Below are 144,179 nucleotides of genomic sequence, written 5' to 3' on the forward strand. Positions count from 1 at the left end.
CTCTGCCGAAGAAGCTCAAGAGGATCCCAACGTTGTTCTCGGTACGCTTCTTGTTAATTGCCACCCGGCATCTGTTCTTTTCGATACAGGAGCCTCTCATTCATTTATATCCGAGAACTATGCTCGTTTGCATAACGTTGCATTCTGTGACATGCCATCCACTATGGAAATTTCTACTCCCGGGTCTAGATGGCAGACCTCTAGGGTAAGTTTTGGAAATGAAATCCAAGTCGACAGACTTGTTTTCCTCGCGTCTTTGATAGCCCTTAAATCTTCAGATATTAATATCATTTTGGGTATGGACTGGATGTCAGCTCATCAAGCCAAAATTGATTGTTTCTCTAGGACTGTTCAACTCACCCATCCTTCGGGGAAGATAGTCAATGTCTTGACCCGAATAGCCAAGCGACAATTATATTCGCTTAACGCCAGCCCTTTGCCAGACCTTGAGGACATTCCGGTAGTCCGTGACTTCCCGGATGTCTTTCCAGAGGAATTGCCAGGTGTTCCACCTGACAGGGATGTTGAGTTCGTAATAGATCTCATTCCAGGAACCGTTCCGATTGCTAGAAGACCCTATAAGATGGCACCCCTAGAACTAGCCGAGCTTAAGAAACAACTCGATGAGTCCTTGAAAAAGGGTTTCATCCGACCTAGCTCATCTCCGTGGGCTTGCCCCGTCCTATTCGTTAAGAAGAAGGATGGTACGGACCGGATGGTTGTAGATTACCGACCTGTCAATTTGGTCACAATCAAGAACAAATATCCACTTCCCAGGATCAACGATCTGTATGATCAGCTCGCTAGATCCTCAGTCTTCTCCAAGATGGATTTGAGGTTGGGCTACCATCAAATCAAAATCAGAAACGGGGACATTCCTAAAACGGCTTTTGTTACTCGTTATGGCCAATACGAGTACACCGTCATGTCCTTCGGTTTAACCAACGCTCCAGCCACCTTTTCTTGGTTAATGAACTCAATCTTCATGGAGTATTTGGATAAATTCGTCGTAGTTTATCTCGATGATATACTCATCTACTCCAAGAACGAGGAAGAACATGCCGAACATTTAAGGCTAGTGTTGAAGAAACTTCGAGAGCATCGCCTTTATGGCCAAATTTTCGAAATGTGAATTCTGGTTGTCAGAAGTGACCTATCTGGGTCATGTAATATCTGGTAAAGGTATTGCTGTTAACCTTGAGCGAGTTCAAGCCGTCCTTAATTGGACTCCACCTGAATCGGTCAAGCAAGTTCGGAGTTTTCTAGGCTTAGCGAGCTATTGTCGTCGCTTTGTCGAGAACTTCTCCAAAGTTGCTAAACCTCTAACCGAACTCCTCAAGAAAGATAAGAAGTTCGAATGGACTCCACAATGTGAGCACAGCTTTCAGGAACTGAAAAGACGCCTGACCTCTGCTCCCGTGCTGGTACCGCCAGACTTCTCCAAGGACTTTGTTATCTACTGCGACGCCTCGCGACAAGGACTAGGTTGCATTCTTATGCAAGATCGACACGTAATTGCTTACGCTTCACGGCAATTGCACCCACATGAGGAGAATTATCCTACTCATGATCTAGAGCTTGCAGCCGTAGTCTATGCACTTAAGACCTGGCGACATTACCTCCTCGGTAATCGTTGCGAAATATTCACTGATCACCAAAGTCTGAAGTACATTTTCACCCAACCGGATTTGAATCTCAGGCAGAGACGTTGGGTTGAATTGATCACAGACTTCGACTTAGGAATAACCTACACCCCAGGGAAAGCCAACGTCATGGCTGATGCGCTAAGTCGTAAATCTTATTGTAACAACCTGATGTTACAACAAAGTCAACCGCTTCTCCATGAGGAATTTCGGAAGCTTAACCTTCACATTGTACCTCAAGGTTTTCTTTCCACCTTGGTGGCAAAACCTACTCTTACGGATCAAATCATTGCTGCCCAAAGGCGAGATAAGGGAATATCTAAAATCAAAGAGAACATTGCTAGCGGAGGTGCTAGTTGTTTCTCCACAAATGATCATGGTGTTGTGTACTTTGAGAACCGTCTAGTGGTTCCCAAGAACCAGCATCTACAGCAGTTGATCCTTAAAGAAGCTCATGAATCTCCTCTCACTATTCATCCCGGTAGTACTAAGATGTATCAGGACCTACGCCAGAGGTTCTGGTGGACTAGGATGAAGAGATAAATTGCTCAGTATATTGCAAATTGCGACGTCTGTCGTCGTGTAAAAGCAGAGCATCAACGGCCTGCTGGCACCCTTCAACCCTTAGCTATTCCTGAATGGAAATGGCATAAAATTGGTATGGATTTCATTACCAGTTTTCCCAGGACCAAGAGAGGGAATAATGCTATTTTCGTTGTGGTCGATCGTCTTTCCAAAGTAGCCCATTTCTTACCTGTTCGTGAGAGTATAACCGCTAGTCAGCTGGCAGATTTGTACATCTCCCGAATAGTGTCTCTCCATGGTGTTCCTTTGGAAATTAACTCGGATCGAGGAAGTCTTTTCACCTCTCGATTTTGGGAAAGCTTCCAAAATGCTATGGGAACCCGTCTCTCTTTTAGCACCGCTTTCCACCCTCAGTCGAGTGGTCAAGTGGAACGCGTCAACCAAATTCTAGAAGACATGCTTCGAGCCTCTGTTATCTCATTCGGAATGGACTGGGAGAAGTGCCTTCCATTTGCCGAATTCGCTTACAACAACAGCTATCAATCTAGCTTGGGTAAAGCCCCTTTTGAAGTTCTCTATGGACGACGATGTCGAACACCCCTTAACTGGTCAGAGACCGGGGAAAGACAATTCTTTGGCCCGGATATGATTCAGGAAGCACAAGAACAAGTTCGTATCGTTCGTGAAAAGTTGAAAACAGCCCAATCTCGTCAAAAGAGTCAATATGACCGAAAACATAAGGCTATGACTTTCGAGGTTGACGAGAAGGCTTATCTTCGGGTCACCCCTCTGAAGGGAACCCATCGTTTCGGTATCAAAGGCAAATTGGCTCCTCGTTACATTGGACCTTTTTGCATTCTTGCCAAACGAGGAGAAGTTGCCTACCAGTTGGAACTACCTCCGCACCTCTCCAGAGTTCACGATGTCTTCCACGTTTCTCAACTCAGGCGTTGCTTCTCGGATCCTATCCGTGGAGTGGACCACGAAACGCTTGATCTCCAAGATAATCTTACATATCGAGAGTACCCCATTCGTATCCTCGATCAAGCCGAACGTACCACGCGACGTCATAATATCAAGTTTCTCAAAGTTCAATGGTCGCACCATTCTGAGGATGAAGCAACTTGGGAAAGGGAGGATCGTCTTCGACTCGAGTATCCCGCCTTCTTCCCGGAGGAACCCAAATCTCGGGACGAGATTCTTTTGAGTGGGGGTGAGTTGTCACATCCTAGTTAGCCATGCATTAGAGTGTTGCATCATGTTTACTCTTTCATCAGAAACTTGAAATGGGGATCTGTGAAACCCTCAGAATCTTTTTGAAAATGATCCAAATAAAAATTTCTCCAAAAAGGTCCAAGAAAATGCTCATGTTGCTCTCTGAAAATATTGGACAGAGATTCAAACCAATATTTTTAAGAGCTCACAGGTATTTATTTTGGGCATTTGGAATTAATGCATAATTATTTGCATTGGAAATATATTATTTATATATATTAATATATGTCCAAATATTATGCCATTTATAAAGGAGCTCTGGAATAATATATATAGCTCCTGCAAAAATTGGCATAAGTTAAATAAATGATTTAATATATTTTTTAAATCAAAACAAATGTCAGAAATTAGAAAACAGAAAATAATTAACAGGAGGAGCTTACCTGGGCTCCTCCACTGTGCGGCCCAGCTAGCAGCCGGCCCAGCCCATCTCCCTCCTCTGTCGTCTTCGTCCCGACAGAGGGAGGGGAGTGTGGCCGGCGCGCGCGCGCGCCACCGCGCCACGCCACCTCTCTCCCTGCCTGCCTGCCCTCCCCACCTCGCCTCGATGCCCTGGACGACGCCACGCCTCCCCCCTGCTCTCTCTCACTCTCCCCCGGCCCTTCCTTCCTCTCCCTCGCTCTCTCTCTCACACGGCCGAACACCACCGTCGCCGCCGTTCGCCATAGCAGCCATCTCCGGCCACCCCTCGCTCCCCCGACTAGCTCAGAAGCTCCGCCACGACCCCCTCTTCCTCCCCACCGCTCCACAGCTCCCCGGAAGCCCTGCATCGCCGCCACGTCGCCGTTCCCCTCTTCGGGCTCCGACCATCGTCGCCGTCGAATTCGTCGTCTCCAGCGCGTCCCCGAGCCCGCTAACCATCCCTGCAGCTCCGCGGTGAGCCCCCGGATCGTTTCCCCCTTCTCCCCTGGTCTCTCCCGACCTCTAGGCCCTAGCCCCACCTTGGCCGAGAGCTCCACGCCGCCGGCGATGTCGCCGTTGTGGCCACGGTCACCGTAGCACCCAACCAAGCACACTATCGTGCTCCACACCTCACTAGGAGTACGCAGCACGCACTAACGCCTCCCCAAACCCCCTGCAACACCGATCCCGACCGCACCCGAACTCCGGCGGCCGCAGCCGAGCTCGCCGCCGTCGACTCCGGCCACCCCAGGCCTAGCCACGGCCACCGTTCGACGCGCGGGAGCAAGAGCTTTCCAACGAGCCCAAGCACGGCCTCTCCCATGCCCTATAGCGCGATTCCGCATCGCGCCGCCGTCTCGGGCCTCGCCGGCGTTACGTCGCCGGTGGGTTTGACCCACTTTGACCACGGCAGGACACCCCCTGAGTCCCTGACAGGTGGGCCCAGCCCTGTAGCTAATCAGGATTAGCGCTAACCACTGTTAGTTAACCCCCTGACACTGACTAGTGGGCCCCAGCGCCACTAATTAGTAATTAGGATTAAATTAACCCTGTTTAACCCCCCTGTCACTGACGTGTGGGCCCCACACGTCAGGTTTGACTTCAGCCAGCCGCAGTTGACCACTGACCTCACACTGACGTCAGGCTGACGCAGTAATTGATTTTCTGGATTTAAATTTAAATCAGGAAATTCCAGAATATTATTTAAACTTCAAAAATTCATAACTTTTATTCTGTAACTCCAAATTGGACAAATTATATATGAAAAATGATCAGAAAAATCCAATCTATCCATCTGTACTATTTTCATGCATGATCAAACAAGTTAAATTGATGTTTTAAGCAGAACAAGGAAAAGCACTTTAAAAGGCCATATTTGAATTTGAAATTTGAATCCTTGATTCAAATTTGTTCAAACCCTTATGGTTTTAGTTGCATTAGCCCAACACACTCATATTGCTATGTTTCATGCATGCATCATATTGTTGCACATTGTTTGGTGATGCTTGTGTATCGATGTCCTTTGCGACAGGTTCTGCCTCCGAGGAGTACCGTGATTACCCTAACGAAGAACCGTATCAGTGCATCGAACCATCAGGCAAGCAACCAACCATTTGATCATATCGATACAATCCCATGTTCTCGCTCCTGCTCTCCTTTACTGCATTAAGACAACACGTTTCAAACTGCTGTGTGCTACGGTAGTTGAACCCATTTCCTCTGCATGACCTGTCATTGCCATAGTAACTAGATGAAACCCACTAGCATGTGTAGGAGTTGATTGAGCCATATGTATGTGTTGTTCCTACCTTGCTATGCCTGCTATGCTTAGAGTCGTGTCAGGTCTGGTTCATGTGGGTGATGGGCTAGAGTGAAATGATTATGTCGGTAATGGGAGTGGTGTGGTGAACACGATTTGGTAAAGGTATCGATGAGAGGCCATGTAGGAGTACATGGTGGGTTGTTTCATTGAAGCCGACCTTAAGCACTGAGATCTGTATGTGTGATTTAAGAATCAGCTACTACCATGCATTGGGCCCGAAACCAATGGACCCTCTCGGCTTCTTATTCACCCTAGTTTTCCGTCCAGGAGTTGCAACTAGTTTCTGGTGTTTGTAGCCTACTGGAGGCCGTGGACAGCACTGACCGTAGGGGTGGGCTGTGATGCGGTAGGTACGTGGCCGGGTGTACCGAATACCCGTTAGGTATCTCGGGAACCCTGTTCACATCGTTCGGGGCCGTATGGGAAACCTCGGCCGGACTCCCTGCGGATGGAACCTGAATAGGCGATAAACCTGGACTGGAGGCTTAGGTGAATAGGTAGGTCGTGGCCGACACCCACGTTGGGCTTCCGCTTGAAGGTTGCCGAGTACATGTCGTGTAAGCGACGGTAAGTGGTGAGAGCGTGTATGAAGAAGTACACCCCTGCAGGGTTAACATGATCTATTCGAATAGCCGCGTCCGCGGTAAAGGACTACTTGGTTGCCTATACAGTTCATAGACAAGTAAATGGAAACTGTTAAAAGCCTCAAGATAAGTGTGAGTGCCGAGGATGGCTCTTCCGTAGGAAGACGGAGGTGGATCCTCGGTAGTGTATTGAAGTGGTGAGTAGTGGACTCGTGTGCGCAAAACCATTTCAAATTGGAGTATCGTAGGATAGTCTAGCCAAGAGTCAAAGCTGGCTTGCTGCAATAACTCCACCAACCCTTCTTGATACTATGCATGTATGTAGGATCTGATGTAAGTCTTGGTGAGTACCTTTGTACTCATGTTGCTATAATCTACATTTTTACAGAAGACGCTGCAACCCCTTCTGATGGGTTCTATGTAGACGTTGACATCAACGAGTAGGCTAAAGACCCAGGTGGTGACCCTGAGCTTGTGAAGGACCACGTAGTATAGCTAGGCTTTCCAAGCCTCTTTTATTTTACTAGTTGTCTGTACTCAGACAAGTTACTTCCGCTGCTGGTTTGTATGACTGTATGACTTGTATGTCGGGTCGTGAGACCCGTACCTTTGTGTATGTTATGTATGGCTCCCTGAGCCTTAAATAAAGTACTTGTGTCATAGAGTCATGTTGTGATGCTTCGTTGTATTTGCACATATCGAGCATATTGTGTGTATGATTGAAATGCTTGGTATGTGTGGGATCTGACTATCTAGTTGTTTATCTTTAGTAGCCTCTCTTACCGGGAAATGTCTCCTAGTGTTACCGCTGAGCCATGGTAGCTTGCTACTGCTCTGGAACGCTTAGGCTGGCCGGCATGTGTCCTTCTTCGTTCATGTGTCTGTCCCTTCGGGGAAATGTCACGCTTTGAGTACCGGAGTCCTGTTAGCCCGCTACAGCCCGGTTTACCGGAGTCCTGTTAGCCCAGTGCTACAGCCCGGACCCACTTGCTGATGACCGACACGTTCGAAGCTGGGTCATGGATGCCTGTCCCTGTAAGTCTGTGCCACTTTGGGTTTACGACTAGTCATGTCAGCCCGGGCTCCTTATCATATGGATGCTAGCGACACTATCATATACGTGAGCCAAAAGGCGCAAACGGTCCCGGGAAAAGGTAAGACGACACCTGGGGGGATACCGTGCGTGAGGCCGCAAAGTGATATGAGGTGTTACCGGCTAGATCGATGTGACATCGAGTCGGGGTCCTGACATGCGGTCCCCCTGATATTCTACGGTTTCCTGGGATCCGGGAGGGGCTCACGGCTTTTCCCCGTGCTGCTGGGTGCAGGATCTACAATAGGCATTACTGTCGGTGTCAAAACCGGTGGATCACGGGTAGGGGGTCCCGATCTGTGCGTCAAGGCTGATGGTAACAAGAAGTAAGGGACACAAGTGTTTACCCAGGTTCGGGTCCTCTCGATGGAGGTAAAACCCTACTTCCTGCTTGATTAATATTGATGATATGGGTAGTACAAGAGTAGATCTACCACGAGACCGTAGAGGCTAAACCCTAGGAGCTAGCCTATGATGGTATGAATGTAATTGTGATCAGCCTTCTAAGGACCAACCTCTCTGGTTTATATAGACACCGGAGAGAGCTAGGGTTTACATGGAGTCGGTAACAAGGAAGGAAACATAATATCCGGATCGCCAAGCTTGCCTTCCACGCCAAGGAAAGTCCCATCCAGACACAGGCCAAAGTCTTGAGTCTTCTATCTTCACGCTTCAATAGTCCGGACGTTGTACACAGTCCGGCTGTCCGGATACCCCTAATCCAGGACTCCCTCAGTAGCCCCTGAACCAGGCTTCAATGACGATGAGTCCGGCGTGCAGTATTGTCTTCGGCATTGCAAGGAGGGTTCCTCCGTAGAGAGAATGATATTTCACAAATGCAATCTGCTGACAACTTTTCCCGATGACATGACACGTTATTATGATCGGATCCATTATTTGAACCATTTCCACACAACTAGCTACAACGCATATCAGGAGGCGGTTCCTGTGACACGTCTTTCAAAGCAGAGATCGTGTCCCCTTATTACGGGATTCTCATCAATACGGGCATGGGTAACCCAACCGTGCCGCTAATCGTGGCGAGTAGGAGGTGGACGGGTTCCACCAGGCAAGTGGGGAAAAAAGCCTTTATCGCCTTTATAAGGAGGTCAGGTTCCTTTCTCTTTTACTCACGCCTCCTTCTCCTGCTAGCTCATTCCCCTTTGTGCAAGCCCTAACGCCCAAGCACTCTTCTCCCCCAACGAAGGGAAGTTTTCTGAAGATGTCCGGAGTAGGAGGCAAATGGATGGCCTCAACTGTCCAGGAGAAGGACATCAAGAAGCTCCGGAGAGCCGGGTATCTGGCCCAAAAGATCGGCCACCGTCTTCCCCGGGCGGGACATGTAGTCCCTACTCCGGAATCTCATGAGAGAGTCGTGTTCCTTCCCCATTTCGTCCGTGGGCTCAGGTTTCCCCTTCACCCGTTCGTTCGGGGAGTCATGTATTACTACGGGATTGATTCTCATGATCTTTCCCCCAACTCCTTCCTCAATATCTCGACGTTCATCATCGTGTGCGAGGCCTTTCTCCGGATCCCACCTCACTTCGGCCTATGGCTGAAGATTTTCAATGTGAAGCCCAAGGTGGTGAGTGGCAAACACGCCGAGTGCGGCGGCGCCATGGTAAGAAAAAGGCCCAAGGCTATTTGGCCAAAGGGCGCTTTCAACGACTCCGTAAAGGAGTGGCAGCAGCAGTGGTTCTATATCACCGAACCACGCGGCAAGAAGTGGGCGGCAGCTCCAGAGTTCAGATCCGGAGCTCCAGCGCGGCTCACATCCTGGCCCGAAAAGGGCTCGAACTGGTGCTCGTCTGACGAGCTATTACTGCTCCAGACACGCCTCCAGGGCATGATCGATAGGGACGTCAAACTCGTCGACGTAGTCCAGGTGATGCTAGTTCGCCTGGTTCTCCCTTGTCAGCGCCGAGCCTGTGCCCTGTGGGAGTTCGATCCGGCCGAGCACCAAACCCTTCAGGAGCTTTATGACTCCACCCACAAGGATATCTGGAAGGTGCTCTTTAAGTCCGGCAAATCATGGCCGGGCCCCACTGAGGACCGTGGGTATCACTCATCCCATTCTCCCAGCTCGGTAAGTCATAGCCACACTCTGTCTATTCATGCTTTAATTGGCATATTATGTGGGAGACACCCTAATCGTATTTCATTGCCACCTCAGGGATGGGTAAAGAAGGTGGAGTGGCTGCATTGTCTAGCCCCCCTGCCGGAGGAACCGGCCAGACCTCTTCTGACAAAGATGTTGGTCCCTGCGCCTTACAAGGTGCCAAAGAAGGAGGCTTCCAAGAAGGTCAAGAAGACCAGGGGTGGCCTTCGCCGTTGTGAGGCTTCGGACGCCAGATCCGAAGACTCCAGCGATGATCCTTCGTCCGAGGACGAAGAGGAGGAAGCAGAGGAGGACGAGCCTCACTCTGATGGTGGGAAGAAGAGGATGGCCTCCGCATCTCTGGAGGCCGGATTGTCCAAGAGGGGGAAACATTCCCTCCCAGGGGCCTCCCCCACGGCTGCCGATGGCAGCCCGGAGTGGGATCCCAGGGCCCAGTCCCTGGAGAAGTCGTAAGTATCCGAACACGCATGATACGGAGCATCCCATGTTCATCTCCATGTACACCTTCATAGCACATCAAGCCCCAAGTAGACCTACCGGAACTAAGGTGAACCCGCTCTTCTTCGAGAACATCATGAATATCCATTGGACTTGCTTGCTACCTCACCAAAGTGCTCTATGTGTCCTTAGGTACGAAGACCGACGCCCACAAGCTGGTGAGGGACACCCCAAAGGAGTTGGAGAAGAACCACAAGGCCACGAGGAAGATGGAGCACAAGAGGAGCTGGACAGGAGGTCCCAGGCGACCCCGTGCACACGGGCCCCCGAGACCCCGTGCGCACGGACCACTCAAGGAGCTGGCGCTGGAGCACCCCGTGCGCACGGGCCTGTACCATGCCCACGGGACCCCCATGCGCATGGGCCCAACTTACCCCGTGCGCACGGGCTCACCAGGATGGACGGCCATGATCTCCACTCCGAGCCCCTCTTCCTCCACTTCGTGCCCAAGACTATATATTCCGTACCTAGACCATTTGTTAGGGGAAGCAAAGTAGTTGATACACATTTGTGAGCTTTGTTCCATGGATCCACTCCACTAGGAGATCAAGACCTCCTCTTGGAGTGACCAAACATCAAGACCTCCTTCTTCGGGAAGGATCCCAATCATAGGATCATCAAGCCCTCATCTCCTTCATAGGATTTTGGATGAACTCTACCATGTATCTTATTTCGTTTTGTTGTTCATGTACCTTGTGGATCTTATGTGTTTGATTGTCTACAGGATGTCTGATTTGACTTGTTCTTGAGTGCTACTCTTGTTTTCCCTGCTTTGTTCATCTTGTTCTTGGGGATTCCACCTCCAATTTGTGAAAGATCTTCTCTATAGGGTTCCACCCTACATCATATGGTATCATGAGCCATGGTTTCTCACGAAATTGGAGCCCCCTCATTGTTTTCTAGCTTGATTTTGTTGTTTTTGTCCTAAATCCGAAAATACCCACCAAAAATAGCCCCAATTTTTTTTGTGATTTGTTGGTTTGATGAGATTTTGTTGGATTTGGTCCATGGATTTGGTGTTTAGCAAGTAGATCCACCCCTCTACCATCTTCCCCTACCTTCCATCCCTCGAATTTGACCTCACCTTGGATTTTCCCCACGGATACGAAGCTGTTCATCCGCTCCTCGAGGACCCCGTGCACATGGGCCATCGGGACCCCGTGCACACGGGCCGCCGTACACATGGGCCTGTCAGACCCCGTGCGCACGACCCTTCCAGTGTGTTCCATCGACCTCCCTTCGTCCTCCATACCACCCCCTACCCCCACCTCAACCCCAGCCACGAGATCCATCCATTTGGAGCCCAAATCGCCAAGAAATCCGCCAAACCCGCGTGTCCCAGGTGACCCCGTGCCCTCGGTGTGTGTACCGTGCGCATGGGACCCCGTGCCCACGGCCCCTAGACCCCGTGCGCACGGCCCTCCTAGAAACAGCCGCGTGCACTTCACCATTTGGCCCATAACTTCCACATCCGGAGTCCGATTTTCCCGTTCTTTAGCTCGTTGAGTAGCTATTGAAATCCCCCATCCACCTAGATAGGTTACCACACCATTTGACTCCATCAAAATTTCGGCATATTGGCAAGTTTGCCTAGGCCCTCCGCCATATCATCCGCATAACCACCATAGCCTTCCGCAACCTAACCCATTTTACTCCATTTAGCATTTGTGGTTGTTTGAGTGGCGACGTGAGTCTCCTAAGGTGTTTTGGATACTTAGGGACATTTGCTTCTTCACAAACCACCACTACTTCCACATTGCCATTTCCGCTACCACCATTTGAGATTTTGAGTTTGCGGTTTTTTACCGTTTCCTAAGGTGTTTCGGCTACTTAGGGATGGGTCTACATCATCTTGGTATCTACATCAAGAACACCGCTACTCATCATCGCAAAGGACGGTAACCCCGACGACACCATTGTATATTCCCTTGCAATTGCATTGTTAACCCCTAGCCCATTTTGCGTTACTTGCCTATCGAGACTAGCCATTTGAGTATTGCCGGCAACGTTACTTGTGCACATTAGTGATCCACCATTCCATTGCATACATACCATATCATATTGGTATCATATCATCCATTGTGTCACAATATCGTTCCCGCATATACACAATTGCTATCTTGGTTTGTGCATTGTGCAAAATTGGCCATTGAAAAAAAAGAGAAAAAGCTTTTAAGCAAAAAGAGAGCAAAGAGCTCGTGAGCAAGTGCCATAGCATCATACCCTCATTGCACATAACATTGTCATATCCGATCATCTTGGATAATCTTGAGAGAAACACCGGGAACCATACATACGTAGCATACTTGGGATAGAAGTTTATCCATTCTCCATCTTATAGGTTGTGCACAAGTGTCGTATCCGCTGATTGAGCAATCGTGCTAGCGTCTCTCTTGAGTTGTGCAACACGAGCGTTTTCCATGGACTCCACATTTTGTGCTCATTCCTTGGTTGCACGACCCCATTTATCCATCCGTGTGTGTGTGTTTCCGTGTACCATTTGCTATTGGTCTACTTGTTTCACTTGCGAATTTGTGAATCTTTTCCAACATTATTGCCTATTGCTAACATTTTGCATCAAATTTTTGTGCCACTATCCTCACCGAGCCCTACCATAAGCTTTTACTTGTAGGTGTGAGTGAACAAGTCTGGTACCAATTCCACTATTCTTTCATTTCACATTGAGTGATACAAGATACATCCTCAACTTTGGTAAAAGGTAACTTGGTATTGTTTATCTCATTTCCTACTCACCTTTGCTCGAGTCTTGTGATGGATAGGCAAGGCATTTCCTCTCCGGTCTATGACAACAACGACGGCGTGAACAACTACATCACAAAAGCGTCCATCTTTGATCTACAACGACAAATGCAAGGCGCACAATCAAGATTGCGAGAGCGCATCGAGAACCTCTCCATCGACATTCATCTCTCCGAAGCAAGGAAAAGGGACTACATCGACAACAAGTTTGCCGCACAAAAGGAGGAGCAAGATGCGAGGATGGAAGAGATTAGAGCCTTGATCAAGTCTTCTTCCCCTTCGTCATCTGCAAATCGTCCTCGTCCACATCTACATGGCGACCACCATCACGTTCGTGATCAACATCGTCATGAAGGGCAAGTCACCTCCAAGCAACATGTGCACGACGACGACGAACGACATCTACTACGAGCTCAAGCACGACAACGACATCATCATCATCATGAAGATGCTCCACAAGCCCTACTTCACGCCAAGTCAAAGCTTCATAAGCATAAGAGAAGACCGCGAGACGAGCACCACCAAGACGGCGCTACGGCTACACCAACCACTTTGGCATCTTCGCCAAGTGCTATCGAGGAATCTTCGCCTTTGGACGTACGTCATCTTCGCCTACTTCCCACGAGTACGCCTACAACAACTTCATCAAGTCCAAGGCGACCACCTACGAGGGAGGGCGACACTTCCATCTTCGGAAGCCCCTCAAGGAAGATGGCCGAGCATGGGACATTCCCTTCGGTCATGGAGACGAGCTACGAGGTGCCACATCATATGGACCTCCAACACCAAGACGGCGACAAGACGGTCGAGCAAGGGCCATCCCCTTCGACTACGGCGACAAGCGCGAACCTATTCAACAACATGAAGATGGTGCCCATATTGGACTCATCCTCCGAGTCAAGCTACGAGACCGCGCATGGAGACATTTGCACCTACATCTCTCCGACACCCACATATGTCGAGATGCCACATTTGCCATGTGAGGATAGCCACCACCACATGAGTGACATGAGTGACTCCACCATACGTGACATTGAGAGCATTTCCTATGAGAGGATGAGTGTGACCACCACTAGCCCCACACATGAGAGCATGCCACACATCCTATGTGAGGTTGAACGCCATTTGAGTGACTCCACCAACAATATGAGTGAGTGCATCCTTGAGGGAGTGAGTGAGCCACAACACTTAGTGAGTGAGGTATTTGACACGGCATGTGAGGCCACCATGATTTCTAATGACTTAACCTCTACTCCTAGTGTGTTTTCTTCTTTGGTGCTAGGTCCCATATATGATGACGCGCCGATTCGCGATGACTACGTCCTCCTTTTCGACACGACGATGGCCATGGTGGAACATGATGCACCCCCCACATGGTTCCATCAAGATGAAGATGACCACCATTTGGTCTTTCCCACCTCACCTACACCACTTGAGTGGAATGACAAAGGTACCAAAGGTGACGGTGATGCTCTTGTCCCACTAGTGGACTCTCTTGACAACGATTGCTCCCATGACGTTGACCCACCTATTACCATGCTTCATGCTAGTGAAACTTCTTCATGCCTTGACTTACCTATTTATGATGAATATGATGATGAGCATGTTGAGTTGCCTAGTTGTGATGCTATGCTTCATAGGATATCTTGTGAAAATTCTAATGGTCACATCATGTTTGACAATCCATTGAACTTGTCATATGCTATGAGTGAGATCTCCCATATTGCATCATTTCAATCTCAACATAGTAACTATGCATGCCCCATTAAAATAAATCCCATTTGCACTTATGGCATAGATGACGAAATGATGGTCATTGGCTTTTGCTTCTCTTGTGATGATATTGCCATGCTTCCTTTACATGCTTTGCACCATTTATCTAATATGCCATGCCATGACCACCTAGCTTCAGATATGCATTGTTTACCATGTTGTCCATTTTCTCCATATTATGCTTTCGATATTGCTCATGAGGTGTCAGGACCCCGACTCAATGCCACATCGATCTAGCATGTAACACCTCATATCACTTTGCGGCCTCACGCACGGTATTCCCACGGGTGTCGCCTTACCTTTGCCCGGGACCGTTTGCGCCTTTTGGCACACGTATATGACAGTGTCGCTAGCATCCATATGATAAGGAGCCTGGGGCTGATATGGCTAGTCGTAAACCCAAAGTGGCACAAACTTACAGGGACAGGCATCCATGACCCAGCATCAAACGTGTCGGTCATCAGCGAGTGAATCCAGGCTGTAGCACTAGGCTAGCAGGACTCCGGTGAACCGGGCTGTAGCGGGCTAACAGGACTCCGGTATTCATCGCGTGACATTTCCCCGAAGGGACGGACACAGGAACGAAGAAGGACACATGCCGGCCAGCCTAAGTGTTCCGGAGCAGTAGCAAGCTACCATGGCTCGGTGGAAACACTAGGAGACATTTCCCGATAAGAGAGGCTACTAAAGATAAACAACTAGATAGTCAGATCCCACACATACCAAGCATTTCAATAACATACACACAATATGCTCGATATGTGCAAACACAACATGGCATCACAACATGACTCTACGACTCAAGTAATTTATTCAATAGGCTCCGAGGAGCGAGATATTACAAACATGGGTCTCATGACCCAACATTCAGAGCATACAAATCAAAGCACAAGCGAAAGCTATCATGTCTAAGTACAGACATCTATAAATGAAAAAGGCTGAGAAGCCTGACTATCTATCAGATCCTGCCGAGGGCACAAGATCGTAGCTGAGGTATCAAGCTAAACGTCGAAGTCCACGCGGAACTACTAGTGAGACTGAAGTCTCTCTGCAAAACATAAAATAGGCAAACGTGAGTACAAATGTACCCAGCAAGACTTACATCAGATCTATCTACATATGCATCATTATCAACAAGGGGGTGGAGGGGTTTGACTGCAGCAAGCCAGCTTTGACTCGGTGGCTATCCTGAACTACGACTGCAAGTAACTCTTTTGAGGTGGCGCACACGAGTCCACATATTCACCATATCAATACACCACTATGGATCCGCTCCCGTCTCCCTACGAGAACGCCATCCATAGCACTCACGCTTATCTTGCGTATTTTAGAGTATCCACTTTCACTTGTCTATGAACTGATATAAGCAACCCAGAAGTCCTTTTCCGCGGACACGGTTATTCGAATAGATCATATTAACCCTGCAGGGGTGTACTTCTTCACACACGCTCTCACCACTTACCGCCGTTTACACGACATGTACTCGGCAACCTTCAAGCGGAAGCCCAACGTGGGTGTCGGCCACGACCTACCTAATCACCTAAGTCTCTACTCCAGGTTTATCGCCTATTCGGGTTCCATCCATGAGGAGATCTGGCCGGAGTTTCGCTCACAGCCCCAAATGATGTGAACAGGGTTCCTGACACCAAACGGGCGCCCGGTTTACCCGGCCACGTGCCTACCGCATCACAGTTCACCCCTGCGGTCAGCGCTGCGCACGGCCTCCAGCATAGTACAAACACCAGAAACTACTTGCAACTCCTGAATAGAGGACAAGGGTGATTAAGAAGCCGAGAGGGTCCATTGGTTTCGGGCCCAATGCGTGGTAGTAGCTGAATCATGGATCACAAACACAGAACTCAGTTACTGAGGACGGCTGCAATGAGACAACCCACCATGTACTCCTACATGGCCTCTCACCGCTACCTTTACCAAATCGTGTTCACACACTTAGCTCACACACAGTAGGACATGTTCACACGCCTCTGATTCATCCCCGATGAATCAGACCTGACTCAACTCTAAGCAGTAGCAGACATGACAAACAAGCATGAATGAGTAGGCATAACAGGGCTCAAACAACTCCTACTCATGCTAGTGGGTTTCATCTATTTACTGTGGCAATGACAGGTCATGCAAAGGATAAAGGGTTCAGCTACCGCAGCAAGTAACAGATGAATCGGTGTTGTCCTAATGCAGTAAAAGAGAGCAGGAGCGAGAGAGTGGGATTGTATCGGAATGAACAAGGGGGTTTTGCTTGCCTGGCACTTCTGAAGATAACATTGAGTCTTCATCAGTGTCAACGATCACATCATCGGTATCACGTCTATCGAGAGGGAACAAATACCGGCAACACAGAAGGGAACACAATCAATGCAATGCACAATATGATGCATGATCATGACATGGCGAAATGAATGTGTTATGAGCTAATGCAACTAGCAATAGATTAAATGAAGTTGGTTTGCATACAAGATTCAAATTCAAACTCCATATGTGATTATTTAAATGCCCTTTAATTGATTTGTGCTAAACAGCAGCTATAAGTTGTTCTAACATGCATGAAAATGGTACAGATGGATTCCTTGAATTTTTCTGATCATTTTTCATATATAATTTGTTTGATTTGGAGCTACGGTTGATTTTATATGATTTTTAGAAGTTTTGGCTATTTTCTGGAATTTCTTATATAAAAATAAATCCAGAAAATAAGTTACTGCGTCAGCATGACGTCGGGGTGACGTCATCAGGTCAAAGGCGCCAGCCCAGGTCAAACCTGACACTGGGGTCCACGGGTCAGTGTAACAGGGCTGGTTTGGGTGGATGACATGTGGGACCAGTCAACGGCCGCGTCAGCAAAGTCAATGCTGACGTGTGGGTCCCAGTGGATTATTAACTAATCTAAATAGAAAAATAAATTAAACTAAACAGGTACAGGGCCCACATGGCAGTGGCACTAGGGGTGGTTTAGCTGGGTCATTAGTGGTTAACTAGACCGGGGTTAGGCCGACGGCTCGTCGCCGGCGAGGTCAGTGGCGGCGGAGCGCGTCGGGTTTCGCCCACAGGCGACCATTTGGACGGCGGATTGGTCCTACGCGTAGCTGGGGGTCGCGCGCGTCTGGTAGTGCAAGTGGGAGGAGCTGGGGTGGAGCGGGCTCGCCGGAGTCGAGCTCGTGGCGGCGGCCGGAGCTCGGGCACCGACGGTTAGGCGCTACGGCGCGTTTCACGAAGAACTGGTGGGATCTGCGGCTTCTTGAGGAAACGCTGAGCACGCCTACGTGCTCTGGTGCGACGTGCGGGGGTTGCAACCGCGGCGGCGACATGGCCGGCGGCGGCGAGCGCTCGGCTCTGGTGGTTGATGCGGCTAGGGGGCGAATTAGGCAACGAGGCATGGGGGAAATGATGCAGCGGCTCACCGCGGTTCTTCTGGTGCTGCTGGCGAGGCAGGGGAGGCACGGGGTCCGGCGAATCGACGGCGGGGATCACCGGCACCCGAGGTCGGAAACGGCGGCGTTGGAGATGCAGCAGAGCTTCTGGCACCGCGTGACTCGATGGAGAGGGCGACGACGTCGTGGCGGAGCTCGGGATCACGTCGGAGAGGTGGGGCAGTGGCTGTGGGTGCGGGGTTACGGCAGCGCGTCTATGGAGGCTTCGGCCATGGCGGGGAACGGGCAAGGAGAGGCGTAGGGGGGCGAATGGGGTGTCGGCGAGGTCGGGGCGACGACCAGGAGACGATCCACGCGGCGCAACGGCGACCAGGGCGATGCAGAGAGGCTGGGTGGTGCGTGGCGAGCTCGGGCGCGCCATGCTCACCTCCCTGCCTGCTCTGGCAAGGGGAAGCAGCTGGCTGGCACGGGCCAGCACAGTGCTGGGCCGGCCAGTGGGTTGCCAGGTAAGTGGCCAGGTAAAACTCTCTCTCTCTCTCTTTCTGTTTTAATTCTGTTTTCTATTTTGCAGGTTTGTTTTGAATTTGGTTTTGAAACCAATTCAATTTATTTTGCTTCTGACAATATTTTTAGGAGCTAAAAGAATTAAAACAATGCTCCACAAAAATATTTCAGAATTATTGGACCTATATTTATTTAACAGTAGATATAAGTCCAATTCAAATAGCTATTGATTTAATTCAAATACCCAAAATAAATGTTTCTGAGATACCGAAAATATTGGTTTGGATTTTACCTCTTGCCAATATTTCTAGAGGATAACAAGAACATTTTCTTGGACTTATTTGAAGCAATTTTTATCTTGATCATTTTTTTTAAAGGATTCTGAGGCTTTGAAAATTCCTCAATTCAAATTTCATTTGAATTTAAACATGATGCAGCAACCAAGCTAGTCCAAGGCCAGGGTAAAGCTAGGGATGTGACAACTCACCCCTACTAAATAAGAATCTCGTCTCGAGATTCAAGCGTAGGTTAAGGTGAAGGGTAACGCAGACTAGTATAATCTTCACGATCCAGGGTGCACTTCAGTTGAACGTTGATTCATTCACCATCTTTGTCTTGTCGTCTTGCTCTGAGAACTTCAGCTAATCATGACAAGAAGAGGAAAGGAAAACTCTAGAAGGATCGGTCTCCTCGAAGATCGAACAACTTAGGATCAACTCATGGTTTGAGACATGGAAATATCTCTCAAGCTGAGAGACGAAGCACACCTTTAGAGGAATGGAGTGGAACAGATGACGAAGGTTCACTAGGTAGACAACGATTCCACGCCTAAAAAGGTGGTAAACGATTATCAATGTAGCGAGGAGTTGAGTTGCCATAATACCACAACGAAACATCCTGGAGGAGGGTGATTCGTAGATTATTACCTTAAGTGGCAAAAAGAATTACTTTTGATTCAGAGATCATTGAAACTCTTTAAACCAGCCTAAGACAATTCTCGAGCGATCGTTTGGAGGGGGTCGGTAGAATGGCATACTCGGACTTGGATGATGTGGATTACCTTGTTGAAGACAACGTAATGGATGAATTTGCTTATCACCGGTAATGGAAGAGACCCATGGTAGAATGACACATTGGCGGTGCAAGCTGGGAACAAAATGCAAATGCTGGGAATGATTCTAGTAACTGGGGAGAGGCTCAACAATAGAGAGTTATTCCACTATTGGAATGGTTATAGCATTGCCGAGGAAACTGAGAGCGCTATACAGTTAATGCCGATGATTAAACCTAGCACTTGCGCGTGCTCTCAAGAACTTGAGCATTTCCACAATCATCAAGGTTTTATCAACAACCGCGTCAAGGGTGCTGACAACACAACATACTACCATGATGAATAGCGATGGACGATGCAGCTGCGAAGGAAGATAACATCAACTCAGATTTCACCCTAGCGAGGCCAAGGAAACAAAATCTGGATGATCGACCGAGAGACATTTAGCACTCCACTTCTAATGTTCTCCTTGATGTGCTAGTGTAACCCATTCATAGATATGGTTTGATATCTAGAACATCAAGTAAAAAGGTCGGACTTCGGGAGCACAAGAATCCATAAGGAATAACTACGGAGGTAAATCCTGCGAAATCCTTATGGGGAGGTGGCCAACTTCTTTGATCAAGATACTATAATAATAGGTCTTTCGGCTGGGTGGTGTTGGCCACGACATCCACTTTACCAGCTATCGAGGGACCAATATTATAGTTCTTGGGAAACGTTCCAACCATCACATCTGCCCGCGATTCAGATCTGGTTGGTGTCAGGATATTCCAGACTCATCGAGTCTAGGAAGAAAAATAAAAGTTTGCAACACAAATCGACGAAATGACGTTGCGAGATTCTCGGGAAATGAACTATGATAGCAAGCTCCAAAACATGAGCTGGGTCTGCTACAACATGTGAACACGCTGTCCTAGACAAACATTATCACATGGTAGTCTTACAATAAAACACTACCGAGTTCAGGTGGGAACCATCACCGTGGATAACGAAGTCCTTGCATAAGTCATATGATTAGCTCTTATGAAGGAACTTCTTCTCCTTGAACAAATCAATTAGTGGCTTGGTGTGCTCGGGACACATATGGAATGAAGGTTGCAACTCTCCAGACCACAGAATACTTCGCGCGTGTGCATGACTGATTTGGGATGATTCCAAGGAAACAAAACAATCTTCCTCAAATTCATGGCGGCAACTTGCATCATATGCACATGAATTAGGGAAAGTCACTACTTTCATTCAAACATATGCTTTATGAACGAAACACGAAGAAATGCTTACACAAGTTTCCAACACTAGGTTGATGTTCAACATGATTCATGGGGGGAAACAAAATGCTACTGATGGGCTCAACAGCAACTCATCGGAATTTCCATATCACTGGACTTCCACCATCATGTGAACACGGTGATAGCATTGGTCAGACCAAAGATGTAATGGTGTATGCTCGAGGGATCAACCACGAGTAGGACAACATTACGAGCATCGTTGGTACTGATTTGATTTGACGATAGCCCACACTCAAATCAAGGGATTGATAAGACAATAGGTCCAGCAACTGATCACAGGGACCAATCGATGAAGATATCATCTTCTTTCAACACACACTACACAAGAATATCCCTTTGGAACGAACTAAGTCAGGCAAGCTTTTATCTTCCAACTCTCCAAGTTGTCGTTTAGCTTAACCAACTAGCTCAGGAGTATCCAACACGGATTCTTGGAGAAAGGGTGGTTTACAATAAACCAACTTGATCACGAGCTCAACATAGCGGTCAGGTGACAACCTGGTAGTACTTCCGAGAAGATCTTCGGAAAATCACGAACCACCGATATGTTACTAAGCTCGAGAACAATCTTGCTTTTCAGGGCAAGATGATATGATCAAATGAGCGAGGACTTGACAAATCCTAACTCATCAATCAAGAGTGCACCAGGAAATAAGGACTAGGTAGCACGATCAATCTTAGAATGGTGATTCAATAACCAACATACTAAGAATAAAATTATTATCCTTTAACTACCAAGCAACGAGGTTGCTAGGAGTATTGATTTCACACATCACAATTCATTTGTCGGTATTCCGGTTGCATCAACACGGAACCGAGGAATGAAAAAGGATGGCGAGAAGTATCACTATGTCAAGAATTCACAAAAGGTGGTGCAATTCTCATGAAATTCCTGTCCTAAAGAAGGTAATACTTCAGGGTAGAGCAGACCAGAAGCTGGATTGTAACTTGATCTGCGGAACACAACTACTTTGACCCAATCCTAAATATGGATGAGGTACTGGAGTTTGTTTCTCCTAGTCATTCAGGACGGAATGGCTTGACGGGCCACAAGAGTAATAGGCATCGACAAACGAACGCACGCATACTCTTGACTATCAATTGATAGACGAAGGTCAGTAGACAACTAAAGAGGGACAACTCAAAGGAACATATAATTTTCTGAGTTGTGGATGCATAGATTAGTATGTCGAGCGAGATCAACATTTCTTCCGGATAACCCATGCATAAAAGTAGAACTGGCAGAGCCATAACATATAATGGAGAACTCATCAAGAGCACTCTGGTTGTGATCGTTCAGTTCAACGAGGAACTTCTGCCATAAGTAGTTCATGGTATTTGGAAGAAGGATATACCACGAACCTCGAGGACTATCGCAAAGGTTACTAATATACTAAAGGAACTAGCAAACCCTATCAACATGAAGTAAGTAGAGTGAATCTCGGGTTCAAAACCCAGGAGTAGAATACCTACTACTAAGTAGCATCACAGGATGCTTTCGAGAATGATGGCCAGAATCATCACACTGGGATCACAAAACATTGCTAGATTACTAGGTGACTCCCTTAAACACCTAGGGCCATAATAGTAACTCCAACATAATGTCAAGGCAGTAGAGTACCTCAACTCAACAATTAGTGTGATTGAGCTGGCATAAAGGAACATCGAAACCAGAGGGAAAGGATTTGCAAATGCATCAGACTATTTAGAAACCTGGAATGACTCGGACAGCATAACGGCTGTAAATGCTCAGAAAAGATTTGAGACATTCACAAAAATGGTGGCATAACCACTCAGAAGCACAATATCAAGGTTTCGAGATCAACAATTAACATACGGAAGTAGTAGGAACTGAACTGAGACTTAATCCAACAATCTTATAAGTCTACGGATTAGTAACACGTGATCCTGATAGAAAGAAGAGATAGCCTAGTTCTTAATCCCCGTAGGAAAGATAAGATGACTCAGATCAGAAGGCATGAGGTATAAGGAGTAAAAAGAGCCTTACGTTCCATCCCACAATCAATTCCCTTATATAACTAAAGAATTTCTAGACTCAACTTCGACCAGTTTGGCTTGGTAATCCTACAGGCAGTCAAGCTCTGATACCAACGCTGTCAGGACCCCGACTCAATGCCACATCGATCTAGCATGTAACACCTCATATCACTTTGCGGCCTCACGCACGGTATTCCCACGGGTGTCGCCTTACCTTTGCCCGGGACCGTTTGCGCCTTTTGGCACACGTATATGACAGTGTCGCTAGCATCCATATGATAAGGAGCCCGGGCTGACATGGCTAGTCGTAAACCCAAAGTGGCACAGACTTACAGGGACAGGCATCCATGACCCAGCATCGAACGTGTCGGTCATCAGCGAGTGAATCCAGGCTGTAGCACTGGGCTAGCAGGACTCCGGTGAACCGGGCTGTAGCAGGCTAACAGGACTCCGGTATTCATCGCGTGACATTTCCCCGAAGGGACAGACACAGGAACGAAGAAGGACACATGCCGGCCAGCCTAAGTGTTCCGGAGCAGTAGCAAGCTACCATGGCTCGGTGGAAACACTAGGAGACATTTCCCGGTAAGAGAGGCTACTAAAGATAAACAACTAGATGGTCAGATCCCACACATACCAAGCATTTCAATAACATACACACAATATGCTCGATATGTGCAAATACAACATGGCATCACAACATGACTCTACGACTCAAGTAATTTATTCAATAGGCTCCGAGGAGCGAGATATTACAAACATGGGTCTCATGACCCAACAATCAGAGCATACAAGTCAAAGCACAAGCGGAAGCTATCATGTCTGAGTACAGACATCTATAAATGAAAAAGGCTGAGAAGCCTGACTATCTATCAGATCCTGCCGAGGGCACAAGATCGTAGCTGAGGTATCAAGCTAAACGTCGAAGTCCACGCGGAACTACTAGTGAGACTGAAGTCTCTCTGCAAAAACATAAAATAGGCAAACGTGAGTACAAATGTACCCAGCAAGACTTACATCAGAACTATCTACATATGCATCATTATCAACAAAGGGGATGGTGGGGTTTGACTGCAGCAAGCCAGCTTTGACTCGGTGGCTATCCTGAACTACGACTGCAAGTAACTCTTTTGAGGTGGCGCACACGAGTCCACATATTCACCATATCAATACACCACTATGGATCCGCTCCCGTCTCCCTACGAGAACGCCATCCATAGCACTCACGCTTATCTTGCGTATTTTAGAGTATCCACTTTCACTTGTCTATGAACTGATATAAGCAACCCAGAAGTCCTTTTCCGCGGACACGGCTATTCGAATAGATCATATTAACCCTGCAGGGGTGTACTTCTTCACACACACTCTCACCACTTACCGCCGTTTACACGACATGTACTCGGCAACCTTCAAGCGGAAGCCCAACGTGGGTGTCGGCCACGACCTACCTAATCACCTAAGTCTCTAGTCCAGGTTTATCGCCTATTCGGGTTCCATCCATGAGGAGATCCGGCCGGAGTTTCGCTCACAGCCCCAAACGATGTGAACAGGGTTCCGTGACACCAAACGGGCGCCCGGTTACCCGGCCACGTGCCTACCGCATCACAGCCCACCCCTACGGTCAGCGCTGTCCACGGCCTCCAGCATACTACAAACACCAGAAACTACTTGCAACTCCTGGACAGAGGACAAGGGTGAATAAGAAGCCGAGAGGGTCCATTGGTTTCAGGGCCCAATGCGTGGTAGTAGCTGAATCATGGATCACAAACACAGAACTCAGTTCCTGAGGACGGCTGCAATGAGACAACCCACCATGTACTCCTACATGGCCTCTCACCGCTACCTTTACCAAATCGTGTTCACACACTTAGCTCACACACAGTAGGACATGTTCACACGCCTCTGATTCATCCCCGATGAATCAGACCTGACTCAACTCTAAGCAGTAGCAGGCATGACAAACAAGCATGAATGAGTAGGCATAACAGGGCTCAAACAACTCCTACTCATGCTAGTGGGTTTCATCTATTTACTGTGGCAATGACAGGTCATGCAAAGGATAAAGGGGTTCAGCTACCGCAGCAAGTAACAGATGAATCGTGTTGTCCTAATGCAGTAAAAGAGAGCAGGAGCGAGAGAGTGGGATTGTATCGGAATGAACAAGGGGGTTTTGCTTGCCTGGCACTTCTGAAGATAACATTGAGTCTACATCAGTGTCAACGATCACATCATCGGTATCACGTCTATCGAGAGGGAACAAATACCGGCAACACAGAAGGGAACACAATCAATGCAATGCACAATATGATGCATGATCATGACATGGCAAAATGAATGTGTTATGAGCTAATGCAACTAGCAATAGATTAAATGAAGTTGGTTTGAATACAAGATTCAAATTCAAACTCCATATGTGATTATTTAAATGCCCTTTAATTGATTTGTGCTAAACAGCAGCTATAAGTTGTTCTAACATGTAGGAAAATGGTACAGATGGATTCCTTGAATTTTTCTGATCATTTTTCATATATAATTTGTTTGATTTGGAGCTACGGTTGATTTTATATGATTTTTAGAAGTTTTGGCTATTTTCTGGAATTTCTTATATAAAAATAAATCCAGAAAATAAGTTACTGCGTCAGCATGACGTCGGGGTGACGTCATCAGGTCAAAGGCGCCAGCCCAGGTCAAACCTGACGCTGGGGTCCACGGGTCAGTGTAACAGGGCTGGTTTGGGTGGATGACATGTGGGACCAGTCAACGGCCGCGTCAGCAAAGTCAATGCTGACGTGTGGGTCCCAGTGGATTATTAACTAATCTAAATAGAAAAATAAATTAAACTAAACAGGTACAGGGCCCACATGGCAGTGGCACTAGGGGTGGTTTAGCTGGGTCATTAGTGGTTAACTAGACCGGGGTTAGGCCGACGGCTCATCGCCGGCGAGGTCAGTGGCGGCGGAGCGCGTCGGGTTTCGCCCACAGGCGACCATTTGGACGGCGGATTGGTCCTACGCGTAGCTGGGGGCTGCGCGCGTCTGGTAGTGCAAGTGGGAGGAGCTGGGGTGGAGCGGGCTCGCCGGAGTCGAGCTCGTGGCGGCGGCCAGAGCTCGGGCACCGACGGTTAGGCGCTACGGCGCGTTTCACGAAGAACTGGTGGGATCTGCGGCTTCCTGAGGAAACGCTGAGCACACCTACGTGCTCTGGTGCGACGTGCGGGGGTTGCAACCGCGGCGGCGACATGGCCGGCGGCGGGGAGCGCTCGGCTCCGGTGGTTGATGCGGCTAGGGGGCGAATTAGGCAACGAGGCATGGGGGAAACGATGCAGCGGCTCACCGCGGTTCTTCTGGTGCTTCTGGCGAGGCAGGGGAGGCACGGGGTCCGGCGAATCGACGGCGGGGATCACCGGCACCCGAGGTCGGAAACGGCGGCGTTGGAGATGCAGCAGAGCTTCTGGCGCCGCGTGACTCGATGGAGAGGACGACGACGTCGTGGCGGAGCTCGGGATCACGTCGGAGAGGTGGGGCAGTGGCTGTGGGTGCGGGGTTACGGCAGCGCATCCATGGAGGCTTCGGCCATGGCGGGGAACGGGCGAGGAGAGGCGTAGGGGGGGCGAATGGGGTGTCGGCGAGGTCGGGGCGACGACCAGGAGACGATCCACGCGGCGCAACGGCGACCAGGGCGATGCAGAGAGGCTGGGTGGTGCGTGGCGAGCTCGGGCGCGCCATGCTCACCTCCCTGCCTGCTCTGGCAAGGGGAAGCAGCTGGCTGGCACGGGCCAGCACAGTGCTGGGCCGGCCAGTGGGTTGCCAGGTAAGTGGCCAGGTAAAACTCTCTCTCTCTCTTTCTGTTTTAATTCTGTTTTCTATTTTGCAGGTTTGTTTTGAATTTGGTTTTGAAACCAATTCAATTTATTTTGCTTCTGACAATATTTTTAGGAGCTAAAAGAATTAAAACAATGCTCCACAAAAATATTTCAGAATTATTGGACCTATATTTATTTAACAGTAGATATAAGTCCAATTCAAATAGCTATTGATTTAATTCAAATACCCAAAATAAATGTTTCTGAGATACCGAAAATATTGGTTTGGATTTTACCTCTTGCCAATATTTCCAGAGGATAACAAGAACATTTTCTTGGACTTATTTGAAGCAATTTTTATCTTGATCATTTTTTAAAGGATTCTGAGGCTTTGAAAATTCCTCAATTCAAATTTCATTTGAATTTAAACATGATGCAGCAACCAAGCTAGTCCAAGGCCAGGGTAAAGCTAGGGATGTGACATGAGGAGACCCCCATAGTTTCCTCATACCCATTAGGAGATTTTGATCCATCCTATGATTTGCATGATTTCCATGATTGCTTGCACCATATGCATTCCATGAATAACAATGCTCTAAATATTGCTCGTGATGCATTACACAACTTGAGTCTCCATTATGCTGTACATAAGAACAAAAGTATCATGATGGATGACATGTTTCTATATCACGCATCTCATTTATTTGAGCATTGTATATTTGGTGCTAACCAACACAAGCACGTATGCATCATGATGGATGATGTGTACATCTACCACGCACACACAATTTTTCCTTTGTCTTTGTTTTGTGTAGGTACTCATGTATACTCGTCAACCTCTCAATCCCAAGAGTTGACAAAATGAGCTCTTGAGAGCAACGATGCTTTGGGATCCCATGGACTATCCTCACCATCGTCCCCTTCGCGCAAGGACTACGCGCAACTCCTCTACTTGGCTCTCACACGGCTATGGGCCATTTACCACTTGTCACATTTGCTCATTTAACCGTGTTCACTTTGCATGCTATGCTTGCTTCTATGCCTTTGCCATGCAATTGTGACCCTTGCTTGCATCTACCCATGTTTCATCATTATGCTACTTCTATGTGTATTTGCATGCTTGTTGGAGATCCTTGTTGCTATTGCCATGTTTATCATGTGCCCCATGCTATTCATACTATTTTCTTCATATCTTGCCTTTATGCTTGTGATATGTCATGTGCATTATTCATGCCCACTATTTGCACACATGACATGCTTGCCATGATTCCTTTTAGTATGTTGCATCTTCGCACTACTAGCTTGCTTGACTTGATTGCTATGATTGCTTGCTTGATTGCATCACCCATGTTCCACTATTACTTGCTTTCTTGGGTTGATGACATATATGCTCATGCCTCTCACATGATAGATCTTGTTCATTGTCTCTTGTGTCCATTAGTTGCCTCTTTCATATCCACTTGTATTGAGTGCAACCATACTATGCTTATTGATCATGGAGACTTTGACACCTTACTTGTGATGCATACTTCTTTCCTTGAGCCTTTTGTATTTGGTTGTTCTCGCATCATATGCCTACATACTATGAAATGCTCCCTTGTCCTTTCTTATGATGAGCATGATACATACACTTGTTGGGTATCTCGCCCCTCGAATGATAGGTCTTGCTTTTGCACTAACCTCATTTGTTTTTCCAAGTGTTTCTCATGTTCTTTCATTTTGAAGGATTCACAAGGCGGTACCATAAAGACACATTTTGGTTATGTGAAGGCGTACGTGATGTGCGACACCAACATTTGTGAGAATCTCCTAAAGGTGAAGTCCTTCCCTTTGAGCCATCTTCAAATATGCATATTGGATGGGCCATTCTTTCATTGTTGTTTCCTTCTTGTTGTCTACATGATACATCTATTGGATGGAGGACCGGCATTGGAGATGGACCCTATGGACCTTCAAGTTGAGGTGTGCCACGACATCGACCTATGGTACAACCATGCCTACCGTGTACATGGCGATATGGTTTACGATCCGAGGTTGGATCTTTCCAAAGGGGGAGGAGATGATACAGAGCATCCCACTTTCATCTCCATGTACACCTTCATAGCACATCAAGCCCCAAGTGGACCTACCAGAACTAAGGTAAACCCGCTCTTCTTCGGGAACATCATGAATATCCGTTGGACTTGCTTGCTACCTCACCAAAGTGCTCCATGTGTCCTTAGGTACGAAGACCGACGCCCACAAGCTGGTGAGGGACACCCCAAAGGAGTTGGAGAAGAACCACAAGGCCACGAGGAAGAATATGGAGCACAACAGGAGGTGGACAGGAGGTCCCAGGCGACCCCGTGCGCACGGGCCCCCGAGACCCCGTGTGCACGGACCACTCAGGGAGCTGGCGCTGGAGCACCCCGTGTGCATGGGCCTGTACCGTGCCCACGGGACCCCGTGCGGACGGGCCCAACTTACCCTGTGCGCACGGGCTCACCAGGATGGACGGCCATGATCTCCACTCTGAGCCCCTCTTCCTCCACTTCGTGCCCAAGACTATATATTCCGTACCTAGACCATTTGTTAGGGGAAGCAAAGTAGTTGATACACATTTGTGAGCTTTGCTCCATAGATCCACTCCACTAGGAGATCAAGACCTCCTCTTGGAGTGACCAAACATCAAGACCTCCCTCTTGGGGAAGGATCCCAATCATAGGATCATCAAGCCCTCATCTCCTTCATAGGATTTGGGATGAACTCTACCATGTATCTTATTTCCTTTTGTTGTTCATGTACCTTGTGGATCTTATGTGTTTGATTGTCTAGAGGATGTGTGATTTGACTTGTTCTTGAGTGATCCTCTTGTTTTCCCTCCTTTGTTCATCTTGTTCTTGGGGATTCCACCTCGAATTCGTGAAAGATCTTCTCTATAGGGTTCCACCCTACATCAATGCATATGCGTCCGGGATCATTTTTTGGGTACAGTGGTTTTGACTGTTGCCTACATATTGCACAGTCCGGCAAGGTCCTGCGCCGGCCAGACCTCGTCGGAGGATTCACTGGACTCGGACGCCTTGGCGAGCGAGACGCCTCTGCAGGCCCCTTCCCCCAAGTCTGGGCGCGACACCGAGGTGCCGTCTCGGCAAGACCCGAACAAAGGAGGACATATCCCTGGTGCCGAACACGCAGGGATGAATACGGCCCCCGGGACCTCTTGGGTTCTGGGATCGAGCAAGCAGCCCCCCTGATGGCGGGGGGGGGGGGGCAGCCTATACTGTCGGCGTCCTCTGTTCAAGCAGAGCTGCCTGGCGGTCTATTGACGGCGTTGAAGAACGTGTCTATTGTCGACGAGCATCGGGCCCTTGTGGGCGAGGTGGTTGAAAGGATTCAGTCCGCCGAGAGCGGGCTGAACGCGTCCTGTCTTAGTCTTATAAAGGCTTTTGAGGTATGTTTCCTAGGAAACCCTTAAGGAATTGTCATGATATAGGTAGTAGCCCCTGATACACTGTCCAGCGAAGGGGACAGAGCCGGGCAGGGGATCAAAAAAAACCTGCCTTCGCAGGAGTCTGTGTAAATGACGTATACCCTTTGGTGTGAAAGCAGGCATCCGCAGAGAAGACTTCCGCTTTCAAGGGGGAAGTTTCCGAACTGAAATAGAGCCTTGCACGGTCTGAGGAAGAACTCGGCCGTGTGAGGAAGCAACTGGAAGACAAGCAAGGTATGTTGAAAACATTTGTCTTGGAGTTGGCACGAACGAATGGTTGTGCAGAATATTTTTTTAGTATTGTGCGCTCTAGGAGCGTGTGCCGAATATGAGGCACTAAAGAAAGCTTTGGCTGATGCCAACAAGAAGGCTAAGGCCGAACAGGCGCTTCGTGAAAAACATGAGGCCAGGGTTATCATTGCTGAGCGGGAGCTCCAGGAAGCTATGGAGAAAAGTGAGAGCTTGGAGCAGAGTCTAAAAGGGCAAGAATCCGAGCTCGCCCAAGCTCTCAAGGATGCAGAAGGTGCTCGGGAAGAAGCCCGAGGTGCTGTGTGGGACATTCAGGAGGCCCGAAAAGTGGCAGGTGGTAAGGCCTTCTGTATTATTAGCTTCGTGTATGTTAGAATGTGAAGAATCCAAGCGGCAGGCTGAATTCTTATTTTTCCAGGGGCTTTGGCGGATCTTCCTTGCAGCATATCAGATGCTGCTCAATTCTATCGCACCGAGGAGAAGAAGACTGCGGAGAGGGATTTCTGGTCGCAGTATCTAGCGCCGAACTATCGGGTGCCATTTATCGATCAGATGAAACAGTTGATCGAACTGCACCAGGCGGGCGAACTAGCCATGAAGGACATAGTTGTCCGGCTATGGCCTGCGGATCCGATTCCCAGCAGCTACTTCACACTCGTCAAGCGGATCGTGGGCACCTGTCCTCGGCTAGATGCTATCAAGCGATCGGTCTGCATAGAAGGTGCGCGTATGGCGTTTGCCCATGCAAAAGTGCATTGGGGGAGGCTTGACGCGGAAAAGCTGATCACTAAGGGGCCGCTGGAGGGTAAGGAGCACCGCAAGCCCGAGCAATATTATGAAGGTGTGATGAAAGGGGCCCGCCTTGTGGCGGATAGGTGTACTAAAGACATCATATTTCCCTGAGGGCATCTATGCCACTTGATGTAATATGGGATAATGGCATGTTTTTTATATGTTGCCTGTTTTATTTGAACATATGTTCTTCCTGTGCAGTTGTTTATTGTATGCAAATTCTGGGAGTTGGCCAGTCATCGGCTTCTGCCCCCTCGTAAAAAGGATACGGGGGTGTTCGGGATATATCTAAATGATCTTTATCCCATAGTTGGGTCCTTTTAAGGAGGTGTATCTTTCCGCGAACCAGGCAATCGGACTATAGGGCTTTATTACTCTCACTTAGCCATAGGAATTTGAGTATGGTCGGTGCAGCCCCTAGTGTTCGGAGGGCCAGACTAGGGGCTCTATTGGTGCCTGATCAGAAGACCGATCTGTCACACTTAGCATTTACGATGGCGTTATGCGGAATAAATCTTTAAGGATTTTATGACCTCTTGAACAGTGGACCGGCTCTCGCTTCATCATGACAGTCGGTTTTTGGCTTTCTCTACTGAGGTGCTCGTCCGGCTGAACCGGGACACAATCGCAGTAGTTCTCCCAGCGCTACCTTAGTCGATAGAACGGAACGTAAGGTACCAAAACATGGGAGCCGGGCAAACCCAACCAATGACCCAAGACATGATTCGGAGCAGATGCATATAGTGCTATAAGTCAGGGTGCCGAACGACCGAAATGGTAGTCGGACTTGCTTGCCGTACTGTGGAGCCCCTGGTGCAACTAGGCGAACGCGGAGCGTGGCTTTCATTTTTGGCGAAGAGGCATCGGCGATAAACGACAGCCGGTAATTGCTATATATGCATTATAGTAGGATTTTATGTCTATGCATATTAGTATGATGTATGGAAAGAGGTGTTGTTTGACGGAACCTGTTATGGCCGGACTGGAGGGGGCTGTGAGCGGGTCGAGGATGAATCCGAACTGCATTCTACCTGCATGTTCCTTCCTTTGTGTGTCCGGGATAATTCCATGCCGCCAGTTCTGTTCTACGTCAATCGTTAGTTTGCAAATGCGAAATGCATGAAGACAGCTAGGTGTCCCCTGGTTGTTGCTCCCAGGGTCCCTAATCGGGCCCTGGTGTGTTGAGTCGTTAGACCGTGAGGTAGTACGGACTCCAGAGTGGATGTCCGGATGGTTGGCCTGGGTAATTTACCACGTAGAATCTAGTTGACATGGTTTTTCCTGTTAGCATACGGTAAGCTGTTGTATGGGAAGGTGTCGAGGATTTATTCTTTGGCGTAACATTTTTGGATGGTCCGAAGGCAGTCGTTTAGAGTGGTGGGCCAACAGAACTTGGCCTTTGTGCCTTACATCTTTTAAGAGATGTTTTCTGTGGCATCATACCCTTGTGGGCTTTGTGTGTTATGGAGCCCCCGGATTACTAGGTCTAGGGGCACTGCAATTAACTTGCCGTGGTTTAGGTGGTCCTGGGCAGTCGGCCATACTGTTATGCTCTGGGGGGGGTCTGGACGAGGCATCTCCCCTTTATTGCTTCCGGCGTGCGACCAGCCGCTTTGTTTTGAGAATTCTGCATTCTTCGTTGGTGTGCTTTGCCGTCCTTCTCGAGGTACCATGAATTTCAAACGGGTGATCCAGCGTGTATCTTCGGTGGAGTAGGCTTGTGCTACTTTTTCCCTGTTTGTCGGACTAAGCGATGCCAGACTTGGCACCAGCTTCCTTGTCTTGATGTTTATGACCTTTATGCCGAGGTCTGAGGGTGCCTCTTCGTATCTGCTGCTTGCTGCCTTGGACCGTAGTGATGCGTGGGCATCTGCGTGCGTGCCCGTGTTTTCCTGCTCGAGTTGAGGTAGCCAGTTGTGCCGTATGTGCCCTTCATTGGGGCTCTCGAGTTCGTATTTTTTGGCGGCCAGTATCTTGGTCCACCTATCCTCTAGCGCTTCTTGGTCAGCTGTGAGCTGCTCTTCTTTCCTTTGCAGGCTCCTTGCTGTAGCCATGAGTCGTCGCTTGAAGCGAACTTGTTCCACTGGGTCCTCTGGTACGCCGAATTCGTTGTTGCCGAGGCTTGCCTCGTCGTCGGAGGGGGGGTGTGATTTTCCCTCTCCCAATATCCCGTCGTCATTGGTCCGGCCTGCTTAAGTGTAGGCTGACTCGGGTTGTATTCCTTTTTGGCACCGTCCGAACTGCTCTCGTTTCCGTTAGTTTCCTTCGGAGTGTCCACCATATATATATATATATATCATATGAGGAGGTGGCCGTCCACCGCCCGGTGTGTGGTGGCTCCTGTGATTCTCCTACATCGTTGTCCATACCGTCGATGTCTTCGGAGTCAAAGTCAGGCACGTTGGTTAGATCATCGATCGTGGCAATGAAGTGGGTGGTGGGTGGGCAATGAATTCCGTCGTTGTCTGCTTCCCACTTGATCCGGACGTAGTTCGGCCCGGAGTCTCCTGACAAGGAGAGAGACTTCAATAATCCAGCATGTCACCAAAGGGCGAGTGCTGAAAGATGTCCGCCGCGGTGTCCATCATTGGAGCCCAACCAGGATCGGCGGGCTCGGGGGCACGCGTACTGGAACCTGCTTCCGGATATGAATCCAGGGGTCCGGAGTCACAGATTCCCTCAGAGGTGGAACCTGTGTTCGGCTCCATCGCTGATGAGGGTACGGCCTGCAGGGTGGGGTCCAGCCCTCCATCCTTAGGCGAAGCAACCTGTCCCGGATCTATATCCGAGGCATCTACGGGGACAATATCCCGAGCGACGTCTGATAGCAGGTCTAAGACGTGCTCATCGCGACTGTTCGGCGCTTCTGGCGCTGGCCCGAATCCGTCGAAGATCAAGTCTTCGCGGATATCCACCATGTAGTTCAGGTCTCCGAACCTTATTTGATGGCCGGGGGCATAGCTATCGATTTGCTCCAAGTGGCCAAGCGAATTGGCCCGCAGCGCGAAGCCGCCGAGCACGAAGATCTGTCTGGGGACGAAAGACTCACCCTGGACCGCGTCGTTAATGACGATTGAAGGAGCCATCAAGCCTGACGGCGACGTCACAGAGGAACTCTCAATGAAAGCACCAATGTCGGTGTCAAAACCGGCGGATCTCGGGTAGGGGGTCCCGATCTGTGCGTCAAGGCTAATGGTAACAAGAAGTAAGGGACACATGTGTTTACCCATGTTCGGGCCCTCTCGATGGAGGTAAAACCCTACTTCCTGCTTGATTAATATTTATGATATGGGTAGTACAAGAGTAGATCTACCACGAGATCGTAGAGGCTAATCCATAGGAGCTAGCCTATGATGGTATGAATATAATTATGACCGGCCTTCTAAGGACCAACCTCTCCGGTTTATATAGACACCGGAGAGAGCTAGGGTTTACATGGAGTCATTTACAAGGAAGGAAACATAATATCCGGATCGCCAAGCTTGCCTTCCACGCCAAGGAAAGTCCCATCCGGACATGGGCCAAAGTCTTGAGTCTTGTATCTTCACGCTTCAATAGTCCGGACGTTGTACATAGTCCGGCTGTCCGGATACCCCCTAATCCAGGACTCCCTCAATCGCCACTGGCGGGAGCCTCATCTTCTTGGCGCTGGGGTCAGCCGACTCCATTTTCCTGGAGGGCGTCGCATCGAGCTCATGGATTTTTTAGCAGAGTAACGAATGATGAGCCAAGTTGTAGTGTGAATGAAGAAGAAGGGGAGCTAGGGTTTTCTATAGTAGTGAGGAAGAAGGGGAGATGGAATTTTCTGTAGGAGTGAGGTGAGGAATTTGGGGGTACAAGTGGAGTGAGCTGACGTGACGTGGGTGGGAGTGAGGAGGAAGAAGAGCACCCAGGTTTTTTTCGGGGGTGGTGTGCTGGGTAGTGCCTCTCATTAAGTAAATATATGGGCTTTTGAATTGATTTTATTATTTACTAGGGTGGATGGGCTTTTTGTCTTGGGCCCAGAGAAATAATTACTACTAGTACAATGGAGGCACTCTACAGTTACCCAGAAAAACAATTAGTACTAGTATAGTGGATACACTACCGCTTCTGGCTCCTCCGAGGTCATCGAAACATCTCCCACTACTGAATGTCTTTTTACATTGGTTCAGCAACATGCGGGCCATGCAACGCGCGTCCCAAATGCCATCCACCAAATTAGAAGGTGGTATGCAGGCGGAGAGTGACCCCAGTCTTAGCGCGGCAGTAACGAGCTGTCATATCACAAAACCCCACCTCCCCACGGTCTAAGTTTGACGGACGAAGCAACCATCATTTCACTCTTTGTTGAATCCCCTTCTCCCTCACCATCTTCAAGAAAGCCAATACTCACATCTACCATTGTTATTCTCTCCCAACGAAGGGAAGGTAAGCGGATCCGTGATGTTGGTATATTTTCTTTCAAAAAAAAAAATAACTTCTGCAAAGCAGTAACCGATCCTCACTCTCTTATTTGTTTCATTGTCATTGTGATTGTGTTTTCCTTTCAGTTGTCTCCTATTTGCCAGTTTCATGATGGACCAAGGAGAACCGAGCAAAGATCTGCCGATGTTGGAGCAGACACAGGAGGCTGATCCCCACGAGACGTATAGCTCCAAGAAGATGGAGGCCGCCACCGAGCCTACACCAGATACGCTCATGGCCACTACTGAGATGGTCAACGCCCCATTTGAGTTTACAGCCCCCGTGGCCCTGCAGGAGCAGCTTTCCCCCTTCGAGGACCCCCCTGAGCTGCCCAAGGTGATTTTCTTCTTTGCCGATCTTGATTGTGGTTTTTCATCTAAGTATGTGATGATAAATAATGCAAAATTTTATTAGCTTCGATGCCATGCTACCTTCCCTGTCATGCATACTTTTGACTCTACATACTAGTTTAAATAACTTGTGTATTTTATATTGGAAAGTAATTCAGAATTCGTTTCTGTTTCATTTAGAGCCCTGATGTAGACAAGGATTGTGTGGTTGTACATGTCATTCGCTATGTGGCTGATGACATGAATATACGCACTGGGAAAACAAAGTTCTTAGGCTGTTGTATCCTGGAAGCCAGTTGCACTTATGCCAAAGTCGAGATGTATTCCAGCCACACTGTTGTCAGGTGTGTTGTCCATGGTGTACTGAAGCACAAGAAGTGCAAAGCTACTCCTTCGTTTGTGAGGTATACTGTTCTTGTCAAGCTTATGCAGGAACATGACGTGGCATGCCTCGACAAACAAGTTTATTAGTGGCACGGCCACAAGGTTATCTTCAACAAGGTTGATAGGATTGAGCTGCTGCGGGACGTCCTCGGTGATGTTCATGGCAAGGTCTGTCTTGTGTCCATCCCAAATTATATCGAGGCATGAAATAGCTGTCCCAGCTAGTGTTTAAAATTCGTTTGGATTGTGTCTAATTATCCAAACCTTTCCTATTATCGAGCCCTCTGGGGCTAGTACTCTATTTGAATCCATCTATGGGGACTACTGCTACTTTTGTGTGCCCATGAATCATGTGAGAACCTTCGTAATTGTTGCCGAAATAGATGTATCCTCACTAGTTTTTCATGTAATATGGCATGCTAAGACATAAGTTGTCATAGTTTATCATACGAGCAGTGTGTGTTTGATCAAATAGAGTACTTGTTTGAGAATTGTGCGCTGACATATACATAGGGTACATAAGGCTGGTTAAGTACTTATAAACACTGTTGGTGCTACCCCATTTGTAAGAAGTTGCGCAAAACACGACACACTGGCTAAGCTCACTTGAACACTAGAAAAGTCGGCTATCGACTAGCTAACAATCAACACGCTGTTGTCTGACACATAAGCGACTGCGTATCTTATTACAGTGGTTCATGACGTTAACTCAGGCCACAATGTAAATTCCAAACGTTCACATGCTAGTCCAGCGTTCGTGCGAAACATTCACATTAAACTCGACTTCATAAAATACATGAAAAGCATAAGTTCAACAATTTTATACATCCCAATGATTCATATAACGTAACGAACATTTACTAGTGCACAACAAAAGACAAAGTTGTGAGAAGGTTTACAAATCAGGAAAAATCAAGCTAGGCTGCTCTGAGCAAAGGGCCTCCCTAGGTAGGCTTTAATTTCCTGGAGTTCACTCTTGTTTTTCTTGTTGCCACCATCCAGGGTTAGGTTCTGTCATTCCAGAATAACCAATTATAATTGTGTTCTCAGTTGGAATGCTGAACTGAACCATGTAGTTCACTGACCATCTGAACTTCTTGTGCAATTCCACTAAATTTAAGCACCACTATTTGCAGAAATAAGCATACCACAATGCCTCTTGTCCGTGCACCTATCCCAAAAACCTCTGTGTAGCCATGCTAGCTAGTTCTCTGTCCATCCTTGATCTTGGAGAAAGTGCATTCCTGACTAGGATGCAGTTGTTTTCGCGCGTCCCTACATTGCAATCAAGAAGTAAATGTATGAGTCAGCTTCTTTCAAATTATTCATGATTATTAATTGAGTCTTCTATGAATTCTTTTATGCATGGTTATTATAGCTTTGTATTTCTCTCTGATCTATCCGTTTGGTTTGGCCAACTAGATTGATTTATCTTGCAATGGGAGAGGTGCTTTGTAATGGGTTCAATCTTGCGGTGCCCTATATTCCAGTGACAATAGGGGACAAGACACATGTTTGTATTGTTGCCATTAAGGGGAAAATGATGGGGTTTATTCATATTTGTTGGATTTACTTTCTCTACATCATGTCATCTTGCTTAAGGCGCTACTCCATTTTTATTAACTTAATACCCTAGATGCATGCTAGATAGCAGTCGATGGGTGGAGTAATAGTAGTAGATGCAGGCAGGACTTGGTCTACTTGTCTTGGACGTGATGCCTATATACATGATCGTTGCCTTGAATATCATCATAATTGTGCGCTTTTCTACCAATTGCCCAACAGTAATTTGTTTTACTCTTTTTGTTTGAGAGAGAAGCCTCTAGGGAAACATATGTCCCCGGGTCTACTTTTATCATATATAAAATCCAAAAATACCTAGCTGAAATTTTAGTGCCATTATTTATTTTGTCTATCTATCACTACGATATTTGATCCTTGCAAATACCCGCCGAGGGGATTGACAACCCCCTTGATCGCGTTGGTTGCAAATATTTGCTTTTGTGTGTGTAGGTGCTGTTAACAATGTCTCACATGGTTCTACTATTGGATTGATAACATTGGATCTCAACTGAGGGAAATACTTATCTCTATTGTGCTGGATCATCCTCTCCTCTTCGAGGAAATCCGAACGCAGCTCACAAGTAGCAATGCGCTATTCCGTAAGGGGCTGATTGCGATTATTATGTTTCATGCTATGGTTAGATTTATCTTAATTATTCTTTCGTAGTTGTGGATGGTTGCAAGAGCGGGTAATCATAAGAGGGTTGTTTGTTCAAGTAAGAACAACACCCTAGCACCGGTACACCCACATATCAAATTATTAAACTAGTGAACGTGAATCAACTCGGCATGCTGAACGTGACTAGACGAGAATTCTCATGTGTCCTCGAGAATGCTTTGCTTAATATAAGAAGAACTTCCGGCTTCTCCTTTACGATAGAAGGATTGGGTCACCTTGATGCACTTTTCCACTTTGGTTAATTGTTACTTTCTATGAATTATCTTTCTTTCAAACTATTTCTAACTACTACTTTACAACACTTGCAGAGATTAGTTTCCTGAAAACGCTTATCAATTCCTTTTGCTCCTCGTTGGGTTCGACACTCTCGTGGCACACAAGTATAGGGGATCAATAGTAGTCCTTTCGATAAATAAGAGTGTCAAACCCAATGAGGAGCAGAAGGAAATGACAAGCGGTTTTTAGCAAGGTAATTTCTGCAAGCACTGAAATTGTCAGTAACAAGTATGTCGGTATTCTGGGAACCAGTGTACCCAAACTTGCCTGCCTATGGCCCACGGCGTGGGCCATCGACGGCCTGGTATGGCCCATCTTCAACCATGACAAGACAAGACCCTCGCGAGGGTCTAAGCCTCGTGAGGCGGGCGACATCGAGACCTCCCGGAGGAGCGGCCTCCTCATGCAGCCTCCTAAGGAGCGGAGATTTCTATGCAAGGCCTACCCTCATGAGGATGAAATGACATCAGCCATGACGACCAAAGCTAGGCACGCGCCAACGGGCGCAGGGTGCCAGGTTTCCTCTTTGGTGCAAAGGAGGCAAGCGTAGACGCAGAGTCCCGAGGAATCAGCCAAAGGTTGCCATTTGCGTATGTCGGTGTCAAAACCGGCGGATCTTAGGTAGGGGGTCCCGATCTGTGCGTCAAGGCTAATGGTAACAAGAAGTAAGGGACACCGATGTTTACCCAGGTTCGGGCCCTCTCGATGGAGGTAAAACCCTACTTCCTGCTTGATTAATATGGATGATATGGGTAGTACAAGAGTAGATCTACCACGAGATCGTAGAGGCTAAACCCTAGGAGCTAGCCTATGATGGTATGAAGGTAATTGTGATCGGCCTTCTAAGGACCAACCTCTCCGGTTTATATAGACACCGAAGAGGGCTAGGGTTTACATGGAATCGGTTACAAGGAAGGAAATATAATATCCGGATCGCCAAGCTTGCCTTCCACGCCAAGGAAAGTCCAATCCGGACACGGGCCGAAGTCTTGAGTCTTGTATCTTCACGCTTCGATAGTCCGGACGTTGTACATAGTCCAGCTGTCCAGATACCCCCCAATACAGGACTCCTCAGTAGCCCCTGAACCAGGCTTCAATGACGATGAGTCTGGCGCACAGTATTGTCTTCAGCATTGCAAGGCGGGTTCCTCCTCCGAATTCTCCAAAGTGGTTTATCGAACACATAGACCGTGTCTGGATTTGCAAGATGATCTTCGTATGGTATAGATCTGATTTGCTGGCAATCTTCGATCATCGTGACCTTGCATCATGGCTTGGTCCAATGTGAACCAACATTTCCTACCCCGCAACGACTCGTGTTACGAGGCAGTTTTATTGGCATGTCCCGTCGAGGCAGAGATCGTGTCGCCTTTTATTATGGGATTCTCCATCAATATGAGCGTGCGTGACCCCATGACGGCTGTTGGTATTACCCCGCGTGTTTTTAGATAAGCCTCAAACGGTCCAACCAGGGACTCTTGATATTCACCCTCTTTATAAAGGGGTTGAGACTTACGCCTCTTTCTTCACCTTCATCGCGCCTTCTCGCACCTCGAGTTCTAACACCCAAAACCTAAGCTCCACCCCTCCGGAATCAGCCAGTATGTCCGGATCTGATTCTCAAGGCCTGTGGGTCGCCTCCTCGATCAAGGAGAAGGACATTGCGAAGGTTAGGGAGGTCGGATACCTAACCGCAGATATCCGGCACAGGCTTCCTGCTCCGGGGCAAGTTATCCCCACGCCGGAGCCCAATGAGTGTGTTGTTTTTGTCCCACACTTCCTCCGTGGTTTGGGTTTCACCCTCCATCCTTTCGTGAGGGGGCTCATGTTCTATTATGGGCTGGATTTTCATGATCTGGCTCCGGATGCTATCGTCCATATCTCGTCGTTCATTATCGTGTGCGAGGCTTTTCTCCACATCACCCCGCACTTCGGCTTATGGCTCAAGACCTTCAATGTGAAGCCGAAGATGATTGAGGGGGTGACATGTGGAGTGTGGAGGTGCTGTAATAAACAGAAACGCCGATGCCCCATGGCCGGAGGGTTCTTTCCCAGAAGTATCTCACATATAGCAGCAGAGGTGGTTTTATGCTACGGCCCCAAGGGGCACAAACTGGGTAGCCGCCCCTGAGTTCCGCTCAGGCCCTCCGTCGTAGTTGGCATCCTGGACAGATGTAGGATGTAATTGGGGGCCCGCAGGTGATGTACCAATACTGCAGAACCGCATCCGGGAGCTCCTCGAGAGGGATATCAACCTGGTTAGTGTAATGCAAGTGATGTTAATCCAGCGGATGTTGCCGTGCCAACGCCGGCCTCTTCGGATGTGGGAGTTCAATCAAGAGGGTCCGCGGACTGTGAAGCACTTCTTCGGCTTAAAGCTCGAAGAGATGTGCAAATTATTCTTCGGACGAAAAGTAACGTGTCCGGATACCACCGAGGATGCGGGCCTAAGCTGCAATCACCTAGATTCTCAAGTAAGTAGCCTTGATACTGGACACCCTGTTTTGTGTTTGTCATACTTGTTTATTCTGAGCATCATCCACGTCCAGGAATGGCTCAGCAAGGCAGAGAGAATCAGGTGTCCAGCACCACTTCCCGAAGGCTCGTCCGCCCCTACCGTGGCCAAGATGCTCGACCGGGTACTTAGCAGAATGCCCTCGGGGAAAGACAAGGGGAAGGATGAGAAATCCGAACCCCACACACTACGCATCCGAACCGGGGATAGTCGGGGAGGAGAGGTCGAGTCCGCCTCCCCACGCGGGAAGAAGAGGGCCGCCTCCGAAGATTTGGAGGCAGAGATGCCCAAATTGGGGAAAAAGGGGTCCCCAGGGGTCCTGGCCCCAACAGGCACCCTCACCGCATCATGCCCTCCAACGGGCCAACCCTCCAACGAGTCGTAAGTCAATCATTAACTTAAAGGTACTGTATTTCTCCTGGATCAATGACCAGGACTCAACCTTTTGCAGTCCGGCTGGCAGCTCTTCTCAACAGGGATCGTCTTCGGGCGAACTTCCTCCAGAGATGATGGAGAGCGAGACCCCACCCGCCTCTCCGGTTCTTGACGCGAGCGACAGCGAGGTGTCGTCACGGAGGAGCCCGGATCCGCCAAGGCCGGAAGCCAATGCGTCAGCCGCCCTAGGTCCGGACGTACTGACGGGATTACTGGAGCGAGCTACGCTCTCGGAGGAGCACCGCTCAATAATGAGCGCGGTGCTCAAGAAGATTTCATCCGCTACAAGCGGTTTGAATGAAGCACTCACAAGCCTGCTCAGAGGCTTTGAGGTATGTAATGGAGAACTCACTATTTCTTTGGTTGTAAGGCACGCACTAGGTGTGCTCCATATAGATAGTAGCCCCTGAGACTCTGGTTGCCCGCCCTAGGCGGCAAACGGGGGATCATAAACTAATGATAGTGATGTAAATGTGTGCAGGTACCTGTGGGTCCGGCCGCCGGCCCGTCCGTTGAAGTTGCCAAACTATCGAGGCAAATTGGGTCGATTGATGCTGATATTACTCTAATGAATGAGCAGTTGGATACCTCACAAGGTATGTGCCCTGTCTCCCGTTGCATAGAAAAAATTAAGGTGTCATGTATTAATATAATTTGTACGGACTGCAGATGGTGCTGCTGTCGTGGAGGCCCTAAGGGATGAACTTGCTCTAGCCAAGGAACAAGCTCGGGTGAGCAGTGCGGCTGCCCTAAAGGCGGCCGAGGGATTGAGAGCCGAACAGGCTGCTCATCGCCGAAGCGAGGAAAAGATAGCCGAAATGGCTATCGAGTTAAAACATGCCGCTGACCGGTATGAGCTCCTGAAGAAGGAGCATGAAGATAAATCGGCTGACCTGAGAAAGGTGCTGAATGCCACCAAGGAAATACGGACCGAGCTCAGGGGTGCGCGGGAGGAGCTTCAACAGGCCGAAAAAATCGCGGCTGGAGGCTCCAATTTGCTGCGGACGAAGTTCTTCGATCTGAAGTACGCTCCCCTTGATGGACGCTGGAGCTCGCCGGACGCATACGCGGACCTGGCGAAGAGTACGGCTGATGCCATGGAGTTCTTCAAAGATGAGGGTGAAAAGGAGGTGGAGAAGCTTTTTTGGTCGCAGTTCCATGCTCCCACTCGCCCGCTGCCGTTAAGCAATAAGATGGATGTTGTGGCGGAGCTTAACAGGTTGTCCGGGCTTGCGATGTGGTCTGTAATAGATCATCTTTGGCCGAAGGAGCCTAAGCCGGACAACTACTTTGGTTTAGTGCAACATTTCCTTGAGGTCGTGCCCCAGATCGATGCCATGAGGAGGTCATCATGCATAGAGGGTGCACGGATGGCCCTTGCATGCGTTAAAGCGTATTGGACGGATATGGATGCCACTATGATAGCGTCTCAGGATCTGGTAGGGGGTCAATATCCGGTCGGGCACTACTTGGTGCAGGTCACGGAGGGTGCCCGCCAGATAGAGGAGCAATGCCCGAAGGATCTCCTCTTCGAGTGATGATTCAAATTATTTGTAAAAACATTTTGATTAGAAGGTTATGTTTATAATTTGTGTCTGAAAATATGATTGTGTCCCCTATGCTACCGTTTATATAAATATATACATATATACTGAAAGTGCAACTATCCCTAGGTGGTTTTGGTAATTCATAACATCATATAGCTCATTGAGCTAATGCTATTCCAAGACTATTATTTCAAGAAAGCTCAATGAATGGCATGGCATGGATGATGAAAGTGGATCCCTCAAAATACTAAGGACAAAGGATTGGCTCAAGCTCAAAAGCTCAAGACTCTTCATTTTATATTTTAGTGATCCAAGATCACATTGAGTCTATAGGAAAAGCCAATACTATCAAGGAGGGATGAGGTGTTGCTTAATGAGCCTCTTGCTTCATGTGCTTAGTGATATGCTCCAAAACCCTCAGCTACTTTCTCACATCCACAAATGACCTAAACCCAAAGCCAAAATCGGTCACACCGATTCTTCCAACCCGGCGCCACCGATTTCAAATGTCATAGCCACTGCCACAAACCCTAGGCAAATCGGTCCTACCGATAGGGATCTCGGTCTCACCGAGATGGGATTGTAATCTCTCTGTTTCCCTTCGTAACGTTTCGGTCTAACCGAAGTGAGCGATCGGTCCCACCGAGATTGCAATGTAAACTCTCTGTTTCCCTTTTGTAACATTTCGGTCTCACCGAAAAGAGCAAATCGGTCCCACCGAGTTTACCTGACCAACTCTCTGGAAAGCTTATTACCAAAATCGGTCTCACCGAGTTTGTGTAATCGGTCTTACCGAGATTACGTTATGCCCTAACCCTAACCGAATCGGTCTCACCGAGTTGCATGTCAGTCCCACCGAAAATCACTAACGGTCACTAGGTTTACTAAATCGGTCCGACCGAGTCTGTTGAATCGGTCCCACCGAGTTTGGTAAATTGTGTGTAACGGTTAGATTTTGTGTGGAGGCTATATATACCCCTCCACCTCCTCTTCATTCGTGGAGAGAGCCATCAGACTAAACCTACACTTCCAACTTACCATTTCTGAGAGAGAACCACCTACTCATGTGTTGAGGCCAAGATATTCCATTCCTACCATATGAATCTTGATCTCTAGCCTTCCCCAAGTTGCTTTCCACTCAAACCCTCTTTCCACCAGATCCAAATCCTATGAGAGAGAGTTGAGTGTTGGGGAGACTATCATTTGAAGCACAAGAGCAAGGAGTTCATCATCAACGCACCATTTGTTACTTCTTGGAGAGTGGTGTCTCCTAGATTGGCTAGGTGTCACTTGGGAGCCTCCGACAAGATTGTGGAGTTGAACCAAGGAGTTTGTAAGGGCAAGGAGATCGCCTACTTCGTGAAGATCTACCGCTAGTGAGGCAAGTCCTTCGTGGGCGACGGCCATGGTGGGATAGACAAGGTTGCTTCTTCGTGGACCCTTCGTGGGTGGAGCCCTCCGTGGACTCGCGCAACCGTTACCCTTCGTGGGTTGAAGTCTCCATCAACGTGGATGTACGATAGCACCACCTATCGGAACCACGCCAAAAACATCTGTGTCTCCAATTGCGTTTGAATCCTCCAAACCCTTCCCTTTACTTTCTTGCAAGTTGCATGCTTTAATTTCCGCTGCCTATATACTCTTTGCATGCTTGCTTGATTTGTGTGATGATTGCTTGACTTGTCCTAAGATAGCTAAAATCTGTCAAACTCTAAAATTGGGAAAAGGTTAAGTTTTTAATTGGTCAAGTAGTCTAATCACCCCCCCTAGACATACTTCAAGGTCCTACAAGTGGTATCAGAGCTTTGGTCTCCATTTGCTTTGATTTCCATAGCTTTTGGTGGTCATAGCCTTGGTTTCACAACCTAGGAGAGTATGGCGTCTAGCGAGGGAAATTATCACCGTAGAGGTCCTTACTTTGATGGTACTAATTTTGCTAGTTGGAAGCATAAGATGAAAATGCATATTCTCGGACATAACCCCGCCGTTTGGGCAATTATTTGTATTGGCTTGCAAGGTGAATTCTTTGATGGGAGAGAGCCGAACCGTGAAGCTAATGCGGAAGAATTGAAGATGCTGCAATACAACGCTCAAGCTTGTGATATCATCTTCAACGGATTGTGCCCCGAAGAATTCAACAAAATCAGCCGTCTTGAGAATGCAAAGGAAATTTGGGATACTTTGATTGATATGCACGAAGGTACCGAATCCGTCAAGGAATCCAAGTTGGATGTGCTCCAAAGTCAGCTTGACAAGTTCAAAATGAAGGATGGTGAAGGTGTCGCTGAAATGTACTCTAGGCTTGCTCTTATCACAAATGAGATTGCCGGCTTAGGGAGTGAAGAGATGACCGACAGATTCATCATCAAGAAGATCCTAAGAGCATTGGATGGAAAGTATGATACCGTGTGCACATTGATCCAAATGATGCCAAACTACAAAGATCTCAAGCCAACGGAAGTCATTGGAAGAATTGTTGCTCATGAGATGTCACTCAAGGATAAGGAGGAACTTCACAACAAGTCAAGTGGTGCTTACAAAGCCTCAAGTGAAGCCCCCACATCATCAAGTGAGAAACAAACCTTCAATGAAGAATTGAGCTTAATGGTGAAGAACTTCAACAAATTCTACAAGAGTAGAAGCAAAGAAAGAAGCTCCAAGTCAAGGTCTTATCATGACAAAAGATCTTCTAGTCGAGAGCGCAATTGCTACAATTGTGGGAGGCCTGGACACTATTCCAATGAGTGTACGGCACCCTACAAAAGAAGAGAAGATTCTCCAAAAAGAAGAAGCAAAAGAGAAGAATCACCACCAAGAGAGAGGAGGAGTAGAGATGATCGTTATGAACGAAGACCCTCACGGAGAAGCAAGGATTCGGAAAGGAAGGACAAGTCATCAAGGAGCTACACAAAACGAAGACATCAAGCTCATGTTGGTGAATGGGTATCCGGCTCCGACTCCGACCATCACTCCGAGAGAAGCTATCACTCCGACTCCGAATATACTCAAGATGAAGGTGTTGCCGGTCTAGCACTTGTGTCAACCAACTCCTACGACATATTTGATTCACCAAATGAAGGAATTGGAAGATGCTTCATGGCCAAAGGTCCAAAGGTAACACATCCTGAGTATGTTGATTTCAATAGTGATGAAGATGACTTGCTTGTGGATGATGATTTACTTGTTGACAACTCTAGTGATGAATACTATGATGAAACGTCAATTAATCATGCTAATCAAACGAATGACAATGATAAGGAGAAAATTGAGCTTCTAACTAAAGAACTAAACACTCTTAAGTTGGCTCATGAAACTATCTTCGAAGATCATCGAGAACTTTTAAGGGCTCATGAGAAGTTACGCTTTGAAAAGCTCAATCTTGAGCAAGAGCATGAGTTCTTAAAAGCAATCAATGATGATCTCCGTAAGAAAAGTTCTTCTTACATTGCCAAGCGTTTACTCCTATCTACTTACATGCCTCAAGTCAAGTCTAGTAACAAGTACAAGAAAGATACTTCCTCTAGTAGTAACAATAATAATGTCAAATCCAATATTGTTGCTTCTAGTAGTTCTCTTGATTCCACTAATGATTCTCTTAGCCAAGTTACACTTGAGCAAGAAAATAGCTTATTGAAGGGAATTATAGAGAAAGGTGTTTACAAGAGCCTTGCCGGGAGTAAGCAATTCGAGGAAATTGTACGCAAGCAAGGAAGACACCGGAAGAATCAAGGTGTTGGTTTTGAACGAAAGTTCAATGCCAATGGAGTTGAGTGGGAAGAAGATCAATACCCCAAGACGAAGTTTGTTCCTCAACAAGAGAAGTATGATCCTACTTCCTTCAAGGGAACACAAGCTCAAGATGATCTTCCACCACAAGACCACAAGAACAAAGGCAAGGACAAGCTTCAAGAAGAGATTGATGCATTTGAAGAAGCACCTAAGGTCTCGGTCAAGTGGGTTCCCAAGACTACGTCAAGTTCTACTTCATCAAGTACAACTACAACTCCAAGGATTCCCATCAAGATGATGTGGATCCCGAAGAAGAAGAACTAGAGAGTTCTTGAGGGTGACTCCGCCAACATTCTTCACTCATATCATTATGGCAAGGACAAGTGCAATCAACTTCCACATCTTGCACTAGTTCAAGGAGTCACAAACCCTCATGTTGGTAAGGCAAGGGACAAGGTAACCTAATGTTTTCATGGACATCATCTTGTGTGTGCATCACTCTATGTCTATGGATATTCTTGTTTGTTCCTTGTGGGACTAACCCATGTAGGCAAGTTGAAAGTGCAACTCACTCCAAAGGATTGCTCCAAATGATCTACATCAACATTGAGCATCCACATCTTCAACACCTACATGAAGTCATCATCGACAAAACCCAAGGTTAGTTCATCCCTCTAAAAGGGGATCTCACATCTAGGGGGAGCTTAACTCTAAGAATTGAGTCAAAGCAACTCTAATGGTGTGAACACATCAATGCATTATGTAAAAGTGGTAACCCCACTTGAGCTTAAACGATGAGTATGACCTATGATCAAATGTTTATCATTTGACTCCTAAGTCAATATACTCATATATAGATGACCTAGTCATCGCCAATTGTTTGATAGATGCTAGAATTGGTTGTGCATGCTTTGCCACATATTTCATTTGCTATCTTATTGTGTGAGCATCTTGATGCATATTTTACTCATTCAAGGACATCCACTTGTTGTTTTGATTGTTTGGTTCTTTCTTCTTTTGGCCAAGTGGATGGACAAGAATGCCTAAGAACTTTCTCTAGCTATCTATGCTTTTCTCGTCTCAAACTCTATTCATGCTACATCACAAAATTTGATCAAGTCAGATTCGAACCACTCTGTGTGAGGAGCACTCGGAGTCCCCGATTCGTCATAGACTTAAACTTCCAAAACTTCTTTGTGATTCTCGGTCTGACCGATTCCTCCATTTCGGTCCTACCGAGATCACCAAGTCGATCTAGGTTTTCAATCTCGGTGCAACCGATTTGAACTTTTCGGTCACACCGAGTTGCTGTAACTGAACACAGTTATGCATCTCGGTGCCACCGAGTTGTTCCACTCGGTCACACCGACAGGGTCGGGCTATATATAGTCACGGGCAAAAATTTGGAAATTCCTCCGAACCCCTTCGCCCGCGCAATAGCTCGCTCTGCCTCCAAGGTCTCCGGATCGTCTCCTCGTCGCCAGCCGCCTCCTGTCGCTGGTCTCCGCCGCCGTCAACGGAATTCAACCCCGCCGTTGCCGCCGTAGCGAGTTCATCGCCGAACTAGGGTATGGACTCGATCACAGTGCTATCCTCGTCCGATTCCTAGCACATTGTGTTCTTATTGATTCTTGCCACGATTGAAACACTCCTATCCAGTCAATGCAATCCGTAGATTAGATGAGATTTGAAAATTTAGGGTTAGGTTTCCGCCGAAACCATCTCGGACCCACCGAGTTGAAAAACTCGGTCCCACCGATTTGGCTTATGCCATTGCACTAGTAACTCTCGGTCTGACCGAGAATTGCTAATCGGTGCGACCGATTTTAGGACTTTGTGAAACCCTAGCAGTCTCGGTGCCACCAAACTGTGACTCGGTCCAACCGAGTTCATCAGTTTAGGTTCCAAAACTGCTTCGGTATCACCGAGTTTGAAAATCGGTTGATCCGAAATGCTTTCTGTGGAAAACTAAAACTGAATTTTTGAATCATTCTTTTGCAAAAATCTCTGCATTTTGTGATGCTCATCCACTCTATCTCATCTATAACTCTTCACAGGGTCAACAGTCAGTGTTTGCAGCATGTCAGACCAGAGTGATAGCCAGAACAGGTCAGAAGGGCAGATGCACATGAGTGAGGGCACTAGTCCCTCCAGCACTTCAGATGAAGGCAGCAGGAGCACTCCTAGCAACCTGCCTAAGGCTGCTACCAGGCAAAGGAAGAAGAGAACCTCAGACTCTGAAGATGAGGATTATAGAGGAGAAGAAAATGAGGCTACCTCCAAGAAAGTAGTACTCAAAAAGGAGTATGGCTCAGCAAAGCATACAAAGCCAGGCATGAAGATTAAAAGGCCTGCAGGAAGATAACCGATGTCCAAAGCCAGAGAATCAACTCAAGTGCCTGAAAAGCCTGATCCCAAAGAGCCAGCTGCTGCTGAAGGAAAGAAAAGGAAGGAAAGGGTCAAGAAGACCATGGCCAGAGTTGTTGGTCAACCTTCCATGATGGAAGAAGAAGAAGAGCTTGCTGCACCAGCACCAAAGGCACCAAAGCTTATGGGAGATGCTATTAGATCAGGGGCTGCAACATCTAAGCCCAAGGAAGCACCCAAAGCTGCCCCCAAGGCCAAGTCTACACCAAAGAGGAATACCAGGAGTATTCCAGCTGCTGAGAAGAACAAGGCCCCAGTGCCTGAGGTTGCTGAGGAGGAAGATGAAGAAGGACAAGTTCTGAGGAAGCTCAAGCCCAAGATACCAGATCACAATGATGCCCATCCTGTGGCTGAGGACATGAACATCAGAAAAGATTCAGGGTTGAGGCTATGGAGGATGGCAGATCCATATGCCACAAGGAGAAGAACTGTTGTTGATTACAGGTTCCATACAAAGGAACAACAGGACTTCTATGAGACAATCTTGTTGGACAAGAAGCCCATAGTTTGTGATATGAGGTGGGTCGACTGGACCTACATGAAGGAAAATGAAGAGCACTATCCTGGAGTGCAAGACAGTTTTGTTGCTTGTGGAGTTGCAGATTTTGTTGGGCAAAAGCTCACAAACTGGAATGATGAACTTATCATGCAATTCTACTCCACAGCACACTTCTATCCAGATGGGAGGATAGTTTGGATGTCTGAAGGTACAAGGTACCAGTCAACTGTTGAGGAGTGGGCAAAACTGATAAATGCCCCAAAGGAAAATGATGATGACCTGGATGTATATGCCAAGAAGAAAATGGGACACAATACCATGGCACATATGTACAAGGAGATCCCAGACAAAGCCCTAGAGACTTTCTCTTTTGGATCAGTCCACTTTCTTCTGTCAGGGCTGCCTACAATCAATTGGATCCTAAGGCACACTCTATTGCCTAAGTCAGGTGACCACAACATGATCAGAGGGCATGCAATCAATATGTTGCATTTATTTGATGTGCCACAGAAATTCAAGGTCATGAGCCTCATAAGAGGAGTTGTGGATATGCCCCTCAGATTCAGGAGTTGATTAACTCAAAGATGGGCACAGGCAAATATCTATTGGATAGGGAACATTTTCCTCTCTATCCAGACTTTGAGGACAATGAGGTTGTCATGAATGAGGATGATCCATCATCAGTTCAAGCTCAAGAGAAGAAGGGGAAGGCAAGGAAGGAGAAGGCTGCCAGGATGCCAACTCAAGAGGAGGCATCTGAGTATTTCTTGAAGAACAAGCAGGAGCAGCTTGGTTACTTGATAGCATCATCTCTGAGGATTGAGAAGGGATTGGCCACCCTCACTCAAAATCAGGAGAGCTTGGAAAGAATCATGGAACAAAAATTCTATGAACTAGATGTCAAGGTAACTGAGATTCAGTCAGTTGTGGAGCAGCTACAGGATGACATGCAGGAGAGGAAGGGCAAGACTACCACTAATGTCTTTGCCAGAGTGCCTAGAGCTCAGAGGTCAGCTGCAGTGCCAGTGCCAGTGCCAGACACCAGAGCCACATCATCTGCACCAGCTACAGCTCCTACAGCTCTAGTGCAACCAGCTCCAGCATCAACTCCAGCACCCTCTACATCAACTGAAGCCTTCGTCCAAGGAGCCATCTCTACACCACCAACTGAAGATCAAGCCTGAGAGTCGATCTAGCACTATGCATTTTCTATGAACTTTTTGGTAACTTGTTGCCAAAGGGGGAGAAAAATGTATAGATCATAGGCTTCGAGAGAGAGAGTGTTGCTTTTATTCTCTCTTGATTTGCTGGTTCAAACTTGTTTGCTTTTGATTGCTTGAGATACTATGCTATTTTGTGAGACATTGATGATCATGTGTTTGATCATAAGCTACACTTATGCATGTTTGATGATATTATCTTATCTATCCTATGTGATCATTCACTTTGCTTGGTGATGAGTGCATGTATTCAATCTTTATCATTTTGAGCGCTCCACCAAGATGTATGTGACATGGAAGAGTAACCCATGAGCCTAATTCCTTGTGCATTTGCAGTCCAAAGCAAATTTTAAACTATGCACAAATTTAGGGGGAGCTCTTGCTTATCACATACTTCTCAAAGCGACGATGTTTTTCAATCTTATTATCATTTGTCGAAGCTTTGATCTATATGTTGTCATCAATTACCAAAAAGGGGGAGATTGAAAGTGCAACTATCCCTAGGTGGTTTTGGTAATTCATAACAACATATAGCTCATTGAGCTAATGCTATTCCAAGACTATTATTTCAGGAAAGCTCAATGAATGGCATGGCATGGATGATGAAAGTGGATCCCTCAAAATACTAAGGACAAAGGATTGGCTCAAGCTCAAAAGCTCAAGACTCTTCATTTTATATTTTAGTGATCCAAGATCACATTGAGTCTATAGGAAAAGCCAATACTATCAAGGAGGGATGAGGTGTTGCTTAATGAGCCTCTTGCTTCATGTGCTTAGTGATATGCTCCAAAACCCTCAGCTACTTTCTCACATCCACAAATGACCTAAACCCAAAGCCAAAATCGGTCACACCGATTCTTCCAACCCGGCGCCACCGATTTCAAAGTCATAGCCACTGCCACAAACCCTAGGCAAATCGGTCCTACCGATAGGGATCTCGGTCTCACCGAGATGGGATTGTAATCTCTCTGTTTCCCTTCGTAACATTTCGGTCTAACCGAAGTGAGCGATCGGTCCCACCGAGATTGCAATGTAAACTCTCTGTTTCCCTTTTGTAACATTTCGGTCTCACCGAAAAGAGCAAATCGGTCCCACCGAGTTTACCTGACCAACTCTCTGGAAAGCTTATTACCAAAATCGGTCTCACCGAGTTTGTGTAATCGGTCTTACCGAGATTACGTTATGCCCTAACCCTAACCGAATCGGTCTCACCGAGTTGCATGTCAGTCCCACCGAAAATCACTAACGGTCACTAGGTTTACTAAATCGGTCCGACCGAGTCTGTTGAATCGGTCCCACCGAGTTTGGTAAATTGTGTGTAACGGTTAGATTTTGTGTGGAGGCTATATATACCCCTCCACCTCCTCTTCATTCGTGGAGAGAGCCATCAGACTAAACCTACACTTCCAACTTACCATTTCTGAGAGAGAACCACCTACTCATGTGTTGAGGCCAAGATATTCCATTCCTACCATATGAATCTTGATCTCTAGCCTTCCCCAAGTTGCTTTCCACTCAAATCCTCTTTCCACCAGATCCAAATCCTATGAGAGAGAGTTGAGTGTTGGGGAGACTATCATTTGAAGCACAAGAGCAAGGAGTTCATCATCAACGCACCATTTGTTACTTCTTGGAGAGTGGTGTCTCCTAGATTGGCTAGGTGTCACTTGGGAGCCTCCGACAAGATTGTGGAGTTGAACCAAGGAGTTTGTAAGGGCAAGGAGATCGCCTACTTCGTGAAGATCTACCGCTAGTGAGGCAAGTCCTTCGTGGGCGACGACCATGGTGGGATAGACAAGGTTGCTTCTTCGTGGACCCTTCGTGGGTGGAGCCCTCCGTGGACTCGCGCAACCATTACCCTTCGTGGGTTGAAGTCTCCATCAACGTGGATGTACGATAGCACCACCTATCGGAACCACGCCAAAAACATCCGTGTCTCCAATTGTGTTTGAATCCTCCAAACCCTTCCCTTTACTTTCTTGCAAGTTGCATGCTTTTATTTCCGCTGTCTATGTACTCTTTGCATGCTTGCTTGAATAGTGTGATGATTGCTTGACTTGTCCTAAGATAGCTAAAATCTGTCAAACTCTAAAATTGGGAAAATGTTAATTTTTTAATTGGTTAAGCAGTCTAATCACCCCCCCCTCTAGACATACTTCAAGGTCATATATATACATATATATATATATATATATATATATATGTGTGTGTGTGTGTGTGTGTGTAATCCGAAAGATAGCAGTCGTTGGCTTCATCCCCCATGCATATAATGCGGGGGTGTTCGCGAAAAAATGTGCTTGATCACTCTTTATCCAACGTCTTGGTCCGGCAAGGAGGTGATCACACATCGAACTAGGCAACCGGACTATATAGCTGTAACACTTTTGCTTAGCCGCGGGATTCTAATATTGGGGCTACTATGTAGCCCCTGGTACCATTGCGTGCATCCGAATACGGGCGCATATGTACCTGGCCGGGAAATGGCCCTTCGTTAAGGCGGAGGAATCCTAGAGATTCTGGTGAGTCGTCGAGTGGTTGATCAGTCTCTCGTTGTATCATGATGGTCAGTTTTCGGCTTTCTCTACTGAGGTGCTCATCTGGAATAACCAGGGCACAATCGCAGTAGTTCTCCTTTGGCCACCTTAGCCGATTATAACGAAACGTAAGGCAGCAAACCCAGGAGCCGGGCAATCCCAACATTTGACCAAAGACATGATTTGGAGCTGATGCATATAAGGCCAAACTTGTGACGCCGAACACTCCTGAAGGTATTCGGACATTCTAATAGATGATGGCTCAAAATGCCCATTCATTATAAACCGTGTATGTCCAGGTGCGTGCATTAATCTGTCGTGGTGTAATGCCAAAAACGGCAGTATCCTCTGTGGGTATGGAACCTGTGGGATGATGAAACAACAAGAGGCAATAGAAAAGGTTTACACAGGGGCTTAATCTAAAAGAAACCTACTGGCGGGGCCCTGCTGCACGTCTGCGCCTTTGTCTCCGTTGTGCCGCATCCTGGAAGAGTGTCGCGCGAACGTTCTCTGTGGAAAAAGAGGATCTCATAGAAGAGTGCAATGTAAGTGTGCGATGGATAGTAAAAAATGCAAAATGCTGGCCTGCCAATAAGGTTGAGCCACGAGTGTGGGGATTTATTATTCTCCCCTGGTGTCCGCTATAGGATTACATATACAACTGCCCTGGTTTAATGTGGGCTGGCGATCTCGTCTAACCGTGTCCGTGGTCTTAACGACCTGGTATAATTTTGTTTAGAGGTCGCTTATAGTCCGGCCGCTAGGGCCGTTGCGTCTTCCTCTACGCGCGAAAGGCACTCCATTGTTCCTCTAACGGTGATGACACCGCATGGACCGGGCATCTTGAGTGTAAGGTAGCCATAATGCGGCAATGCGTTGAAGCGGGTGAAGGCCGTTCTTCCAAGCAATCCTTGATAGCTGCTTTGGAAGGGTGCGATGATGAAGACTAGGTCCTCGCTTCTGGAGTTACCTGGAGAGCCGAATGTTACCTCCAGTATGACAGAGCCCTTGCTATAGGCTTGAACGCCTAGTATCACCCCTTCAAAGGTGGTGTGAATCTTGCTGATTCTGGATGAGTCTATCCCCATCCTGCGGATAGTGTCCTCATATATTAAATTGAGATTGCTACCACCGTCCATGATGACATGTGTGAGATGGTATCCGTTGATTATTGGGTCAAGCACCAAGGCATTTGATCCTTCGCGCCGAATGCTAGTTCGACCGTCTAGGTGATTGAAGGTGATTGAACAAGACATCCAACAGTTAGGTATGGGTACGATGGGCTCTATATCGCGTGCGTCTTTATGGGTGCGTTCGTGCCTTCCCAAGGATGTATGAGTCGCGTGGATCATGTTCACTGTTTTAACCTCTGGCGGGAATGTTTTCTGTCCCCCAGTGTTCGGTTGGCGAGGTTCATCCTCGTCTTCACTTGGTGTTTCCCTTCCCTTGTGTTCGGCGGTTAGTTTGCCGGCCAGCTTGAAGACCCAACACTCTCTGTGCATGTGGTTCGCAGGTTTGTCGGGGGTGCCATGAATTTGGCATAGCCTGTCCAGAACTCTATTCAGACCGGATGGTCCCTCTTTACTGCCTTTAGGTTGCTTATTTTGCTGGTTAGGTCGAGAGCCTCAGAATCCGGCATTAACCTTATGTTGTCCGGGCTCTCTTCCTTGTTTTGGCATTTGTTTTTATTACGTCGTGGTTTCCCGTTGCCATCCCTTATTTCGGATGTGCTGGGGTCGCTGGTGCCTTTACGGGCGAGCCAACTATCTTCTCCCGCACAAAAGCGGGTCATAAGACTTGTTAGGGCTGCCATTGTCCTTGGATTTTCTGGGCCGAGGTGTCTGGCGAGCCACTCGTCCCGAATGCTGTGCTTGAATACCGCTAAGGATTCAGCATCCGGACAGTCAACGATTTGATTCTTCTTAGTGAGGAATCCGTTCCTAAGGATTCAGCATCCAGACTCTCCGGGTTGTTGGATTATGTGACTTAAATCGTCAGCATCCGGAGGCCGGACATAAGTCCCTTGAAAATTGGCCCTGAAAGCGTCCTCTAGTTCTTCCCAGCTCCCGATTGAATTTTCGGGAAGGCTTTTCAACCAGTGCCGGGCCGGCCCTTTAGTTGGAGGGGAAGGTATTTGATGGCATGGAGGTCATCTCCACGAGCCATGTGTATGTGGAGGATAAAGTCCTTGATCCAGAACCCTTGGCCTGTCGTTCCGTCGTATGCCTCTATGTTTACAGGTTTAAAGCCCTATGGGAATTCATGGCCCAGTACTTCATCAGTAAAGCACAGGGGGTGAGCAGCCACTCTGTATCTGGACGCGCTGTGGCATGCCGTCGGCTGTTGTTGTGTTCGGTGTTTGTTCCGAACTGGTCTTTGGTTGTCAAAATTGTTTTGACAGCCATAGTCCCTTGCCGGAGTGTCCCTTTTAGATCCATAGATGGACCTAGATGCGCCAATTTTCTTCTCCAGGTGCTCACGTAGATCGTGGGCGTCTTCGGCAGCAGATTTGTTGCGGTTATGAAGTGGTACTCCTGGTCTCCTGTTCATGTTGTTCTTCGGTGGAACGGCCTCGTCATCGAATTCTGGCAGTAACTTGTGTTTTGGGAAGCTCTTTGTATGGCGATCGTCGCCATATCTTTCTTCAGTGTCTAGCACTTTATTCCATCTGCGATTGAGCGTTTCCTGTGCGGCTTTAAGCCGTTGCTTCTGCTTCTTCAAACTTCTCGCTGTGGTGATAAGCTTTCTGTGGAGGTTCTCTCATTCCACGCATTCTTCCGGAACGATGAATGTGTCATCGTCCGGACTGTCTTCTTGTCCTGGGCCGGATTGGTGAACTCGTCCCTCTGGATCGTTTTCTTTGGGCGTATGACCCGAACTATGTTTGGCGTGACCTGGTTCGTCCTGCTCCATCGCTGGTTCTGTTTGGTCATTATTGCTATCGTGGTTGACCAGAGTATCCATTCTTCTGGCGCTCTTGCTGATATTGTTACTGTTGCCGCATTTGGAACGGCGTCTGCGCCATCACTTTGGTTTTTGTCCAGGGGTGTTATCTTCCGAATTGCCACCATCGCCTTCCTTGGGCGTATCCCCCATATATATATCGTGTGGCGAGGCGTGAATCTGGCACCTCATAGATTCTGAGTCTTCTCCTGCATCATTGTCCATACCGTTGATGCCTTTGGAGTCGAAGTCCAGTACGTCGGTTAAATCATCAACCGTGGCTATGAAGTGGGTGGTGGGTGGGCAATGAATGTCTTCGTCGCCTGCTTCCCACTCGAGCCGGACATGATTCGGCCCAAGATTCTCTATCAAAGAGAGAGTTTTGAATGAGTTTAGTATGTCGCCGAAGGGCGAGTGCTGAAAGATGTCCGCCGTGGTGAACTCCATCACCGGAGCCCAACCGAGATCGGTGGGCCCGGGGACGCACGAACTGGAGCCTACAACCGGACACGAGTCCAGGGGCCCGGGGTTACCGGTTTCCACAAAAGTGAAGCCTGTGTTCGGCTGCATTGCCGATGATGGTACGGCCTGCGGGTCGGGGTCCAACCCTCCATCCTTAGGCAATGCCACCTGCCCCGGATTTAGTTCCGGAGCTTCTGCCGGGATGATATCCCAAGCAACGTCTGACAGCAGGTCTAAGCCATGCTCATCGTGACTGTTCGGCGCTTCTGGCGCTGGCCCGAATCCGCCGAAGATCAAGTCTCCTCGGGTATCCGGCGCGTAGTTCAGGTTTCCGAACCTTATTTGATTGCCGGGGGCATATCTATCGATTTGCTCCAAGTGGCCAAGCGAGTTGGCCCGCAGCGCGAAGCCGCTGAACATGAAGATCTGTCCGGGGAGGAAAGTCTCACCCTGGATAGCGTCGTTAATGACGATTGAAGGAGCCATTGAGCCTGATGGCGACGTCACAGAGGAACTCTCGATGAAAGCACCAATGTCGGTGTCAAAACCGGCGGATCTCGGGTAGGTGGTCCCGATCTGTGCGTCAAGGCTGATGGTAACAAGAAGTAAGGGACACAGATGTTTACCCAGGTTTGGGCCCTCTCGATGGAGGTAAAACCCTACTTCCTGCTTGATTAATATTGATGATATGGGTAGTACAGGAGTAGATCTACCACGAGATCGTAGAGGCTAAACCCTAGGAGCTAGCCTATGATGGTATGAATGTAATTATGATCGGCCTTCTAAGGACCAACCTCTCCGATTTATATAGACATCGGAGAGGGCTAGGGTTTACATGGAGTCGGTTACAAGGAAGGAAATATAATATCCGGATAGCCAAGCTTGCCTTCCACGCCAAGGAAAGTCCCATCCGGAGACGGGCCGAAGTCTTGAGTCTTGTATCTTCACACTTCGATAGTCCGGATGTTGTACACAGTCCGACTGTCTGGATACCCCCTAATCCAGGACTCCCTCAGCGTGCAACAAGATTAGGACTGCCAGAATGGCAGGATGGATGTCATCGTCGAGCCCACCACGGCGTCACGATCAGAAGCTTTGCAGGCGAAGACCACCTTTCGTCAGGATAAAATGTACTACTTGTACCCTTTCAAAATTGGCTGTTGTGGGATCCCTTCCCGCCTAAGTTTTGGGGAAGAGGACCAAGGCCACTATAAATATAGCCTAGCCGCCACCATAGAAGGGATCAACTCATCGAATCATCGAGCCCTTGAGAGACAAAGCTCCAGGAGCTCATCACAAGAACAAGCCTCCTAAGGTTGTTCTTCCACTTGTACTAGTTCATCCTCAGCCCCCCGCGAGGATAATCCACCACAAAGCAGGAGTAGGGTTTTACACCGCAAGGTGGTGCGAGCCTGGGTAAACTCCCGTATCCATTTCCTTCATCTTCATCGAGCTAGGTCGTGAGAGCAGCGGGTCGTTCTGTTGAGGAGTTGAGTTCTTCACACACGCCCCTGAGTTCGAACCTTTCTTGGGTCTGCGGAGCCCGATATCCGACATTTGGCACGCCAGGTAGGGGCGTGTCGAAGCTTGCCTCTTCATCAACCTCGCCTCACCCTCGCCGCTCAGTCTCCATGGCGGGCGCCGCTCCTTCCGTTGGTCCACCGAGCGCGTTCGAAGGGGTCGTGGGCCTCCAGGCTTTCTGCCCCGCCTTGCGGTAGGTGCGATGGCCTCCGAAGTTCAGGTCGGAGCTGTTGCCGTGCTACGACGGCACAACGGACCCTTCAGAGTTCCTTCGGGCGTACGCGGAGGCAATCTGGGTGGCGGGCGGAGATGACAAGGCCATGGAAAATTGGCTCCCTATGGCACTCACACGCATGCCTCGCACCTGGCTGCTCGACCAACCGGAGTCTTCAGTGGCTTCCTGGGAGGAGCTGTGCAAGTTGTTCATTGCACACTTCGCGGTTTCTGCACACCACGCTGTCGCGACCATTCTCGGCGGATCGCAGGGGCTCGCTTCAAAACGCCACGCCAAGCAGTTCTTCTGTCAGATGGGGGCTTCTCTGTCCCCGCGAGGGCCCCTCTAGGCTGGGCGGTGCCTAAGGCCGACCTCACCTTCGACTACAGAGATCACCCCAAGACAACGGCTGGTGTCGGCGCACTGCACATGCTCTGCACCCCCACTATCTGCAACATAGCAGTCACCAAGACCATCATCAACGGTGGCGCCGGCCTCAACATCCTTTCCATGGAGGCGTTCAGCCTGCTCCACGTGCCTCATGACCATCTCCTGCCCATCTGGCCATTTTCCGGAGTGGTCAGCGGCTCCACCTACCACGTGGGGCAGATTCGCCTCCCCATCACCTTTGGAATGTGTGACAACTACCGCACCGAGCTCATCGACTTTGACGCCGCGCGCATCGGGCTCCCGTATAATGCCATCCTTGGGTACCCGGCCCTTGCCAAGTTCCTAGCGGCGAGTCATCCCGGCTACAACATCATGAAGATGCCAAGAAGCAGCGGCATCCTCACCGTGGCAGGAGACACTCGGGATGCGCTAACGGCCCTCAGGCTCACCTTCAAGGCCGCGGTGGCCGTGCGGCCAAGTGCAGGGAGCACTCCAGAGGGCTCGGGGGCTGCCCTGGTGAAGAAGAAGCCATTGTTCTCCCAAGACCGGGCCGAGACAAAGCAATTACCGGTCGACGAGGACGGGGAGTCAGGAGCTACCTTAACCATAGGCGCTGGCCTTCCCCGAGACCAGGAGGAGGAGCTGGTCAGCTTCCCCCGTGCGAACAAGGACGTATTTGCATGGCAAGCAATAGACCTAGTAGGCGCCCCGGGGGGGGGGGGGATCAAACACCACCTCATGGTGTGCCCCCACGCGCGCCCCATGAAGCAGAAGGCGCGGCGATAAGCCCCGGAGAAGCAGTTGTTCATCATCCAGGAGACCCACAAGCTACATGAAGCCGGCGTTATCCAGGAAGTGTGGCACCCAGAGTGGTTGGAAAACCCAGTCATCGTCCCCAAGAAGGGCGGGAAAGAGCATATGTGTGTTGGCTTCATGAGCCTAAACAAAACTTGCCCTCAGGATCCATTCCCTCTTCCTCGCATCGACCAAATAGTTGACTCTACTGCCGATTGCGATCTACTATGTTTCCTGGACTCCTTCTCAGGCTATCATCAAATCAAGATGATGGTGGAAGATGTAGATAAGACGTCCTTCTTGATCCCGTGCGGGGTGTATTGCTACACCTGCATGCCATTTGGGTTGCTCAATACTGGAGCAACCTTCCAACGTTTGATGCACATCGCTCTGGGCAAGCATCTCAGGACAAATGCACAGGTTTACGTCGATGATATAGTGGTCAAGTCCCGGGAGGCAAGAACCCTTGTTGGATATCTGGAGGAGACGTTCGCCAACCTATGCAAGGTGAAGCTTAGGCTTAATCCTGAGAAGTGTCTATTTGGAGTCCCATCTGGCAAGCTGTTGGGGTTCCTGGTGTCGCACACAGGAATTGAGGCCAGCCCGGATAAGGTCAAGGCGATAGAAAGGATGAGCCATCCTCAAATTCTCAAGCAAATGCAGAAGCTGGCAGGATGCGTGACCTCGTCTGGGCGCTTCATCTCCAAGCTAGGCGAGCGCACCCTCCCTTTCTTCAAGCTGATGAAGAGGAAGGGACCATTCGATTGGACTCCAGATGCTGACGCGGCTTTCCAAGACCTCAAGAAGTACCTCACCAGCCCACCGGTGATGGTGTCGCCTCGCCCTCTTGAGCCCCTGGTGCTTTACCTGGCCGCCATGCCGCACTCAGCCAGTGCAACGCTGGTGGCTGTCCGCGAGGAACACGTAGCCAAGGGTGTGTGGCATGGGGCCGTGCACCCGTCTAAGGCGTTGCGGCCTCAGGATAGTGTGCTTGAGGCCACGGTCGCACCCTCAGGAGATAGGGCTCCTGAGGTCGGGGCCCCTGAGGCAATAGTGGCCCCCCTTAAGGACGAGGCTCCTGAGACTCCATCACTTCAAGAAGAACAAGACTCAGTGAGGGAGTCCTGGATTAAGGGGTCCTCGGACGGTCGGACTATGTATCGTGGGGCGGACTGTTGGGCTATGAAGATACAAGATAGAAGACTTCTTCCCGTGTCCGGATGGGACTCTCCTTGGCGTGAAAGGCAAGCTTTCCGTTCGGATATGTAGATTCCTTTCTCTGTAACTGACTCTATATAACCCTTGTCCCCTCTGGTGTCTGTATAAACCGGAGGGTTTAGTCCGTAGAGGCAATCATAATCATATAGGCTAGACTTCTAGGGTTTTAGCCATTACGACCTCGTGGTATATCAACTCTTGTAATATTCATATTCACCAAGATCAATCAAGCAGGAAGTAAGGTATTACATCCATAGAGAGGGCCCGAACCTGGGTAAACATCGTGTCCCCCGCCTCCTGTTACCATCAGCCTCAGACGCACAGTTCGTGACCCCCTACCCAAAATCCGCCGGTTTTGACACCGACATTGGTGCATCCATTGAGAGTTCTGATGCGTCGTCGCCAAAAGGTTGGATGGCTCCATCAATCATCTACAACAATGCAGTCCAGGAGGAGGTTTTTCTCCCCGGACAGATCTTCGTGTTCGGCGGCTTTGCACTGCGGGCCAACTCGCTTGGCCATCTGGAGCAGATCGACAGCTACGCCCCTGGTCATCAACTTAGGTTTGGAAGCTTGAATTACGTTGCCGATATCCGCGGAGACTTGATCTTCGACAGATTCGACCCCATGACAGCCGCTCCCTGCCACCACGATGAACATGGCCTAAATCTGTCATCGGACCGTTCCCAGGAGACAACGCATGTGACTACTCTAGCTCAAGATCCAGAGCAGATTGCGCCACCTGAGGACGGGAAGCTCAACACCGCCACGGAAGTCGCAGACTCAGCGGCGTTAGAGCTGCACACAGATCCCACCTCGAGTGAAGCGTGTGTCATCGGAACCTCGGATTCGTCTTCGGCCATAAGTCCTGAACCACGTGCATCCGCTCCCATCGAACCTGATCAGGCGCCGATCGTTGAGTTCAGCTCCGCAGACATCTTCGGGCACTCACCTTTAGGCGATGTGCTAAACTCATTAATGGCCCTCTCCTTGTCAAGGGACTCTCAGCCGAACTATATCCGGCTTGAATTGGAAGCTGATGATGGAGAATTTTGCTTCCCACCCACCACCCACTTCATATCCACTGTCGAAGACTTAACCGACATGCTCGATTACGACTCCAAAGACATCGACGATATGGACGATGATGCCGGAGTGGAGCAGGCACAAAAACCACTGCCTACGGGACGCTGGACGGCCACCTCTTCGTATGACGTATACATGGTGGACACACCCAAAGAGAACAACGTCGACAATGAGAAGGATCCAGTCGAGGATAAACCTCCTGAGATACAACCAAAGCGCTGACGACAGTGGCGCCGCTCTAAACCACGCCGTGGAAAAAATAGCAATACCGGAACAGGAGAAAATAATACCCTGGACAATGCCAAAGACAATGAAGACCCCGTCGAGCCAACCTCCGAACAGGACGAATGGGAAGATGGGGAGCCAGCCCTGATGAACAGGCCCTTAATGAAGACTCGAAGGATAGTAATTACCTTCCACTCTCTGAGGATGAGGCGAGCCTCGGCGACGAAGATTTTATCGTGCCTGAGGAGCCCATCAATCAGGATCACTTTAAGCGCCGGCTAATAGCCACTGCAAGGAGCCTGAAAAAGAAGCAGCAGCAGCTTCAAGCTGATCAAGGCCCTTAATGACAGATGGACTAATGTCCTGGCAGCCGAGGAATATGGCCTCGAGCGCCCAACCAAAAGCTACCCGAAGCGGAAATTGTTACCCCAATTCGATGACGAGGCACTAGAGCCCGTCAAACGAGTGAATAATGCGGCTGACCGACCACCACTTGGCCGTGACAAAGTGGCAACTCGAGCCGAACACCAGCCCGCACTACCTCGCCGTAAAAACAAAAACACAACAACTCGGTGATACACATATGACCTGCGACATGACCTGGAATACAGAGCAGGTCATACCAGTTCGATCTATGGATCGCGGGAGCGTGCCCCGATGCACGACGATGGCCATCCGGCCGGACATGACAAACATAATCACACCCTGACCGAAACCGCAGATGAACTCCATCCGAGCTACGTCGCGACTTGGCCCGATATAGAGGCACCGCACACACCCTTTGCTTCACTGATGAAGTAATGGAACATGAATTCCCAGAAGGATTTAAACCCGTGAACATCGAGTCATATGATGGGACAACAGACCCTGCGATATGGATTGAGGATTTTCTTCTCTATATCCACATGGCCTGCGGCGATGATCTCCATGCCATCAAATACCTCCCGCTAAAACTCAAGGAACTAGCTTTGCGCTGGTTGAATAGTCTACCCAAAAACTCAATTGGCAGCTGAGAAGACTTGGAAGATGCCTTCCTCGACAACTTCCAAGATACATATGTCCGACCTCTAGATGCCGACGACTTAAGTCACATAGTTCAACAGCCCAGAGAGTCAGCCAGGAAATTCTGAACTAGATTCTTAACTAAAAAGAACCAGATCGTCGACTGTCTGGATGTCGAAGCCCTAGCGGCCTTTAAACATAGCATCCGTGATGAACGGCTCGCCCGACACCTCGGCCAAGAAAAGCCGAAGTCCATGGCAGCCCTCACGACGCTTATGACTCGCTTCTGCGCGGGCGAGGATAGCTGGCTAGCCCGTAGCAATAACAACACAAGCGAACCTGACACTTCTGAAGCCAGAAACAGCAACGGCAAGCCCCAACGCAACGGTGACAACACCGAAGACACAGCGGTCAACACCAGATTCAGTGGCTCTAAGTCCTGTCAGCGGAAGAAGCCATATAAAATAAACAATCCGGGCCCGTCTAGCTTGGACCACATACTCGATCGTCCATGCCAGATCCACGGCACTCCGGATAAACCAGCCAATCACACCAATAGAGAATGTTGGGTTTTGAAACAAGCCAGGAAGTTAAATGCCAAGAACAAGGAGAAGGGGTCGCAAAGCGAGGATGATGAAGAGGATCCCCGTCCACCGAACACAGAGGGACAAAAGAAGTTTCCCCCCAAGTTAAAACAGTGAAGATGATATACGCTACCCATATCCCCAAGAGGGAGCAAGCACGCGCTCAGGGACATCTAGGTGATGGAGCCAGTCGCCCCAAAGTTCAATCCATGGTCGTCCTTCCCGATCACCTTTGATCGTAGCGGCCATCCGACCAGTTTCCGTCACGGCGGTTCAGCCGCATAGGTCCTTGACCCAATCATTGATGGATTCCATCTTACACGAGTCCTCATGGACGGTGGCAGCGGCCTGAACCTGCTCTATCAGGATACAATGTGCAAAATGGGTATCAATCCTTCAAGAATCAAGCCCACAAAATCCACCTTTAAAGTTGTCGTACCAGGTGTAGAGGCCCACTGTACGGGCTCAATCACACTGGAAGTGGTCTTCAGATCCCCGGACAATTTCTTAAGCGAAGAGTTGATCTTCGATATCGTCCCCTTTCGTAGCGTCTATCACGCACTGCTCGAATGAACTGCATTCACTCGATTCAATGCGGTACCACACTATGCTTATCTCAAGCTTAAGATGCTCGGACGACACGGTGTCATAACCGTCAATGGAAACACGGAACGCTCCCTCCGTACCGAGGAGCACAATGCTGACCTCGCAGCAGAAGTACAGAGCAGCCTTTTTAGGCAGAACCTTAATTCAGCGGCCAAGCTCCCGGATACTGTCAAGCGAGTCCAAACTACTCTGCAGCAGGACAGTCTAGCTCGTCAAGAGCTCGACTAGCAATTCAGCCTCCATCCAACTACCGACCAAATGGCGGCATTCGTACCGCGTGTACATAAGTACGCACTCAAAATACCATGGGCATAGATGGAGGCACAGCTAGATCGTGGTCCATAATATGGCTTAGCCACTCCTGGACCCACATACTTTCACTTCTGCTTTTTCTTTTTCAGCTTTCTTTTTCCAGGCCTTTCCTGGCGGCCTGATTGTTGGACCTATCAAGGGACGGATACACCAAGATGGCAAGAAGCATTGACGTATAAGGGAATTTCCAGGTGGTCTCTTTAAACGATCATTATGCCAGTTTTAAGGACCCACACACAGCTCTCCCTTGGTCATGGCATGTTAAATAGCCCTGTTTGCTTATTGCACTACTTGTACAAATACGCTTCGTATTAATCAAACTACAATGGAAAATAGTTTGCGGCCCAATTTCTGCGGCATTAGCCTTTTGCTTCATTTTTCTTTTTCGATATTTTTATCAATTGCATCCGTACACTCTGGTACGCCTTAATTCGCCAGGGGATTCATTACGCTCCATAATATGGCAACAAAGTCCGAACACTTTTACAGTATAGTTTGGCACCCCGAACTTTAGCACTATATCCATCGGCTCCGAATCATGTCTTTGGTCAATAGTTGGGTTTCCCGGCTCTTGTGCTTACAACCTTAGGTTTCGCTACATCGGCTAGGGTAGTAAAGGGAGAACTAATGCGATTATGTACTGGTTCATCCGGATAAGCACCTCAGTAGAGAAAGCCGAAAACTGACTGTCATGATGCGGCGTGAGCCGGTCAGCTGTTCGAGAGGTTACAAATCTTTAGCGATTTTTCAGCATTATGCGAGGAATCGGTTTTTATCCGATCAGGTGTTTAGAGTACCCCAAGTTTGGACTTACGAATACTAGGGGCTGCGCCTAAATTTCTATTGTCAAACTCCTATGGCTAAGTGAGGGTGATAAAGCCATATAGTCTGATTGCCTGGTTCGTTGCGCTAAACACCTCCTTTAAGGATAAACTTTGGAGTAGAGATTGTTTAGATTTATCCCGAACAGCCCCGTACTACCTACATGGGGGCAGAAGACGATGACTGGCCAACTCTCAAATTTAACAATACCGCCGCACAGGAGGTAAAATTTTAAATAACAAGCATTATATTACATAACGATCTTGTTTCATAGTACATGACAGGATAACATGAATGTATTCATTCAAAGATGACATCCTTAGCACATTGCTCCGCCACAAGGCAGGATCCGCCCAGGACACTATCAAAATACAGCTCAAGCATGCGGTGCTTCTTGCCCGAGGGCGGTCCCTTGGTCGCAACCTTCATGGTGTCCATCTTCACCCAATGCATCTTGACTCAGGCGAAGGCCATGCGTGCGCCCTCGATGCAGACCGACCGCTTGATGGCATCAAGCCGAGGGAAGGCATTGACCAGCCGCTTCACCAGCCCGAAGTAGCTACTGGGCATAGCTTCGGCAAGCCATAGCCAGATTATTAAATCCTTCATGGCTAGTTTGGCCACCCTATGCAGTTCGACCAGCTGTTTTAGCTGATCGCTAAAGGGCACTGGATATTCTGGCGCAAGGTATTGCGACCAAAATAGCTTCTCCATGGAGCTCCCCTCTTCGGCTCGGAAGAATTCCGCAGCGTCTGAAATGCTGTGGGGCAGATCCGCAAATGCCCCAAGAGAACTCCAAATCCAGGTCAGTAAGAGGAACCTTTTCTTCACATATTTACTCTGCATAATAAAGGCCTTACCCGTCGCGATTTTTCCAGCCTCCTGGATTTCCTAGAGGGCGCCTTGGGCTTCAACCCGGGCATCATGTCCGTTTTGGAGGGCCTTGTCCGGTTCGGACTCTTGATCCGCAAGTTTGTGCTCCAAGGACTCGCATTTCTTCACAGCATCCTGGAGCTCCTACTGGATCTCACTGACCCATGCCTCATGCTTTTCACGAGCAGCTTTTTCCTTGGCCGCTTTCTCCTCGGCCTCGGACAGTGCCTTCTTGAGGGTCTCTACCTCGGCCGTCGTTCCTAACAAATAAAATGGCACTTTAGTCAGCACAATTCATTCATCCTTCCTGAATATATACAAGGTTATTGCATGCCTTGAGTATCTTCCAGCTGTTTCTTCACACGGCCGAGCTCCTCCTCGGTCCGCTCTAGACTCTGCTTCAGTCCAGAGACCTCAGCAGTATGAGAGGTCACAGCCAGCAGCGATGCTTGCTTATTCACATAGACATGTCAGGTTAGTCTCCTGCGAAAATTATTTGATCCTCTGTTCGGCTTTTCTTTTCGAACAACGGACAGAGTCTCACGGGCTGATGAGGATACATACCTGGGGTAGGGTCATGGGCCTGACCCATACGTCCTACCCAAGGTCACTACCCTGGAAGATAAGAAGTCCAAGAGGCAACAAGAGACCCCCAGTCAAAGAAGTCGAGTGCAATCCACTCGACTAGTCATATCACTCGGGAGACCCCCTACCTATTGCCACTCGACCATGGAAGGAATCACTCGACCCACCGAAGAGCAGGAGTCACTCAGCATTGCAATGGTCAGGCATTCACTTCGTGGTCTTTAAGGTCATAAATAACACTTAAGGCTGGCGTTACCAGTAACACCCCTACTTTATGTACATTAAGCCCCTTGTAATGGAGGACGGCTGGGGTCCTGGCGCACTCTATATAAGCCACCCCCTCCTCTGGGACAAGGGCCCGCACGCCCTGTAACATCACACATATATAATCTAGTCGACCGCCTCCGGGCACCAAGACGTAGGGCTGTTACTTCCTCCGAGAAGGGCCTGAACTCGTAAATCCCGTGTGTACACCTTCACCATAGCTAAGATCTTGCATGTCCATACCTACCCCTCCTTTCTACTGTCAGTCTTAGAACCACGACAGTTGGCGCCCACTGTGGGGCAGGTGTCTTAGTGACTTGTTGGTGAACTTGCAACTTTTCAGATCACCATCATCATGGTTTCCGGCAGTGGATTGGCTGAGGGCCACGAGCTCAGTCTCGGCGCGCTTGTTTTCATCGCCGACGACTCCGCTTGGCTTCAGTAAGCTCCCTTTGACGTCGAGGCGCCCCCCATCCAAGGGGCAACACACTTTTGCGCGTGCATTCACGGCGTCCTTCTTCGGCAGCCGTCGACCCAGTATTGGTCGGCCCCGATCGTGTCTGCCCTCCCCGCTGTTCGCCGCCGCAAGCGATCTGGTCGGTCGCAGCTTCAACGGTGGGTGAAACACGTGGTGGCTCGACATTCGGCCACCCATCAAGTCGCGGCAATCAAGCCCGATGACACACTCCACGGCCTGTTCGATTTGTCCACTGGCTCCGCAGAGACCGTGTCCGAGTGTGATAGCAGCGACCCTGCGGCTGAAGTCTTGATGGTCAATGGACCATGTAGTCCGCCTGGTTTCTGCCATGCTGACGGCATGGATGGTGGCGGCGATCGTCGCATGTCCACGAGGAATACCATCCCGAACCCCTCTTTTCGCAGTAGAGGGAGGAACTTCGTCGCCGCAACACGGATGCACTCCACACACCCATCGTTGGAGAAACCCTCGAGGCTCGGGCCTTGGAAGAGGTGCGTTTGCTAATTTGGTTGAGCACACTCGACTGGAGAACCTTCAGCGCGCTCGTCGGATTCCTGAGTCCAGTCGACGATAGCTTTTCCCACCTCCGCCTATGGTATACCGTACTCCGATTCAGAATCTCACAGCTGCGGCCCGAATAGCAGAGTCGATTCAACCTTCCGAGTCAGAGGATGGCAGAGGTTTGATGCAGATCCGGGCCTTGCTCCGGGCAGCAGGAGAACAGAACACAGCAGTCTCTCAGTCGTGTAAGAGAGAGGCCATTCCCAGCAATGTGTTTTTGGAGCACATTCATTCACCTTCAGTTTAGGAAGATCCTTTCACTGAAGAGTCCCCACAGCCTAAGAGCGCCACAGATCCAACTGAAGTCAAAATCCCAGCCGTGGTCGACTTAGTCATGGAGGTTTTGGTCGTCAATCCCGACTGGACAGTGCCCTATGTTGCATACATTCTTAGGAAAGAACTTCCATAGGATGAAGAAGAGGCTCGACAGATCATCCGACGATCTAAAGCCTTTACCATTATAAAAGGTTAGTTGTTCAGAGAAAGTGTAACTGGAGTCTGCCAGAAATGCATCACGCCAGAAGAAGGCCAAATGATCCTCAATGATATTCACTCGGGGACCTATGGTCACCATGCGTCCGCTCGGACCATCGTGGCCAAAGCATACCGAGCCGGATTTTACTAGCCGCATGCCAACGAGATGGTGAAAGAAATAGTGGACAAATGTGAAGGCTGTCAGTTTTACTCCAACAAGTCACATAGGCTTGCGTCAACTCTGAAGAGTATTCCACTCGTCTGGCCTTTCATTGTCTAGGGATTGGACATGGTTGGACCTTTGAGGACTGGCAGGAGTGGATTTACCCGTGTGCTGGTGGCAATCGACAAGTTTACCAAATGGATCAAAGCCAAGCCCATTAAAAACCTTGAAGCAAGTACAGCTGTAAGTTTCATCAGAGAATTGATATTCAGATATGGTGTTCCGCACAACATCATCACGGATAAAGGGTCGAACTTCGACTCTGACGAATTCAGAGCCTTTTGTGCTTCCCAAGGCACGAGGGTTGATTACGCTTCAGTCTCCCATCCTTTGTCGAATGGGCAGGCTGAAAGAGCAAATGGATTGATTCTCAAAGGACTGAAACCCCATTTGATGCGTGACCTCAAGCATGCAGCAGGGGCCTGGGTGGATGAACTTCCATAAGTACTTTGGGGATTGAGGACAAATCCTAATCAGTCGACTGGACGAACTCCATTCTTCTTAGTCTACGGAGCTGAAGCAGTACTCTCGAGTGATCTGCTCCACAATGCGCCCCGAGTCAAACTCTTCTCAGAAGAGGAAGTCGTACGGGCTCAACAAGATGCAGTCGATCTCCTAGAAGAAGAAAGAGAGATGGCCTCTATCCGATCGTCCATTTATCAACAAGACCTGCATCGATTCCATGCCAGAAACGTAAGGGGTCGGGCATTTTAGGAAGGAAACTTGGTTCTTCGAGTGGACCAGCAGAAATCACACATGCTCGCTCCTACTTGGGAAGGCCCTTTCGTCGTCACCAAAGTGCTCCACAATGGAGCATATTGTCTTCTCAACGTCGACCACAATAAAGATGAGCCACACGCTTGGAATGCGGAACTGCTCCGCCCCTTTTACTCTTAAAGTATTCAGACTGCTGAGATGTAATAAGTACCTTTTAGTTTGATTATCAAAAGGCATGATTTTACAGTCTTCCGAATGATTGTTGTTCATTTTTTACATGTTCTAAAATCCCCAGTGGGTGCCTTAGCTGCGAATCCGTTTCGCCTAAGTTGAAGAGAAAATCCTACCGAGTGGTGAGCCAGCCTCTCACTCGGAGGCTTACCTACGAATCCGTTTCGCCTAAGTGTTAAAAAAATCCTACAGAGTGGTGAGCCAGCCTCTCACTCGGAGGCTTAGCTGCAGTCTAGTACTCGCCTAAGTGTTAGAAAATCCTACCGAGTGGTGAGCCAGCCTCTCACTCGGAGGCTTAGCTGCAGTCCAGTACTCGCCTAAGTTTAAAAGGTCCTACCAAACGGTACGGGTCGACCACGACCGCTCCCCCCAGGGCTGCACCGTTAAGAAGAAGGACGATATTGTGCGAGCAATCCTCTCACTCGGGGGCTTAGCTGCAGTCCTGTACTCGCCCAGGTTTGAAAAATCCTACCGAGTGGCGAGCAATCCTCTCACTCGGGGGCTTAGCTGCAGTCCAGTACTCGCCTAAGTTTGAAAAATCCTACCGAGTGATGAGCAATCCTCTCACTCGGGGGCTTAGCTGCAGTCCAGTACTCGCCTAAGTTTGAAAAATCTTGGCGAATGACGAGCAATCCTCTCACTCAGGGGCTTAGCTGCAGTCCAGTACTTGCCTAAGTTTGAAAAATCCTACCAAGTGACGAGCAATCCTCTCACTAGGGGGCTTAGCTGCAGTCCAGTACTCGCCTAAGTTCGACCACGACTGTGCACGTCAAGAAGAAGGACGAGACTATGCACGTTGTCAAAGGCTCATACGACAGCCGATGCCAAGGCGATCCGCTTTCGGAACGTCAAGACCATTGCTGAATGCCTCACTAATGAGATGATCAATGCTACCAAAGGCTCATCCAATAGCTAGCACCAAGATGAGCTGCTTTCATGAGCTGATCAATCCTGCCGAGTGGTGCGGGTCGACCACGACCCCCCCCCCTCCGGGACTGCACCGTCAAGAAGAAGGACGAGATTGTGCGCACTGTCAAAGGCTCATCCAATGGCTGGCGCCAAGGCAAACTGCTGTCAGGAACGTCAAGACCATTGCTGAGTGCCTTGCTAATGAGCTGATCAATGCTGCTTAAGGCTCATCCAACAGATCGACTGCGGATTCTTCCTCACAATCTGCAGAAAATACAAAAACCAATCCGAGAGAAGAACGAATTTCACTCGAAGATAAACACAACATATTCAAAGATAAGTCCAAAGGTTTCTAACCGCAGATTAAAGTACTCGGGCGTCAGGCTTGAAGGAGTTTTAACGATTACAAAATCACTCGGCATTCCGAGCCTAATGAGGGTGAAGCATAATGTTTTTTCAGTCACTCGGCGGGAGAAGGGTTGGCTGGATCGCAGAAGCTGTCAAGGTCGATGCTGTCAGCAATATGAGTGGCTCCTCAAGGAAGGTGTCCATGAAGGACTAGAAGGAGTGCTTCTTAGAATTCACAACCTTGAGGTCCGCCAACTTGTCTTCTCTAGCCTCCTTGCAGTGCACTAGAACCAATGACAGGGCGACGTCAGCACCACAGGAAGCAGATGACTTCTTCCACTCTTGCACTCTGCCAGGAATCTGATTGAGTCGAATCATCAGCGACTCGAGGTCTTGAGAAAGTTCCGCCTGAGGCCAGAGTTCAGCGTCCACTAGGGTCATCGCAGCCTTCAGTCGAGCCAGATAGGCAACAGCATCGTCCAAGCGTGATTCCAATCGCGGCAAGTTCATCGCAATGTCATATTTCACGAGACAATTGATGGGGTCGAGATCTGTCTTGACCCGCCCGATTTCAGCTTCAAAGTCCTGGCAAAGTTCTGTTCCATCGTGAAAAATAATGAGTCGACAGTATTACAACATACGTCGATCGACGACAATTAACCAGTCGAGCGACTATACCTTCAAGCTTCAGAACTAGTTTCGTGGCAAGTTGTCCCAGATAGGACTCTAACTTACCTGTCTTGGCTCTGAGGCCTCCAACTTTAGTGGTCAGGTTCTCTTTGTCCTTCTTCAGTTGCTCTACTTCTCGATTGGCTTCCGAGATGGCGGTCTTCAACTTCGCGTTCTCCTCTTCCAACTTGCCGACTAAAGCCAGCTTCTGGTCCGCAAGCGTTGTCTTCTCACGTGCTTCCTTCTGGGCAGCAGCAGCAAGGTCCTGGTCCTTCTTCTCCAAAGCTTCCTTCATTCTCTTTAAAGAAACAACACTCTTCAGACAAGCCTGGAGTTGACTGTTTTCACTACGCACATCTACTTGTGTGAAGTCACTCGGTTCGAAGAGACTGAAAGAAAAAGCAGTGAAAGACGCGAGCTACTAAGTAGGCAAGAGTCGAATGGTTACCTCCCATGATGGTCGTCTCTTGTTGAGCAGTCTTGAGGTTCTTCTTTGCGAGTTCAAGATCAAGTTCAACGATGCTATGCTTCTTCTTTAACTCGGAAAGTCGGGCTCCAAGATCACAAGACCTCTGCAGTTAGCGAGAGAGATATGTCAGTCGACAGAAATAAGAGACAATGACAGTGAAAAGTTACTCTAAGACTACTGCCTAATCAAATATTCAACTGTAGTCTCGGGGACTACACCCAGTGGGTGCACTTAGCATGCCCCCGCTGGTTCAGATCAACACTCAGCAGGGTCTGCCCAGCGTGAGTCAAAAAAAGAGAGAAGATTCTAAGACCTCAACCGACTGCTAGCAGTCGACCGTGGTCTCGGGGACTACACCCTGTGGGAGCACTCGGCGTGCCCCCACTGGTCCAGACAGATTACTAAGACTCAGCTCGAGTCGAGTGAAGTGGAAGATTTCCTAAACTCTAAACAAAGACACACCCCAATGGGTGATCGGATATAAAACAGCATTCAAAAGTTTAGTCGGAGTTCGCTAACCTGAACATTGGTCTGCAGGGCAGTGCTGGTGTTGTAAGCCACCTGACTAGCCTCATGCATCACCTTCACCTGCTCCATGACAAGGTTCACCTAGGGAAGAGCCTCCCTGGCAGCACTCGGCGAGTCGTCTGGGGTCTGATATGCAGCGAAGAGTGATGGCTCCAAGGCGGTCAAAGCAGCTACTTGGTCAGACGCGTGGAGTTGCACTGGAGCGGCAGGAGTCAGAGCAGTCGATCCCGATGGACGATCAGTCATTAGCGGGTTGGCGAATGTGACATTGGTCCGAACCGGATCTCCGGAATGTTCGACCACCGCCTCAAGTGCCGGCGTCGACTGAGGGACTTGAACTTCAAGCCTCCTCCTACTTGAGCCCCCACTCCTCTTCCTCCTCTCCTGTAGAGGCGCTTCTTCTTCTTCATTGTCAGGGAGCACGGCGACCTCTTGCAGAACTATAGAAAGAGAGAAATATCAGAAATTAAGCCGACTGAATATCCACTCGACTAAATGAAGCCTGGTCGAATGGACTTACCACCTTGAGAGGTGGCCGCATCGTCGGTCTCCTCGTCTCTGATACCTTGTCAATGTCCATGTCAGTAGTAGCAGAGGTGGGGTTAGAAAGATACATGATCCAGTTGGTCAGAACAAAAACTTCAGTCGGCCTATATAAACACAAGTGAGATACTCACCCAGAAGCAACAGGGACGTCCATCTTGATCCGCGACAAAGTCTTCCGAGCCTTTGGAGGAGCCACCTTGGGCTGCTTGGCGACCTTCTCTGTCGGCTCCGGAGTCGACGTCCGAGTGCGCTTCTGAGTGTGGGTACTGAGAGCCACGTTCTTCCCGCGCCCGCCCGCTGGGTCATGGTGCTGCTTGGATAGATGTTCGGAGCGCGGCGGCGAGTCGACTTCTTCCTCGTCGTCCGACTCCTCGCTCTCCTCCTCCTCCTCTGCATCCGAAGACTCCCATTCACCACTCTCCTCTGCACTGTCCTCTCCCTCCTACTCCTACTCCAGAGCTTGTTCACCGTTGGGCATCGAATACATCTCAGTGAAAACCTACAAGACAAAAAGTCGAGAAAAAGTTAGTTGAGATCAACTACAGTCGGAACATATATGCAAGACAGTCGGAATAAAGAGCATACCTTGTCGGGCTGATTATCGTCGCTGAAGGGGATGACTCGCCTGGCTCCTCTGGGGTTGTCCTGGTTGCCTGTGATGCTCTTCAACCACATGGCCACGGTCTTGGGTGGCACTTCCTCTGGATGGACCCGAGCGGTGTCGTCAGATCCGGAGTACAGCCACATAGGATGGTCACGAGCCTGAAGAGGCTGGATGCATCGATTGAGGAACACTTCCAGCAGGTCCAGGCTAATGACACCCTCATTAATCAGTTGGACCACTTTCTCAACCAACATGTTCTCAGTAGCAGTCACTTTCAATGGAGAAGGAGTCTGGACACGGTCGAATGTGAAGTGGGAAAGGCCAGTCGACTAACCTGGAGTTGCAACGTCCTGGCAGTAGAACCAAGTCGACTGCCAGCCTCTAACCGATTCAGGGAGGGTCATAGCAGGGAAAGAACTCCTATGCCTCTTTTGGATACCCAAACCCCCACACATCTGGATGACATGGGTTTTCGAGTCACTCGTTTTTGCTTTCTTTACCGACTGGGAAGGGATGGTGAAGATATGTTTGAAGAGACCCAGTGCGGTCGACACCCCAAAAAGTTTTCGCACATAGACACGAACGCAGCCATGTACGTAATGGTGTTGGGAGAGAAATGGTGGAGTTGAGCACCGAAGAAGTTCAGGAAGCCCCGGAAGAAGGGGTGTGGAGGGAGCGACAATCCCCGGTGGACGTGGGTGGCGAGCAGTACACACTCACCCGGTCGAGGCTGCGGCTCCATCTCCCCCTTAGGTAGCCTTGCCGCACCCTTGGCGATCAGTCCGGACTCCGCCAGCTCGTCCAGATCTTCTTGCCGGAGCAAATACTGGATCCAATCACCCTGAATCCAGCCTGACGGTAGCCCCGCGCGTGATGACGACCCACGGTTCTGCTTCTTGCCTTTGGCTGCCCCCGTCGCCTTCTTCACATGCTCCAGCGCCGCCGTCTTGTCCTTCACCATGGCGGCAGAGCGGCAGCGTCGAGAGCAGAAGAGCTGGATGCAGTGGAGAAGCAGAGGAAGAAGAAAGAGAAACATGCGTGCACAGTGCAGTCGCCTCGGCCCCATCGCCTTATAAAGGGCTGCTTCCGAGTGGCTGACGCGTGGGACCATGCGATCCTGTCAAATCCCGCAACAGTCGCGCGCATCGTACATGGCGAAAAAGGCGGCACGGAAATCATGGCACCACTGTTTATCCGCTCCGCCTAATTCGGCGCTCCCCGTCCCGCGCGCTTCCCGAAATGTCATATCCCGTGAAATCCGGGATATGCTGCAATCAATCGCGCCGGGGATTTTTGCACTCCAAGACAACACTCGCTAGATGGTGCTATAAGTTCAGTCGGTAACTTTCTGAATGGATCAAGGCGACTAAATCGACGCTGAAGTACCAACGTGAGTTTTCCATCTTGCAGAAAATGCTCGCGAGGTGCAAAGCTCAGAACAAGTTGAACTTCAACCTACTTTCCACTCAAACCTTAATCCATTCGAGGGCTACTGATGAGGATACAGACCTGGGGTAGGGTCATGGGCCTGACCCATACGTCCTATCCAAGTCACTACCCTAGAAGATAAGAAGTCCAAGAGGCAACAAGAGACCCACGGTCAAAGAAGACGAGTGCAATCCATTCGACTAGTCATATCACTCGGGCGACCCCCTACCTATTGCCACTCGACCATGCAAGGAATCACTCGACCCACCGAAGATCAGGAGTCACTCAGCATTGCAACGATCAGGCGTTCACTCTGTAGTCTTTCAGGTCATAAATAACACTTAAGGCTGGCTTTACCAGTAACGCCCCTACTTTATGTACATTAAGACCCTTGTAATGGAGGATGGCTGGGGTCCTAGCGCACTCTATATAAGCCACCCCCTCCTATGGGACAGTGGTTCGCACCCCTTGTAACATCACACATATATAATCTAGTCGACCGCCTCCGGGCACCGAGACATAGGGATGTTACTTCCTCCAAGAAGGGCATGAACTCGTAAATCCCATGTGTACACCTTCACCATAGCTAAGATCTTGCCTCTCCATACCTACCCCCTTTCTACTGTTAGTCTTAGAACCATGACAGGGCCTACTGTCTATACTGTGATATTCTTTTTACATAGTTGCATTGCTAACCTCAAAGCCTGTTAGAAGGCTTGTGCAGGCTTCGGTCAGTCCGCTCTTCGGAGACTGGATCCTCTCAACCACCGTACCCATAAGGATACGGTGTTCCTCAACAATGGAAGCCCCTCGCAGCGCTTCCAGCAAATTATCTAGTGCCTCTGGATGGACAGAGGTCACCGGTGGAATAGGCGCACATCCTTCTTTCGGAAGAGGCGGCTCGCCTGATTCCGGACCGTGTGGGTCTCAGGAATTGTATTCGGCTAGGGGCCGGATTGGATATTGCCCCCATCGTCAGTATTCATGGGGGTTTGCTCCCCCATGTGTCCGGCAATCGAGGTTTCGCCCTCCGGTGCCGCCCTGACGGCCTCCTGAGTCTCTCCCTGGCCTGGGATCCTTTGGGACAACACCTTGGTGTTATCCATGGCCTTGGGAGAGGAGACCAACGGAAGGGTCCCACTATCCATCGCCTCCGGGTCCAGCAAATCCCCCAAAGATGAGGATCGCTCGAGGTTGGACCGAGCCGGACTGCAAATACATGATTCAACACGTTAAAACAATGAAGTAGAGAGGCCGGATATATGAATGTGTTCGGGTACTCATGATTTGGCTAGGAGCTTGTCCCTGGGCCGCCACTGTGAGCTGATGTTGGTTGCCGCGATGGAGCTGTCCGGAAGGGAAGCTTTCCCCTTCTTGGACGCTTCAGCCTCCACACGCGTGGAGGCTGTCCTTTTCTTCCTTCCCCCCTCAGGAGGGGAATGGATTTCTTCTTCTTCCTCCTCTTCCTCGTCGTCCTCGGCGGCAGAGGAATGGGTCTCGGCGTCTTCACATGTCACGTCTGAAGCACCCTGGCGATGGAGACCACCTCTAGTCCCCTTGGCTTTCTTCTCCGATGCTTGATAGGGCGCCGGAACCAGCATCTTCTTTAGAAGCGGGATTTCTGGGTCTTCGAGCAGCGGAGCCAGACAGATAATCCGCTCCGCCTTCTTTGTCCAGCCCTGAGAGAATTAGTAGGGACGCTTAGGCGTCTTCCTCAAGTATGCAAGTAAAGGATACACCTTGAAAACATGAAAAAACTTACCAGACTAGCGGGATGGGCCAAGTCGTGCCCACGGTCCTCGGTCGTAGCCGGTCGCGTCTCATTGGCCTTGAAGAGCACCTTCCAGATGTCTTCGTGCGTGGTGTCGAAAAACTGCAGCAAGGTCTGGTGCTTGGCCGGGTTGAACTCCCATAAATGGCAAGACCGGCGTTGGCATGGAGGGATCTGGCGAATAAGCATCACCTGGATCACATTGACGAGCTTGATATTCTTGTTTGTCATGTTCTATATGCGTGTCTGAAGCGCTATCAGCTCATCCGACAAAGACCAATCCATGCCCTTCTCTGGCCAAGAGGTGAGCCGCATCGGGGCTCCGGACCAGAATGCGGGAGGCGTGTCCTAGGTGGTGCCGCGCAGCTCTGTGTTTGATTGCCACTCTTTGACAGTCTCCACGAAGGAGCCTTTGGGACATGTGACATTGGGCATCTTGCTCACCATGGCGGCTCCGCACTCTGCGTGTTGACCACTCACCACCTTCGGCTTCACATTGAAGGTCTTTTGTAACGCCCCAGATATAATTTCCATATTTGTATCCAACTCTTGCCGTCTCCGGCGCTAAGTTATAATTATTTCTCGGGTTCGGGTTTTTGTCTCCGTGTGTTGTCTTCGTTTTCATGCGTCTCATACCATGTCATCTCGTGCATCGCATTTGCATACATGTTCATCTCGTGCGTTCGAGCATTTTCCCCGTTGTCCGTTTTGCATTCCGGCGCTTCGTTCTCCTCCGGTGGTCATCTCTAGCTTTCTTTCGTGTTTGGGAATTAAACATTTCCGGATTGGACCGAGACTTGCCAAGCGGCCTTGGTTTACTACCAGTAGACCGCCTGTCAAGTTTCGTATCATTTGGACTTCGTTTGATACTCCAACAGTTAACCGAGGGACCGAAAAGGCCTCGTGTGTGTTGCAGCCCAACACCCCCCAAATTTGGCCCAAAACCCACCAAACTCTGCTCCATGCCCTAGAGCGTTCGATCACGATCGTGTGGGCGAAAACCGCACCTCATTTGGACTCTCCTAGCTCCACTTATGTCTATTTATAGACCCCCTCCTCCAAATCCCGGATCCCCTCGTCTCAAACCCTAGTTTTAAAAAAAAACCTCCCCGCACCGACGGACACGTCCGCCCCCAGCCGGACGCGTCCACCGCCGCGTCCCTCGTCCAACCGCCGATCGCCACGTGGGCGAGGCCCACATCGCCGCCGCCAGCCCGGATCGGGCCCTCCCCGGCCCGCAGTCTCCCCGCCGCCTCCTCCTACGTCCGCCGCCGCCACCTCCGGCGCCGGTGGCCGCTGTCGCCACGGGCCGTCGCGCCCCCGGCCGGAGTTCGCCGCCGCGCCGACCCCGCTCCGCCCCGCTGCCATCTCCGGTGGCCGCGGCTCCGCCACCGCCCGGCGCCGCCGTCCCGGCCACTGGACGCCGCCCCCGCCGGCCACCGTCCCCGCCTTTGCCGGCGTCGCCTCGGGAGGCGCGCCCCGACCCGGCTGCTACAGTGCTTGAACAGTGGATCTGAGATCTAAATCCTCTAGGTTGACTTTTCATCCCCGTAACCCTAATTTTTTATGCTATGTTTGACTGCTCGTATCTCCGCATCTGTAGCTCCGTTTTGGGCGTATGATATATCAAAATCTTCGTCTCGACATGTACATCATTTTCACTCCATTGCATCATTTGCATTTGGGGTCATCTTGTTGCCCAAAATGCTGTTAGAAGGAGGCTTCGTGAGTTAAATTGCAGATCCGTTAGTTCATCATGCACTTTTGTCATTTTTGCTATGTTTAATTCGTGCATGACATGCCTGTGCCCCTTTGGGATGAGTTGTTAAGCATTTTGTCTTCTTTCCAGAGGTGCCACCCATGCATTTTTAGGATGTGCGTGTTGTCTTGTGCAAGCTTGCGAAGAGAGGTACCTGAGATTGCTGGTTTCAGGGACTTAGTGATTTTCACTAAGTCTGGGATATTTTAGTTCATGATGCTATATGTCCAGCTTGTTTCCTAGTGATCCGTGCCTCTTTTGAGGATGATCAGTAAGGGAGTTTTGATATTTATGTTATGCTCTATCCATCCGTGTCTTTGTTTACATACGTGGAGTGCTCTAGGTTGACTCAATCGAGCTCAACTTTTGCTTCGTTGTTAATCTGGGCAGATCGCCAACTTGTTTGCGATTTTGCCGATGCTACCGTTAGTGTTCCATGCATGCTATGCCTTTGTTCTTGCCATGTGTAGCTAGCACATTGTGCCTTCTTGCTGGTCATATGCTTTCCTTGCCATGACTTGCACCGTAGTGAGTGCATCGAGCTCGTTTACATGCCTTCGTGAGTTAAATTTCTGCATGCCTCAGTTTTCACTAAGTCTGAAAACTGATTGTGTTCGAGCTATGTTCGTGAGCTCGGTAGAGTATTTTGTGAACCCTTTTGGCCCCAGGTCACTTTGGGTGTTTTGTTAAGCTTGTTGAGTAGCTCCATGCCATGTTCTTACTTGTCATTTTCAGGTTTTGCGTCATGTTGTTTTGCTGCTCCGAAGAGGGCTTCGTGATCTGAAATTTCAGACTAGTGTTAATTTCACTAAGTCTGGAAATCTGTTTTGCATTTGCGTTTTAGCCATGCTTGTTTGAACCTCTTAGTGGATGAAGTTGCCTATGGCTCAGTGCTAGTGTTTTGTCAACCATCTTGTGTACATCACTGCCATGTATTTTTTTTCATGTTTGGTGGCTGTAGCATGTTCATTTCGTTGCATTTAGATGCCTACTTGCTGTAAATCGCAGACCGGTGTCGTATCTTAAAACGCTCGCCATTTCTAAACCGTAGCTCCGATTCCAATGATCTTTATATCGTTTTCAAGCGATTTCATCCCTCTATCCAGTGGCACACTTGGTTTTCCAAGTTGAGGCCAGGTTCATGCATTTCCTGTCATTTCTTGCATTTTGCATCCCGCATCGCATCCCGCATAGCATATCGTCATTTCATCATATTGCTTGGTCTTGCCCGTGGTTGATTGTATCCTTGTTGCTTGTTTGTCTTGTTGGGTAGAGCCGGTAGACGAGTTCGCTACCGAGGAGCCCGTTGAGTTTGCTTGTGAGGATCCAGTCAACTCTGACAACTGTGCAGGCAAGATGATCATACCCTCGAAATCACTACTATCTTTGCTATGCTAGTTTGCTCGCTCTTTTGCTTTGCCACTGCTACGATGCCTACCTTTTGCTTGTCAGCCTCCCAATTGTCATGTTGAACCTCTAACCCTCCATTGTCCTAGCAAACCGTTGATTGGCTATGTTACCGCTTTGCTCAGCCCTTCTTATAGCGTTGTTAGTTGCAGGTGAAGATTGGAGCCGTTCCTTGTTGGAACATTTATTTACTTGTTGGGATATCATGATATTGCTATGTTATCTTAATGCATCTATATACTTGGTAAAGGGTGGAAGGCTCGGCCTCTCGCCTAGTGTTTTGTTCCACTCCTGCCGCCCTAGTTTCCGTCATATCGGTGTTATGTTCCCGGATTGTTGCGTCCCTTACGCGGTTGGGTTATAATGGGAACCCCTTGATATTTCGCCTTGATTAAAGCCTGTCCAGCAATGCCCAACCTTGGTTTTACCATTTGCCACCTAGCCTTTTCTTTCCCTTGGGTTCTGCAGACTCAAAGGTCATCTTATTTTACCCCCCCGGGCCAGTGCTCCTCTGAGTGTTGGTCCACCTGTCAGCTATCGGTGGCCACCAGGGGCAACTCTGGGTTGGCCTACCCGTACCTAGGACAATCTGAGTGTGCCCTGAGAAAGAGATATGTGCAGCTCCTATCGGGATTTGTCGGCACATTCGGGCGGTGTTGCTGGTCTTGTTTTAACCTGTCGAAGTGTCTTGAGTTACCGAGATACCGAGTCTGATCGGAACGTCTTGGGAGGAGGTCTATTCCTTCGTTGACCGTGAGAGCTTGTCATGGGCTAAGTTGGGACTCCCCTGTAGGGATTGAACTTTCGAAAGCCGTGTCCGCGGTTATGGGTAGATGGGAATTTGTTAATGTCCGGTTGTAGATAACTTTAACTTAACTTAATTAAAATGAATCAACCATGTGTGTTACCGTGATGGCCCCTTCTCGGCGGAGTCCGGGAAGTGGACACGGTGTTGGAGTTATGCTGGCGTAGGATGTTCCTTAGTTTCTTGCTCGTGCTTCGCTTTCTCTTCTCTCTCTCTTTTGCGTATAAGTTAGCCACCACATATGCTAGTCGCTTGCTGCAGCTCCACATATATTTGCCTTATCCATTCCTATGAGCTTAAATAGTTTTGATCGCGAGGGTGCGAGATTGCTGAGTCCCTGTGGCTCACAGATACTACAACTCCAGATGCAGGTCCAGGTGTTTCTGCTCCAGTTGACGATTACGAGCTCAAGTGGGAGTTCGACGAGGACTCTCAGCGATACTACGTGTCTTTTCCGGATGATCAGTAGTGGTGCCTAGTTGGGGTTATCGATTCAGGGCCTTGTCGCATGTTGGGGGTCTTTTCTATTTTGGCACCGTAGTCGGGCCATGAGTGATTTGTTTGATGGATGTTATTTATGTACTCTGATGTGACGTGGCGAGTGTAAGCCAACTATGTTATCTCCCCCTTTTATTATATATTGCATGGGATGTTGTAATAATTGCCTGACTTGCGACATTGCTTTCAAGGCGGTTATGCCTCTAAGTCGTGCCTCGACACGTGGGAGATATAGCCGCATCGAGGGCGTTACAAGTTGGTAATCAGAGCCTTCCCCGACCTTAGGAGCCCCATTGCTTGATCGTTTTTAGCAGCCGAGTTGTGTCTAGGAAAATGTTTTGAGTCCTTAGGAATTATATATCGGAGAGCTTAGGAATTCTTTTTGCTTCCCAGTCTCCTCATCGCTCTGGTAAGGCATCCTGACGTAGAGTTTTGACTATTCTCTTCTCAAATCTCACTAAAAAAAAATTTAGGATCACGCGAGTATCTTGGTTTTGTTCCGATGATTTTGTGACGAGAACATTGTTCTTGGTGCCTCCTGTCTTTAGGGGTTGTGGCAGTGTCCCGGGGAGTTGAGCTCCGAGGTGTTGTCGTCACAATTTTATCGTTGCAATTCTGGTATACTTGAGATTTGTGCGCGACATCGAAAATCTCTTTTATGCAGTTCGTTGGTGAGATAACCTCGACGCCACCCAGTACTGGGGCGGGAGTTCGGGAGTATCGCCATAACTTGTATAACGGATGCTTTTCGAAGGTTGAGATAGATGGTTTCCGAAGTTTTCCTGGTTATGTGTTGAAGGATGGATACAGCTGGATGTAAGATTTGCTAGCTTGGGTGAGATATTGTGCTTCCCCTGTATCCCCAACACCTGATTGCATAACCGGAAAGGTTCGGGAGTTTCATAGGTGGGAATTCTAGTAGCTCTAGTTCTTCTTCCACGGATATTGGTTTGAGATTGGGATTTCTTACCGATTATTCGTTCTTGATCGTACCTTGTTGAATTATTTCTCTACCTTAATTCTACGTGGCTTCTCAATTTATGGATATGTGACCATTTGAAGAGGAATGCATTCGTTCATTTTGTTCGGATGTGAAGACTATTTGTTGCAATTTTCATTCCGTTGGATTCAGCTTCTATATTGTTGTCTATCAATGTGCTAATGGTGCTCAACCTGTTCAGGATGGCTCCTCCAACGCGCACGACTCCGAATCCTGATCCGCCTCCACCTCCGCCTCCTCCGGAAGCATGGCAAGCTGTGATGGCCGCTACTAATGCAAACACACAGTTGATCATGCAAATTCTCCAAGAGCGCAATCAAGGCAGTTAAGGGAATCAAGGCCATAATCAGCACCACTTTGCTACACTGAACCAGTTCCTTGCTAATGGCCCAAAGACGTTCAGCGGTTGTGTTGAGGCTACCGATGCTGACGATTGGCTAGTGGATCTGGGCAAGCATTTTGAATGCAGCAACGTCAGGCCTGAAGATTTCGTCAAGTTCGCTTCTTTCCAGCTCAAAGATCAGGCTGCAGAGTGGTTCCAGCAGTACAAGGATTCCAGAGGTGGACGTGTTATCACTTGGGACGATTTCCGTCAAGATTTCCGCGCTCATCACATCCCTCAAAGTATGGTTGAGAGTAAGCGTCAGGAATTCCGCAATCTGAAGCAAGGCTCTTTGTCTGTCTATGACTACAACAAGTTGTTCCAGAAGCTCGCCCGTTTTGCCAAGCAGGATGTTCCTGATGAGAAGAGCATGATCTATCAGTTCAGGGGTGGTCTTCGTGAGGAAATTCAGCTCGCTCTTGTCCTCTTTGAGCCGTTGAGATACGATGAGTTTTACAACATGGCACTGAAGCAAGAGGCTGCTCAGATGAGGTGTGATGCTTCCAGGAAGCGTGCCAGAGATGTTACTCCGTCTTCCTCTACTCAAGTGGTCAAGCAGCAGAAGTATTGGCTTCCTCCTCCTCCGTTCCGTCAGCCGTATCAGCAGAAGAGCAAAGGTGGCAGTGGTTTCTCCCACCCACCCAACCCAGGCTTTCAGAACAAACTTTGTCTCAAGCTCCAAGATCGAGTGCTCCGTATCACCGTCCGCTTTCAGAGGTCACGTGCAACAAGTGCCAACAGAAGGGTCACTATGCCAACAAGTGTACCAACCAGAGGCGTCTTCCTCCTCCTCCTCCTGTCAGATCGGCAAGTACAGCTGTGGTCAAGCATAACCCCAAGTCCGCCAAGGTCAACTTGATGAATGCAGCTCAGGCAGAGGACTCGTCAGATGTGATCATGGGTAACCTTCCTGTTAATGATATTCCAGCAAATGTTCTTTTTGACACTGGTGCTTCATCTCGAGACCATTTACAAATAGGCATGAATTGGTCTCACAAGTTTTGCCTAGTCCTTTAGCAGTTGTCTCTCCCGGTAAGCGCATGCAGGCTAACTCCATCGTTCCGGATGTTTCTATCACTCTGGGTGACTACAAGTTCTTGGCTTCTCCTACGGTTCTTGGCAACTCGGATATCGATCTTATTCTCGGGATGGACTGGCTCTCTAAGCATAAAGCTCAGCTTGATTGTACAGCCAGGCAGATTCAACTGACTCATTCGTATGAGGATGTCATTGTCTTTGCCGCTCGGGATAATACCATCCGGTTGTTTTCTCTCAATGAGAAGGGTGAATTGGATGCCATCTCTCAAATTCCTGTCGTTTGTGAGTATCAAGACGTCTTTCCAGAAGAGCTCCCACGAATGCCTCCGCACCGGCTAGTTGAATTCGTTATCGAACTTGAGCCTGGCACGGAACCTGTGTGCAAACGTCCCTACAAGCTCGGACCTGACGAGTTGAAGGAGCTGAAGAAACAACTCGATGAGCAAGAAAGATTGGGTCTCATTCGGCCTAGTACTTCTCCGTGGGGTTGTGGTGTTCTTTTTGTGAAGAAGAAGGATGGATCGAGTCGACTTTGTGTTGATTACCGTCCAGTAAACAAGAAGAGCATCAAGAACAAATACCCACTTCCCAACATCAATGAGCTGTTCGAACAACTCAAGGGTGCTCAAGTATTCTCCAAGCTTGATCTCCGTATGGGTTATCATCAGATTCGTATTCGTGAGCAAGATATTCCCAAGACGGCGTTCAGAACAAGCTTTGGTTCATATGAATACACCGTCATGTCTTTTGGCCTCGCCAACGCTCCTCCGACGTTCTCTCGCATGATGAACTTCATCTTCAACCCCTACACCAATGAATTCGTTTTGGTCTATCTCGACGACATTCTGGTTTTCTCGAAGAACAAGGAAGATCATGCCAAGCACTTGCGTTTGGTTCTTGACAAGCTCAGGGAACATCAGTTCTACGCCAAGTTCTCCAAGTGTGAATTTTGGCTCGATGAGGTTCTTTATCTTGGTCATATCATCTCTGCCAAGGGCATTTCCGTGAATCCTGAGAAGGTGTCCGCAATTGTGAATTGGGAACCTCCTCAGAACGTGAAGCAACTCCGCAGTTTTCTCGGTCTCGCAAGCTATTGCAGAAGATTCATTGAAAACTTTTCTAAGATCGCCAAGCCTCTCTCAAATCTTCTTCAGAAGCATGTCAAGTACGTTTGGTCTCCGGAGTGTGATATTTCTTTCAACACTTTGAAAGAGAAGTTGATCACTGCTCCAGTTCTGACTCCGCCTGACGAAACCAAGCCGTACGAGGTCTTTTGTGATGCCTCTCTCCAAGGTCTCGGTGCTGTACTGATGCAAGAGAAGAAAGTTGTCGCTTATACCTCTCGCCAGTTGAAGCCTAATGAGAAGAACTACCACACTCATGATCTCGAGTTGGCGGCAGTTGTGCACGCTTTGTTGACTTGGAGACATCTTCTATTGGGAAGAAAAGTGGACATTTTCACTGATCACAAGAGTCTCAAGTACATCTTCACTCAGCCTAATCTCAACCTCAGGCAGACTCGATGGGTCGAAATGATTCAAGAGTACAATCCGAGTATTGAGTATACTCCAGGCAAGGCCAATGTGATTGCTTACGCTTTGAGCAGGAAAGCATATTGCAATAGTCTGATTCTCAAGCCTTATCAACCCGAGCTTTGTGAAGCTTTCCGCAAGCTGAATCTGCAAATTGTTCCTCAAGGTTTCCTCGCCAACCTTCAAGTCTCTCCTACCTTAGAAGACAAGATTTGCCAAGCCCAACTTCTTGATGCTATGGTGAAGAAGGTGAAGATTGGTATTGCAAAGAGTCAGTCCAAGTACAAGTGCTACCGACTTGATGACAAGGACACTCTCTTCTTCGAGGATCGAATTGTTGTGCCCAAAGGTGAACTTCGTAAGGTGATCATGAACGAGGCTCACAACTCTCTCCTCTCCATCCACCCTGGTAGTACGAAGATGTATCAGGACCTCAAGCAAGCTTATTGGTGGACTCGAATGAAGCGCGAGATCGCTCAATTCGTGAATGAATGTGATGTCTGCAGAAGAGTGAAGGCAGAACACCAAAGGCCAGCTGGTCTCCTCCAACCTCTTGCCATTCCAGAATGGAAGTTTGACCACATTGAAATGGACTTCGTGACTGGGTTTCCAAAGTCCAAGCGTGGCAATGATGCTATATTCGTCGTCATCGACAAGCTCACCAAAGTGGCTCACTTTCTGCCTATCAAAGAGTCAATCACTGCAGCTCAATTGGCGGAACTCTATACCTCTCGCATTGTCTCTCTGCACGGTATTCCTCAAGTGATATCTTCAGACCGTGGCAGCATCTTTACCTCCAAGTTTTGGGATTCTTTTCAGAAGGCCATGGGTACCAGTATCCGCTTCAGCACAGCTTTCCATCCTCAAACGAGCGGTCAAGTCGAGCGTGTCAGTCAGATTCTTGAAGATATGCTCAGGGCTTGTGTGATCTCCTTCAGCATGAAGTGGGAGGATTGTCTTCCTTATGCTGAATTCTCATACAACAACAGCTTTCAAGCAAGTTCGGGCAAGGCCCCCTTTGAAATTCTGTATGGCAGGAAGTGCCGTACCCCTCTCAACTGGTCTGAAACTGGTGAACGTCAGCTGCTGGGTAATGACTTAATCACAGAAGCAGAAGATATGTGCAAAGTCATTCGTGATAACCTCAAAGCAGCTCAATCCCGCCAGAAGAGCTACTATGATAGTAAGCACCGTGATTTGACTTTCAAGATTGGAGATCATGTTTACCTCCGCGTCTCTCCTATGAAAGGTACTCGTCGCTTCGGTATCAAAGGGAAGCTTGCCCCTAGATACGTGGGACCTTTCAAGATTGTCAGCAAGAGAGGCGACCTCGCCTATCAACTTGAGCTTCCTTCAAACTTTGCAAATGTTCATGATGTGTTCCATGTCTCTCAGCTTCGTAAGTGCTTCAAGACTCCTGACCGCACCGTCAACTTCGAGGACATTGAGCTCCAAGAAGATCTCTCCTATCGTGAGCACCCAGTTGCTATTCTTGAAGAGACTGAACGCAAGACTCGCAACAAGTCAATTAAATTTCTCAAAATCAAGTGGTCTCACCATTCCGACCGTGAAGCTACCTGGGAACGAGAGGATAACCTCTGTTCTGAGTACCCGGAGTTCTTTCAGTCCTAGATCTCGGGACGAGATCTTTTCGTAGTGGTGGAGTGTTGTAACGCCCCAGATATAATTTCCATATTTGTATCCAACTCTTGCCGTCTCCGGCGCTAAGTTATAATTATTTCTCGGGTTTGGGTTTTTGTCTCCGTGTGTTGTCTTCGTTTTCATGCATCTCATACCATGTCATCTCGTGCATCGCATTTGCATACATGTTCATCTCGTGCGTTCGAGCATTTTCCCCGTTGTCCGTTTTGCATTCCGGCGCTTCGTTCTCCTCCGGTGGTCATCTCTAGCTTTCTTTCGTGTTTGGGAATTAAACATTTCCGGATTGGACCGAGACTTGCCAAGCGGCCTTGGTTTACTACCGGTAGACCGCCTGTCAAGTTTCGTATCATTTGGACTTCGTTTGATACTCCAACGGTTAACCGAGGGACCGAAAAGGCCTCGTGTGTGTTGCAGCCTAACACCCCCCAAATTTGGCCCAAAACCCACCAAACTCTGCTCCATGCCCTAGAGCGTTCGATCACGATCGTGTGGGCGAAAACCGCACCTCATTTGGACTCTCCTAGCTCCACTTATGTCTATTTATAGACCCCCTCCTCCAAATCTCGGATCCCCTCGTCTCAAACCCTAGTTTTAAAAAAAAACCTCCCCGCACCGACGGACACGTCCGCCCCCAGCCGGACGCGTCCGCCGCCGCGTCCCTCGTCCAACCGCCAATCGCCACGTGGGCGAGGCCCACATCGCCGCCGCCAGCCCGGATCGGGCCCTCCCCGGCCCGCAGTCTCCCCGCCGCCTCCTCCTACGTCCGCCGCCGCCACCTCCGGCGCCGGTGGCCGCCGTCGCCACGGGCCGCCGCGCCCCCGACCGGAGTTCGCCGCCGCGCCGACCCCGCTCCGCTCCGCTGCCATCTCCGGTGGCCGCGGCTCCGCCACCGCCCGGCGCCGCCGTCCCGGCCACTGGACGCCGCCCCCGCCGGCCGCCGTCCCCGCCTTCGCCGGCGTCGCCTCGGGAGGCGCGCCCCGACCCGGCTGCTACAGTGCTTGAACAGTGGATCTGAGATCTAAATCCTCTAGGTTGACTTTTCATCCCCGTAACCCTAATTTTTTATGCTATGTTTGACTGCTCGTATCTCCGCATCGGTTGCTCCGTTTTGGGCGTATGATATATCAAAATCTTCGACTCGACATGTACATCATTTCATTCCATTGCATCATTTGCATTTGAGGTCATCTTGTTGCCCAAAATTCTGTTAGAAGGAGGCTTCGTGAGTTAAATTGCAGATCCGTTAGTTCATCATGCACTTTTGTCATTTTTGCTATGTTTAATTCGTGCATGACATGCCTGTGCCCCTTTGGGATGAGTTGTTAAGCATTTTGTCTTCTTTCCAGAGGTGCGACCCATGCATTTTTAGGATGTGTGTGTTGTCTTGTGCAAGCTTGCGAAGAGAGGTACCTGAGATTGCTGATTTCAGGGACTTAGTGATTTTTACTAAGTCTGGGATATTTTAGTTCATGATGCTATATGTCCAGCTTGTTTCCTAGTGATCCGTGCCTCTTTTGAGGATGATCAGTAAGGGAGTTTTGATATTTATGTTATTCTCTATCCATCCATGTCTTTGTTTGCATACGTGGAGTGCTCTAGGTTGACTCAATCGAGCTCAACTTTTGCTTCGTTGTTAATCTGGGCAGATCGTCAACTTGTTTGCGATTTTGCCGATTCTACCGTTAGTGTTCCATGCATGCTATGCCTTTGTTCTTGCCATGTGTAGGTATCACATTGTGCCTTCTTGCCGGTCATATACTTTCCTTGCCATGACTTGCACCGTAGTGAGTGCATCGAGCTCGTTTACATGTCTGAAAACTGATTGTGTTCGAGCTATGTTCGTGAGCTCGGTAGAGTATTTTGTGAACCCTTTTGGCCCCAGGTCACTTTGGGTATTTTGTTAAGCTTGTTGAGTAGCTCCATGTCATGTTCTTACTTGTCATGTTCAGGTTTTGTGTCATGTTGTTTTGCTGCTCCGAAGAGGGCTTCGTGATCTGAAATTTCAGACTAGTGTTAATTTCACTAAGTCTGGAAATCTGTTTTGCATTTGCGTTTTAGCCATGCTTGTTTGAACCTCTTAGTGGATGAATTTGCCTAAGGCTCAGTTCTAGTGTTTTGTCAACCATCTTGTGTACATCACTGCCATGTATTTTGTTTTCATGTTTGGTGGCTGTAGCATGTTCATTTCATTGCATTTAGATGCCTACTTGCTGTAAATCGCAGACCGGTGTCGTATCTTAAAACGCTCGCCATTTCTAAACCGTAGCTCCGATTCCAATGATCTTTATATCGTTTTCAAGCGATTTCATCCCCTCTATCCAGTGGCACACTTGGTTTTCCAAGTTGAGGCCAGGTTCATGCATTTCCTGTCATTTCTTGCATTTTGCATCCCGCATCGCATCCCGCATAGCATATCGTCATTTCATCATATTGCTTGGTCTTGCCCGTGGTTGATTGTATCCTTGTTGCTTGTTTGTCTTGTTGGGTAGAGCCGGGAGACGAGTTCGCTACCGAGGAGCCCGTTGAGTTTGCTTGTGAGGATCCAGTCAACTCTGACAACTGTGCAGGCAAGATGATCATACCCTCGAAATCACTACTATCTTTGCTATGCTAGTTTGCTCGCTCTTTTGCTTTGCCACTGCTACGATGCCTACCTCTTGCTTGTCAGCCTCCCAATTGCCATGTTGAACCTCTAACCCTCCATTGTCCTAGCAAACCGTTGATTGGCTATGTTACCGCTTTGCTCAGCCCTTCTTATAGCGTTGTTAGTTGCAGGTGAAGATTGGAGCCGTTCCTTGTTGGAACATTTATTTACTTGTTGGGATATCATGATATTGCTATGTTATATTAATGCATCTATATACTTGGTAAAGGGTGGAAGGCTCGGCCTCTCGCCTAGTGTTTTGTTCCACTCTTGCCGCCCTAGTTTCCGTCATATCGGTGTTATGTTCCCGGATTGTTGCGTCCCTTACGCGGTTGGGTTATAATGGGAACCCCTTGATATTTCGCCTTGATTAAAGCCTGTCCAGCAATGCCCAACCTTGGTTTTACCATTTGCCACCTAGCCTTTTCTTTCCCTTGGGTTCTGCAGACTCAAAGGTCATCTTATTTTACCCCCCCGGGCCAGTGCTCCTCTGAGTGTTGGTCCACCTGTCAGCTACCGGTGGCCACCAGGGGCAACTCTGGGTTGGCCTACCCGTACCTAGGACAATCTGAGTGTGCCCTGAGAAAGAGATATGTGCAGCTCCTATCGGGATTTGTCGGCACATTCGGGCGGTGTTGCTGGTCTTGTTTTAACCTGTCGAAGTGTCTTGAGTTACCGAGATACCGAGTCTGATCAGAACGTCTTGGGAGGAGGTCTATTCCTTCGTTGACCGTGAGAGCTTGTCATGGGCTAAGTTGGGACTCCCCTGCAGGGATTGAACTTTCGAAAGCCGTGCCCGCGGTTATGGGCAGATGGGAATTTGTTAATGTCCGGTTGTAGATAACTTTAACTTAACTTAATTAAAATGAATCAACCGTGTGTGTTACCGTGATGGCCCCTTCTCGGCGGAGTCCGGGAAGTGGACACGGTGTTGGAGTTATGCTTGCGCAGGATGTTCCTTAGTTTCTCGCTCGTGCTTCGCTTTCTCTTCTCGCTCTCTTTTGCGTATAAGTTAGCCACCACATATGCTAGTCGCTTGCTGCAGCTCCACATATATTTGCCTTATCCATTCCTATGAGCTTAAATAGTTTTGATCGCGAGGGTGCGAGATTGCTGAGTCCCTGTGGCTCACAGATACTACAACTCCAGATGCAGGTCCAGGTGTTTCTGCTCCAGTTGATGATTACGAGCTCAAGTGGGAGTTCGACGAGGACTCTCAGCAATACTACGTGTCTTTTCCGGATGATCAGTAGTGGTGCCTAGTTGGGGTTATCGATTCAGGGCCTTGTCGCATGTTGGGGGTCTTTTCTATTTTGGCACCGTAGTCGGGCCATGAGTGATTTGTTTGATGGATGTTTTTTATGTACTCTGATGTGACGTGGCGAGTGTAAGCCAACTATGTTATCTCCCCCTTTTATTATATATTGCATGGGATGTTGTAATAATTGCCTGACTTGCGACATTGCTTTCAATGCGGTTATGCCTCTAAGTCGTGCCTCGACACGTGGGAGATATAGCCGCATCGAGGGCGTTACATCTTTAGCCATAATCTAAAGTGAGGTGGGATGCGGAGGAAGGCCTCGCACACGACAATAAATGCCGAGATATTGAGGATGGAGTTGGGGGCCAGATCGTGGAAGTCCAGCCCGTACTAGAACATGAGTCCGCGGACGAACGGGTGGAGAGGAAATACCAACCCGCAAACGAAGTGGGAGATGAACACCACCCTCTCATGGGGATCCAGGGTGGGGATGATCTGTCCCTTGGTCGGAAGCCGATGGGCAATTTCCTTAGCCAGGTACCCGGCCTCCCAAAGCTTCGTAATGTCCTTCTCCTTGATGAAGGAGGCCAACCACTTGCCCTGTGCTCCGAATTTGGACATGGTGGGAGTGCTTTCTTGGGGCGGAGAAGATAAGAACTTGGGCGCTGGAGCTTGAGAATGGGGGAGGCTGAGAGAGAGAAAGAAGGCGTGGGTGAAAGGGGTGAATCCTTATCTCTTTATAAAGGGAGCAAATATCAAGCGCCACCCCACTCGCCTTAAAACTCGCCTATTCCCCAAGGGTCATGCAGATGGCACGGTTGGGTTAACCATGACCGTACTGATGAGAATCCCGCAATAAGGGGACACGATCTCTCCTTTGACAAGACGTGCCAATGAAACCGCATCTCGAAATATGGAGCGGCGGCCTAAAATGGTTCGAATAATGGCCGGGCGGCGACGTGATGTCACGCTACCAAAAAGTTGTCAGCAGATTGGACTCGTGAAATATTATACTCTCTACAGTTGTGTGTGGAATTTGTTTTGCAGAGCCGGACACGTTTCTTGTGTTCGAAGACTATTTTGGAGTATTCGGAGGAGGAACCCACCTTGCAATGCCAAAGACAATCTGCGTGCTGGACACCTCATCATTGAAGCCTGGTTCAGGGGCTACTGAGGGAGTCCTAGATTAAGGGCTCCTCGGACGGTCGGACTACATAGCATGGGCCGGACTGCTGGGCTATGAAGATACAAGACAGAAGACTTCTTCCTGTGTCCGGATGGGACTCTCCTTGGCGTGGAAGGCAAGCTTGGCATTCGGATATGTAGATTCCTTTCTCTGTAACCGACTCTGTATAACCCTAGTCCCCTCCTATGTCTATATAAACCAGAGGGTTTAGTCCGTAGAGGCAATCATAATCATATAGGCTAGACTCCTAGGGTTTTAGCCATTACGATCTCATGGAAGATCTACTCTTGTAATATTCATATTCATCAAGATCAATCAAGCAGAAAGTAGGGTATTACCTCCATATTGAGAGCACGAACCTGGGTAAACACCGTGTCCCCCACCTCCTGTTACCATCGGCCTCAGACACACAGTTCGGGACCCCTACGCATGATCCGCCGGTTTTGACACCGACACTCAGCGGACACCTCCTCCCTCGTCAAGCATCCTGTTTACTTCATTAGCACCATACTGTGTGACGCGCGGGCACATTACCCCATGCCACAGAAGATACTCCTTGTACTCCTTGTTGCTTCAAGGAAGTTGTGCCACTACTTCCACATCCACCATATCAAGGTCGTCTCAGCCTACACCCTGTAGAGGGTGCTCCGAAGCCCCAACGCTGTAGGAAGGGTTGCCGAATGGAACATCGACTTGCAGACATTTCAGTTGGAATTTAGCACCACCCTAGTCATCAACGGCACAACCCTTGCTGACTTTGTGGCTGAACGGACTGACACACCAAGCCAAGAAGTGGGCGAGAACCGCTCCCTCGCCCCAGGAGTCGAAGCGCCTGATGGCTGGGTCATGTACTTCGATGGCGCATTCGCATGTCAGGGTGCGGGGGCTGGATTCATGCTCATCTCACCCACCAATGACAAGCTCTGCTATGCCGTGGAGCTCTGCTTCCAACATGGCGAGAAGGGCTCCTACAACATCGCCGAATCCGAGGGCCTCATCGCCAGGCTCAGGGCCGCGGTTGCCCTGGGGGTCAGGCGCCTCACCATCAGGGGCGACTCCCAGCTCCTCATCAACTTCTCCAACAAGGAGTGTATGCTGAAGGACGAGCACATGGAGGCATACCTCAAGGAGGTACGCAAAATTGAGAAGCAATTCTTAGGTTTGGAATTGTAGCACGTTTGCCGCGACACGATCAAGGAGGCAGACGACATTGCCAGGAGGGCATCCCGACACCTCCCCAGGAGCCTGTGAAAGTGCAACTATCCCTACGTGGTTTTGGTAATTCCTAACAACATATACCTCGTTGAGCTAACATCATTCCAAGATGAACATTTCAGGAAAAGCTCAATGAATGGCATGGCATGGATGAGAAAAGTGGATCCCTCGAAATGCTAAGGATAAAAGGATTGGCTCAAGCTCAAAAGCTCAAGACTCTAGATTTTATATTTTAGTGATCCAAGATCACATTGAGTCTATAGGAAAAGCCAATACTATCAAGGAGGGATGAGGTGTTGCTTAATGAGTTTCTTGCTCCACAGTGCTTAGTGATATGCTCCAAAACCCTCAACTACTTTCTCAAATCCACATATGACCTAAACCAAAAGTCAAACTCGGCACTACCGATTCTTTCTATCCGGCGCCAACGAGTTCAGATGTCATAGCCACTACCACAATCCCTAGGCAAATCGGTCTCACTAATAGGGATCTCGGTCTCACCGAGATGGGATTGTAATCTCTCAGTTTCCCTTCGTAACATTTCGGTACCATCGAGATGAGCGATCGGTCCCACCGGGATTGCAATGTAAACTCCTTGTTTCCTTTTCGTAACATTTTGGTCCCACCGAAATGAGCGAGCCGGTCCCACCGAGTTTACCTGACCAACTCTCTAGTTAGCTTATTACCCAAATCGGTCTCACCGAGTTTGTGTAATCGGTCTCACTGAGATTACGTTATGCCCTAACCCTAACCATATTGGTCGTACCGAGTTGCATGTCAGTCCCATCGAAAATCCTAACGGTCACTAGATTTGCTGAATCGGTCCGACCGAGTTCTTCAATTTGGTCCCATCGAGTTTGGCAAGTTGTGTGTAACGGTTAGATTTTGTGTGGAGGCTATATATACCCCTACACCTCCTCTTCATTCATGGAGAGAGCCATCAGAACAAACCTACACTTCCAACTTGCTGTTTCTGAGAGAGAACCACCTACTCATGTGTTGAGGCCAAGATATTCCATTCCTACCATATAAATCTTGATCTCTAGCCTTCCCCAAGTTGCTTTCCACTCAAATCTTCTTTCCACCAAATCCAAATCCTGTGAGAGAGAGTTGAGTGTTGAGGAGACTATCATTTGAAGCACAAGAGCAAGGAGTTCATCATCAACACACCATTTGTTACTTCATGGAGAGTGGTGTCTCCTAGATTGGCTAGGTGTCACTTGGGAGCCTCCGATGAGATTGTGGAGTTGAACCAAGGAGTTTGTAAGGGCAAGCAGATCGCCTACTTCGTGAAGATCTACCACTAGTGAGGCAAGTCCTTCGTGGGAGATGACCATGGTGGGATAGACAAGGTTGCTTCTTCGTGGACCCTTCGTGGGTGGAGCCCTCCGTGGACTCGCGCAACCGTTACCCTTCGGGGTTGAAGTCTCCATCAACGTGGATGTACGATAGAACCACCTATCGGAACCACGACAAAAAGATCCGTGTCTACAATTGGGTTTGAATTCTCCAAACCCTTCACTTTACTTTCCGCTGCTCATATACTCTCTGCATGCTTGGTTGAATTATGTTAAGATTGCTTGACTTGTGCTAAGATAGCTAAAATCTGCCAAAGACTAATATTGGGAAAAGGATAAGTTTTTATTTGGTCAAGTAGTCTAATCACCCCCCCTCTAGACATACTTTCGATCCTACAAGTGGTATCAGAGCTTTGGTCTCCATTTGCTTTGATTTCCATAGATTTTGGTGGTCATAGCCTTGGTTTCACAACCTAGGAGAGTATGACGTCTAGCGAGGGAAATTATCAGCGTAGAGGTCCTTACTTTGATGGTACTAATTTTGCTAGTTGGAAGCATAAGATGAAAATGCATATTCTTGGACATAACCTCGCCATTTGGGCTATTGTGTGTATTGGCTTGCAAGGTGAATTCTTTGATGGGAGAGAACCGAACCGTGAAGCTAGCGCAGAAGAGTTGAAGATGCTGGAATACAATGCTCAAGCTTGTGATATCCTCTTCAACGGATTGTGCCCCGAAGAATTCAACAAAATCAGTTGTCTTGAGAATGCAAAGGAAATTTGGGATACTTTGATTGATATGCATGAAGGTACCGACTCCGTCAAGGAATCCAAGTTGGATGTGCTCCAAAGTCAACTTGACAAGTTCAAAATGAAGGATGGTGAAGGTGTCGCTGAAATGTACTCTAGGCTCGCTCTTATCACAAATGAGATTGCGGGCTTAGGAAGTGAAGAGATGACCGAAAAATTCATCATCAAGAAGATCCTAAGAGCTTTCGACGGAAAATATGATACCGTTTGCACATTGATCCAAATGATGCCCAATTACAAAGATCTCAAGCCAACGGAAGTCATTGGAAGAATTTTCGCTCATGAGATGTCACTCAAGGATAAGGAGGAACTTCACAACAAGTCAAGTGGTGCTTACAAAGCCTCATGTGAAGCCCCTACATCATCAAGTGAGAAACAAACCTTCAATGATGAATTTAGCTTAATGGTGAAGAACTTCAACAAGTTCTACAAGAATAGAAGCAAAGAGAGAAGCTCCAAGTCAAGGTCCTACAATGACAAAAGGTCTTCTAGTCGAGAGTGAAATTGCTACAATTGTGGGATACCCAGACACTATTCCAATGAGTGTACGGCACCCCACAAAAGAAGAGAAGAATCACCCAAGAGGATAAGTAGAAGATAAGAATCACCACCAAGAGAGAGGAGGAGTAGAGATGATCATTATGAACGAAGAACATCCTGGAGAAGCAAGGATTCAGAAAGGAAGGACAAGTCATCAAGGAGCTACACAAAACGAAGACATCAAGCTCATGTTGGTGAATGGGTATTCGGCTCCGACTCCGACAATCACTCCTAGAGAAGCTATCACTCTGAATCCGAATATACTCAAGATGAAGGTGTTGCCGGTCTAGCACTTGTGTCAACCAACTCCTACGACATATCTGATTCACCAAATGAAGGACTTGGAAGATGCTTCATGGCTAGAGGACCAAAGGTAACACACCCCGAGTATGTTGATTTCAATAGTGATGAAGATGACTTGCTAGGTGATGATGATTTACTTGTTGACAACTCTAGTGATGAATACTATGATGAAACGTCAATTAATCATGGTAATCAAGATAAAACGAATAACAATGATAAGGAAAAGATTGAGCTTCTAACTAAAGAACTAAACACTCTTAAGTTAGCTCATGAAACTATCTTAGAAGATCATCGAGAACTTTTAAGGACTCATGAGAAGTTATGCTTTGAAAAGCTCAACCTTGAGCAAGAGCATGAGTTCTTAAAGGCAATCAATGATGATCTCTGTAAGAAAAGTTCTTCTTACATTGCCAAGCGTTTACTCTTATCTACTTACATGCCTCAAGTCAAGTCCATTAACAAGAACAAGAAGGATTCTTCCTCTAGTAGTAACAATAATCATGCTAAATCCAATGTTGTTGCTTCTAGTAGTTCTCTTGATTCCACTAATGATTCTCTTATCCAAGTTACACTTGAGCAAGAAAATAGCTTATTGAAGGGAATTATAGAGAAAGGTGTTTATAAGAGCCTTGCCGGGAGTAAGCAATTTGAGGAAATTGTACGCAAGCAAGGAAGGCACCAGAAGAACCAAGGTGTTGGTTTTGAATGGAAGTTCAATGCCAATGGAGTTGAGTGGGAAGAAGACAAATACTCCAAGACGAAGTTTGTCCCTCAACAAAAGAAGTATGATCCTACTTCCTTCAAGGGAACACAAGCTCAAGATGATCTTCCACCACAAGACCACAAGCAAAAAGGCAAGGATAAGCTTCAAGAGGATATTGATGCATTTGAAGAAGCTCTTAAGGCCTTGGTCAAGTGGGTTCCCAAGACTACGTCAAGTTCTACTTCATCAAGTACGACTACAACTCCTAGGATTCCCATCAAGATGATGTGGATCCCCAAGAAGAAGAACTAGAGAGTTCTTGAGGGTGACTCCGCCAACATATTTCACTCATATCATTTTGGCAATAACAAGTGCAATCAACTTCCACATCTTGCACTAGTTCAAGGAGTCACAAACCCTCTTGTTGGTAAGACAAGGGATAAGGTAACTTAATGCTTTCATAGACATCATCTTGTGTGTGCATCCCTCTATGTCTATGGATATCCTTGTTTGTTCCTTGTGGGACTAACCCGTGTAGGTATTGAAAGTGCAACTCACTCCAAAGGATTGCTCCAAATGATCTACATCAACATTGAGCATCCACATCTTCAGCACCTACATGAAGTCATCATCGACAAAACCCAAGGTTAGTTCATCCCTCTAAGGGGGGATCTCACATCTAGGGGGAGCTTAACTCTAAGAATTGAGTCAAAGCAACTCTAATAGTGTGAACACATCAATGCATTATGTAAAAGTGGTAACCCCACTTGAGCTTAAGCGATGAGTATGACCTATGATCAAATGTTCTCATTTGACTCCTAAGTCAATATACTCATATATAGATGACCTAGTCATCGCCAATTGTTTGATAGATGCTAGAATTGGTTGTGCATGCTTTGCCACATATTTCATTTGCCATTTTATTGTGTGAGCTTGTTGGTTGCATATTTTACTCATTTGAGGACATCCACTTGTTGCTTTGATTGATTGGTTTATTTTTCTTTTGCCAAGTGGATGGACAAGAATGCCTAAGAACCTTCTCTAGCTATCTATGTTTTTCTTGTCTCAAAATCTATTCATGCTACATCACAAAATTTGATCAAGTCAGATTCGAACCACTCTGTGTGAGGAGCACTCGGAGTCCCCGATTCGTCATAGACTTAAACTTCCAAAACTTCTTTATGCGTCTCGGTCGGACCGATTCTTCCATTTCGGTCATACCGAGATCACTAAGTCGATCTAGGTTGTCAATCTCGGTGCAACCGATTTGAACTTTTCAATCACATCGAGTTGCTGTAACTGTCAACAGTTATGCATCTCGGTGCCACCGAGTTGTTCGACTCGGTCACACCGACAGGGTCGGGCTATATATACCCACGGGCAAAAAATTTGGAAACTTTCTCCGAACTCATTCGCCCGCGCATAGCTCGCTCTGCCTCCAGGGTCTCCAGATCGTCCTCCTCGTCGCCAGCCGCCTCCAGTCGCTGTTCTCTGCACCGTCAACAGAAATCATCCGCGCCGTTGCCGCCGTAGTGAGTTCATCGCCAAACTAGGGTATGGACTCGATCACTGTGCTATCCCCGTCCGATTCCTAGCACATTGTGTTCATCATGAATCTTTCCACGATTGAAACTATTCTATGAAGTCAAAACACTCCATACATTAGAGGTGAATTGAAAATTTAGGGTTAGGTTTCCGCCGAAACCATCTCGGACCCACCGGGTTGTAGAACTCGGTTCCACCGATTTGGCTAAGGCCATTGCACAAGTGATTCTCGGTCTGACCGAGAATTGCAAATCGGTGTGACCGAGTTCAGGACTTTGTGAAACCCTAGCAGTCTTGGTGCCACCGAACTGTGACTCGGTCTGACCGAGTTCACTAGTTTAGATTCCAAAAGCTGCTTCGATATCACCGAGTTTGCAAATCGGTTGATCCGAAATGCTTTCTGTGGAAAACTAAAACTAAGTTTTTGACTCATTCTTTTGCAAAAACCTCTGTATTTTGTGATGCTCATCCACTCTATCTCATCTATATCTATTCACAGGGTCTGCAGTCAGTGTTTGCACCATGTCTGATCAAAGTGATAGACAGAATAGGGAAGAGGAGCAAATTCAGATGAGTGAGGGCAGTAGTCCCTCTAGCACCTCTAATGATGGAAGCAGGAGCACCCAAGGCAACTTACCCAAAGCTGCCACCAGGGCCAGAAATAAGGAAACCTCAGAATCTGAGGATGAAGACTATGTGGCAGTTGAGGATGAGGCCACCTACAAGAAGAAAGTGCTCAAAAAGGAGTATGGCTCAGCTGCATCCACTAAGCCAGGAGTGCAGAAGAAGGCACCTGCAAGAAGGATTCCCACTTCCAAACCCAGGAAGGTTGCCACTGGAGAAACCATGAAGTTTACTATTGAGTCAGAAGATGAAGCTGCTGGTCAAGACAAAAAGAAAAAGAGAGTCAGAACCACTACTTCCAAAGTTCTTGGCAATCCCTCTATGAGGATAGACTCTGAGTAAGAAGAAGAAGAAGAGGTTGCTGCACCAGCACCCAAGGCTCAGAAGCTTATGGGTGATCCTATTAGGTCAGGGGCTGCATCATCAAAGCCCAAAGAAGCACCCAAAGCTGCCTCCAAGCCCAAGATTGCACCAAAGAGGAATACCAGAAACATATCTGCTGCTGAGAAGAAACAAGGCCCAGTGCCTGAAACTGTTGCTGAAAAAGAAGAAGATGAAGAGCATGTCTTGAGAAAGTTGAAGCCAAAGATTCCACACCACAATGATGCTCATCTTGTGGCTGAGAACATGAAGCTGAGAAAGCATGCAGGCCTTAGACAGTGGAGGTTGTTTGATCCTTATGCTATCAGGAGAAGGACTGTTGTTGACTACAGGTTCCATACTAAGGAATAGCAGGATTTCTATGAGACAGTGTTGTTGGACAAGAAGGTTATAGTGTATGACATGAGGTGGGTGGACTAGACCTACACTATCCTAGTGTGTATGCCAGTTTTAGTGCTTGTGGAGTTGCAGACTTTGTTGGGCAGAAGCTCACAAAGTGGAATGATGAGCTCATAATGCAATTCTACTCCACAGCACACTTCTATCCATATGGCAGGATAGTATGGATGTTTGAAGGTACAAGGTACCAATCAACAATTGAAGAATGGGCAAATCTGATCAATGCACCTAAGGAGAAAGAAAATGACTTGGATGTCTATGCCAAGAAGAAGATGGATCACAACACTATGGCATATATGTACAAGGAGATCCCAGATGCTGCAGTTGAGACACATAAGTTTGGATCAGTACATTATCTTCTGTTAGGACTACCAACCATCAACTGGATCCTCAGGCATATTCTCTTGCCCAAGTTAGGTGACCACAACATGATCAGAGGCCATGCAATAAACTTTCTACACTTATTTGATGTGCCACAGAAGTTCAAGGTCATGAGCCTCATAGTTGAGACTATCAAGAGGGTAGCAGCTGACCAGAAGAGAAGTTGTGGGTATGCCCCACAGATCCAGGAGCTGATTAACTCCAAGATGGGCACAGGCACATACTTGTTGGACAAGGATCACACGCCTATCTATCCAGACTTTGAGGACAACCAAGTGGTTATGGATGAAGATGAACCATCTTCTGTGCATGCTCAAGCAAAGAAGGAGAAGGCAAGGACAGAGAAGGCTACCATGATGCCAACAATGGAAGAGGCATCTCAGTACTTTTTGAAGAGCAAACAAGATCAGCTAGGCTACTTGATTGCATCCACTCTGAGGATTGAAAAGGGGCTGGCCACCTTGACTCAAAACCATGAGATCCTGGAGAGGATCATGGAGCAGAAGTTCTATGACTTGGATGTGAAGGTAACTGAGATCCAGTCTGTTGTTGAGCAGCTTTAGGATGATATGCAGGAGAGGAAGGGCAAGACAACCACTGATGCATTTTCCAGAGTGCCTAGAGCTCAGAGAACAGCTGCAGTGCCAGTGACAGACAACAGAGCCACTTCATCTGCATCAGCTACAGCTCCTACAGCTCCAGTGCAACCAGCTCCAGCACCTACACCTCCAACTCCATCTACATCAACTGAAGTCTTCGTCCAAGGAGCCATGTCTACACCACCACCTGAAGATCAAGCCTGAGAGTCGATCTAGTGCTATGCATTTTCTATGAACTTTTTGGTAACTTGTTGCCAAAGGGGGAGAAAAATGTATAGATCGTAGGCTTCGAGAGAGAGTGTTGCTTTTTATTCTCTCTTGCTTTGGTGGTTGAACTTTATTTGCTTGTTTGAGATACTTTATGGCTGTGTGATACTTGGATGATCATGTGTTTGATCATATGCTACATTTATGCTTGTTGGATGACATTATCCTTTTATCTCTATATGATCATTCACTTTGCTTGGTGATGAGTGCATGTATTCAATAATTATCATTTTGAGCGCTCCACCAAGATGTATGTGACATGGAAGAGTAACCCATGAGCCTAACTCTTTGTGCATTTGCAGTCCAAAGCAAATCTTAAACTATGCACAAATTTAGGGGGAGCTCTTGCTTATCACATACTTCTCAAAGCGACAATGTTTTTCACTCTTATTATCATTTGTCGAAGCTTTGATCTATATGTTGTCATCAATTACCAAAAAGGGGGAGATTGGAAGTGCAACTATCCCTAGGTGGTTTTGGTAATTCCTAACAACATATAGCTCATTGAGCTAACATCATTCCAAGATGAACATTTCAGGAAAAGCTCAATGAATGGCATGGCATGGATGAGAAAAGTAGATCCCTCAAAATGCTAAGGATAAAAGGATTGGCTCAAGCTCAAAAGCTCAAGACTCTACATTTTATATTTTAGTGATCCAAGATCACATTGAGTCTATAGGAAAAGCCAATACTATCAAGGAGGGATGAGGTGTTGCTTAATGAGTTTCTTGCTCCACAGTGCTTAGTGATATGCTCCAAAACCCTCAACTACTTTCTCACATCCACATATGACCTAAACCAAAAGTCAAACTTGGCCCTACCGATTCTTTCTATCCGGCGCCACCGAGTTCAGATGTCATAGCCACTGCCACAATCCCTAGGCAAATCGGTCTCACCGCTAGGGATCTCGGTCTCACCGAGATGGGATTGTAATCTCTCTGTTTCCCTTCGTAACGTTTCAGTACCACCGAGATGAGCAATCGGTCCCACCGAGATTGCAATGTAAACTCCTTGTTTCCTTTTCGTAACATTTCGGTCCCACCGAAATGAGCGAACCGGTCCCACCGAGTTTACCTAACCAACTCTCTGGTTAGCTTATTACCAAAATCGATCTCACCGAGTTTGTGTAATTGGTCTCACCGAGATTACGTTATGCCCTAACCCTAACCATATCGGTCCTACCGAGTTGCATGTCGGTCCCACCGAAGATCCTAACGGTCACTAGATTTGCTGAATCGGTCCAACCGAGTTCTTCAATTCGGTCCCACCGAGTTTGGAAAATTGTGCGTAACGTTTAGATTTTGTGTGGAGGCTATATATACCCTTCCACCTCCTCTTCATTAATGGAGAGAGCCATGAGAACAAACCTACACTTCCATCTTTCTGTTTCTGAGAGAGAACCACCTACTCATGTGTTGAGGCCAAGATATTCCATTCCTGCCATATGAATCTTGATCTCTAGCCTTCCCCAAGTTGCTTTCCACTCAAATCTTTCTTCCGCCAAATCTAAATCCTGTGAGAGAGAGTTGAGTGTTGGGGGACTATCATTTGAAGCATAAGAGCAAGGAGTTCATCATCAACACACCATTTGTTACTTCTTGGAGAGTGGTGTCTCCTAGATTGGCTAGGTGTCACATGGGAGCCTCCGACAAGATTGTGGAGTTAAACCAAGGAGTTTGTAAGGGCAAGGAGATTGCCTACTTCGTGAAGATCTACCGCTAGTGAGGCAAGTCCTTCGTGGGCAACGTCCATGGTGGGATAGACAAGGTTGCTTCTTCGTGGACCCTTCATGGGTGGAGCCCTTCGTGGACTCGCGCAACCGTTACCCTTCGTGGGTTGAAGTCTCCATCAACGTGGATGTATGATAGCACCACCTATCGGAACTAGGACAAAAACATCCGTGTCTCCAATTGTGTTTGAATTCTCCAAACCCTTCCCTTTACATTCTTGCAAGTTGCATGCTTTACTTTCCGCTGCTCATATACTCTTTGCATGCTTGCTTGAATTGTGTTAAGATTGCTTGACTTGTGCTAAGATAGCTAAAATCTGCCAAAGACTAAAATTGTGAAAAGGATAAGTTTTTATTTGTTCAAGTAGTCTAATCACCCCCATCTAGACATACTTTCGATCCTACAGCCTGGCGTCTTCGAGGAGCGACTCTTCAGACCATCGGCAGTTCCCCCGTGGTTGAGCCGGTGCTGCCTCAGGGTGGAGCTGCCCATGGCACCCACCACAGGAGCCCCAGCCTGTGGCCCGGCCTCAGGGGCCCGTTTTCTCCTCGCGCTCGAGCCTTAGGAGGGGTGCTGCACCAAGGAATTCAAGGCGTACTTGCCTCAGGGCACCCTGCTGAAGAAGGGAGAAGATGCCGAGTGGGTGGCCCGCCAGGCCACCGCATACTGCATCCAGGACGGCGAGCTCTACCGCAAGCGCCTCAATGATGTCTCCCTGTGGTGCATCTCCAAGGAGGGGTGCGAGCTGCAGGCTGACATTCAGGGTGGAGATTGTGGGCATCACTCCACATAGAGCACCCTCTTGGGAATGGCGTTCTGTAGCGGGTTCTACTGTCCTACTGCACTCAACGATGCTGCTGAATTGGTAAGATCGCATGAAGCCTGTCAATTCCATGCTAAACAGATCCACCAGCCCGCTCAGGGCCTCCAAAAACATCCCGCTCTAGTGGCCATTTGTGGTTTGGGGGTTGGACATCTTAGGCCCGTTTCCTCGAGCGTCCAGGGGCTACCGCTACCTCTACGTCACCATCAACAAGTTCACCAAGTGGGCGGAGGTGGAAGCTATCCGCACCATCCCAGTTGGCTCTGCAGTCAAGTTCATCAAGGGCCTCATAAGCCGTTTCGAGGTGCCCAACCACATCATCACTAACAATGGCTCCCAGTTCATGAGCAACCTCTTCAAAACATATTGTGCTAACCTGGGAACACAGATATGCTACGCTTCGGTGGCGCACCGGCAGAGCAATGACCAGGTCGAGCGTGCCAACACGGAGGTCTTGAGGGGCCTCAAGGCAAGGAGCTTCAAGAAAAAGCTCAAGGCTTGCGGCAGAGCCTGGCTCGATGAGCTCCCGTCCGTGCTTTGGTCCATCCGCACCACCGTGACCAAGCCTACAGGTGAGACCCCGTTCTTCCTCGTCTACGGAGCTGAGGCAGTCCTCCCTCAAGAGGTCAGGCATCGCTCCCCATGTGTCCTGGCATTCGACAAGGCGCATCGGGACGCCTCACGGGGGATGGACCTCATGTTGGTGGAGGAACGCTTTCACCAAGCCTCGCTCCGAGCTGCGAGGTAGCAACAGCTGTTGCGGTAGTACCACTGCCATAACATCTGTTACATGACCCTCGAGGTGGGAGACCTCGTCCTGAGGCGGGTGCTCTCTAGGGAAGGGATTCACAAGCAATCCCCCATGTGGGAGGGCCCATTCAGGATCGCTCGTGTCTTCAGGCCTGGCGCCGTGCGCCTAGAGACGCAGGACGGGGTCCCCATCCAGAATGCTTGGAACATCCAGCACCTCCGGAAGTTCTACCCATAAAGAAGGCTTTGCACCTTTGAAGGTCCGCTCGTGACACTCTCACATAATAATGTGTTGGGGATGTACATGCCCCGAAGTCTCCTGAGCGTCGCCCTTGGGCCTCACGGGGGCTCCCTCCCATGTCCTAGTGACAGCACTTAGCTCCGCGCTGGTGAGAAGACTAGTATAGCTCAGCGTCTCTTTTGAGGGTTGGGAATTTTTCTTCTTGCCTCGACTGTTCCCTCAGGCCTTACCTCAGGAGGAGTGGCAGTTGCCCGTCGCTCCTCCTCGCGCGTCCCGCGCACGGGGGCTGGGCAGTTGTGCATGCTTCGGGCTTACCCATGAACACACCTCACCAAAGCCTCAGTCCCTGGCCCTGTGACGTATTTGTCCTCGCGCGACGCTCTCGGACAATCTTGCAGGCACTACGCCTCCGGGGCCTCCTAGTTCTACAGCTACGAGGGACGCTCCCCTCCTGAAGCCTGGTGACCACTGGGTCACCCCTCGATCAAGAACACTCCCACGGCGCGGAAGTTCACCATAGAAACTCTAAGATAAGTTATTCCAACCACAATGAATGGCAACACGATTATCAGGAGGAACCATAGAAATAATAACATAATGGCGCAAGTGCCATAGTCCATTACACGCCCTGGTAGGGTCTCCTACTTCTTCTTTTTTTGCAGCAGAAAGAGAAAGGGAAAAAACAAAAGCAGGTGCACATTGATGGCCGCTCCTGAGGACCATCTCCGGCAGCACCCGAGCTCACGCAGATCCCTCCTCCCACTTCACCGGGGCGTGGTGGCGACACAACTCGTCTCCCATCCCGGTCCGGTCTCGGCGACGCGGCGGCTCGTCGGAGTCGTCACCACTAGAGCTCTCCGCAGAGGAAAAGCCACCGCTGTTGGAGGCGGCACGACCATCGCCCAGGGGGAGGTCATCACCAGTGATGATGCCTCCCCTCCGTCTACCGTCATCATCACCGTCGTCATCGCTGTCACTCTCCGGACAGCACCCTACGCGCGGGCCGTCCTCCCCGAAGATCCTCACGTACAGGGTAACGATGCTGTCATACCTGAAGTGGAGGGTGCACCTCCCGCACAGGTCCCGTGCGCAGGCAAACGACTGCAACCGACGGTTCAGGAACACATTACCAGCGGCCGTGACCCCGGCCTCCACCTACAAGTCCCTGCTACTACAACCATCGGCCTGAAACCAGAAGCCGCCAGGTCCCCCGGCCGGCAATGCACTCGTGAAGAAGCGCGGGAGCCGGAGCCAGGCGCCTACAAGCTTCTCTGCCCATACCACGAACTCCGGGGAAGAGTCGGTTGAGTGGGACCACGACCGTGGTGGCCGGATGGCCATCGTGCGCCTCGCCTCCTCAAGGCGGCTCCCCTGACCGCGACAGCTCCCACTGCAAGAAGACACGCCCCCAAGACCGCCGGAGGCAGCGCCAGCCTTTGAGGGAGGGTGCCCACGCCTGCGGGGAGCTGCTTCCGGTGTTGCACCGTACTTGCAAGGGCGTTTGCGGCCCCTCTTGGGAGGGGGCGAGTCCGGCCCCTCCTTAGGGACTTTTCCCTTCTCCGCGGCCGAGAACCTCCTCGTCAGTGCCCTGGATGCTCTAGCGAGGTGGTGGAGCAAGAAGAGGGAAAAGCTAGAAGCAAGAAGATGAAGATGGGAAGGGGGCTCCGCCCGCTCCCATATTTATAGCCAAGGGAAGGTCAATCATCGGCCTCCCACGATCTCAAGTAATAATGGTTTTCTCTACATGCAGCAGGCAATTGTCAAGTTGGGCAGTTACCGAGGTAGCATGGGGAAGCAGAAACGCCCACGTCCCATCAAGCGCCACACGTCGACTCGGTCCGCAGGCGATTGGGGCCCGTGGTGCTCCGCACTTGCCCTTTGGCTTTGCCTCAAAGCCAAGTGCGAGCGCGCCATGGGTCTGGGGCCTTCTGTTGCCGTTCTAGGAACCAAGGTACCCAGACTTGCCTGCCTGCGTCCCACGGCGTGGCTCCATCGACGGTTTGGTAGGGCCCATCTTCAACCATGACAAGACAAGACCCTCGTGAGGGGCCAAGCCTAGCGAGGTGGGCGACATTGAGACCTCCCGAAGGAGCGGCCTCCTCAGGCAGCCTCCTGAGGAGCGAAGATTTCTATTCAAGGCCTCACCTCATGAGGCTGAAATGACATCAACCATGACAACCAAGGCAGGTGCGCGCCAGCGGGCGCAGGGCCGCAGGTTTCCTCTTTGGTGCAAAGGAGGCAAGCGCATGCATAGAGTCCCGAGGAATCAGCCAAAGGTTGCCATTTGCCTGCAACAAGACCAGCACCGCCAGAACGACAGGATGGATGTCATCGTCGAGCCCACCATGACGTCACTATCAGAAGCTTTGTAGGCGAAGACCACCTTTTGTTAGGATCAAATGTACTACTTGTCCCCTTTCAAAATTGGCCGTTGTGGGATCCCTTCCCGCCTTAGTTTTGGGGGAAGAGGACCAAGGCCACTGTAAATATAGCCTAGCCACCACCGTAGAAGGGGTCGACTCATCGAATCATCGAGCCCTTGACAGACAAAGCTCCAAGAGCTCATTACAAGAACAAGCCTCCTGAGGTTGTTCTTCCACTTGTACTAGTTCATCCTCAGCCCCCTACGAGGCTAATCCACCACAAAGCAGGAGTAGGGTTTTACACTTCAAGGTGGCGTGAACCTAGGTAAACTATGATGTCCATTTCCTTCCTGTTCATTGAGCTAGGTCGTGAGAGCAGCGGGTCGCTCAGCTTGAGAGGTTGAGTTCTTTGCACACGCCCCTGAGTTTGAACCTTTCTTGGGTCCGCGGAGCACGGAATCCGACAAAGTAGTTTGATAGCTAGATAATTCATAACGAGCAAGTGACGGTAATGGTAAATAAAGTGCAGCAAGGTAGCCCAATCCTTTTTGTAGCAAAGGACAGGCCAAAACATCTCTTATAATAAGCAAAGCGTTCTTGAGAGCACACGGCATTTTCATCTAGTCACTTTCATCATGTTGCACTACAAAAAAAAACACTTCCGTTATGATACGTGTTTGTCGAAGTAGGTCAAGTTTCCTGTCATGCATGTACATCCATGACGATTTTATGTCCGAATCAAGATAGTCATATCTGTGCTGTCGTAGAAGTGTTCCATGGCATTATCAAAATTATCATCACGGAAGTGTCCACTTCCATGATGATAAATCACGCGTCACAGAAGTGCTTTCGTCAAGGGTGACCGACACGTGGCATCCACCGTAACGGAACGCCATTAAGCTATCGGGTCTGGTTTTGGATCCGATAACCCGTTAACAGACCCGACCAATGGGGATTTTCCACGTGTAAAATCATCATTGGCTGGAGGAGACACGTGTCGGCTCGCCGTCGGGATAGATGTCATCCACTCACTGGATAGAAGGCGCCTATGATACGTCGACATGTGGCACGGCCCAACAGAGGCCCATTCCTATGAAAAGGCCGGCCCGTTTGACTTGGTCAAAAGGTGGCGGGCCGGCCAACTGAAAGCCTGTTAACGACCTGTTCGCTTATAGCCCATTTATAGCCCTCTAACCCAAGGCCCGTTATGACCTATCTGAATTAGGCCCAGTAGCATCATATGGTCCGTCCAATATGATTCCAGCCCGTTTTAACTTCCGGCCCATGTATGGCCCATGACGTCTTTTGGCCCATATGAGGCCCTTTGTAACTCTTGGCCCATTAACGACCTGTGGTGAAACTGGCCTGTAATGAATAGTGTATCACTTTATAACCATTAATGGCCCGTTATTCTGTTGGGCCGTTTCCAGCCCATGTTATCTTTCGGCCTTCTCAGAGCCCATTTATTCTTGGGCTCATTTCCAGCATTCGTTTACTTACGGTCTGGTACTGTCATTTTCTGCTTGTGGGCCAAATTCAGCCCATGGTTATAGTCGGCCCGTTTGTGGTCCGTTAATACGTTGGGCCGTTTTCATAGCGTCATAAAATATGGCCTATTAACGATGGCCCGTTATGGTCGGCCCATGAACGGACGATTCCAACTCTAGCCCGTTTACGGCCATAATGCAGTCTATTATTGGCCCATGTTTGGCCAATCGATCATACGGCCCGTATAAGGCCCATTGATGATACGGCCCGTAGAAGGCCCATTATTTCTATGGCCCGTAGAAGTCCCATTGTTTCTACGGCCCGTAGAAGGCCCATTGTGTCTACGGCCCATAGAAGGCCCATTGTTTCTATGGCCTGTAGGAGGCCCAGTGTCACTACAGTAAATAATAGCCCATGGTTATTGTGGCCTAGTTTTAAAAAATAGGTTATTGCAGCCACTAGCAAACCGTGGAAAAAGAACTGCAATGACTACAAGCAAACAAATAAACAAGACAACAAGGAAATAAATAAGCAAGCAACTAACGCTAGGCTATCATGGCTATTACACATATTACATCCACTGGGCATCAAAGTTCGCCACCAGTGCAAAATATAGGGAACAAAGCGGCATATCATATACACTAGTTGTCAAAGTTGGCAACCAGCGCAAATAAACACCGCAGCAAAACAAATCCAGAATGGAAACCACTTCGGAAGATCCCAAGAAACAATATCCTGGGTACCCATAATGCTGGCGCAAATTAACTTTCTCTTGTTTGGCGCTTAAATCCTTCAGCGCTTGCTGTTGCACCAGGAAATATGCATCGGAATTCTGCAGGGACTTCCTCAATCCTTCAGCTTCTTGTCACAGCACATCTGATCGATGTCTTTCAACTTGAAGTTGAGACTCAAGAAGACGAACTGATTCAGGCAGCGAGTTCGAAGAGCTTGTGCCAACAGTAGTGGCCAGTAACTCGAACACTACATCAAGATAGGACTCTTGGGTTTTCTCACTGTCGTCAAGATAGTTTTTATGATCTTTCTTGGAGACCAACAGGGATGTCTCACTATCTTGAACCTTATCTGCATTACTTCCTTTACCATTGCATAACGGAGTACTGTTCTCCAATATTCTTCCGCATTCTAAAAGAGAAACAAGCAGACACATCACATGTTTACCATGTTGTATATGAAACTCATTTTGGTAAATGAGTTCAGTAGTAAAGTGGATAGGATAACAGCATGAAACAAACATACATCAATGTACCATGGTCACTTTATGGTCTATATCATTCTAGTTTTTGTTGCCAAATCAAGACAGAGACATAGTTCAAATAATATTTGTTCAAGACAAAGCAGAATAGACGGAATATAAGTGTGAGAAACTATAGAGCAATAACAACACTTGTAATGTGCATGACATGAGATGATAACTGTTTATTCAATTGAAACTGAAATCGACATAGAGCAGGTTACAACAGGAAACCAGCTAAAGAAATATGTTTAAAACATACCTGTTGTGCCATTGGAGTTTCAATTCCATCCTTCAAATTTGAAAATAGGTGGTATGAGTAAATATAGTAATGCAAGAGCAAAGGAGTATGAACCATAGCTATATAACCTGACCTGAGAACAAATCTTCTTCTCCTTTAATCGTTGAGTTGGGATTCGGAGTGGTGGTCCTCATGCTTTGGGCACTGCAATTCCCTTACTAACTGCTCGTGTTTGGGTGCTCTGTGGTGGAGATGGTGCTGTGTCAACTGGAACTAGGTTACTATCTGCCGGGGTTGGGGTTAGAAGGGGTGTAGTTGGTTCTCTGTCCAACTGGGTAGGGGTACAATCTGCAAGAGTCTGGGTTATGTGTGGTGGATCTGGTCCTTGGGCAAGTACAACCGTGGTTCTATCTGCATCAACTGGTAGCACTATCTTTTCTGAAGACCGTGTTGTTACTCCCTTAGATACTGCCATCACCCTCTCCAATTCAAATGGCTCATAAACAAGAAAAGTAATTGAAAGTATAGACATTGTATGATAGACAGGTGCAATGGATAGTGGGGAATAAAAGAGGGCATGAAATAATTCACATTTATGTTGTCTAACCAAACAGGATAGCATGACACAATTTCACATACATGATGGCTAACTAAACAGGATAGCATGACACAATTTCACATTATGATGGCTAACTAAAAAAGATGGAAAGACATAGTTCAAAATATGATGACTATGTAAATAGGATGACATGATATAACTATATAATGTGTTTATTAAATAGGTTGGCATGCCATAATTCACACACATTCACGGATAGAATGCCATAATTCAAAATATGATGACTGTAAACTCTAAACAGGATGAGATGATATAACTATATGATGTCTTTATTAAATGGGTTGCCATGCCATAATTCAGATAGATGATGTGTGTGTACTATGTAAACATGATGGCATGATATAATTCAAATATATGATTTATATAGTAAGCAAGTAAGCAGATGGAAATCCATATATGATGTAAAAACTAAGCAATGCAAGACAACATGCATGACATGGGTAATATAACCCTGCCAAGTTTGAGCATAGACCTCACGGGGGAAATAGGACTGGTCATCAGTCTCTGAATCCTCCTCTGAGGAGCTCTCTGTAACCAGCAAGATGTCTGCTTCAGCAGGTAGCATTGTCTGCTCTGAATACCTTGTTTTCACTCCAGATACTTCCATCACCGCTTCAAATGGCTGATGCACAGGAAGAGTAGTTGAATATACAAACGTTGTCGACAAATGGAACACGTAATACAAAAAAATGGTAGCATGATATAATTCACATACATGATGATTGGCTAAATAGCATGGCACTGCATAATTTACATATATAATGCCTTTGCAACAAGATAGCATTGCATAATTCACATATATAATGTCTTGCAACAAGATGGCAATGCATAATTCACATATATGGTAATTAGACACTGAATAGGTGGCATTCACACAAAGCATGTCTAAACTAATCAAATGACATAGCAATGCGAGACACCATACACACGATATGAGTAACATAACCCTGCCAAGTTAGAGCATACACCTCGGGGGGGAATAGGACTGGTCATCTGTCTCTAAATCCTCCTCTGAGGAGCTATCCATAACCAGTGAGATATGCGCTTCGTCAGATAGCATAGTCTGCTCTGAAGACCTTGTTTTCACACCAGAATTTGCCATGATCGTGTCAAATGGCTGATGCACACGAAGAGCAGTTGAATGTACTAACATTTTTCACAAATGTAATATGTAACAAAAAAAGGATGGCCTGATATAATTTACATATAAGATGACTGGCTAAGCAGGATGGAATTGCAAAATTCACATAGATGATGCCTGGCTAAACAAGATGGCATTGCATAATTCACATAAAGGATGAATAAACTAAACAGATGGCATTCGCACAAAGGATGTCTAAACTAAGCAGATGACATATTTGATGTATAAAGTAAGCAATGCAAGGCACCATATGCATGATATAACCAACATCAGCATGCCAAGTTAGAGCGAAGACCTCAGGGGGTAAATAGGAGTTGTCTTCTCCTTCTGAATCCCCCTCAGAACAGATATCTTCCTCTTGATTACAATCTGAAATGGGTGGAGGGGGGATGCCTTTGCGCCTACCATGGAGCGACGTCTGCATGAAATTTTATTACCACGCAAGGCTCATCTCTTTTGCTCTACATGTTCAGTTCCATTGTTTACAATAATTGCCATGCATAGGAATAAAACATAGTGAGATTATGTAAGGAGTGCATGCAGAAATCCAGAGTGATGGTAGCAACTTGTGGATAGACCCAAAACCAATAATAGCAGGCAGATAATGGCTTCAGTTAAAAAATATAGATAATGGCTTCTTTACTGTTTGTTTCCCACCCAACATGAAACTCATAGTAGACACCGAAGATTAACCAGATAGTAGATAGATACTATTTATTGCGGCCCCGATATGTACCCCACAACCATTTAAAAACTCAAGTTTGACCATTAGTTTGGAGCTGACTCGGGGTCTAATCGGTGAACAAGACGATGAAGTAGCATGTAATATTAAGTGATGCATAACGTAAGCAGACACGAAAGAGTGCGACCTCTCTTGCGGACCCGTGTAGTCCTCGAGGTCATCTGCTCGGTTGATGATGGTAATGTAATTTTCATGGCTGCCAGCGGCGGGGAAGAAGATCTGAGGCGGCGAAAGACAGTCTGGAGGCCGGATCCCTGCTGTGCTGGACCCTTCTGTCGTTGGAGCAGCTAAGCTGGGGTGGACAACGGTGCAGCAGGAGCGGGACAAACCACACAAGGTTTTCTTTGACAACTATTTGTAAGAGAAGTAATTCTGCAAGGGCTCATTTGAATTGGAGGATTCCAACAATGCAGGGATAGGAAATAGATAGGAATAGGATAGGAATGCACGTGCAAAATAGAGAATTTAAAAACACTGAATTTCTGCCAATCTAGGTGTTTGATTCACAAGAATTGGAAGATCACAGGATGCAAAGAAGCATGGTGAGATTATGTCAAACCACAAGAAAATGTACGGTTATGATGCTATTATGCTACTATCTCTTAGTCTTGTGCTTCATGAATAGGAATTTAAAAAGGAGGACAAGTGAAAATTAAAATTCCTACATTTTTTCTTTCAAGGAGACACTAAAGGAACAAATCCTACACTTTTCCTTTGCTCCGCTCCTTTGAACCAAATTCATGAATAGTAGTACCATAGGAAACTTTCCAATTCCTATGTTTTTCATCCACTTTTCCTTTCAAGCACTAGCGATTCTAGTAGGCAGGCTTGAGCAAGGAAAATCCTATACTAAAAAAATCTTTTTGTGCTACTTCTATTACTTTGGACCCAGGCCACTGCCCTACTAGCTCAACTCCCAGGGCCATCGACAAATGCACATCTCAAACACGCAGAGATAAATAATGATGGCGTTCAAGAGAGTCCATCGTGGATAGCTAAGTTGCCTGGTACCTCATTGCTTGTCATATAGTAGGATAAAATAATCGTATTTCCCGTTACTACGTGTGCTCAGTGGACAATATATATAACATGTAGAGTAAAAAAGAGATGCAACAAGTGTACAACCTCTTCGGCGAAGCCATGTAGATCTCAGCATGATTGGTTTAGCCGGTGAGGATGCTCCGGCTGACTTGGCTGTCGGAGGAGGGGAAGAAGATCTTAGGCGTCTGGAGATGGATCCCGAGGTACTGCTCCGCTCTGATGGAGGGTTTCGTCATTGGAGCAGCTCCCGTGAGTTGTACGACGCCGAGGCTGAAGCAGGACAAGATAGACAACGTTAACCTGAGTGGAATCTCCAATAGATGACGTAAAATACATAACCACAAACTGCTAGATGTAAAATACATGAGCCGCATCTGAACTTAACTGTCGAAAGTGAACTTGACTGTCGAAACTGAATTTTGCTGTCGAAATTGAATTTTACTGTCGCAACTGAACGCACTAGCAAGTGAGGCTACACGTCTGTCGACTGACTTTTTCATCTCTGGTCAGTCGATTTTGCAGCCGTTGGATATGAAATCAAGGGCCTGCAGTTCATCATCAACCTCAACCCCCCCTGAGCCGCCAGCCACCAGCAGCCAAACAGCAGACCCCCGCCGCCCGCGACCGGCGATGGGCCGCCCTGCCCGCCTCGAAAACACTCCCACCGCTATTCCACCACCACCCCGGCCATCCCTGTAGGCCCCCCGTGCCGAGCTTTTTCTACGGTGATCCCCACGCCACCGCCCAACCACCACCACGACCACCGCCCACACCCTAAACACTAAGATAGATAGTGGGGTACCTCTCCGGTGAGCTTCCCTCCCCACTGCGACTGGTTCTTCCTTCACTCCGGCGAGCCCCCCCCCCCCCTGAAAATCGACTGACCCAAAAGTCGATTCAGTCGACTGAAGTGTAGCTAAATCGGAGCAGCATTGCAAGCAAGAGCAAGAGCGAGAGCAGCAGCGCGAGTAAGAGCAATAGCAAGAGCAGACCAGGAAGGGGACCGAGAGAAAGAGCAGAGCAGCAGCGCGAGCGAGAGCTAAAGCAGCAGCATCTCCTACTGATGTGGACGTCGCCGCCGAGGGAGCGACGCCGTGGAGGAAGTGGCCGGTGATGCCGCCGTGGATGGAGTCGTGCCGTGTCGGCTCGGGACCGAGCACCGGCAGCACCGTGAGATCGAATCAAGAAGAACATGTGGCGATTAGTGTACAACCTCTTTGGTGACGCCGATTAGGCCGCAGCTTCATCCGAGGAAACAGTGATGATGATGCTCTTTCGGTGGTGCAGGTGAAGACGGCGGTGAAGGAATGGAGGTGGCATGAAAGACGAGGGGAACATCGGGGCAGCTCCTTGGAGGTGGAGGATGGGGTGGCTGAACCGGCGGGACGACGAGATCGACGATGAATCCTCATCCGGTATGGTGGATGAGGGACATCGTGGTGTTGGTGTGGACGACGTCGTCGGGGAAGAGGCTCCGGCTGGGTGGGGATGGAGGGAGGTGTGGGGCTTCGTCGCGGGTTTTCACGGCCTGGGTGTACGAATGGGTGGGTGGATGGGATGGGAGTGGGGAACCATGGCTTAGGGATGCGCTTTTCCAAAATGTGGGGTATGTTACGAAAGTACCCCCACCGATTTGAGGCGGTTCTTTCGGTTCAGGGGTACCACGGGCATTTCGCGGTTCAGGATTTCACAGGAGGTGGGAGTTTTCACGCGCGTTGTAATTTTGGAATAGCAAGGCGCGGGTTGAGATGGAGGGAGTTGTCGGAGCACAACGAGACAAAGATGTATCTTAAATATTTTGGGCTAACAACGCGCAGGTTGAAATTGCCGGACAAGCCTAACGTGTACTATACTAAATCAATTCGCACTACAAATGTCATTAAAACTTTGAATTCATGTTATGTTCAATTAAAATATTTTGCTACGTGTATAATGCATGCAACCTAGTACTCAAATGAATGTTTTAGTGCATTCCAAACATATATACTACCACTTCAATATGAACTAAATTTGAATTTGTTTATCTATTTGAATAAGATCTATAGTAATGATTGTTGTGAAGTCAAAGCATTTGAATTCGTTTCTCTATTTTAATAAGATCTACAATCATCATTATTGTCAAGTTAAACCATCGTTTGTGTATTATCTTCACAGCACACCACATAATTAGTCTCGAGTTCATATGAACTATGTGTACTATATGAACTCGAACTCGGATTTTTGAATCCACTTTATGTTGAATTCAAATCACATTACATTTCTAGCTCTAGCTAGATCTTCATAATCTAAACCATGTCTCATATGTATAATGTGTTTATCACATTATGTATGGTGCCCCGCCCCCTACGCCTACAAGTATTTAGATGTGAGTTGCAAACACCACACATTACCACAAATTCAAATAAAATGTGAGAATGTTCGATATATAGTATTGTTTAGATTGTTCGATATTTAGTTGTAAGCTGCAAACGTCACACATTATCACATATTCAAATAAAATGTGAGATTGTTTGATGTATAGTATGGTTTAGATTGTTCGACATTTAGATGTGAGTTGCAAACGCCATGCATTATCACATTATGGTATAACATGTGCACATATTCCCACAAATACATTCACGAAATCAACCCCACCCCAACCCCCCCCCCCCCAAAAACAAAAAACACTCACGAACGCGGCTTGTACCTCTCACACACACCCACGTAGGTGGGGGACGTGCACGAAGAGAAGAGGTGCATGCACGGCGCACGTACTCCCGTCTCTTTCCCAACCACACCCGCGCGGGTACACGGTGGAGCTCATTTCTATACGAAATGTAGCCCACGTGGTAATTTGGCATGTGTACTGGTTGTCCACTTGGTGGAGGGAGGATCGTCTACCACGGGTGAACAAACAAATTGTGACTTGACGCACTATGTTAAAAAAAAAGAGGCAAACCATGTGGGGCCTACCTTAGAGGCAAGGCTCTATACACTGGAGTACTTTTGATGTGTCCCGTCAACTCGCAGAACGAGGAGAAGCTTGCTAAGTATGTCGTCTCCCCCGCCCATGGCCGCGGTGGCTCGTAGGATGAGGTGAAGCTTGCTTAGTACTTGTCATGCCCAATATGCGACCCTATCCTAAAGGAACTTGAAGGTCCCACCAAGGATAGAAGCGTATATTGGAGACGCTTTTGCAAGGTGGATATTATTACATCGTACCATAACATAATAGTTGGGGATACATACAAGAGGCATACAATGCCACACGAATACAACATTATCATACATAATAGCAACATCCGACTACGGATGAAACACAAACAGAAAGTCAAGCGGTATCCACCCTGCTAGCCCAGGCTGCCGACCAGGAACCTATCCCCTAAACGATGAAGCAGAAGAAGAATTCAAAACAAGCAAGCATCGCTCTCACGTCATGATCATCGCATTACCTGTACCTGCAATTGTTGTTGTAGTAATCTATGAGCCACGAGGACTCAGCAATCCCATTACCATGGGTATCAAGACTAGCAAAGCTTAATGGGTATGGAAAGGATAGTGGTGAGGATGTAGCGGCGACTAAGCATGATATGGTGGCTATCTTACAAGTACAAGAATAAGATGAGAAGCTACGCAAACGGTCGCAAACTAGTAATGATCAAGATGTGATCCTGAACTACTTACGTTCAAACATAACCCCACCATGTTCTCTTCTCGAACTCACCCGAAAAGAGACCGTCACGGTAACACACACGGCTGGGTATTTTAGTTCGAATCTGGTGTCAAGTTATCTACAACCAGACATTAAAAAATTCCCATTTGCCACATAACCGCGGGCACGGCTTTCGAAAGTTTATACCCTGCAGGGGTGTCCCAACTTAGCCCATTATAAGCTCATGATCCGCGGAGACAATCCTCCATCGCGGGACATCTGATCAGACTCAGGGTCCCGGTGCACAAGACATTTTGACAATGGTAAAACTAATCCAGCAAAGCCTCCCATCATGTCGACACCCTGATAGTAGCCGCGCGTATCTCGTCCCAGGCAACATACGGATAGGTCAGCCTACTAGTAAAATCAGATCCCCGGGTTACCCCGTGGTGGCCCCGCAGTCTGCCCGTTTGGGACCAACACCATCAGCGCTAGCCCCTCCCTGCTATGTAGAAAAATCCTCGGGTTCATGACGCCCTATGCCAGTTAATTATTAGGTTCAAGTATTGTTATGGCAAATGTCAAACCAATGTTGGGCCTTGCTGGAAGAGTTTTATTCAAAGCGAACTATCAAGAGGGGCCCATAAACCCACACCATGTTAGGGACGCAAAATCAAGGAACATAACACTGATATGACGGAAACTAGGGCGGCAAGAGTGGAACAAAACACCAGGCATAAGGCCGAGCCTTCCACCCTTTACCAAGTATATAGATGCATTAATTAAATAAGAGATATTGTGATATCCCAACATAAACATGTTCCAACATGGAGCAATCTTCAACTTCACCTAAACTAACAACGCTATAAGAGGGGCTGAGCAAAAGCGGTAACATAGCCAAACAATCGTTTGCTAGGTAGGGTGAAAAGGTTAGAGACTGACATGGCAATTTGGGAGGCTTGATAAGCAAGTGATAGGGAGCGCAACATAGCGATAGAACGAAGCAACTAGCATAGCAATGATAGTAGTGAGATCCAGGGTACAACTCCCTTTACAGCCGGCTTGCACCACTGCTCCAACTGCCCACATCACTCCATGTGGATATTTCTCTACTTCTTTGCCCCGCACATACCTCTACTGGCTTCTACGTACTGTATTTGTGATGAATTTATGTCTCATCAACTAGTCCCAGTAATCTTATTCTAATCACGCTTCTTCAATTTCTTTGCCACGGGGATGCTCATCTCGATTTTGGTGAAACTGCACAAAATGATCCGATGGTCAAAAGGTTGCAAACTTCATTTCTTAGGAAGCTCGAACGTTGCCAGCAAATTGAAGCCTGGTTAGGATTCACGGTTCAAGGGCTAGGGACTGCATGGGTCGTTTTTTCTTTAGTTGCCTCTACTCCAAAATAAGTGTCAACTTTAGTAGTAGTACAACTTTGTACTAAAGTTTGCATAAAGTTGAGACACTTATTTTGGAACGGAGGGAGTACATATTTGCTATGATTTGTCAATCATTGAGATGCAAATAGCGTGCATGTTAGTCTCCTTTGTATTTGATGAAATGTTGCAACGAGCAACCTTGGACGCAAGATACATGTAATAGAAGCTGGAAGCTTCATAGCATTGTACAAATTTATCTCGCTAATAAATTAGAGTACGTAGTATACTAGTACTTCCTCCGTTCCTAAATATAAGTCTTTGTAGAGATTTCACTATGAACCACATGCGGATGTATATAGATGCATTTGAAGTGTAGATTCATTCATTTTGTTCCGTATGTAGTTCACCTAGTGGAATCTCTACAAAGACTTATCTACAGGTAATAGCTAGCCCCCACTACTAGGAATTCTCTATCCTCTCCTTGAGCCACATCATCAAAATTAATATAGCCGTTAGATGAACTAAATCAGTCCATAATAGCCGTCTGATCTAGACATTGAGAAGCTCCGCACTAAGCCACATGCAAGCATGCAGAAATACCGTGGCATGCATGTGAGTGGGTTTTAAATCACATCAACATGTCTGCATGCAAGCATGCACTGGTAGCATGCATGTAAGTGAGCTTTTAAGTCCCATTAACATGTCAAAAAGAAAAATATAATCCCATTATGCAGTAGGAGTTGGCTGATCTTTTTTCCTTACGTGGGATGATCTAATGATGATGGGAGTTTTTTTAGTTTGGCTACCAAATTTGTCATGCGGTTATAGAGTTTTTTGAGTTCTATGAAATTGATAATTTTACGCAGAGAGATATACGGTTGTTCCGCGGCAACGCGCGGGGACTCATCTAGTATTTAGGAACAGAGGGTAGGTGTCGCACGATGTCCAGAAAATATGGTGATAGTGTGAGGTGGGCCAAGTAATCACTGAGCCTGCGTGTTTTCACTGCTCTTGCACTCCTCCGCTGTAAGAATGGAGAAAATTGTAAACTAGTAGTACCTCCTTTCACCGAAAGTGTGGGACATCCAGCAGTCCTACCACCTCAGTAATAAAGACCAATGAGACGTCGAATCACATAGACCCAGAAGTAAGTTGGACGGACGAAGCAACCATCACTCTTGAATCTGCTTCTCCCTTCAACGCAGGCGCCGGTGAGAGGTCGCGTCCGCTCTGCCCAGGCATGAATGTGGCACCGATTCTTTGGAGCGGCGCTGACCGTTTCTGGCAGGAAGCGCGCGCAGGCGATGGAGGGGATTTGGGTGGGCCAGGCTGGTCAGGAGCAGGCGTGGCAGCTGTCCTCCTGTCCCTACCGGATGCCCGGAAACGAGAGGATGCACCGACTCTCGCGGCCAAAATCGTACACTACACACCATCTCTCTGTAGGGGTAGGTCGATATGTTGCTCTCTCTAACACACACACACACATGTTGTTAAACACACACACACACATGCACACACACGCGCACACAGGTTCATAGAATAGGAAAATCGTGCGAGTGAGAAGCCACAGGAAGTGAGATACAAATGGAGTACGTACGAGAAGAGAAGAGGTGATGAATATTCCATCAAACCTGGACTGAGGAGTAGTACTCCCTCCGTCTAGGTGTTAAGTCATCTTACGGAAATCAGATATTCCCAAAATGTTTAGGTGTCGTCCATTAACTTCACATCTCAATCCCCTCTTGGCCTCATTGCTAGCGAGGGTTGTTACTTAGGGAGCGTTTGGATCCTTAGCAAGAACAGCTTATAGCATAGCCGGGCAAGGTTAGGCGTTTGGAACTATTAAAATATGTTAGCTTTTGTGGGCCAGCTAGCTTGGGTGGGCTAGAAAAACCTTGCTAGCTCAGGAGAGCCAGATCGGCTCGCTTCCGACGGCAAACTTCGCGACTAGTGACATAGACTAGTAACATATGCATGTTACTTGTCCAAGTTACTCGCCACAATGACCAACCTAAGCAAAATGCAACCAAACGCTCCTTACTCTGCCTTGTTATCTCCCCCGGAAACACAATGCATGGAGCCCAACTATGCGTTGATCAGTCAAGAAATCAAAGTTGGCTTGCATGCGAGTTAATACGTGTCCTTGCATGGTATCTAAAATGGCATCTCTTAGTTGTTTGTATTAATTGTTGTGTTTAGATACAGAAATCAGGGCTTTGATTGGAGGAATGACCGGTCAAGTTTCTCCTTCTCCTCCAATCTGCTTGCACCTTGGTCCCGCTGCACCTTCAAATGTGACTTATTACACCTAGACGGAGGGAGTAGTAAGTACGAGATACGGTGGCACACTGACTTATGTCGAATACAGGTGCCCAAAATTGTGTGCATGTTATAATAAGGATTCACTTAAAATAGTACGTGAGCGAACAGAGGGATCAATTGGACAGTGTTCCCGAGTAGTAGTGAGATGTGTGAGGTAAGATACACCGCTGGCGCTTTTAATTTTTCTTATTAATTTGTTTGTTTCACCCTCTAACTGGTGGGACCCAACATACTACATGGAGAGAGGTAAGGTGACTAAGGCTGCATTATTTCTGCACCACTGTGGATAGTCTTACCACCAAAGCCACATGACACAATTATGATTTAAATCCCAATGACTCCCACAAAAAAAGAACATGGCATGCTTGTCACACGAATGCAGGAATGTATAAAAGGTTATTTTTCTCTCGTTGAACATAATGGGAGGGTTGTGTAGCTGGTTAGCCTGTTCGCTCATCAAACTTGAGGTCTCGGGTTCGATAACTACACTTGAGCATAATTCGTGCCAGGAGGATTCTTTGACTGGTCAAAATGGATGGATACGGAGCTATACGATCTCGCAGTGACCGTATAATCACCTCATCATGTATAAGCTACAGCCTCGGCTCTTGTTTTCTAGGGTTTGCATGCTTCACACTCTCTCTCCAGTATATATATACACGCTAGAGCCTCAGTGCTTGTACTTGCTCTCTTCACACTCTCTCACCCTCTCTAGATCTAAACAAGACTTCGTTGGCCTCTCTCTCCCCTCACCGCTGGTCAAAGAGCCGGCAGGATCCGTCCGCCGGGAAGGGAGGGAGGCTTAACGCTTCGCCGTCGGCGAGGGAGGGAATCCACTACCGGCGCAGCTGTTCACTTTCACCCAGCAGCGGCGCGGGAGGGCCTCCGACCCCTTCTTCTTTGCTGCCGTCCCGTCACCCACCGAACCACGCCCCAAGAACCTTAAGGTATAATTTACTTATTCCACATGCATTGCTCTAGCTGCATGTGGGCTTTTTTCGCTTCTGCACTCGAATCTAGGTGTTGGATCAAACAGGAAAGTAGTGGGGAAAGTTGTATACCATGAATCTAGGACGTGGTTCAAAGAGGAAATGAGTGGGAGAAGTTGTATAGCATGAATCTCGGGCGTGGTTCGAAAAGAAAAGGAAGGGGGGAAGTAGTGGGGAAAGTTGTATCGCATGAATCTAAGACGTGGTTCAAAGAGGAAAGGAAGGGGCGAAATTACTAGTACAGACTGGCTATCCAGCACCTACGTTGGTCGAAAAGGGAAAACAATGACAAATGTAGTACGCACATCTGTAACAAACTGATCTTTTGTTTTGGGGGACAAGGCTGTAGATTTGAGCAGGACTAGATTTTCTACACTCACATAGGGAAAGGTGTTTAAAGATAACAAAATTGGGACCAACACAAATATGCTCCTTGGTTGTTTGTTCTTTGTTGCAACAGACTGTGCATGACCACAGTACATCGGTAGATGCACATGGTGCTGGTGCGTCCACCGTCCCATGCAACTCTTTAGCTGTTGTTAATCTAAGGCCCTGTTTGGTTAAAAACTCCCTAGTCCCTACATGTTTCGTTCCAAGGACTAAACATGGACTAGAGGTTATTAAATGACATGCTAAAAGACCATGTTACCCCTAGTAATGAACTAATAGAGACAAAGGTGTGATGCGTGGTAGGGGTAACTATTGGAAAAAGTGCCAAAAAGACTCCCTCGGGGTTTTCTTTCTTTAGTCCCAAATGCCCACTTTTAGTCCCTAAAAGTCCCTCCTGTTTGCTCTAGATGGGACTGACACGGAGTTTTTTTAGTCCCTACACCAAAATGTCCCTGTAAACAAACACCCTCTAATAATGCCGCTGGAAAATTGATGCAATGCCACAGTTAAAAGAAAATTACATGTTTAACGATTTTTATTGTTAATATAATCTCTATGTTAATATTAATCAATGCCACCGTTTGAGAAATGCTACTGTCTTGCTTTCTTTCCCATTTAGATAAGGTAGATGCTTCTTTTTGTTGGCTTCTGTGTCATCCACCGTTATTGACCACTAGTTGTTTCCTTTGCACCTCTGTGTAAACAGGGTTATCTACTTCACCTCGTTGCCATTGTGACCTTTTGTTGCACTGCACAAAACACTTTTGTTTTAAGAGTGTTTTGTGCAGTTCAACCAAAATGTCACACCGACAACGTTGCTTGATTGCTTGATCTTAGTGGAACTGCACAAGAGGAGATCTTACTTCCTATCCGTGTTGGCAAATTTGGTTCAGATCTTCTTCTTGTGAGTTGTTTGAATTCCGCATCATGAGAGGTCAGTACTAGCCTTCTTTCACATGATTCTGCAGTGTGCTTTCATATGTTGTGCTACTTGTACGGTAATGTTGCTTGATTTTAGTGAACTGCACAAATGGAGACAAGACTTCCAATCTGTATGTGCACCGTAATATCCCATTGAGGTAAGATAAGGATATTTCACAACTGTTGGCCTGTATTTTGCCACTTTCATCAGAAAATTAATGTCATTGTTTAGTGCTATACTTGTGCTCCCTAATTGACATGCCAAATCTTACATTGAAGGCGAAGCTTGTCTGTTATTGAACCAAGTGATGAAGGGGAAGAACAAGCGGAAGAAAAACAAAAATCAACTCCCGGTGCTGTAATGAAGCACTGGAACTGTGATGACACAAGTAATGATATAGTTTTGCATCTTAATTTATTGCTATGGCTGGAACGAGCAATTGTTTTGCCACTGATTTGATGCCACTCTTAATGTAATACGTAATTATCTCTACTTGTGCAAACAGGGATCTTCTTTGAAGATACCATATATTTTAGTGGAACTGCACAAGAAGATGTTGGAAACATTAAACTAATCGAGGAGTATATAGTAAGCATGGCCACCACAGTAGATAGCAACAGATGGTTCCGGAGAAGTGCTTCATCTGTATGCTCTACACAATAAGCCTCCTGACAAAGGTTGGTACTCGCCCACTGATTTCATCCATATGATTGAGCTTTGTCATCTCTATTGGTGTTGTGCTACTGTTTAGATACTGTCATGAAAAAGTGGTATTGTCCTTGAGAAGTGCTTCATCTGTGTTGTTTTAAATATTTCCTTTCCTTTTTTCGAGCAAACAGGGATGCTAGCATTTAGTTGTCCTCTTGTCTTTGCACAACAGGATCATCTTCCTCTGAAGAAGAATATGGAGTACGTGAAGTGACTAGTTCCGATTATGCCAGGATGAAGAAGCCCTGTCTATCTTCTCATCAGAAGGAGCAGTTGAAGGATGGTTACATTACTCCCCACAAGACCAAACTAACTTCAGCTCAGAAGGACTGACAAATCTCCATTTTTTTGCTGTGATGCGCGAGTACAATGTTGTTCTAGGATTCTTTCTGGTGAGTTCCATTTTTCTAAAAGTGTGCTCTACATGGACCATGTAGGTGCCTGTTTAAACTGTCAATTCATAGTACAGTTTGCTTTATACTAATCACTTTTTTGTATTTGTGCAAACAGGGGTGCTCAGCTTGATTTCAATGGGAACTGCACAAAATGTTCATGAATACATCGAATCATTCATTTCCACCACAAGAAAGGAGGTGCCGATAAGTTCAAGGCGTTGCAACATATAAGGGCGAAATCATACAAGCTACGCGCGAATTTGGTTGATTTTGGTGGAACTGCACAAAAAGAACAGCTGGTTTATTTAGCACGAGGTGCCATGTCAATGTCCGAACTGATGGCAAACCCTGCCCATTCCACAATCGTAGGCATTTTATATTTTGGAATGGGACAACCTTGTCAAATTTTGCTCATTGATTTTAGCAAGAAGACATGCGTTTGATATTTTTGAATGGGACGCCCTTTGCTGTCAGCAGCGTCGATCGATTTTTTTCTTTATTCCTTAGTTGTGAAGTAATTATTGGCTCTGACATGTGAGTCGCTGAGATGCATAATCATCGATTGTTTTGAATGTTCTCTATGGATTGCCAGCCCTGTGTGTTTGATTGCAATGTACAGAAACACTAAAAAGCTGCTCAAACTCTTTGTACTCCTTCTGTTCCTTTTTACTTTGCACATTGTGAAAGTGCATTCTTTTTTCTATAAGATTGGTCAAAGTAGAGATACTTTAACTGCAGACAGAACTTGCATGCAGACTAGAAAGGACCGAAGGGAGTACATGTGAAACTGCTACAAACGAGGTGATCACCCTGGGAATAATGCTAGTACGTATTGTTTTGCATGTTCATCCAATGCTAGTGATACAGGAATTCGAACTAATCGAAATAAATTCATTCATAGACGGTCGGATTTCATATAAACATGCCGGATTTCATTACATTTCATTCATTCTTCCACTAAAAAGGGGTGCACTGGAGGTATAATTAATTAACCGAAGCTACCCACCTGTGTCCCGCTGAGTCGAACAGAAGCTTCAGTGACTTAACTGCAGGTGCAGTTGCGTAACTGACATGTGTCCTATTGGCCCCACATGTCAGTCAGCCAACTGCACCAGCAGTTAAGTAGAAGCAGCGTCCTTCTCCAACACAGCTCCCCGACTCCACGTCACCGCCAAGAAGCTAACCGGCCGTCATTGGTCGACCCGCCTAGCTTGGCTTCAACCGGAGGGTAGCAGCGCTGGCCTTACTTGGACTCGAGCGGCGGCGACCTACCGTGTTCTACTCTTCCTCGTTTTCTGTGTGGTGCGGCCTTGTTGGCAACGGGGCAGGGCCTCGACGGAGCCAGCGATGTCCTCTATCTCGTTGCCGGCGGGCGGCGCCTCGGCGGAGCGGTGGAAATCCTCCCCATCGTTGCCGGCTGGGTGGGGCCTCGGCTGAGCCGTCAATGTCGTCTACCTCGTTGTTGGCGGGGCGAGGCCTCGGCGGAGCCGGTGGTGTCCTCTGCCTCGTTGTTGGCGCCGTGGGGCCTCGGCGAAGCAGGGCCTTGTAGACGCCAGTGGGCGGGGACTCGTCGGAGCCGGCATTGTCCTCTGCCTCATCCTCGGTCTCACCAAACAGCGCCTCACCCGCTTCATCGCCCTCTTTGTAGGAGGCCGCAGCCTCCTCCATACGCGTGCGGTACCGCCAGCGCTCAAGGCAGCCCTCATGAGCCGAGCATTACGAGTCGAGTAGCGCCTCCTGCTCTGCCCGCTCCGGGGTCATCTGCTCCTCTGCCTGCAGGTGCTCCTGGAGGAGATGGTGGTTGTAGGCGGAGTTGGCGTGCTCCTCCCGGAATTGCTCCTCAAGCTTCTGCCTCAACGTGTCCATATATTGGGCACGGGCCTCGCCAAAGGTCATGGTGCAATGCACCGGCAAGGATGGCACGACGGAGGGGGTTGGCGCCGGATCATCGACTACCATGTTCTCCATTGGGACGTCGTCGTCCTCCGGCTGCCTGCGGGCCAGCCGGTCGGCAGCAATGGCTGCCATCTCCTTGTGTTCCGTCGTCCGATCGTTCCGAAGAGCACTGGAGCGCGAGGAAGCCATGGTGGGCAGTAGTGGTGTGGACAAGAGAAAGGGAACGGATGCAGATGACTGCGGCTATGGCTGGCGCAGCAGTTTATATAGCAATGGTGGGCGGCGGAGGGATGGACGTGTAGCGCCGGAGTAGCCGCCTCAGCAACCGCATATCATTAATGTGGGCGGCGGATGGACGGACGAACGACACTTGTGTCATTTGAAGGCGGAGCAATCGCCTGCACCGGGAAGTGGGGCGGGCGACGCTGACTGTTTCGGGCGGAAAGTGCGCGCGGGCGAGGAGATGACTTTACTTGGAGAGGATGCCAATGGGGATCCACCAAGGCCATAGCCTCACGTAGGCAAGTGCCTCCTTATTATATAAAACTATAATTTTTTTGCTTCCTCCTGGTTTCCTGACTTCACGGTCCCACACTGTTGTCAACCTATGTAGTCAATAAATGAGAGAATTGCACAAGAAGCGGCCGACAACTGGGACCAAGCAGCTCGAGCAGTATTTGTGTTTTTTAGGTGTGAGAACTGCAGAGTTTTTCGATGTTCAGCCCAGATATTAATTTTTCTCCTCTGAACAACAATGAAAACATCACTGCAGGTATTAAATTGACGGGCTATGGCCCGTCTAGCCCGGGCCAGATATCTAGCCCGAATATTAATTTTTTTCAAGCTGAAAATGGCTAGCCCAGCTATACTTTTTTTAGGAATACCCAGGCAAGGTCAAGTTCTTATTCTCCGCCCCGCTGGCTGCAAATCTTTCCTAGGAGGGATGCATTAGGCTTAAGAAGAAAATGGGCTTTAATAAATAATAAATGGGATGTAATTATAAAAACTGGGCAGTAACTACTAAAAAATGCACCAAACACGTAATTACTTTATAAAATATTATTTTTGGATGTCGAAAATTTTAATTTCATTAATTGTTGCGAGCGCAATGTTTCGTTGGATTTTTACGTAATATAAATTTATATTGAAAATGTATTTAATCTAACTAGAAATTTTGGGATAAAAATATTTCGGATCCCATCAAAATGTGGGAAATTTTATCGAATTCTGTTTTGAACGGTTGATTGTAATGGGTTGTACTTTTAACAAACTGTAAATGGGCTGTAGTAAATTCCATTAGAATTCAAAAATGGGCCACACATTCTTACAAATATCAAATGGGCTATAAGTTCTCTGCCACACACTTGTGGCCTTACTAAGTTGACGCGTCCCCTCAAAAAAAAGTTGATGCGTATGTAAGGCTTTGTCTACTTGTAGTCAACACACGGTTCTAGCAGCAGTGGCCGTTGGATGTCCATCCAACGGATGTCGTGCTTCTTCTTCAATCTCTGATATTCTAGCTTCACCCGCCGAAAAAATGATGCCTCCCCCTGACATCTAGGGCGCACCGTTTCAAAAGCTGACATGTGGGCCTACTAAGTTGATGCGTACCAAGAGCTTTGTCAACTTAGTCAATATAAACAATTCTAGCTGCAGTGACCGTACGATGTCCATCCAACGGCCGTCGTGGTTCTTCAACCTCTGGTCTTCTTGCTCCAGCCGCCCAAAGCAGCGCCAGTTGTGCCGCCTGCTCCTACCTCCTGTGGCCGGCTATGCTGCCGCTGAGGCCTCACCGCCCCCTACTACTCCCACCGTTGGCCAGGCCATCCCTCCACTCACCCACATCCCCTGTTATTCTGCGGCGATGGTAGCCTCACACCGCAGCCCAACCAGTGAACCCTCATACACCTCTCCGCATGGGCATCCACTGTCGCGTCTTCGCCGGCTCCGTGTCGTCCCCTTCCTAGGCCTCGCCGTCATCCACCGCCGTGGTGCTCTCGGTGCGGCATGGTCAACGTGGTCAAGGAACGACTTCCATCGGACATGGACTGTACGTGGAGAGGCTAATAGCTGGGTCCATGGCAGCAGCAAGGAATTGCCTACTTGTTACGTGGAAAATAATGATTCCTCCACCTGACAGCCGGGACCCACCGGACGGGCCACTGTATTTCGTGAAAAAAAATGTTTCCCCCCTGACTGCTGGGACCCACTAGCTACATCTTCGCACGCAAGGAAGTGTGTCCGGGAAAAAAATGATTTGCCCCCCTGACTGCTGGGACCCACCAGCTACATCTTCGCACGCAAGGAAGTGCGTCCGGGCAAAAAAAACGATTCTCCCCCCTGACTGCTGGGACCCACCATCTACATCTTCGCATGCAAGGAAGTGCCTGACAGTCGGGACCCACCTGGTCGAAGCGTACGTAGCATTGTCATTCTGGTCGGGAACGTGTACATACATACTGGTGGATGTAGAGGCGTGTACATGTCGTAGTAGAGGCGCGCACGTAGCATGTACACGTACGTACAGCGGCCAGTGTGCAAGAAAGAAAATACGGCCACGTACGTACATACGGGCGGGGTCTCGAACGCCTACTCGCGCATACGTATGGCCAGGGCTCGTGTACATGGCTGGGTCGGAATGGAAAAACAGCGTCGTCGTTGTGTTCATGGGGAGCCAACCGGCTGGGTCGGAACGGAATGTGTCGTCGTGTTCATCGGGGGGGCTTGGACAGAATAGGCGATGGAAATGAGGCCTAGCGTACCGCAGAACGGAGGAAACGGCCTTGTGTTCGACCGGCCACGTTCAAAACAGGATCTTGTTCATCGGGAGGGGTCTGGCATACCGCAAAACGGAGGAGACGGACTTGTGTTGGACCTCCTACGGTCGAAGCGGGGTCCTGTTGATCGAGAGGGGTGTGGCGTACTGCAAAACAGAGGAAACGGCCTTTTGTTGGAGCGGTATGGTCGAAACGAGGGTCTTGTTCATCAGGAGGGGTGCAGCGTACCGCAAAATGGGACTCCACGGGATACTGTTCATCTCCACCGTTGACCTCCTCCAGCCTCCACGGGCTACTTTTCATCCACCGTCGACCTCCTCCAGCCTCCACCTGTGACTGTTCATCCACGGCTCCTGTTCATCTAGCCTCCACCGTGCGTTACTCCACCGGCTACTGTTCAACCACCCCTCTCCACGGGCTTCTGTTCAACCACCCATCCACGGGCTACTGTTCATCCACTCCTCCACCGTCTACTGTTCATCAGCCCTCCACGGGGTCCTGTTCATACAGCCCCAACCAGCTCGATCGATCAGGGTGTTGTTGATCCCGAGGCAACACCACGGGGTCCTGTTCATCCACCCCCACCGCTCACTGTTCATCCAACCCCACCCCACCACCCCCGCAACGCTCACTGTTCATCCAGAGGCAACATCGATCGGCTTCAGTTAGCAGTAGAAGCGAAGGAATTGCTCGATCGGGTTCAGTTAACAGCCATCGATCGATCGCTCGGGTTCAATAACGCATAGCCTACAGTGCTATCGCTTGGGTTCAGTTAAAGCCCAACGCCTCGCTCGGGTTCAGTTACAGCCAACACCTCGCACAGACGTGCGTACGTGTACGAGAGAAACCCGCATCGCTCGGTCCCCGACCACCCACCGTAACCGGGAACTCCCCGAAATTTTCCTCTCCCTCGCTTTTACCACGGTTTTTTCGTCATGGACGGCCCAAAGAATGTCATGCAGCTGCTTCTCCCGCCCGCCCAGGACAAAAAGCCCATTTTCTGTCATGAGTTTTTGTCATAGAAGTAGGAGCCCACCACATCTATGATGATACCAGGTTTTGTCACAATTATCGTCATAGAAGTGCCATAAGTATGACAGAAAAAAATTCGTTCGTCCCAAAATGTCACGGGTGTGTCTTTTTTTTTGTAGTGTTGGTTTGATTCGCGTTCGCTACTTTGATAATTTGATATGTGGGTGGACCGGTGCTTGGGTGTTCTTCTTAGATGAATAAGCCTCCCATTTATGATTAACCCCCTTGCAAGCATCCGCAACTACGAAAGAAGAATTAAGATAGCAATCTAACCATAGCATTAAACATATGGATTGAAATCATCCGCTTATGGAATATCGCATAAACTAGGGTTTAAGCTTTCGTCACTCTAGCAACCCATCATCTATAACTACTCCACAATGCATTCCCTTAGGCCCAAATATGGTGAAGTGTCATGTAGTCGACGTTCACATAACATCACTAAGGGAATCACAACATACATGTCATCAAAATATCGAATGAATATCAAATTCACATGATTACTTGCCACATGACTTCTCAAGAACAAAGGCCACTACTCACAAATAATATTCATGCTCAAGATCAGAGTGATATTAAATAGCATAACAGATCTGAACATATAATCTTCCACCAAATAAACCATCTAGCATCAACAACAAGATGTAATCAACACTACTAGTCACCCACAGGTACCAATCTGAGGTTCCGATATGAAGATTGAGCACAAGAGATGAACTAGGATTTGAGATGAGATGGTGTTGTTGAAGATGTGGATTAAGATTGGCCTCCCAAAGATGCGAGGGTTGTTGGTGATGATGATGGCTTCGATTTCCCCCTCCCAGCGGAAAGTTCCCCTGGCGGAATCGCTCCACCGGAAGGCAAAAGTGCTCCTGCCCAAGTTCCTCCTCGAGACGGCAGTGCTGCGTCTCGAAAGTCATCTCCTTATTTTTTTTCTAGGTCAAAAGGCCTTATGTACCAGAAGATGGGCACCGGTGGTGGGCCGAGGAGCCCACTACCCACCAGGGTGCGCCTACTCTTGCGGTTCGGGCCGCCGCGAGGCGTAAAACCCTAATCTTGCTTTGGTGGATTGATGAGAGGACCGTGGTGGAGACGCAGCGCTCTAGCCCGGCAGGGTTGTCTCGGGGTGAGAGCAGCTATGCGCGTATGTCTGTACAAAGGTCTGAATCCTTCAGGTTGCCATGGCCCTCCTTTTATAGATCAAGGGGTCACCACAATGGCAAATCAGTCATTGTGTACTAATTAGATAGCAAACAGTGCTATAATACCTAACTCTGCAGACAGGACAAAGCGCATTAAATTTGTCGCTTTGTGTCACATTGTAGCGCAGCCCGGCAAGCTTCACCAAGCTGTTCGGGCACCTTTTCTCCTGTCTGCATGACACGTCTCTGGACGGGTGTCATTCAAAGGTGATTTCCTTGGAAAGTGGCTGCCATGTGTCAAATGAGAGCCAGTTAGTCACTTGGGGCCTCGACACCGCACTGATCGATGACTTGCGTTGCTGTGAGGTGGAGTAGTGGAACCTTGGCGGGGTAGTCCGCCCTCAGCATTCTGGGTAAGCTTGCCGGGGCAGTCTTCAGGCTTGTCTTCGGGGCAACCTCGACCCCGCCAGGCTCGCCTGCCCGGCAAGGGAGGTTTTTCCTTAGTGGTGTCTTGCTCCTTCAGCTTGACTTGGTCTTCTTGATCTGCTCTTAGATTTCTCAAAGAGCTATCTCTTCTACTTGGTCTCGTCTTGGATGTTGTAACCTTGCTCTTGTGCCTGTATACAGTCATGGCAACACACCTAGGGTATGTCGCACTGACATGCAGAATAGGTATCTCCGACATAGCTTTTTCAGCTCCAGAATTCTAGCGACCGATATTCTCCCTCTTTGTGTAAACCTTGCATATTATGATAGAAAAGGCATTAGAATTACTCCAAGTGTCATAAAACATAAATACGCTATAAATAACAGTAGGAAAACATGATGCAAAATGGACGTATTGACGCCCCCAAGCTTAGACCTCGCTTGTGCTCAAGCAAAAACCGATATCAAAAATCATATCCACATGTTTAGAGAGAGAGGTGTCGATAAAAACAAAATACGGACACAGTAGCATCATACTTATTATTATAACAACAACAAACTTTATCATAAGACTTTATCATATAACTTTTTACGAACAAGTAACAATTCATCACAACATCGAAGTAGAAAGCATAATCTCTATTGAAAACTAACAAACTATGTCATCGGTCAACTTTGCAACTACAATTTATCATATTGTCAGGAAAGGTCTCGTATCGAAGCCTTTTGGCAAGTCACATACTCAACCATCATTTAATCTTCTATGATTGCTAACACTCACACCATAGATATGAGCAAAATGTTTCAACCAAACACATAGAAAGATAGGGGCTTATACTTTCACCTTCCCACTTATTCACCTCAAGGGTGATTTCAAAAATAATAACTCATGCTCACTCATACCAAACTGGGTATATGTGCCTAGATCTCTCCCCGCCACATGATGCTTGGCAAAGAAAAATAAAAAAGAATAGAGGAAAATACTTTGACTATTGCATAAAAGGTAAATACATATAAGTAAAAGATAGGCCCTTCGTAGAGGGAAGCAGAGGTTGTCATGTCCTTTTTGGTTTTGTATGCACAATCTCTTAATGCAAAAGAATGTCACGTTATATTGCCCCTTATAATAGAAAACTTTATTATGCAGTCCATCGCTTTTATTACTTTGCCATCACAAGTTCGTACAACACTTATTTTCCCTTACACTAAAAGATCAAACACATTTTGATGCAATTTTTATTGCCTTTTGCACCGATGCAAACTTACTTGAAGGATCTTACTCAATCCATAGGTAGGTATGGTGGACTCTCAAAACAAGAATTCGGGTTTAAGGGTTTGGGGTGCACAAGTAGTATCTATACTTAGTGCGGATGTTGGCTAGCAAAGATGTTGGGCAAGCACCACATGTCGAAGGATCTATGACAATATAAGTTCTATGTGAGTATGAACAAGCATAAATCATTACGTTGTCTTCCTTGTCCAACGTCAACAATTTGGCATAAAATATTTAATGGGATCTCACAATCATAGAAGATGTCCAAGATAGTATATTTGCAATTGAATATTCTCTTCCCTTATTAATTCTTTCATGAGTTGCATCATTGACCAATGCTATGTTTGTCAACTTTCAATAAATTTTACCACTTATACTTTTCCTTATGTAATGTCATTACTTAGCATAAGATTAGCATATGATGTTTTTCATTATTTCCTTTATTTTGATTGAAACATAAAAGTAAAGAAGCAAAAACTCAAATTAATATTTATTATATAACTCCCACTCGATTACATAGATATATAGATCACCAAACTAGCACTCGAAAATAGATCATACTAAACTTTTATTCAACTAAAGCACAAAATAGTTAAGGATCGAACTAAGATAAGTAAAGGTAATAAAAGTGATGGTGATACGATACCCAGGCGTCTCCCCCAAGCTTTGCACAAGCCAAGGGGAGTTCCCATACCCATGTATTTAAGTCTCCTTCTTTGGTGATGGTGATGAAGGTGGTGGTGTAGGCTTGTCCTCCAAAATATGTGTGAGTGCTTCTCTCAAACTTTGAATCTCTCAGAGGGCTTGATGAAGCAACTCGGTGTTCTTATTTACTTCGCCCATGATATGTTTATTCTCCGGTCCCTAAGAGTTTTTCCCGCATCACTTTCTCATGAATGGGATATTTCCCAATTGGACGGTATGTTCACATGAGGAGTATTTTCAAACCCATAGTTGTGAATCAAATTGTGAAAATTATTTCAATATAACCATGTAAAGGCTTCCTTGGAGAGAGTTCTTCTTGTGCTTCAGGGCTCTCTTGATCATTTGTTGATCTCATGGCTTGATGGGGATATTAGGGAGAGTGGAGATGTCGGTCAGTGTGCCCCTCTCGGAGGCCGAAGGGTGGACTCCAAGCGAGTTCCCTTCATATTCTTCCATGGCAACCTCCTCAATTCCCTCTCCCCTTAACTCCACCTGTTGCAACCAAGCATCATCTTCCACATTATTGGAGGAGGGAGAAGACATGATGCCTGGCTTGATTGATCTAACAGAAAACAACATAAAACAAGAATAGAGGGTTTCTCCACGATACGGTGGTCAAATCATCCGCGGGTATATATTAATTTTTTTTATCTTGGGAAACAAGTATACGGAAGGAAAACAGAGTCGGGAAGGTGCCTGAGGGGCCCACTACCCACCAGGGCGTGCCACGTTGGGCAGGCGCGCCCGGGTGCCTTGTGGACACCTGGGTTGCCTTCCCGGTTGTTTCTTATTTTTCTATTTTTTCTAATATTCCAAAACTGACAGAAAATATTTTTGCGGAATTTTCGGAGTCCGTTTACTTACCGTATCACGTACCTCTTCCTTTTTAGGGTTCTAGAGTGTTCTAGAAGGTTTCTTTTATGTTTTCCTCTGGTGTCAGGGTTTGAATAATGTTAGTTTCAACATTAATAGGCGTATCTGAAATATAGTGCTTAATTCTTTGTCCATTGACCACCTTCGGATTGGTACCTTCAGCATTATTAATCTTCATAGCCCCAGAGCAATAAACTTCTTTGATGATATATGGTCCTTCCATTTGGAAGAAGTTTTCCTGCAGAAGATCTAAAACGAGAATTGTATAATAGGACATGATCACCAACTTTGAATTCCTGCTTATGGATTCTTTTTTCATGCCATCTTTTAATTTTTTTTTCTTTAAATAATTTGGCATTTTCATATGATTGGGTTCTCCATTCATCTAGCGAGCTAATATCAAATGGCCTCTTTTCACCGGCAAGTTTGAGATCATAGTTGAGTTCTTTGATTGCCCAATATGCTTTATGTTCTAACTCAAGAGGAAAATGACAAGCTTTTCCATAAACCATTTTATATGGAGACATACCCATAAGATTTTTATAAGGTGTTCTATATGCCCGCAGTGCATCATCTAATTTCTTAGACCAATTCTTTCGGGACCTATTGACAGTTTTTTGTAATATTAATTTTATTTCTCTATTTTTAAGTTCAACTTGACCACTAGATTGAGGATGATAGGGTGATGCAATTCTATGGTTAACATCATATTTAGCAAGCAATTTATGGAAAGCACCATGAATAAAGTGTGAACCACCATTAGTCATTAAAAATTTAGGGACTCCAAACCTTGGGAGGTGGCCTCATATTATTCGGGTTTATCATGTCTTTCTTGAGAATGATGGATTGGAAAATTGTGCTCAATTGGTAGAATAAGGATTCAATAAAATGTTTGCCATGGAATCTTTTAATGATGAGCATGATTCCAATGTTCTTAGTATGAATTATTTGAATATCCGTCATGTTAATGATATGCAAAGCTACACGAATTATGTCATGCTTACCCTTCATCAACTTAAATTGATGACAAGCAACGGATTTGGCCTGCTGCTTATTCTTATTGAAAATATTGAAGAGAGATATAGCGCAAGCTTGGAGAAGGTCTTCAACAAACCACAGGTTGGATTTGGGAAAGAACGAATGAATTGATATGATAACAAGGGAAGAGGAAATCTAGAACAAACGATCGCAAGAATTGGAAACCATTGAAGAAAAGAGAACGAATCACGGGTAGGAATTAGAAACGAATGAAAATACTTGAGGGAATTTGATACAAGAGAACGAAGAGATCACGAGCTGACTAGAGAATACTTGAACAATCAACTGGAGAATTCGAGAACGAGAGATGAGCTTTGAGAATGAAGAATTTCTTCTTGAATGATGGCCTTCGGAGAATCAAAATGAAAAACAACTCTTTAAATACTTTAGATGGGTATGAAAATAATCTCTCACAGTTGAAAGCAATTTGAGAGGATGGGATCAAGGTTGCACGACAAATATTCGAGAGAACATACAAGGATTTAAGAGAACCTCTTCTTCGGTCTTTAAAATCTGAGGAAGACGACGAGATACACCACCATGTATTATTGAGGCAGTCCGGAATGAAAAATTAACAGGTTGAACCAACAATGTAAAGAATTTGAAAGCAATCTTGGAGAAGGCATATGACTGATGGAATCCATTATTATGTCACACTTTGAAAAGAATTTGAGAATAGCTCCGAGAAAAAATTAGAAGAGCCAGGTAAGCTCCTGAGAAAAAACCTGTGGGTTATGGCCCACTCAAAAGAAAACACCATTGGAATGATTTTTAAAAACATATTGCACCGGAAAGATTAAATGGCTTCACTACAAAAAATGCACTTCTGTGATGATACGTGTTTGTCACAGTAGGTCACGTTTTCTGTCATGCATGTACATCCATCACAATTTTATCACAGAATCAAGATAGTCATACTTGTGCTGTCGTAGAAGTGTTCCTTGACAATACCAAAATTGTCATCATGGAAGTGTCCACTTCCATGAAGATAAATCGCGCATCATAGAAGTGCTTTCATCAAGGGTGACTGACCACGTGGCATCCATCATAACGGGTCACCGTTAAGATTTTGGGTCCGGTTTTGGATCCGATAACCCGCTAACAGCTACGACCAATGGCGATATTCCACGTGTAAAATTCTCATTGGCCGACGGGACCACGTGTCAGCTCGGCGTTGGCACAGATGTCACTCCTCCAATGGGTGAGATGCGCCTATGATATGTTGACACGTGGACCAGCCCACAAAGATTAAATGGGCTGGCCCAACTAAAGGACCACAAAATTTTGCAGACCATAATGGGCCGGCCCAACTAAAGGCCCACAAAATTTTGCAGACCATTATGAGCCGGCCCAGCTAAAGGCCCACAAGACTTTGCAGAACATAATGGGTTGGCCCAGTTAAAGGCCCACAAGATTTTGCAGACCGTAATGGGCCGGCCCAGCTGAAGGCCCACAAGATTTTGAAGACACTAGTGGGCCGGCCCGTTAATAGGTTGCCATGATTTGGGCCAAATGACGGCCCATATTTGATCCGGTCCATTAACAGCCAGTCATGTTTTGGGCCTAATAAGGGCCCATATGAGATCCGACCCGTTAGTAGTTTACCACGTTCTGGGCCATATTACGGTCCATATAAGATCCGACCCTTTAAGAGCCTTTGGGCAAAATTATGGCCCATTATCAGATTCCCGTCAACTGGACGCGTTGCTTTTGGGCCCACTTGAGGCCCGGTTAGGATTTCTGTTTGCTAAAGGCCCATTTAGCAATACGGCCTAATATTTTCTTTGGCATGTTAAAGGCACGTTTAACATTTCGACCCTATATTTATTTCGGCATGTTAAAAGCCCGTCATATAGTTGGGCCTAACAATGGCCCGCTTTGCATCCGGCCGGCTCACAGCCAATAATTAATTGGGCCAAACAACTACTGAGACAATTTTGGTCTGTTAATGGCTCGTGATATGATTGGCACAATCATGGGTCGGGGTCTATTTCGACCTGCTGTCGGCCCGTGAGCTATTCGGCACATTTTAGGCCCAACCCACTTTTGAGCCTCCTAAAAGCCCATTGAATTTTCTTGCGAAAATAGGGCCGGCGGTTTACTCGGCCTATTAAAGGCCCAAAACTACTAGTGGGATAGTTTACATTTAGGCCTGTTAACGGACCAAGATGACTGGGCCCATGATGCGGCCCATACATAGTGATGACGACCCGATTATGTACCATAATTCTATGGTTTAGCCGATTTACTTTTCATGGAGCGAAGACAGGATATATACATAGTAAAATAATAGCAGCATCGAGAATAAGAAAAAACCTAGACTATACAATAATGAAACTATGGCATATTACGTCCATTGGGCATCAAAGTTCACCACTATGATTATAAAGCACAAGCAGACAGCAGATTACATACACTGGGCATCAAAGATCGCCACCAGTGCAAATAAACACGCTGACAAGATAATATACAAAACCGACAACACTTCAATAGAGTTCAAGAAAGGTCATTCCTACTCAGGAGCTGCAACGCAAGCAGCTGAGCAAGCTGATGAGACTATGCTTGTTTGATGCTTATATCCTCCTTGCTCTCAAAGAGAAACAAGCAGACAAATGATAGGTTTTGCACATATAAGTATTAGTGCTGACAATTCATCACATTTCTTATTGACGAATAAAGTGACACAGTTTAAAATAGCGTTAACACAATATGGTATTGTTCAGGTTAAGACATGGTAGGAAATGACATTGTGAAGGAGTTGGCAGCTTCAGGACACCATTGGATTACAGATCAAGAACTCATAAGTATCAATGGTTAGTGTGCTATCAATTTATCCCATTTCAGATTGGCAAATAAAGAGAGGGTTTAAATAATAGTAGAATGACATGACATTGTTCATAGTTAAGACATTGCAGAATATGACATTGTGCTATAGTGGGTAGGTTCATCACACCACTGGATTACGGATCAAGAACAGAAGCATACATGCAGTGCAAAAGAACATGACTTGTGCTATATAGTTAAATTTACATGGTATGAAGAAGGAACTTGGTTGTACAACTGAAAACTTAAATTGAGAAGGACAAACTTTTGTTTATGAACTACATAATAAACTTTAAACGTTCAATTTGATGCAAACACCAAAAATAAATAGCTGTTGCAGCCATGCCTAACCAAATATACACAACAAAGTTTGAAGGCTTGAGAAGGACAAACTTACATTAGTGGTGAAGACCGGCTCGATAAAGCCCTTGCCCATGCTGATGGGGGGGGGGGGCAATTCAAGAAGTTTACCACAGAATCTTCTCCATAAGCATTGACTTTATTCTATATTTTGTTAGGAGTAAATATTTAAGATAAGATGAGATGAAGAGTGATGCTACATAACCAACTAGCTATAAATGTAAGTACAGCGATACAGGAAAAAGGTACAACCAAGTGCAATGCAGAGCTAAACTTCTTCAGTAGCATTGGTGTTATTCAACCTTATGGTAAGAGTAATATAGATCTGATGTGTAGAAAATGGAGGGCAAAGGAAAATAAGCTACACAGTGATGGTACATGAACAACTAGCTGTCAATATAAGTACACTGATAAAGGACATAAGGTACTTACAAGAACAATGCAGAGCTAAACTTTTTATTGGCATTGGATATATTCTACACTAATGTAACCATTAATACAGATCCGATAATTTGGAGCGAATAATTGATAAGCAAGCTATCGTGCATATTGTTGTCACGTATTGAACCAGGTATGAATGCATGTACGATACAGGACAACAAGTACTAACAAGAGAAAAGCAGCGGGCAGCATATTTGCAATATCCTGTCATCCTTTTCAAACCGGAATTCTTCTTCGAGCTGATTTCCTGCAAAATAGATTCGTAAGGCACATGCATAAAAGTAGAAGTTCAAATTGTCATGTGATATCATAGACAGTACCTCATCCGGGGAACGAGACCAGTGCATAACAAGGTTTTTACATTCAATGTCTTCTAAATATAGCATAGGAGACTTCACTGGAAATTCGTTTATAGACTTGCCATCAAAGTGTGATTTCCTCAGGTAACACCGATACTGCTGCAATGCTTCCTTGAAAAGCGCAAGCAAGCTTTGCTTGTCATGACTATCCAAGTTGAGCCTCGCCTACTTACAATAATGTAATGTAAATCATTGATGTGTTCAATCAACAGAAAACATGAAAATAATCACCATGAATAATAGCACTTACACGTCAGTGGGACAGAAAGATGTGAAAATGGTGTTTGTCTTCAGTATAATCTTCCCATGACGGGAATATATGCACGTAGTCCCTAACAACATTGAAAGCATTGTCTTTTAATCTGGGAATAACTGGAATGGGGTTCCAATCTGCAAGAATTGGTCATCTCTGCAGTTGGGATAGGTCTTCGGTCGGTGGACTTGCAGTACTTTTTGCTGGAGTGGGATATTTTTGTGGTACGACTGCTGCTATGGCAACTGAAATCGACATACCTTTTGCGAAAGTGCAGGTCCTGTGTGGTGGGGCTAGTGGTGTGTCCAATGAAGTATGGATACAGTCTGCTGGAGTTTGTCCTATGTTTTGTGTCACAGGTTGTAGAGCCAATATAAGTGGGGTGATGTCTGATTTCTCCAGCACCACCACGTTTTTCAAGGACTTTGCCGGTGCTCCTTCAGGTTCGGCAATAACCCTCTTCCTTTTTGTTGTCTGATGCACAAGAACAGCATTTGAGTGGAAAAACATGGTATGATGACATATGGAATATGTATTGATAATGGATGGGCAAGGCATCTTGACATATATGATTAGTAAACTAAGCAGATGGCGGTACAAGAAAGTAGAAGAAATGCAAGACACCTTATGCAAGATATGCACAATCAATAAAACCTTGCCACATTAGCACAGGCACCTTGATGGGTGAACAGGACAGGCCATCTGCCTTCGACTCCATGAGGTCAGAATAGTCATTAGGACCATATTCTGAACAAGAATCTGCAGGTGGGGAGCGCATGAGTTTCATTGCATTCAGAATGGCACTCAATGCCTTGGTGCCAATTTTTTAGTCCTTGCAGTGTTCCACAATATTCTTTTTATGCGCGGATTCTGACATTCATTGTGATTACGTAAAATATCTAAGAAGCATGAAAACATAAATAGTAGTGAGATTATCTTTGTAATGCAGAGGATATTCTAATATAGGGGCTCCCTGTAAACCCTTGTGTGCTATGACTGGATTCTGATGAGAGAGCCCATGTGTGCTGTAATATGGTGCATGCATTAATATAATCTGGCACAAGTACACAAAATAATAGACTCTAGATAGTTGGCACATGATATGTTCATAATATACTATACTACTAGAAAGGCTTCGGATACCAGCTCTCTTCCACTGAAGGTGCGGTACTGTTAATATCAGTGTAACTCTCAAAGGCGACACATCTCCCTGCATTTCCTTGCTAGTCTTATAGGATTCCGGTGGACAGGCCACTACAATTCCTATTCCTATGTTTACAAAATCCTACGAATCAAAGAGTCCCGAAGAGTTGAAAGTGTCCATCACAACCGACCGAATAGACCTCTACACTGCAAATGTCCCTGTTCCTCTTCACTACAAGGAACATAATTTACTAGTATCATACTCCATCCGTTCCAAAATATAAGTCTTTGTAGAGATTTCCACTATGGATCACATACAGATGTATACAGATACATTTTAGAGTGTTGGTTCCCTCATTTTGCTCCATATGTAGTCTATGGTGGAATCTATACAACGACTTGTATTTAGGAACGGAGAGAGTACTCATTAAAGAAGAACAAAAGAGGAACATGCTAAAGAAGAGCAAGCAGATTTTGGATAATAAAATGTTCGTTGTGTAGTGCCCACACATGATGAACCGAAGCGCAATAAGAATACAACTCCTTGTTGTCTCTCTATATGTGTTGCACGTGCATTTCGAAAGTAAAGTTGGAACATTAGCTAACCAATTAAATGTTATCTATTTTAGTAATATCAGCATCATATTTGATTCGTATTTGAGCAACAAGTTTGGAATTATGAGTGGCACGTTGTTTAGCTTGAAGGATTGAGGAGCAGTGCTAAGCAGCTACGATGATGGTACTGAATATAAAGGAATGTCTGCATGCAAGTCGCGTGACTTTCATCATTTGGGTCAGTCGACCATTTCAGGCGGTTGGATGAAGATCCTACGTCTCCTAACCCTTCTTCTTCCTCGTCTCTGATTCTTCCCCTGTAGAACACCACATGGGCCACCGGCCGAACCACCGGCCCCGACCCCCCCCCCGGCCGCCCTCCCCTGAACCGCCCCCACCGCCTGTGTTCCTCCGCCACCCCCACCCCCACCCCCGCCCCCACCCACGTCGAGTTTTCTTTGTTCGGCGAGGCCCCACCACCGCCAGGCCACCGCCCCCACAACCACCGTCCCCACCCGAGCGCCTTCCTTCCCTCCGGCGAGCTCTCAAAAATCGACTAACCCAATTTTGAAATTTAGTCTACTGTTATTTAACTAGTGTGGAATATAAAAGGGGAAACCCATAAGCATTGCGAGTATAGTGTTGAGTGTGCCATGGCAGATCTGAAGCTGCAAACCGGACAAAGGCAACTTCACAAGCAATGTTTGCTTTCAACTAAGAAGTAAGATTCTAAGTGATGGACAAGAAATCATAGTAAAGCAGTGGCAATCTATTTTCTTGCTGACATAAATAACCAGATACGAAAGAGTAACGCCTTTGGTGTTGCACCATGTAAGCATCTGCTGAGGCATTGAGGGTGTTGCGGTAGCGATGGCTGTCGGCGGCATGGAAGTAGATCTAGGAGGGCAGACGGTGGCGGCGAGGGAAATTATCCCGGCGCGGTGGACAAGACGGTCGTACGAGCGGCGTCGGCAAGGAGGACGATGACACGGATGTAGCGAGAGTACACGAATCAAGGATCCTGGTCCGAAGCCATGTATGAGAGAGGTCGATCTCTTGAAATGGACGATGGTGTCGGGGTATCAGCTCCGGCATGGTGGAGGAGGACGACGGTGGATGGGGTGGCGGACGGAGGGGGCTAGGGTGGAGAGGGTGTTTTGGCGCACATGGAGTTCGAATGGGGAAATGGAGGGAGAGAGGAAGGGGGGAACCATTCCTTCAGGGCGCGCTTGTCTCAAATGCGAGGAAATTTATAAACTTAGCCCCCGTTCAAAATTTCCTACATCATAGCAATAATATTCGGTTGGGCATAGGACAGTAATCTGGCATACACCGAATATTTGCCGACGGAGATTTCGGCCGACGAGAGTTTGTTTTGGTGCCCACCATGTATGAATCGCGGAGGGAAGTCAGAGGCGATTTCAGCCGAGGAGAAACAGTGTTTTGGCGCCCATCGTGTATGAATCCGGGGAGGTGAGAGGCGGAGGCGGTTATGTCACATTTGGGTGAAATTACAAGCCTAACCCTATCGAAACCTATAGAAATCGAGCCGAGAGGCTTTGCGTGTCAGGGATAGGCAGTAATTTCCATCTCGTAGATTTTGGTTTCGGGCGGTTACTGCGACTTTCCCCGCTTTGTTCAAATTTTTGCAGAGAAAGAGGGCACGTTTACCGTGCCAACTCAATCTGAATCCAGTTTGTATTTTTTCGGGCAGGATCCATTTTGTATTCAAATACAAATCTATATACATCATTTTTTATATATACTTTCAAAAGCACAACACCCTTTATACATAAATATGGTTTAAAAATGGCATGATCTCAGATTCATAAGGCTGGATCCATCTTAATTTGGATTTTCAAATATTTGAAACCACTTTATGTTGAAATCCAATGTATGCATTCCTCGCTAACTGTCTCCAGTTAATGTGTGTTTCATGCGGTTCTATTTTTTTACTTCTCAAACATGTATAATGTGTTTCACGCACGCAACATATAGTGTAATCCCGTTTAGACATTAATTGCATATAAACCATGCATTGTCTCTAATTAAAGAATATATGGATCACTAATATTGATAAACTATATAACATTACACATGTATCCAAATTCAAATGAATATGCATGTTTGATAAACCAATTTTCATTATGATATTATCGATGTCGTGGTA

Source organism: Triticum aestivum, chromosome 2B (genome assembly GCF_018294505.1).
Source record: "Triticum aestivum cultivar Chinese Spring chromosome 2B, IWGSC CS RefSeq v2.1, whole genome shotgun sequence".
Taxonomy (NCBI): Eukaryota; Viridiplantae; Streptophyta; class Magnoliopsida; order Poales; family Poaceae; genus Triticum; species Triticum aestivum.